General features: G+C 42.3%; 2 protein-coding genes across 13 annotated transcripts; one reads left to right on the forward strand and one right to left on the reverse strand.

Annotated features, from left to right (window-relative positions):
- Positions 1 to 4,662: 4,662 nt before the first annotated feature.
- On the reverse strand, positions 4,663 to 80,460 carry LOC133753729 (P2R1A-PPP2R2A-interacting phosphatase regulator 1-like). 2 transcript variants are annotated; one of them, XM_062184424.1, is made up of 11 exons: positions 78,958 to 80,460; positions 76,156 to 76,345; positions 63,048 to 63,126; positions 51,120 to 51,176; positions 43,480 to 43,523; positions 43,322 to 43,376; positions 40,904 to 40,996; positions 40,466 to 40,554; positions 39,813 to 39,871; positions 28,591 to 28,687; positions 4,663 to 4,850 (listed from the first exon to the last, which is right to left on the reverse strand). In XM_062184424.1, exons 1-11 carry the CDS (start codon positions 79,004 to 79,006, stop codon positions 4,838 to 4,840), a joined length of 825 nt encoding a protein of 274 aa, XP_062040408.1. In that variant the 5' UTR covers positions 79,007 to 80,460; the 3' UTR covers positions 4,663 to 4,837. The 2 variants fall into 2 exon arrangements, with proteins under 2 accessions (XP_062040408.1, XP_062040407.1); XM_062184423.1 differs by having other exon boundaries at positions 39,813 to 39,874.
- A 19-nt stretch (positions 80,461 to 80,479) lies between these two features.
- Positions 80,480 to 105,502, forward strand: PABIR2 (PABIR family member 2). 11 transcript variants are annotated; one of them, XM_062184412.1, is made up of 11 exons: positions 80,480 to 81,543; positions 84,666 to 84,744; positions 85,322 to 85,405; positions 88,663 to 88,719; positions 89,014 to 89,057; positions 89,141 to 89,195; positions 89,802 to 89,903; positions 90,225 to 90,310; positions 92,203 to 92,267; positions 96,031 to 96,127; positions 102,856 to 105,502. In XM_062184412.1, exons 1-11 carry the CDS (start codon positions 81,446 to 81,448, stop codon positions 102,998 to 103,000), a joined length of 912 nt encoding a protein of 303 aa, XP_062040396.1. In that variant the 5' UTR covers positions 80,480 to 81,445; the 3' UTR covers positions 103,001 to 105,502. The 11 variants fall into 11 exon arrangements, with proteins under 11 accessions (XP_062040396.1, XP_062040399.1, XP_062040397.1 ...); XM_062184415.1 differs by having other exon boundaries at positions 103,777 to 105,502; XM_062184413.1 differs by having other exon boundaries at positions 92,206 to 92,267.
- Positions 105,503 to 144,179: the final 38,677 nt, after the last annotated feature.

A 144,179-nucleotide genomic window follows, 5' to 3' on the forward strand; every position in this document is an offset into this window, starting at 1 on the left:
AGGTGGCTGCTTAACCCACAGCACCACAACACTGGTGCCTCTTCTCATTTTTTCAATGAGTGATTAAATTATTCCAAGGTGATCATGCGTGAGGGGACTTCAAAAAGCTCATGGAAAATGGAATTAAATACATATATAATTGTGTTGGCTGCTTAGCATATGCTATCTAAACCCTTGCTGCCCCAAGTATGGGCCTGTGGCCCAGAAAGCAGCCTGGGAATCCCCTGCAAGCTTACCAACAAAGGATAGCAATGAGACTCCACCCCCGCCTGACTGATCAGGGTAGGCTGGTAACAAGATCCCCAGGTGATCTGTGCACGCATGCAAAGTTAAAGAAGCACTGACCACTTGGCACAGGGTAGACACAGAATAACCTCCTATCCATCTTGCAACAATACTGCAAGGTAGATATTATCATGCCCAATTTAAAGATGAGAGAACTGAAGCCGAGAGAGATTATTTGACTTTTCCAAGATCCCACAGCTAATGAACATAGGTCTGGCTGGCTTCAAAGTCTATGACTTATAGCATGCTTCTTCCCATACAGAGGGTTCAATTTGGGGGCAACTCGGTGAAAGAAGAAAGTGAGACAGTATGTGTAGACACAACACAAAACCAACCAGTCTTCTCAGCAACTACCACCGCCAAAGGCAGAAAACCAAAGGGTTTGCTATCAGCATCACAATTGCTGGCTCCAGCGAAAGGCCTTTTCACTTTCAACCAGCTGTTACACCCAGCATTGTGCACCCAGCTCAGTATTTACAGTGGTCAGAAAACCAGAACTGGAGCAACCATCAAAGTTACTCCCTCTCGACAGTGACTGTTGACCCAAATATGAAGCAAGTTGCAAGCCACAAGCTCTCCCGGAGCACAGAGAAGATTTGCTATAGACTCCAATCATCAGTAAAAATGCAAAAATCAGTTTGTCGTCATCACACAGGCAGGAAGGGACAGTGGTTAACTGACACCTATTAGCCACCTATTTCACTGTGTGACCCGCTGGGTGGCCTTAGCCTGTGGCTCTGCTGGAGTACTGAGTTGCCTACACCAAGAAGGTAGCTTTATATGCTTAAGCATTGCTGGGCAATACAATAGGCCCTTTTGTTTGTGGCTATTGTGGATATTACTGGAAGAGGGAGCAAAAGCATATGCCTAGAGCATACCCCCAGGTTAGCTGGAACTCATCAGATCTGGGGAACTTCTCTGCTCTAATCCTGTGAGGACATCAGGCCACTTCCTTCTCTTTTGCTGCCCTAATGACTCCTGGGACTTGCATTAATGGATCAGCATGGCTACTTGGTTTTGCAACCAAGTAGCTGATGTGATGATTAATTATCCTCTAGCAGGAACCTGATGAAGTTCTCAGCTCAAAACCCCAGGGATCCAGCACAGGGCAATCTGCCCTCACATAAAAAGACCAGGTGCGGAGGGTAGGCACACTGGCCTGGTGCTAGGCCTCCACAGGGTTATGATTGACTTTCTACTCCAGAACCAAATGACCTGGACACAACTTGCTATTGTGAGACAGTATACCTGCTGAAAAAGTGGTAAGCCTACTGGCTTAACAAAACTACTTGTCTTTATGCATGAAATCGAATTCTAAGTGCATGTCCTCTGCCATGTAAGTAACTATTTGGATCACCTGTCTCACGTTCAGGTGGATGAAATGACATCGTATGGTCAAGTTTGTCCATGTACTAAATATATATATACATATATATGCATATACATATATATAGAGACAAATGTGTGTGTATATATATATATAAAATGAACAACGCTGAGAATTGAAGCAAAATAAACAAAAGTGAAAAGAATCAATAAAAACACCTAAGGTAAAATAGATAAGACTTTGAGTTATTTTAAAAGTGTTTTTTTTTAACATTTATTTATTTGAAAGGCAAAGTGATGGAGAGAGAAAGAGAGATCTTCCATCTGCTAGTTCACTCCCCAAATGGCTGCAATCGCTGGAGCTGTGCCAATCCAAAGCCACAAGCCAGGAGCTTCTTCCAGGTCTCCCACGTGGGTGCAGGGGCCCAAGGACTTGGCCATCTTCTGCTACTTTCCCAGGCCATAGCAGAGAGCTGGATCAGAAGTGGAACTAGAACTGGTGCTCTGATACAAGATGCTGTTGTCTCAAGCAGTGGCTTAACCTGCTGCACCACAATGCTGGCCCCTTAAGGGTGTTTTTCTAAACATGAAAGCACATGTTGAAAACAGTGTATTTTGAATATTGTATTTTAATTATGCATGAATAACTGTGTGTTCCTTCCAAAACCTCCACAAGGACTTCCCTAAGGTCTCTTTTTATTTCAACTCCCATTTCTGTAAGATTAGTAACAAGGGTAGTTGTTAGCCCACTTTTTCAGATGAGAAAACTGAGGCTCTGATAGTTGAACTTCCTTGTTTTCCACAAGAAGGCCTCCCAGTAAGTGACAGGCAGAGCCAAGACCTGCTCCCAGGCCACCTGCTTAGCTCTGTGTTCTTTCCACTTCCCAGAGGCTGATTTAAAAAACACACACACACACACACACAAGAATAGCCACAAAAATTATATATATATATATATATATATATATATATATATATATATATATATATATAAAGAAAGCTGAGAACATGTCAGGATTATTTAATTAGTTGTACATATCTTTTCACTTTGGAAATTACAAATAATAGCACTGGGTTCCCTGGTGAGGGGTCGGGGTAGGGGTGGAGGGGACCTTGCGATGTAAGTGGCTGCACTCATCATCTTATCACGCATACTGAGAGTCTGGTTGCGGGCTGTGATGTGGATCCAGAGCAATGGCACCGGGGCTGGGCACAGAGCTAGCTGCGTTCTCTCCTTCTGTCCTTCGCTGCTCCTATTCACCTCACCTAAGGGGAAGTGAAGAGTGTTCTGGAAGGCAAAGGTCTCAGAAAGTAAGCAACTGGGGGTCCTGTTGCCTGGACCACAGTGTCTCCTGGCTCAAAGGCAGGTGCCCACCCCCACCTCTACCTCTGGGGCTGGCTGTGAAGGGAGCCATTTCTTTTAAAGGGAACCACATCCTAATGGGTCTGACCTTGGCTTTTCGTACATGCTGCTGTTCAGTTGAGGAGAGCACAGTGTTCTTTGTGAAGTGAAGAACAAGTCAAATTTGTGCTAAATGGGAAGATGTCAAAACAGTCCAGGGCAGAGGAGGTGAGGGATCCAAAGTGATTGGAGCCACAAAATTCCTGCGGCTTCCCTTCTGCTAACTCCTTCCTTCTCACCTTAGCACGACTTTGGCTGATTATTCTGTGTTCTTATCACAGACTACACAGTGGCCTGCAATGCTCTTGTACCCATAAAAGAGTCCCAGGGACTTCGACTCTAGCTTGGATGATCTTGTAGAATGATCATTGTAGAGATCATGTACATAACATAACACATCAACTGAGGGACCCAGTTCCACACGTGAACCACTTTCCTTTGAAAGGCCCAAATTGCTGGAGGCCAGAGTTTTAATCTGTAGTTAATGGAGTTCTGGAATTTTCTATGGGCCTTCCAGGATCCCCATACCTTGTCCCTCTCACTAGGTAAAAGGAACAGAAAAAGGAGGTGCTGGTTTGGGACAACACAGTGTGTGACAGCTAAATCAGCACAAGAGGGCATTATTGTAATAGTTAATCTAAAGCCAAGAGTTTCACAGTGTGAAGGCATTTATGGAAGGAAACCGTGCCCTAGCTCTAAAGGTTTATATCAAAGTTTTCAACACTCCTAAGAACTCAATAAAGTTCTGGTTTTTGTTTGCCAGGGACTGGACAGACATTTGACAGGGACATTGTAGAGGGAATCTGAGTCTGGGCTTGGAGAAGCCATTTTTTGAGCCTGAAGTTTTGTGAAAACTAAAAGTGCCAGAAACTGACATTTGTAAAGTGCAAAATTTTAGAGATGGAGAAAAACATTAATGAATTAGAGATTCCCAGAGGTTAGAGATGGTGCGGGTGTGACAAAAAAAGGGTCCACAAGGGAGCTCTTTGTGGAGATGGAATTGTTTTGTATCTTGATTGCAGTGAAGGTTCGATGAATCTAACCATGTTGTAAAATGGCTAGAACTACAAACACACATTGTACCTCTGTCAAATTTTCTGGCCTTTATATTATACTGTAATCACTTGATATGTGATTATTGGGGAATACTGGGTGAAAGGCAACTTCTTGTGGATCTATAATTATTTCAAAATTTTAAGAAACTTCCAGCGCAATCCCATATTTGTTTAATTTGATTTTTGAATTATTTTTTTAAATTAATGTTTAGTTTTTTTTTAATTTTTAACAGATGTGAAAGCAGGGGAGAGAGAGAGAGAGGGAGAAAGAGAAAGAGAGAGAAAGAGAGAGAGAGGGAGAGAGAGAGAGAGAGAACTCCAATCTGCTGATGTACTTTCTAAACGCCTGTGAGAGTGACAACTGGGCCAGGTTGAATCTGGGAGCAAGGAGCCCAATTCAGGCTTCCCACATGGGTGGCAGGGGCCCAATCACCTGAGCCATCACCTGCTGCCTCCCAGGGTGTGCATTAGCAGGAAGCTGGTGCCAGGAGCTAGAGTTGGGACTCAAACCCAGGTACTCCAATGTGGGATGTGGGCATCCTACAAAACCTTTCATTTATCCCATTTTTCTTGGGAGAGAACCCCATCCCCCACCCTATTCATTGTAACTCCTTAACTTTTCCTTCCCATCTTAGTTTCTTGGCTAGGGAAAAGCATCAGAGAATGCATGTGCCCTTCTTTTATTCGAATTGACAGAAATGATGTTTCAGTTGGAGTTGTCCATTGGTTGTGCCTTGAACAAACTGGGAAGATTGTGCAGCCAACTGAATCATCTCTTCTCCCTGACATGGAAAAAAAGCAGAAACCTGTTAAATTCTTCTCATCGCTTCTATGTGAATAGAAGCATAAGGGTAGGAAAGAGAGAGAGGTCAGGCCAGGGTGTGTGTCTGGAGTCTTGGAGTCCTGGGATGAGAGGCACCAGACCACCACACACAGCCAAGAGGCCCGTCTCAGCTCAGAGGAGAAACTGCCCCAGGAGATCAGGCACTTGGAAGAATAAGAGTTCAACTAGCCTCAGAGAAGGGCTGCTTGAGCTGAATGTAGAAATCCAAACCAGTTTCTCTCTACTTCCCCAAGCAAACCAGGAGATGGACAAAGCCTGAGCTCTCGGGTGGGAACAGGTGGTTGTAACCAACAGGTTGCAGGAGGATTTGGGATGGGAGCACCTGCCACAGGCTGTCAGATTCCTGGCCTGGCACACCCTGTCTCCTAGAGGTTCCATCTTGGCCTTCACATACTCCGTACATCTCCCTGAAACTTCAGTACATCTGGCCCATGCTTCCTAGCACAACCATAAGCTGGTTTACATTATTCTCCTAGTTTGAGTCAGAGGGGCCTGGGTTCAAATCCCAGTTGCACCACCAAAAAGCTATGTGACCTTGGGCAAGTTGTCTAAGTCTCTCTACCACTCAGTTTGCTCATCTGTTAAATGGGGGTAATAACTTGCCTTTCAGGGTTTGTGAAGCATCTGTCACCTACCAGGTATTTAGCAATTTCCATATTCATTGCTTCCCACGTGGCTGCCATAGCACTCTTTCTCCCACAGTATCTAGTCCAGGGTCGCAGGGCACACAAGAGCTTATTAATGAGTCCTTATTGGCTGGCTAATGGAGGTTTCTGGATGTCTCCCCCATGCCAATGGAGACTCAAAGTGGGAATAAAGGGAAGCCAACCATCCATTTCCAAGATACTAAGCTAACATGCTGAATTCTTTACTTCCTGGATACACTGTTATAGCAAAACCCTTGATGTGATAAAGCCTGCCTTCCATGCACACATAATTTTAGACAAATGGTAGGATCAGCTAAAATTGGAAGCCAGTAGTTTAAGTATGTTGACAAATGATTTCTTCATCAGTTTATCAGGTGTGGAGCAGGAGTAAGAATGCTTGTTGCATTCAAATACAGCAGGAGAATCTGAAGTTGACCCACTTCTATCTATACCCCCAATCTCTGTCTTGTGACCACACTACAGGCTGCAGTGTGTAAGTTATTCATGGAGCACAATGAAAAGAGTAATTGATCAGCAAATGGAGACCAGAGATGTAGTCTCAGATTTCATAATCCAGTCACTGATTCAGCCAACAAATATTCACTGACTGCCTACCATGGGAGTGGGCTCTGTGCTTCACAGACGTGATCCTGCCTTACATGGAATTTACTGGGCTGTGTGACCTGCAGGCAGTTACTTCATCTCTCTGGGTCTCATGCTCCCAATCTGTCAAATGGTGACAAATGTATTTATATCACAAAGCAATTGTGAGAATGATATGAGGGAACGTAAGGGCAAGAGCTATGCAGATTGTAATTGCTCTCTATTATTGTCCGCTATGTAATGGTTACATGAATAGCTTGTGATCACTTGCAAATTGTGTCGTAAGTCTATTTCGAGGGTCAGAGCATGTTCTGCTCATCTCATTTTTCTTCTTTACATGTTGGCAAGCCAATAAAACCAGAGCAAGTGGGAGAGACAGAGAGTTCTGCTTATACTGGCCTAAGTAGAGAGAATAGCACTCCACTTCGTGTTCTCAGATGGGTTACACTTTAGACAGGGTCCATGGACAGATTGAGTTATGTCCCCCCAAAAGATATCCTCAGTACCTGTGAATGTGACCTTATTTGGAAGTAGGGCCTTTGCCACTGTAATAACATTAAGATGAGGTCACATTATCATGAGGGCCCTAATCCAATGTGACTGATGTTTTTGTAACAAGAGGTAAATTTGGACAAAGATACTGAGAGGGAACACCATGTGAAGCTACAAAAAGAGAAGAACACCATATGAAGACAGAGGCAGAGACTAGAGTTGTGCAGCCACGAGTCAAGGAAGCTACCAGAAGCTGGAAGAGGATCATTTCTGTTGCTTTAAGCCACTCAGTTTCTGATACTACATCACAGATGCCCCAGGAAAGTAACGGATTCCCCAAACAGAGATAGCCCTCCCACACACTTCCTTCTGCCCTCCATGGAGTCACGGCCCCCTTTCCTTCTCTGTATATCAATCCGCAGAAAATAGTGCCCTGATACAAGCGGTTCAAAATATGGATCTGCAGAATGGCAGAAGAGCTTGTGTGCAACACTGAATTCCACTTCATATTTTTCAGAGAGGTCGAAATGCAGGCAAGAAATCCCCCCTTGACCCTTTCTGCTCTCACATTTGAGGCAAAGTAGCGAAGGTAGGCAGACAGTGAATCCAAAGGCATGGGGCCTACTGAGCAGACAGCTGCTATTGCCAGTGCTTCGCATGGACACTATCTTGGGGAAGTCTAGGAGTCCATTCTGGGGCCCCATTAAGACCAGAGGCTTATAGGAGGTCCTCATCTAAAGCTCCCAAGTGCTATGAAGGATCATGTGGTTTGGAGCCAGCTGCCAGCTTGTGTTTGCCTAGACTTCACCCTTGGAACCAACCAGAGGCTGCTAGCAAAAGAGGCATCCCTTCTTTAGGACACATAGGTGCATATGTATTATTACATACCTATTATTACGAAAAGGTGCATATGTATGGAAAATTACTATTTGACAGCTGCCAAAGGGTCATCAATGGATTCTAAAACTGGTTAGAGAAATCCTCCTGGAAAACATGATACTTGTGTACTTTCAAGGTATCACCCCATACTTTAGTTACTAAGTAAAAAAAGGAAATAGTCTCCTTACAGTGGAAAAATCTGGAAAACATCATCTTGACCAAGAAATCAAAATTAATATTATAAAGAATAGTCATGTGCCTTTTCATGTTTCACTCCTGCCAAAAATGTGTAACCTGACTCTCATCATGAGGACACATCAGACAAACCCATACTGGACAACATTCTACAAGGACCTGCACACTTCCAAAACGTCAATGCCATAAAAGAAAAAGAAAGGTTGAGGACAGTTCCAGATTTGAAAACTAAGAGATATGACTACTAAATACAATGTGTGATCCTACATGGGATTATGGTTGAGGGAAAAAAAATAGCTATGGAGGGCAATTTTGGGGCAATTAGAATTTGAATATGAGCTGTAGATTACATGAGGGTACCTCAAAAAGTTCATGGAAGATGAAATTAAAAGCTAAGTTGATTTTGGTATTAATATATTTGCATAGTTTTAGTATGAATATATTGCATAGGTTTTTTCATAATACACATCTTCCATGAATGTTTTGAAGATCCACATGTAACAATATACTGAGTCAGTGTTATACTTCCTGAACTTGAGAACTCCACTGTGTTTATGTAACATAATGTCCTTGTTCTTAGGAAACATGCTGAAGGATTAAGGAGCAAAGGGACATGATGTCTGTAGCTTACTCTCAAGTGTTTCAGGAAAAAAAATCGTGTATGTGTGTGTGTGTATCTGAGTGTATATGTGGAGAGATAGAACAAATGTAAAAGGATGTTTACAACAGATGAATCTTGAAAAAGCAATGTGAACGTTCTATTCTAGGCGGTTTTCTGTAAGTTTAAGTATTTAAAATTAACAATTTAAAATATGTATGGTATTTTGAGCATTTAACCATGTACCCAATGCCGAGGTGTGTGAAATTCAAGGGAGAACAAGACCTGGTGTCTATCTTTAGCTTACAGTTTTTGGCAGGAGGGACAATAAAGAGGCAAGCTCCATTTCATGTTATAAAGGATGCTAGGAGAGCACAGAGGAGATAAAATCAACACAGACTTCCTGGGAAAGGGGTCAGAGGAGCTCTGTAGGGAAGGGGTAAAGGAGACATGTAAAGTTGGGAGAATGAAGTTTGGGGTCCCATTGAGACATGCAAGCAGAGGTGACTGACGGACTGTGGGATGTGGGGAAGGAGTCTGCGCCTGTGGGCAGCCAGAGGAAGCCACGGGCCTCCTGAGGACAGATGCCAAGGCATAGATTAGCAGGTGTCAGGGGTCAGGCTGAGGGGGCCATAGGCTCTGAGGTAACACAAGCAGCGCAGGGAGAAGCCAAACAATTTGAGGCTGAAAGGTTGGACACAAGTGTGCCTACTATTGATGACCTTCCCACTGATGTAGATCTGATGTCCAAGAGACCTCAGGCCCAGATTGATGAATATAAGTAACTTGCATAAGGGCGTGGCCCCAAATTAGTTAGAGTTGCTAATAATACACTGTGAGGCAGGAAGAAAAAGTCAAGTGAGTGTAAGAAACTAAAGAAGTGATTTTTTTGAGAACAGGATGAACTTTCCCAGTAATAAGGATAAGGCAGTAGCCAATTAACACACAACAGGATGGGGAAAGATTGTTGTTAATAGGAAAAATCCGGAGAACAGTACCGGGTCCCATAATAAAGGGAAATCAGTGAGGCAGTACTGCTGTTTCTGAAGCCAATGGGAGAATGGGAATTTCCACTCAATTATGAGATACAAGAGCCAGGATGAGAAAGTACATGAATGTTCTTAGCAAGGGCCTAGTGAGAGTTTTTTTTTTTTTTCTATTTCAACTTCTGTATTCTGAAAAATTTACCAAAATACTGAGAACAGCATTTGCTTAATTCACTGCCAAAGTTTAACTGTTTTTGAGGTATAAAGATGGCACTTTTATGTTTCAAATGAAAATGAACCCCCATATACCCATCACCCATCTGCTACAGTTAGCAGCTTGATTACTTGATCAATTTCATTTCATCCAAGTTCCCACCTGTTACATCTAGCAAACTGGTCTGAAGCAAATCTCTGATGGAAGTTGTCCTTGTGCTTTTGTTTTAATGATTTAATAAAAAGAGATTCGAGTTATTGATTATATGCATGTTCAAATTAATAGATTCAAGTTATGTAGAAAATCATATTGTAAATAAATATTTAAATTATATATAATTTTAAGTTAATTATTGTATTTTCTCAGGGAGTAATATATTCACATGTCTCATACAAAAGGTACAGAAAAAGAAAGAAGTGAAAAGTCCCCTTTTAACCTTTAACCTCTAGCCAATAGCTTCCAACCCCTGTGCACTTGCCAACAATCCCGCCTCTTTGGAGGCAACAGCTTTTTATGTATCCTTATGGCAATGTTTTATGCATATGTTTGTAAACACATTACAAAACTGCTCACACTGTTGTAAACCTTGCTTCTTCCAGTTAACGATATAATCTGGAGAGCATTCCATATCAATACATAACACATTACAGCCACCTAGCAGTCCATTTTATGAAGCATAATGTACTGAACTAATCAAATCACTATCGAAAGATCTTTAGGCTCTTGCCAATCTGTTGCTGCAGTGACTCATCTTATACAATCATTGTGCACACAGTCAAGTGAGTGTCTCTTCGGGAGAAATTCCTCAAAGTGCCCTCGCTGGATGGAAAAGAGTGGGCAGCTGTAATTCTGGCCAGTATTGCCAGCTGCCCTCCGTTAGGTAAGAGGTGTTCCAGTGCTGCCTGTGCCCTTTCATCCTGTGCTGTTTCCTTGCTGCTCCTTGCCACCAAACCCCAGGATCCCATTCGAGACTCCTTCAACACCTTAAACTCAGAAAGCCCTCTGACCCGAGCCTCCTATTGGTGATCCTGTGCGGTTCTTTGGCCCCCACAACGACCAGTATGCCCGTCCTTCCCTTTCCTTTCCTAAGGGCCAACAGTAGCCTGCTGGCTTCCTCTCCTCCTTCCAAGTCAGCCTGATGACCAGCCATTTTAGCTCTGCTAGTGTGGATCCTCTGAACTCACTCTCCCTGTGACCTTCAGCGGCACCTGCTCTGCCAGTCCCCAAGGCCTGTGAAAACCCCACCATGCATTCTCTCCACTGCCTGCTCCCAGGCTCACAGCTATTGCTGGAGAAGGTCATGAAGTTGGCTCCACTACAAAGCCAGACCAGCCAGCCTCAGAGGGGCCCCAAGGCAGTCCTTTTATATATCTGTATCAAATTTCTCTCAGTGATTGTTCCAAATCCTCTCCCTCTCTCCTCACATCCCGTACCTCACCCTTGCACCAGACCCCCCTAGTGCAGAGCCCAGCTTTGGATTTCTATGATAGAGGCACCCAGATCATCAAGCAGAAGCTCTCTGAGTATTTCCTATCTCACCTCGCCTCTCCACTTCTCTGCATGGGGGCCCAAACCTGTCCATCCCCTCACGCTCAGCCTCATGGGAAGGAGGCACTTTCTCCTCACGGTCACCCCTCCCACTAGTACCCTGGGCATTAGGTTCTCCTGCCTTTTCCTGCAAGAAAAGGAGCCCTAGGAGCCATCCTTTTTCCCTTTGGCCAGCTCTCCCTCCCCACTGGTTTTTTCCTCTCAGCCTAAAAACACTTCCTTCCTATCTGGGTCATGGTTCCACATTACCAGCAGATTTCTAAAGCTTAGTAACCTTTACAGTTACACAGGTAATTGTGCCTTCTGCCTTGACTTCCTCCTTCTGTGTCAGCCCCCGAATTTAACAGAAAAATCAGAAAACGCTAAGTAAGAAGGAGAAAATTAAAAGCATACACAATGCCACTATCCAACTATTAACACTTTGACATATTTCTTTATGATCTTTTTACACGCACACATATAAATTTTTCTCTATACTTTTTTAACAGCATTGAGTCATAGTATATATAGTGTTTTATCATAATATATTTTGGACATCTCAGCTTTGCTCCTTATTAGTTGTCTGACCTTGCTTAAGTAAATGAATTTCTCTGATGAGTCCATTTGCTCCTGTGTAAAATAAGGACTATTATAGTCACTACCTCACATAGTTGTTATGAGGGTTAAATGAGATAAAAATACATAAAAACACTTATCACTGCCTGACATATAGCAAGTTGAATTAATGTTAGTCATTATGATCCTCCCACACCAATAAATACAGCTCTACATAATAATGTAATGAATTCTGTCACTGCTGTGTCTAATAGGAGTGACTAAAGCACCACAGTGACTCACCAACACATATTCATTGGGCACATGAGCAGGTATATCTGTGGAATAAAGTCCAAAAAGCAGAGTTTCTGAGTCAAAAGCCATGTGCATTTGTCATTTTGAGGCATATCACCAAATTTCCCTCCATGAAGTTTAGGTTGCATGAGTTATTTAACTTAGGAATGACTGATGGGCATTAAAGCTCTTTTTTACATTTTTCACAGATACAAATCCTGATAGAACACAGGTATAAGCCTCAGCTATTCTCACTCATTGCCCAAAAGAGACATAATATTGGAATTTATTTCTTGCCCTTGAATCTCAATTCTGTCTCACACACTATTGTCTTTATACCCCACCCCATTCTTCCCCAGGTTCAGAGGCCCAGTGGCCACATGGAAGACCAGTTTCCAGGAATTCACCTCCCCCTGCTGCCCCTTACCCCCACCCTCACCTAAGATGTAAAAAGGCCTGGCCCCTAGGGTCAGGGCCTCCTGCCTGTGTTCCATCAGTGTGCAGGCCCACAGTTGGTCACCCACCTCTGCAGATTTATTTTCTCTGAATAAATTCGGCCTGACTGTAAATTCATATTCTTGCTCCTCTCTGTTCTGCACCTCTTTTCCTAACAGTTTGGTGCCTTGTGTGAGGGGGCACCAATCTGAACCTCCATTCCTAACAAACCCACACTGAAGAATGTTCTTCTAATTAAATCTTAGCTTAGACTCGGGATTATTTATCCACAGCAGGGGAAACACTGCGAGTAAATGCAGTGATGGAGATGACAGGGGTGTGCATGGCAAAACTGCTAACATTGGTGACACGCAGACAAGAGCAGCGGCAAAGGTGACCCTGTACAATAGAGTGGGACCCCATTACAAAGGACTGTGAATGTCAAGGTGATTCAGTCAGTCACTAAATATTGGTTGACCACCTCCCAGCCGTTGTTTTAGCTACTTTGCTCACTTAACAAAATCAGAAAAAGATTCCCGCCCGAAGGAGCTTATATTTTAGCAAAGAGAGGCAAACAATAAAAATAAGTGGCTGCCCATTAGAGACTTTGAGTTGGTGGTACAAGGAGGAATCCCATCCACATACCAATCTGATACCAAATGATTTTCTTCAAATCAACTTACTTCTGAACTTTAATTTAAAGAGAGCCTAACTCTGCCATCAATGGAAACTCAGCAGCACATGCCATAAGGCCTAGAAAGGGAGAGTAGAGGATACGTATGAATGGCATCTTCCCTTCCTTGTGGAGCAGTTCATGGATGAGAACAACAAGAACTTTCTAAATTGTGCACTTTTTTTTCCAGGCAGCTTCATGTTTTACATACAGCAGATAGTTCATCTTCACAACAACCCTATGAGGTAGACGCCATTATTGTTTCCATGTGTTCAGGTGGAAATTTGGGTAAAGCGACTAACCTTCCCAAGCTTCGGTTTCCTCCTAAATAAGTGGAGCATAGGAGCCAAAGGTCCATTGATTTCTGCCCGCTTCATGGCGTGCTCTGGAGAAGACTTCGAGGGGCAAGGCACAGGGCAGATGCTCCCAGTCCTTAAAATTCCCTGATCACCCCCCAAATGCCAAAGATTCAAATTAAAATAACTGATTTAAAACACAAGTGCCTCTCCAGCACCTCCCTCCAGGAGTTCAATTTATTGGTCACTTCAATTTGCCTATGAAGAGCTTCAATCAAATTGTTCAAATTCATTTCAGACTTGCTAGGATGGGGGGTGGTTAGAAGAGAAGAAAATGGCATGCCTCTGGGGCACTGGCTCCTTTTTTGAAGAGGGCAAACCAAGGTAGACACCAGTGGGGTAGGAGGTGGGCGGGCAGCTGGCAGGAGAGAAGGAGCAGAAAGCAAGGTGACAGGAAACTTAACTATCAACTTTAGTTGTCTCTAATTCAAGTCCTTTGGGGAAAAGCAGCATAATATAACTAAGAATAAATAATGCATCAGTAGACAGACAATACTTAGGTCCTGCTAACCTATTTAGTCTCTCAAAGCATACTACTGCTATTCAACCTTGTAAGAAGTCAGCTTTATTCCTTAAAAAAATAATAATAAAAGCCATTTAAAGGAAATAACACTGGGCTTCAACTTACTCAAATAATTTGAACCACAGATATATCTTTCCCTGGTTTCAGGTAGCACTGAAAAATAAGAACTCCACAGAGTCACACAAATTGAACCCAGGTTCCCTGAAAGGCCTGCCCCCAAGAAAAGCTCAATAAGGTTCAAATGTGAGCATACATGCAATCCTTCAATATTTAGTTTATTAAGGGGTAATGAACTCTTGCATAGAGAAATATTCTTAAATGGCTTAGAGACTAAAGGAAAGTTTCTCATAGAAACAAAAAGCTAAGAGCAGAAGGGTACAAAGCAGACATTACCCAATAACCTCAAACCATCTACAGTTGTCAAGTGTTGAACAGGTCCTATGTCACAGAGGAAAATAATGTCGCATCTGTTTGGGGCAGACCATCTATGATGGGATAGCAATTCTCAAAGGCAAGCACACCACCTCTGATTTCACAATGCAGGGAGGGAGACATCACATTTCTTTAGTCAACAGCCTGGTGAATGTGGGGCTACATTATCTAGTATACAAATGGATTCCTTCTACTGCCTAACATTTGGGGACTCTCAGATAAAACTAGCACTTTATCCTGGAATAATACCATGCTTCTTATCTTTTTACATACTCACAGTCCCAACCCTATATGACACTAGCAAGTATCTGTGAAATCATTATTTCCCTGTCAGTACACAGAGGAGTTCAAGGGACCACACACACACACACACACACACGTAGTATGGCACTGGGATTTTAATAAGTCATCGTCTCTCTTTAACTGAGTATAACTTATATTGCGTTTCTAAGTTAGATAAAACAAGTGGGAAGTCATATGAAGCAACTCAAGAATTTTAGGAGAGACTGGTGCAATGGCGTAGTGGGTTAAGCCACTGCCTGTAATGCCAACATTCCATATGGGTGTCAAGACTTGGCTGTTCAAGATCTGGCTGCTTCCACTTCCAATCCACCTCCCTGCTAATGCACCTGGGAAAGCAGCAGAGGATGAATGGCCCAAGTGCTTGCACAATCCCTGCACCAGGATGAAGCTCCTGGCTCCTGGCTTCAGCCTGGCCCAGCCCAGGTATTGTTACCATTTGGAGAGTGAACCAGCAGATAAAAGATCTCTCTCTCTCTGTCTCTCCCTCTCTCTGTCTCTAACTCTGCCTCTCAAATAAATAATTTTTTTAAAAAAAAGATTTTATTTTATTTATTTGAGAGGCAGAGTTACAGACAATGAGAGGGAGAGACAGAAAGGTCTTCCATCTGTTGGTTCACTCCCCAAATGGCCGCAACGGCTGGAGTTGTGCCGATCTGAAGCCAGGAGCCAGGTGCCTCTTCCCAGTCTCCCAACGACTTGGGCCATCTTCTATTGCTTTCCTAGGCCATAGCAGAGAGCTGGATTGGAAGAGGGGCAGCCAGGACTAGAACCGGCACCCATATGGGATGCCAGTGCCACAGGCGGAAGATTAACCTACTGAGCCATGGTGCCGGCCCCAATAAATCTTTTTAAAAAATAAATGAATATGCCTTGCCAATGGGAACATGAAGTGGTAAAATCACTTGGAAAATAGGCTGACGATTTCTTACAAAGTTAAACATGAGTTCACCACACTATATTGCAGTTCTACAAAGTATTTACCCTAAAGAATACATCTGCACAAAGGCTTAAAAACAAATATTCATTACAGTTTTATTAGTAACAGCCATCAATTGGAAACAATCCAAATATTCATCAACATGCTGAAATTCATATGGAGGCACAGGAGACCTCGAATAGCTAAAGCAATCTTGTACAACAAAAACAAAGCCCGAGGCATCAAAATACCAGACTTCAAGACATACTACAGGGCAGTTGTAATCAAAACAGCATGGTACTGGTCCAGAAACAGATGGATAGACCAATGGAACAGAATAGATACACCAGAAATCAATCCAAACATCTACAGCCAACCAATTCCTGGAGCAAGGACAGTCTATTCAACAAATGGTGCTGGGAAAACTGGATTTCCACACAGAGAAGCATGAAGCAAGATCCCTACCTTTCACCTTACACAAAAATCCACTCAACATGGATTAAAGATCTAAATCTACGACCCGACACCATCAAATTATTAGAGAACATTGGAGAAACCCTGCAAGATATAGGTACCAGCAAAGACTTCTTGGAAAAGACCCCGGAGGCACAGGCAGTCAAAGCCAAAATTAACAATTGGGATTGCATCAAATTGAGAAGTTTCTGTGCTGCAAAAGAAACAGTCAGGAAAGTAAAGAGGCAACCGATAGAATGGGAAAAAATATCTGCAAACTATGCAACCGATAAAGGATTAATAACCAGAATCTACAAAGAGATCAAGAAACTCCACAACAACAAAACAAACAACCCACTTAAGAGATGGGCCAAGGACTCAAGAGAGGAAATCCAAATGGCCAACAGACACATGAAAAAATGTTCAGAATCACTAGCAATTAGGGAAAGGCAAATCAAAACCACAATGAGGTTTCACCTCACCCCGGTTAGAATGGCTCACATACAGAAATCTACCAACAACAGATGCTGGCGAGGATGTGGGGGAAAAGGGACACTAACGCACTGTTGGTGGGAATGCAAACTGGTAAAGTCACTATGGAAGTCAGTTTGGAGATTCCTCGGAAACCTGAATACAACCCCACCATACAGCCCAGCCATCCCACTCCTTGGAATTTACCCAAAGGAAATTAAATTGGCAAATAAAAGAGCTGCCTGCACCTTAATGTTTATTGCAGCTCAATTCACAATAGCGAAGACATGGAATCAACCTAAATGCCCATCAACAAAAGAATGGATAAAGAATTATGGGACATGTAATCTATAGAATACTATACAGCAGTAAAAAAATAAAATAAAATCCGGTCATTTGTAACAAAATGGAGGAATCTGGAACACATCATGCTGAGTGAAATAAGCCAGTCCCAAAGGGACAAATATCATATGTTCTCCCTGATCAGGGACAACTAACAGCACCTAAAAGGAAACCTGTTGAAGTGAAATGGACACCATGAGAAACAATGACTTGATCAGCCCTTATCCCGACTGTCAAGCAACAACTTACTACGTTATTCCTTTTAGTATTTTTTTTGTTCTCCTTAATACCATTGGTTGAACTCTTTAATTAACACACAACTATTCTTAGGTGTTTAAATTTAACTGAAAAGTGATCCCTGTTAAATATAAGAGTGGGAATAAGAGAAGGAGGAGATGCACAGTTTGGGACATGCTCAATCGGACTTACCCCTAATGGTAGAGTTAGAAACGTGCCATGGGATTCCAATTCAATCCCATCAAGGTGGCATGTACCAATGCCATCTCACTAGTCCAAGTGATCAGTTTCAGTTCATAATTGATTATAATGATAGGATTAAGAGTCAAAGGGATCACACAAACAAGACTGGTGTCTGCTAATACTAACTGATAGAATTAAAAAGGAGGGAACGATCCAACATGGGAAGTGGGATACACAGCAGACTCATAGAATGGCAGATGTCCTAAACAGCACTCTGGCCTCAGAATCGGCCCTTAAGGCATTTGGATCTGGCTAAGAAGCCCATGAGAGTATTTCAGGCATGGAAAACCAAGACACTCTGACAAAAACAAAAAAATGACCTAAATGAAAGATCTCTGTGAGTGAGATCCCAGCGGAAAGTATGGGACATCAAAGAAGGAGGCACCTTTCTCTGAAGGGAGGAGAAAACTTCCACTTTGATTATAGCTATGTCTAAATAAGATCGGAGTTGGCAAACTCAAGAAGCTTTCATAGCCTTGGAAGCTCATGACAAGAGTCTCGGGTGATTACTGACATCATAAATAAGAGTGTCAATTGTTAAATCAACAACAGGAGTCACTGTGCACTTACTCCCCATGTAGGATTTCTGTCCTTAATGTGTTGTACTATGTGAATTAACGGCATAACTAGTACTCAAACAGTACTTTATACTTTGTGTTCTGTGTGGATGCAAACTGTTGAAATCTTTACTTAGTATATACTAAACTTATCTTCTGTATATAAAGATAATTGAAAATGAATCTTGATGTGAATGAGATGGGAGAGGGAGCGGGAGATGGGAAGGTTGCAGGTGGGAGGGAGGTTATGGGGGGGAAAGCTGCTATAATCCAAAAGCTGTACTTTGGAAATTTATATTTATTAAATAAAAGTTAAAAAAACAAATATTCATCAACAGGTGAATGCATAAATAAGTCACACCATACACAGACAGTACAATGATGATTCTGCAATAAATAATAATGAACTACTGATACAGAAAGCAATTCAGATGGATGTTAAAGACACTATTCCAAGCAAAAATAGTCATACACAAAAAAGAGCATACCATATGACCACATATGCATGAAATTCTAAGGAAGAGCAATCTACTCTTAGTGCTAAAAAGGAGATTAGTGAGCAATCAGTGTAGACAGCAGTAGGAGTGGAGGCAGATTAATTGTTAAGAGGCAGTGAACTTTTTCTGTGGTGACTGAAATGATATATACCATGATGTTAAATTTAAAATGGGTATAATCTGTAAAATGTAAATTATATGGCAATAAAATTGATTTTTAAAACTTCAAAAATGGAAAACTTTAAAAGTTGAAGTTTTATAGTTTTTGCTGCTTAGCAAGCATTGAATAGTAATCACCCTGTATAAACTGTATACTAAGATGTAGTGCACATAATTATGAAAATACTCTTTTGAAAAAACTAAGTACACAGGCACATATACATAATGGAAGCCACTAGGCTCAGTGCTATTTGGAGTTGGTGTATATAGCTTATCAGATTCTTTTGAAAAGTGCCTATTATGTAGGAAGAGTGGCAAAATGGATAGGCCAAGAATTCATTAGACTGGAAAGAAGATCAATGTGTACACTGGATAGGGCAGGAGAGCTGGAGCAGGTAAAGGACAAGAAGTGATATTTTACATCAATATAACTCCAGCCCGTCTCTGTCATCTTGTGTGGTACCTCTCAGTCGAGAGAACACTCAAACCTCACGCAGATTAACCTTGTCTAACTCAGCTCTACTGTTGACCAAAAGTCAGAAAAATTGGCACCAACAAATAGGACAAACACTAGAAAACGATACAGGACAAGAGGTTCTCCAAAGTCCTTGACCAAGCTGTGAGAAATCCCTTGCCCTCTCCATCAGTTTGGAGGCAATCTTATTTTTTGTTCAGTATTTGGTAAAAAGCTTTACTAGCAGGGCAGGGCTGGTGATGTGGCACAGTAGGTTGAGCTGCTGCCTACAGCGCTGGCATCCTACATGGGCACTGATTCAAGTCTCAAATGCTCCACTTCTGATCCAGTTCCCTATTAATGGCCTGGGAAAGCAGCAGAAGATGGCTCAAGGGCTTGGATCCCCATGCATGCAGTCCTGGCCATGGCAGCCATTTGGGAAGTGAACCAGCAGATCAAAGATATCTCTCTGCCGGCGCCATGGCTCAATAGGCTAATCCTCCTGCGGCGCCAGCACACAGGGTTCTAGTCCCAGTTGGGGGGCTGGATTCTGTCCCGGTTGCTCCTCTTCCAGTCAGTCTAGCTCTCTGCTGTGGCCCAGGAGTGCAGTGGAGGATGGCCCAAGTGCTTGGGCCCTGCACCCGCATGGGAGACCAGGAGAAGCACCTGGCTCCTGGCTTCAGATCAGCATGGTACGCCGGCTGCAGCGGGCATTGGGGGGTGAACCAACGGAAAAGGAAGACCTTTCTCTCTGTCTCTCTCTCTCTCACTGTCCACTCTGCCTGTCAAAAAGAAAGAAAGAGAGAGAGAGAGAGAGAGAGAGAGAAAGGAAGAAAGAAATCTGCATCTGTCTGTCTCTCTGTGTAACTCTTTCAAATGAGTAGATAAATCTTAAAAAAAAAAAAAGCTCTACTAATGTTTTAATAAACACAGGAGATTGGATGAGGAATTGGCCTGGAATATTTTATTCATCTAGATAGTCCTAGAAATTACAAGGTGGATAGCAACAGATAATTCAATGTCTCTCACATAATATTAGGATAGGATTCAGAGTATAGAATAAACTGAGATATATTCTGAAGTTATTTTAATCAGAGGACTCTCATAATACAATTTTATAAAAACTGAGATTTCTGGGTGCCATACTTTAAGGACATTGGATTTTGGATTTCTGGGTGCCATACTTTAAGGACATTGGATAAACTGGAAAATGTTGAGGTTAACGGTCAAGGTGATCATTAGAAACTATCTCAAAGGAAAATACAAAGCTTAGAATGGAAAACCTGGAGGAGAAAATATTTGTGGAGATAAGCTACCCATTGCCAAAAATCTGAAAGTCTATCTATGGGAGATGGAATAGATTTTGCTTATTTTGTGACATTCCTTATGACAAATTAGGATCAAAGAATGGAAGGTAGATTTAGTTCAATATCAGGAAGAATTTTTGAATGAGTAGAACTCTCCAACTGTTGAAAGACTCTTTGACTCTCCTTCAATGAAAGTTCAAAGGTAAGATAGTCCCCACCCCCTCACCTCCTCCCTCACATGATTAATAACTATGTGTAAGTTCCTAAAATATATTTAACATCTATTATTGCTCGAGTACATAAGTAGCATATATTCCATGTGGAAAAATTGGAAAATGTTAAGAGCAAAGCAAATAAAAACAAAAGCAATCTATCTTCCTACCTCCCAGAAATGTAAACATTTTGGCATACAGCTTACAGATTTTTTTCCTGTTATATATCGCTATAAAAGATGTACATAAGAACAAAAATGAGATCCCATTAATCACACTGCTTTTTAACTTTACAATACAGTGTAAACATCTTTCAATAGCAAGTGATACATGACTGTGCCATCATTCTTAATGGGTGCAAACAGCTCCGTGGAATGAATGTACTATGATTTGTTTAACCCAATGTTTCCCAAAGGTATTCTATGTAACATCAATTCCACATGATGTCCCTCAAAAAACAGACCATAGATTAAACAGTTTGAAAATGCTTCATTTCATATCCCAACCCTACCTTTCTCAATGCTAAAGGAATGAGTTTAACTGAGTTTCCCCAAATGTATTTGACCACAGACTCCCTCTAGGCTCCCTCTTCCTTAATTCTTTAGGACACTTACCCCTTCACATTATACAGGACACCCTGGTAAATTCTGGATTACCTGATCTCAGTGTTAGATCAGCATTTTTGTTGTTGTTGCTTCACATAGAATTTATTATTATTTTAACTTTTTTAAAATATATAATTCAATAGCATTAATTATATTCACAATGCTGTGCAACCATCACTATTATCTATTTCCAACTTTTTTTTTTATCACCCAAACAGAAACTCTGTACCCCACCCTTAGGTAACCGCTAATCTACTGTTTGCCTTTATGATTTTATCTATTCTAAATACTTCATGAGAGAATTAATACAATATTTGCTCTTTTGTGACTTTTTCACTTGCATAATGTTGCCAGATGCATGCATCCATGTTGTAGCACACGGCCTGAGTTCATTCCTTTATTTGTGGCCCAGCTTCATCATTGTAGACATGGATAGTGAGCCGTCCCAGCACTATTTGTTGAAGACCATAGGTTGTACACATATAATGTTTCACATTTACAAATAACATTACAATAAGCATCCTTCACAATCTGCCCCATGTTTTTCCCTAAGAAACTGGAAGTGTTATGTGAAAAGATGTACACCCTTTGAAAGCTTCTGATACACACTACCAAACTTCCTTCAGAAAGGACATTAGAAATCCACCACAGTGAATTCAAATACCACTTTCCCCATACTCTCAACAGCCTTGTATATTCTACTATTAAAAAAAAATTAAAAAAAAAAAACACAACACTCTGTTAATATGGCATGAAAATGTATTCCGAATCAAGTTGGAGGGAGTTTTAGCTGAACTTCCTTCAGCAGCCCTAACATGCTGGCCTCAGTACATTTCTTTTCAAAGACCCCCATTCTTCTGAAAAGATCATTCAAGATTAGGACATGATGTAAACTCCAGTAGTGTTTAATATGTGTCTAGTTAAGGAAGCAAACTAACTTTCAGAAGAGCGAGACTAGAAATGGAAGGTATAATTAGGTTCCTCTGCTGGATAATGTAATTTTTAAGTATTTCCTTCCTCAGCACAAAGCCACAAGCCAGCTGTTTGTGACTTTCAAGTGTGTCTTTTTTCATTTGTGTTTAATGCAGAGTTACCAAACACAAGAGCCATGCCAAGAAATAAGCTAAATTGACCTTAGAGGGCTTTTCTTATAGCCATATGATAATTAGCAAGGAAAAAGAAAAGGCTCTTCTGCTGGTAGTCTGCTTTTTAGTGCTAATTGAGTACTTTCAGATGCCTATTGGGGTAGTGCTTTTATGGTTGATGTGGCTTTTGACCACGTCTCCCTTGCTTCTCTGAAACAAACATATCAAGTATATCTTTATTTTGTTTTTGCTAAAGCTGTAGCTACAGTACAAAGAAAATTTTATGGTGAGTGCTTTGTCAGTGGGAACTTGTTATGAGTATGGAAATCCTGAGAGGATCATTTATTCACACAAAACAAGAAACCAGGGGGAAATTAGTTTTCCACACTTCATCATAAATCATGCATAATTCAGAGAAGAGAGGAAACCATTGATGAGGCTGAGCAAAATGAGTTTCTTGTTGTCAGAAAGAATAAAAATATTAGGTACAAAGCTCTCAAACTTCCTAAATATTTTCTTAAAGCATTCTGAAGTGTATTGCCACCTTGACTTCCACTGTCATGCTAGCAAAGATGAAGGCAGATGTTTTCACAGAATCAATAGTAAGAGGCAGAGAGACCTTATAAATGTCAAACCCAACTCTATTTTATAGAGCCCAGAAAGGTGAAATGACCTGCCCCAAATCACACAGAGCAGAGATACAAAGCAGATCTCATGATTGTTGTACTCACTGAGAATGTAGTCTGATTACTCCCCAAAAGGTGGACATGAACAATTATTACCTATTTACTTCGCTGTCAGTAAAGCCACAGGAGATCTCCAACTTCATGCAAGAGTATGATAAAAAGTTTGCAGAAAATGGAATTAAAAGATAAGTTTACTTTACTGCAAAAAATATTGAAATACATACCCTGGATCTTCAAAAAGTTCATGGAAAATGTGTCTTACCAAAAACCTACACATGGATTTCGAAAAACAAAAATTGTACCAAAATAAACTTATCTTTTAATTCAATTTTTCCACACACTTTTTGAAGTATTCTTATATATGTTGCTATTGGTCAGTTTATAGTCAGTTAAAACTGTAATTCATAGCCGGTGCCATGGCTTAACAGGCTAATCCTCCGCCTTGCGGCGCCGGCACACCGGGTTCTAGTCCGGGTCGGGGCGCTGGATTCTATCCCGGTTGCCCCTCTTCCAGGCCAGCTCTCTGCTATGGCCCGGGAAGGCAGTGGAGGATGGCCCAAGTGCTTGGGCCCTGCACCTGCATGGGAGACCAGGAGAAGCGCCTGGCTCCTGGCTTCGGATCAGCGCAATTGCCGGCCGCAGCGGCCATTGGAGGGTGAACCAACGGCAAAAAGGAAGACCTTTCTCTCTGTCTCTCTCTCACTATCCACTCTGCCTGTCAAAAAATAAATAAATAAATAAATATTTTTTAAAAAAACTGTAATTCATTTAATTCATTTCTTCTGAGATCATAGTCATTAAGTCTCCGACTATTAAGAGGATTGAGAAAATTTCCAAGATTCCTATATGGCATATGTAATATAGACAGTTGTGAAAATCAGTCTTTGCTTACTCTTTGTTTAAGAACTAAGTTGTAAGAAATCGGAGAGACATCATGGAATTTCAGAGGTACAAAGATTACTTTCTGCTGGGCTACTTACAGTTCCCTGGCCTTTTCTAAATTCACAATTTCAACTATCTGACTGTGAAGTATACCTATATAATATAGTTTTAAATTCAACTTTTAAAATCTAAATATTTAAAAAACACTTCAGGCAAATTGTAATTAGTTTTTCTCACAGATATCCAAAGTACTATACATGTACTTTCATCATAGATATTTATATATAATTGTTTCTAGGTGAACTTTAAAAATTGACTTAGGAGGTAAGATTAAATATATGCTGCCCCGGAAGAACTAATAATTCAAGATAATGCAGAATTAGAAGCATAGCTCATATTCTTTTTTTTTTTTAATTTTTTAATTTTTTGACAGGCAGAGTGGACAGTGAGAGAGAGAGAGACAAAGAGAAAGGTCTTCCTTTTGTCATTGGTTCACCCTCCAATGGCCACCGCGGTTGGCGCACTGCAGCCGGCGCACCGCGCTGATCCGATGGCAGGAGCCAGGTGCTTCTCCTGGTCTCCCATGGGGTGCAGGGCCCAAGGACTTGGGCCATCCTCCACTGCACTCCCTGGCCACAGCAGAGAGCTGGCCTGGAAGAGGGGCAACCGGGACAGAATCCGGTGCCCGGACCGGGACTAGAACCTGGTGTGCCGGCGCCACAAGGCGGAGGATTAGCCTAGTGAGCCGCGGCGCCGGCCAACATAGCTCATATTCTTTTAAGAACTCATTTGGTCTCAGTTCCAAAGAGCCAATGAAACAATCCACCCAGATACAAACTCTAACCCTGAAAGAGGTTTCTAATTGTGACAGTTGTCCAACAATAGAATGAACTGTCTTGTGAGAGAGTCAGTTCATTACTTCAGGATTTCAGACTAAGGTTAAAAGATAGTCTAGTTGGAAGTTTTAAAATGATTCCTGTACTGAGAGGTAGATTAAAAGGCTTCTGAAATCCTCTAATTCTAAGGCTCAATGACTCCAATCTTACCTTTCTAGCCTACTTTTACAGCACAGGGGTCCTTTTATCTGTGTCTCTTTAACCTTATTATCATAGACTTCTTTTGTATCACTTATTTTTGTACTTATTTTGTACTTACGTTATTTTGCTTTAAGAAAGGGAAAGTATTTCATATATTCTACCTCTTTTAGTACAGTTGCCTATACACAGGAAGTATTCATTAGATTTTATTGAATAAAAATTTTATTGAAATTACAAGTTTGATTGATTGCTTTACTTGATACCATTTTTAAGAACAATACTTTTTTTTTCCTCATTGGAAAACCCAATTTATTATTACAGTGAATTTTCATGTGAATCTCAGTGAATCATTAGGGTGAGTTTAGAGTGTTGCTCTTTCATAAAGCAGTAAATAAAATGGAAATGCTTGTTTGAACACATAATTAAAGCTTAAAATGATCCTTTAAAAATATTTGAAAAACATATTTCCTCTTTCACGTATCCTTTTTTTTTAATGTTGTGAAACTAGAAAAAAATAATATATGAAGAAGACATAGTAACACACAAAACATAGTCACCTTTTGTTCTCACATTTTTGAACCTGAGTTATGGGATACACAATTTTTAAAACTAATTTAAGAATAATGACAAAAGTAAAAGCAAAATTACAAAATTACATTGTGATGGGTTGAATTATATACCCATAAAAGATATGCTGAAGTCCTAATCCCAGGTAAGATTTTACCTTATCTGGAAATAGGGTCTTTGCAGTTTGTAATCAAGTTAAGATGAAGTTATGCTAAATTAAGACAGCCCAAATTCAATGAATGGTGTCTGTAACAAGGTTATTTAGGGGGCCGGCACTGTGGCATAGGCAGTAAAACTGCCATCTGTGATGCCAGCAACCCATATGGGTGTTGGTTCGAGATTCAGCTGCTCCACAGCCAATCCAGCTCCCTGCTAAGGCACCTGGAAAAGCAGTGGAGTATGACCCGAGTGCTTGAGCCCCTGTACCCAAGTAGAAGACCCGGATGAAGCTCTTAATTCCTGGATTTGGCCTGGCCCAGACCCGGCCCTTGAGACCATTTAGGGAGTGAACCAAGGGACTGGAGATCTCTTGCTCTCTTTCTCTTCCTCTCTCTGTGTAACTCTGACTTTCAAATAAATAAATCTTTAAAAAAAAAAAAAACACAAAAAAAGAAAGTTATGTGGAAACACAAGGACAAGAGAAAGCCCTCTGGATGGTGGAGGCAGAGATTGAGTGATACTTTTACAAATAAAAGATTGACAGAAAGGCTACGAGAGAGGCATGGGATAGATTCTCCTTCAGAGCATCCAGAAAGAACCAACTCTACTAATACCTTGATCTTGAACTTTTAGCCACCAGAACTTTGAGAAGAATACATTGTCACTGTTTTAAGCCACCAAGTCTGCATTTTGTTGTTGTTATTGTTGTTATGGAAGCCCTAGGAAACTAATACACGTCCTTCACTATGGAAAACTGATGTGATGATCCCTTGATGTGTTTAGGATGACAAAATACAGACTCACTGTAATTTTAAAAACCAGCACAAAACATCATTTAAAAATTACAATCATTTACATCTGAAAAGCAGTAAATGGGAACTCCCAAAACACAATCACAAAAGGCAACAGAATGGAGAACCAGCTATGAAATCCTTGATTCTGAGTATATATAGTGAATTGTGGCATCCTAAGTGTACACTTGAAAGAATAAAGCCTAACTCAACAGAGAAAAAGGAATTGTCTGAAGTGAGAAAACTGTATTGAGATACTCAAGATTATCCAGATTTACTGATAACAGTTCTTTATATAACTGAAAAGCAGTCCCATTCCTGTTGTTTACCTTTTCCATCTGTATTTCTTGTACTTGAACTTTGCACCCTTTGTACTACAAAACTTTTTGGCTCACATGTCAACGGTCCATGTGGACCAATTTTTTCTGTCAATGATCTGCTATTTCAGCAGGAAACATCATTGCAATGATGTTATGCTCACAATTGGTCCATGAATGGTCTGGCAAGCACAGAAGCTGAGTAACTGCAACAATATTTATAGTTCCTATGTCTTTAGCCAATTTATAAAATCCTGTCCCAGTTTTAGGAGACCATGATTATCCCCATAATCTTATACTTGGTTCATCATTTCTTAGATGAAAGAACCTTCCCCTACTTGTATATCCATTCTGATCAATTCCATTAGGGCCTTGTCAAAAAAAAAATCTTAGTTCTACAGTCTTTTTTCCCACATGGGGGCATACATACACCAGATTTCCACCATCCTAATGATTTCTAGTGACTAGAAAAGACCTTTTATAAATATTTTAGATAACTGTTCCTGTTTCATTAGCTGAGGGAACTCAAACCAATTTTCAACTTAATTTCATAAGTATCTGTTTCTATGTTCAAAATGTAAATACTATTCCAATTTCTTAAAGTAGTTACTTTAGAATTAAAATTTCAACATGATTTGTCTTGTTGAAAAAAACTTTTAAGACTCTGAAATAGAAAATTGGGGTTCAAACAAACATCATGGCCCTTAGGGAACAATTGGAAGCACATGATTCTTGCAGAAAAGCCCTAACATGTCAAGCTTGAATTTAATCAAGTCAGTAGTCAGGATGATGAATAAAAGGTAATTCATAAAAATGTTAAAGACTGCAATTTATTGACATTGCCTTTTTTCCACACTTAATTAGAATACAAAATTGATTAGAGCTAATCAGGTTGAGTACAAATTGAGTGAAGCCCCAATTACATATTGTTTTCTTTCTATTCAATTAACTTTTATTCATCTTGCTCTTCCCCTATCTTTCCTTTCCAACAAATTAAACATCCAAGGATTAATGTGCAAAATAGGCAATCCTCGGGTTAGTATGGTATAACTAGGTATGACTTTTCCTCACCAAGTCGAAACTAACAATGACTTGAAAAAATTACAATTAAAAACATAATTTTCAAAAATGATATTTTACATTTTTGGCTAATTTTTATAACGATTACAGTTTTACTTAGGACTAGAAAAATAGAATGTTTTATAGTATTTTTAACTTTTAAAAAATTTTTGTGAGTACATGTATTTTTCTAGTGGTAAGAACATCTTGGGATGTGTGAATCTTCTTAGTTGAAAGTTTATCTACCAGGATAAATGGAGAACCAGTATCAGAAGATGACACAGGAGAGATTGTGACAGTGCTGACTTTCCTGATGAATTACAAGAAGATTCATCACTACTACTGTTTCTATTAAGAGTATCTGAAGATAGAGTAGGAGAGGAGAAAACGCCACTCATTGATAACAGAATGCAAAAGATTGCTCTGTTCACTCTGCTTTGTCTGTACATGAATGCAAACTATGTGCTGCAAACAACTGGCACTAGTCACAAGAACACTACAATAAAATCAATAGTAACACTGAATAAAAATCCATCCCTGTAGTGCTCATTTTTATTATTAAAACATCCCTTCTTGAGCATATTTTTTCAATAATACTCTCAATCCAAGAAGGCAGACAAAAGTCAAAGAAAAAAAAAGATGGGGCAGAAGATGACTTTCCAAGCATGCATTTTATATACACCTTTAACACCTCTTAATCTACTACCAAAACTTCACCTCTAAAAGTGTGTCCACCAAATATTAAAATCATATACATTATGATTATTAAAAAAAGACCTAAATTTGATAGTATCCTTTTGGAAGATTAGTTTTATAACTAATAAAAATATTTAGTACTGTGCCATACTTCTCAGTGTACACCACAGTCAAAGTAAACTTAAAAACCAAGTGAAAAATGGCCAATGTTTAAAACCTCATGTTACTACTCACCACAGATCCTCTTCCGACAGCTGGGAAATATCAGAAGAAGGTACGTTGCTGGTAACTATGAAAATTTTCTTTGGTGGCTCTTCAAGTGTCCGTTCACCTGGGACAAAATAGTAGATCAAGATAGATAGGTTTTATTTAATATGATTGCTATGCTTTTAATTGCAAAAGTAATATTTATTCATTGCAGTTTATAAAATGCAGAAAAACACAAAGAACAAATTTTAAGTTACCATTATCCAGAGATAATCACTCGAGTGTATACACACATTTGGCTTTTAAGCAACATCATATTTGTACCATGTATAATAATATTTAATCTACTTTTTGTTGTTATAATTATTGTTTTGTGATATCAACTAAATTGTACAACATGATTTTGTATAGCTAGGTAGTAAAGTTATTTAATGAGTTTAATCTCATTCCTCATTCCTCATTCTAAACTTTTAGGTTGTTGCTATATTTATTTTTCTAAACAGACACAATGAACTCTATAGATAAATTCTTTTATAGTACACATAGAACAAAATAAATCTGTTTTTAAATATCAAGTAGAAACATCTAATCTCAAAAAACTGAACTGTTAAAATCTTTGCCTTGAAGTAAACGCTAAAATCTGTACAACGCTTCACATTCATCTGATAACTATGTCTGGGCCTAAGAAAAATGACACTCAGGCCCATAACTTCTAGGGTGGAGTATATCTGAATGATAAAACACTAAGGTCATCATTCAAAATTATCCCCAGAGATAGAGATTCCACAGACTTTCCTTAGCAGTATAATCATGGCTCATAAAGCTCGAGAGAAGTCTGGTATGCTATCCCTTGCCAGACTGCATTTACAGCAGTATGGAAAAACCACTCATTTATCCTCTTCAGTTTAAATGAAAAACATGACAAAGCAAAGCGAATTCCTAGCAAAAGAAGATTCAATTTTTCTTTGCTAAAACCAACATTACTGTAAAAACAATATTTATAGCTGCCCAATTCCTACAGCTCTCTTATAATTCCTGGTTGAAAAAAAAAAAAAGAAAAGAATTCCCACTTGAAAACTTACTTGCTCTTGCTTATTCCTAATGGAAGTAATTGCCACTTAAAACTGTAAAATATGCCTCCATATGTCTATTGGAAGGCCCTAATCTTTTTCTCATACTCTGCTCCATTTTCAAGGGTCCTCATTCTTTTCAGCTTCCCTTCCCCCACAGGATCTCTTTTTTATTTTTATACCATGTTTCCTCACATATCATTTGTATTCATGGGCTCCAAATAAGATTTGGTCTGTCATTCCCCAAATGAAAATTTATATTCCAAAATATTTAAATAAAATCAGATTTCTATTGATCTCTTACTGTATCAGGCCTAAAGTGGTCAGATTAATTTTTACCAAATTTGTGTTAGGGTATGCTTGGGAAAATTTGACTTAAATATAGACTACATGAGAACACTGGGCCTGAACCCCCAGGCCTGATGAAACTGGGAGCAGGCAGATAATGTAGAGCCCAGTGGAATGTTTATTGCTACAGAAAGCCCTGCACCTGAGCACATACAATGCACTATAAAAGTTTTTCTGCATGCCCCCCACCCACCTTATCACCGTCCAAGTGGTGCTCTGCACCTCTCCCAACAAGCAGCTTAAGAAGGGACTCTGCGTGCTGCTCAAATGGAATGAAGTCTAGTTTCCAATTTTTTTTTTTTTTTTTTTTGAGAGGCAGAGTGGATAGTGAGAGAGAGAGACAGAGAGAAAGGTCTTCCTTTTTGCCGTTGGTTCACCCTCCAATGGCCACTTCGGCTGGCTCATCGCGCTGATCCGAAGCCAGGAGCCAGGTGCTTCTCCTGGTCTCCCATGCGGGTGCAGGGCCCAAGGACCTGGGCCATCCTCCACTGCCTTCCTGGGCCATAGCAGAGAGCTGGCCTGGAAGAGGGGCAACCGGGTTAGAATCCGGCGCCCCGACCGGGACTAGTACCCGGTGTGCTAGCGCCACAAGGCGGAGGATTAGCCTGTTAAGCCACGGCGCCGGCCTGAAGTCTAGTTTCAAACACCCTGTCCTCTGTCCCAGCAGGCTCAACCCCCACTCTCCACGACACCCCCCTCCCGCCACCCGACTCTGTCCTCCCTAGAATAAAGTCTTCTCTACTTTAACTAGCTGTCTCCTCTCCTTCTTTGAACCTTAAAACCCTAAAAGCTAACATAATGGTGCTGAAACCCGGGATGAAGGCAGGCTCAGGCGACCAGTCCACTGCTGACTTCCCTCCTTACTGTCATTCTAAGTACCTCTCCCCTCCAGTACCCTCCGTAAAGTGACTCAAGGGGCCTGGAAGTGTGACACCTCTCCAGAACTCCCCAGATAAGTTGAGAACTGCCTTCACCTCTTATTCTCTCACTCCCTGCTTACGCTTGCTGTCTTCTGTTGGATCTCTCCTCTACATCCAATACTGGACCTGATTTTCAGCCCGTTGGACTGGTGAAAGTTGGCCCCTGTCTCCCCAAAGCACAGTGGGGCAGACTGGCCATTGTCGCCTGCCTCTGGGACTTTGGCCCCATTCCCCCTTCCTTTTTAAAAGTTCCAGGAACAAGCGGAGACCTCTTGGAGGTCTAACATGGGAGGGACTGGTCCCACTTTTGGGCAGGGACACCTGTCTGGAAAAGTCTGGACCACTCTTACTCTTCTCCAGGAGAAGAGCTTGGTTACATGTGGGGCTCCTTAAGAGGATGCTCTAAGTGAGTGACCCTCCAGCTTTCTGGCCTCATTCTACCAGATCCAGGGGCTCTGAAATTCCTCACATTCTGTCTGACTCCTCTCTGGCCTATTAAGAAACCTGTGCACCATGGGCCTAAGAAGGGAGATAAGGCCAAAATAACGAATTTTGCCCTCTACTAAGTAAGAATTGGACAGTTGTTCTAAATGGCTAAAATAAATGGCTAAAATTCGGCACTTTTGACCTCCATATTCTCCATGATCTTGATAACTTTACACAGAGAAATGACAATTGGCCTGAGGTTCCCTATGTCCAGGTTTCTCCATAACCGTCCTTCATTTTGTCACCTATCAGATTCTTCTCCTTAGGAATCTCTCTCTCTCTTTCTGCATCCGGAGGGGGTGCCCATCGGCTCTGATGGATGCCCTCCCCATTAAACCCTGTTATTGCACACTGCTACTCTATCTCACATCTAAATCCTCAGTTGCACAAAGACAAAACCTCTGTTCCAGCCATCTCCAGTAATACATTTGGCAGAGCTAGTCAGGAAAAAACTCAAGAACAGTGGTAAGTTCTGAGCAACTTTCCTTCGAAGAATGCTTTATGCCTAGCTGCCTTCTATCATTTCCCCTACCTTGTCTAATGGCAGCCAAAGTCTCGTTGCTGATATTTCATGGAGACAGAGGTTTGCCCACTCTCTTTCAGCCTAGCCACCTTGGCATCTCCCTGCCTTGCTCTCTCTTTCCACCAAAGTCTCTTTGCTCCACTCATGCTAGAGGAATATCTTAACAGGAGACCTAGGCCAACTTACTCTCTCAAACTCTCTAACTAGGCTCTCTTGACCTTGGCTTGTCTGATCTGCCCAAGTCTGTTCATTACCCCATTCCCTTCATCTCAAATATAAAATGATTAACTTAGGCTGTACTTATATAAAATTCTGATGTTTTATGTGCTGGGGTTAATCACTGTTGATGGAGCATGGTTTCAGAGCAGACTCATCTCCCATGGCTTTATACAGACAAAACTTTTCCTGCATGTTGCATGATGGTAAAGGGTAATGGGGGGGGGGGGGGAGCGGTGGCACCGTGGTGCAGCGGGTTAATGCCCTGGCTTGAAGTGACAGCATCCCATATGGGTGCTGGTTCTAGTCCTGGCTGCTCCTTTTCTGATCCAGCTCTCTGCTGTGGCCTGGGATAGCAGTAGAAGATGGCCCAATTCCTTGGGCCCTTGTACCTGCATGGGGGACCCAGAAGAAGCTTCTGGCTCCTGGCTTTGGATCAGATCAGCTCCAGCCATTGTGGCCATCTGGGGAGTGAAGACCTCTATCTCTCTCTGTAACTCTTTCAAATAAATAAAATAATCTTTAAAAAAAAAAAAAAAAGGTAATGGGGTCACTCTCTCCCGCATCCCCAGCTTCTGACTGTAGGACAGGGAGCTGGCTAAGCCTCCCCAACAACCATTTCCATCCTTGTTCGCATGTTCACAATCCTGTCCTATCCTCTCTTTAGACAGCCAATGCCAGTTTTTTAAAAAGGGTTACACAGACACTTTTTGTCCTGCCTAAAACTGCCAGCCACTTTTCCTGCTTAGAAAATCAACCCTCAGCCTCAAACACAAAAACCATTACCCTAATAAACGGTTCAAAGTGACTGACATGTTTGAGCCTATCTGGAAGGACTAACAGCTATTTTTATGTGGTGATCTGCCATCAAGGAGACCCAGCTAGGCCAGTCCACCCCCAAAATAGCCCCTGTTTTTGATACAAAAAGCCAGGGCATCAAATAAACAGCTGCTGTGACAGAGGCTGGCTTCCAAGGAAGCCTCCATCCACTGTCAAAATACCTGGTCACTGGAAGTGAGACTGCCCCAAGGGTCCAAGGACCCCCAGGATCAGAATCACAAAGCCTGCTGGCCCTTACTCAGCCTTGCATCACTGTTGAGAGGACGGCCCAGGGTCCTTATTGGCATTGCAGGCAGGACCATACATTTCTGTACCCTCCTATTACTAGCTAGGTAGCTATTAGCCTATGTGTGTAAGAGTGGCTGAAGGAAAAAAAAATGGGAATTCTGTGTGGTTAAATGATAACAGTCTTTTTTTTTAATTTTTTTTAATTTATTTTTTATTTTTTTGACAGGCAGAGTGGACAGTAGAGGGAGACAGAGAGAAAGGTCTTCCTTTTTGCCATTGGTTCACCCTCCAATGGCCGCCGTGGTAGGCGCGCTGCAGCCGGCGCACCACACTGATCCAAAGCCAGGAGCCAGGTGCTTCTCCTGGTCTCCCATGGGGTGCAGGGCCCAAGCACTTGGGCCATCCTCCACTGCACTCCCGGGCCATAGCAGAGAGCTGGCCTGGAAGAGGGGCAACCGGGACAGGATTGGTGCCCCGACCGGGACTAGAACCTGGTGTGCCGGCCCGCAAGGCGGAGGATTAGCCTGTTAAGCCACGGCGCCGGCCTGATAACAGTCTTACCCTTGTTCATAACCTTGTCAAGGAGAGTTTCAACCCTCCGCTAGAGGCGGCCTAAGAAAATCTCTCCCACCCTGCACCAACGGGGCAATTAGGACCAAAAATTACAAATCATGTCCAACAATCTTGTTGATTAAGTCCCAACTTTCTCCCAGGGGCAGTTGAGGGAAAAATTTCCCCACCCTATATAAATGGGGCTATTGAGTCCATTGTAAAGTCCTGAGAGAAACTTCAGGAATTCTACCCCCAGGAAGCCATCCACCCAGCAATGTCCCAGACAGGGAGTGGAAAGAAAAAATGAAGGGTCCATATACCCCGCTAAAAATCTCGCTTAAAGCTCTCTCTCGGGCTGGCGCTGTGACATAGTGGGCTAAGCCCCCGCCTGCAGTGTTGGAATCCCATATGGACGCTGGTTCAGGTCCTGGCTGCTCCTCTTCCTATCTAGCTCTCTGCTATCGCCTGGGGAAGCAGTGGAAGTTGGCCCAAGTGCTTGGGCCCCTGTGCTTGCATGGGAGACCCAGAAGAAGCTCCTGGCTCCTGGCTTCGGATCAGCTCAGCTCCAGCCATTGCAGCCATCTGGGGAGTGAACCAGTGGATGAAAGACCTTTCTCTCTGTCTCTCCCTCTCTCTGTAATTCCAATCTCTCAAATAAATGAAAAAAAAAATCTTAAAAAAGAAAGATCTCTCTCCATTAAACCCACAATCCAAAGCCACTGCAACCCAGTTGAGTGGGCCTTATTGGGTCACTTTAAATACCATAGCTTCTAAACTGTCAGGCCCCCCCACCCAGATTGATTTCTCCAGGTTAAAACTTGCCCTGGGGCTGTGACATAGTCGATAAATGGCAGTGACTGCAGTGCTGGGCACCTGTTCGGATGTGCAGGAGATGGCCCAAGTTCTTGGGCCCCCTGCACCCTGGCTTTGGATTGGCCCAGCTCTGGCTATTGCCAGGCATTTGGAGAGTGGACCAGCAGATGGGAGACCTCTATTTGCCTGTCTCTCCTTCTCTCTTTCTGTAACTCTGCCTTTAAAGTGAATAAATAAATCTTAAAACACACACACACACAAACACAACTTACCCTGACCTGGGAAGATAATTGGGGTAATGCCCAGAAGAGGTGGCCCATGATTACAAACCGTGATACCCACATCTCTCCATCTCTTCGCTTCACTGCTATTCCAGAAGGCTCTAGATGACTGACTGCTCAAAAGCACGAGACCCCTCACCCCATGTCTAATCTTGGACAGTCCTATGATCTTGTCCTAACCACTCTCAAAGCTGCCACCCTGATAGCCAATCCAAATAAAACTTTCCACTTTCCTATGGGACGGTTTCCTCCGGGGTGATTTCATTGCGGATATTCCTGAGTGCCTTTGCCCCTGGTTAGGTCAGTCTACTTATTTTGAGCCCTAACACCCAAAGATGATTTTCCTGCTGCTTCTCCTACTCACTGCCCTGCCTCCCGCCTGTTTGGTCCCCATGCTGCACATCACTTAGAATGTACACTCAATCTCCCTTCTCACTTTTAAATAACACAAATACCAATCTCCCAAAGAGTTTGCTGGCTATAGCTTACACTGCAGTCCCTGCCCCAGTCTGCCTGGGTTAAAACCACAGCATATCGTTTGCTGAGACAGAAAAGGGAGCAGCATTTTCAGGCGTAGCAAAAATTTTCGTATAACCCAAGTGTTCTGGGTAAAACGGTGGCGAAGAAAGGCGACCCCAGTTCTTTGTCTCGCGTGAAAGAATTTCCACGCGAGCAAGGCAAGATTTATTTGTCAGAACTTCCTGCTGCAGCAGCCAGGAGGGGGCCTCCAAGAGAAGCAGATCCAAGAAACCAGTGGAAGTGAAGTGTTTTAAGCACAATTTGGGGGGGGGGGGGGGGGAGGAAAAAAAAAACCCAGAACAGGAGCTAACAATCAGTCAGAGGGTGGGGACAAAACTCATCAAAAGGCCATATTTGCAATCCTGTCCGTCCTGTCTAGCTTGCTCCAGATAAAACAAACAAAAAAAATCAGAAGAGCGGGATCCATAACTTCTTTCAGTTTTCATGATAAACTGAAAACTGAGAAGGGCAGAGTCAGGACTTCCTTGCTATTCTCATGATAAAACTGGAAACAGAAGGCAAGGGTCGGCACTTTTGTCTTGCTAAAGGCAGCTTTTGGGGAGAAACCGGCATTGGAATTCGGCACTTTCATCTTGCTGATGGTAACTTTCGGTGGGGGGAAGCAAGCATTTTGCACCATCTTAAGGCAATTTTCCCTTTTCCCCCTTCCGACCAACAGGGACGCTCTAGCTGCCTGTTAGTCCGTCTGCCTCCTCACACAAGCAGCAGGCCATGGGACTTTTCAAGGACTATATGTGCAGTATCACGAATTTCCTTCGTCTCAAAAACCCTGCCCTTGGCCAGTTTCTACTAACACATCACTCCTAGCCAAGACCCCTTTTTGCTTTGCAAAGGCCACATTACCCTGGGAGATCTCTCTCCTGAAGTATGTAGAATAATGATCAAGATTACTGGCCCTTCAAACCAGCAGGCTCACTGGGTTAATTACCATGTCTCCCCTCCTCCCCCCCTGCCCCAGGCTAAAGACAAATTCACACAACCTGTCTTTTCTCAAGGTCTCCCACCCGCCCTGTGCCTAACCTCTAGTTCTGTGTAAGCCTTCTTTCTATAAATCATCAGAAGCAACCCAAATTAACCACAAGAATACCTTAACCTCTCACAGGCAGGCATGATCAACATCTGGGAGACTGAACTAAAAGAACATTGCTTTTATGTGAATCAACCTGGTTGTGGTTGGTAGTGGTGCTGCTCATTAGCTGACAGAGCACCCAAAATTCCACAATGGACATCTGACTCTTGAGACAACTGGTTCCAAAACTCCCGCTACCCTGGCTTGTGTCCCTTCTCACTCCTCGGAACAATTTTTTCTTCTTGTTTATCTAGGGCCATGCACCTTTCAGCTATTGAAATGGACCCATGTTGACAATATCCTGATAAAAGGCGCTCAATTCCAGCCACCACCCCAGTGATGCTGGCACTGGGAGAGGGAGAAACCACTCCCCTAACTATGCCCCCTTTCAGCAATGGAGACTGTCATTGTCCCCATTCCCTTTTCCCTCCCCCAGGGCTCATCCTGATAAAAGGCGCTCAATTCCAGCCACCACCCCAGTGATGCTGGCACTGGGAGAGGGAGAAACCACTCCCCTAACTATGCCCCCTTTCAGCAATGGAGACTGTCATTGTCCCCATTCCCTTTTCCCTCCCCCAGGGCTCTTGTCTATATAATACCAAAAGGCTTTTTTCTTTCTCTCTTTATCTCTCGTTCTCTCTCTCTCTCTCTCTCTCACTCTCTCTCTTTCTCTTTCTCTTTCTCTTTCTCTTTCTCTTTCTCTTTCTCTTTCTCTTTCTCTCTTTCATTAAAATGCTGGATTTGTGAAAACACTGAGCCTGAGCCCCCAGGCCTGATGAAACTGGGAGCAGGTAGATAATGTAAAGGCTAGTGGAATGTTTATTGCTCCGGAAAGCCCTGCACCTGAGGGCATCCCAAACTGCTAAGACAATGCACTGTAAGAGCCTTTAGCACTAACCCCACCCCCAATATACCTTATCAGGGTCCCTGTGGTGCTCTGCACCTCCCCCAACAAGCAAACAATGAAACCAAGTTTCAAAGCCCCTGCCTTCTGTCCAGGCGGACTCAAACCTCACTCTCTTTACCTCTACCCGCTCTGTCTCCCTTAAAATAAAGTCTTCTCTACTTTAGCCTCCTCTCATCCTTTGAGCCCTAAAATCCTAAAACCTAACAGACTATACAGGGGCTGGTGCTGTGGTGCAGTAGGTAAAGCCGCCACCCGCAACACCAGCATCCCATATGAGCACCGGTTAGGTTCCTGGCTGCTCCACTTATCCAGCTCCCTGCCTGGGAAAACAGTAGAAGATGGCCCACGTACTTGGGCCCCTGCACCCACATGGGAGACCTGGAAGAAGCTCCTGGCTCCTGGCTTCTGTCCGGCCCAGCCCTGGCTGTTGTGGCCATTTGGGGATTGAACCACCAGATGGAAGATCTCTCTCCCTCTCTGTATTTCTGCCTTTCAAATAAATAAATCTTTAAAAAAATTTTTTTTAAATCATACATTCTAAGAAAAATAAAATAGTCTATATACGAATGTCTTAAAAGGAGAACCATTTTAATTTGGTAAATAACTGTCTTCAGATTAAGTACACTTTTAACACTCAAGAGGCTCCAACTCCCTAACAGCCCTCAAACTGCTGATATATTTGAATATTTTTTCAACACTAGCCCAAATTTCAGAGCACAGGCAAAACACCCCAGCTTAGTCATTGATGTCTCTTCATAAAACCATTTACTTAGTTTGGAAATGAGTGTTTTTTAGAGTTTATCAACTCTTGGTTTTGGAATATAAAAAGAATATGCTGGGGCCAGCACTGTGGCGTAGCGGGTAAAGCAGCTGCTTGTAGTGCAGCATCCCATATGGGCGCTGGTTCTAGTCCTGGCTGCTCCACTTCCGATCCAGCTCTCTGCTATGGCCTGGGAAAGCAGTAGAAGATGGCCCAAGTCCTTGGGCCCCTGCACCCATGTGGGAGACCTGGAAGAGGCTCCTGGCTATTGGCTTTGGATCGGCACAGCTCTGGCCATTGCAGCCAGCTGGGGAGTGAACCAGTGGATGGAAGACCTCTCTCTGCCTCTGCCTTTCAAGCAAATAAATAAATCTTTTTTTTAAAAATGCTGAGTTTGGTATGTTGTTAGGAAGCTTGCCATTAATTAATTCAAAATATATGGACTGGAGGCCAGCGATGTGGCTAAGCTTCCACCCACAGCTCTGGCATCCCATATGGGCACTGGTTCCTATCCTGGATGCTCTTCTTCCCCTCCAGCTCTCTGCTTATGGCCTGGAAAAGCAGAGGAAAATGGCCCAAGTGCTTGGGCCCCTGCACCCATATAGGAGACACAAATGAAGCTCCTGGCTCCTGGCTTCTGCCTGGCCCAGCCCTGGCCATTGCGGCCATTTGGGGAGTGAACCAGCAGATGGAAGACCTCTCTCTCTCTGTCTGTAACTTTGCCTCTCAAATTAACACACACACACACACACACACACGCGCGCGCATGGACCATTGAAGTATATTTCCATTCTTTTTCCTATAATTCTGCACTTCCTCCTCTCCTATCCTAATAGACTTCCACAAATGGATTTTTTAAGTTTCATTTCCATTCCTATTACTTATTTCCTCTTATCCATTGTAGTTAAACCATGTACTAAATATATAATAGTGGTATTTTAAAAGGAAGAAGAGCATAGCTTGGTGAGGTAGCACTGAGAAGTGGGATTCAGGCCTGTGAGAGTTTAACAAAAAATTCTGTTCTTTTATTACTAAGTAGGTCACTTTCTACATATTTAACCAAAAATAACCTCCATGAAGAAGCTGGACATCAAAGATCATACACTTCCGCATGTATTTTTACTGCTCTAAGTAGATCTAACGTGCATCAACTTATTCATATACCAATTCGTACATGTGGCAGTGGGACAGGGGTTGAGATTCAGTAAAACACTCGATGGCTGACTCACTCTATGTATCTCTTCATTCACTCATTTATTCCCACCTTGTTTCGGGAAGCATTTAAGGCAACTAGCTTGGTAAATTATATTTATAAAAGGAAAATCGTAATAGCTGACTAAATTGGAATCAAATGTCTAAATTCACATTTATGTAAGAGTACTTCATAAAGTTCATAGAAATGTGGAATTAAAAGATAAGTTTATTTGGGTGCAAACAAAATTTGAGATCCATGCATAATTTTTCCATAATATATGTTTTTCATGAACTTTTTAAAGATTCTTATAGAATACTTCATAATTTTCAAAAATATCTTTATAAACATTTCTATTTGGGTAAAAGGAAAGGACTCTAGTAACTTATCAAATATATTCTAAATAAAAAAATTCAATCAAAACAATTTTTGTATAACACTTGATTTTAAATACTTTACAAGAATAACTTAGTTATATTTATTTCTTCTGGTAAATAAAAATACCTTTTCTTTTTATTGGTCCAAGGATACTTGGTCTAACAAAGTTGGTGGGGTTGTGACTGCTTCTAAAATAAAATCATTATGATCATTACCAGAAAAATGGTGAAGAAAATCAGCAATTATTATTTCATTATCACAGATCTAAGGGCATATGCTAACAGAAGAATCTGTATAGTACATAATATATTATATCATTTTATTGCTTTTCTCTAAATATGGGTAAAAACAGAATGCCTCAGAAACAAACTGCCTTCCAATTCACAGGGATTTGGAATTTTGCATCCTACATTCTAGAAAGACCTGCAGTCCTGGCTGGGACTTGCCTTGACTCAAGGTGAGAATTAGAGATGCCGTTGTTTAAAGTTCTAGAGTTAGCTCTGATCCTATCAATATGCTTGGTCAGAGGGAGATTATGGCCATTCAATTACTTAACTCATTATACATTCTTAGTTAACTGATTTATTTCAGTACATAAAATGATAAGCCCAAACAACTGAAATTTTAATTTTGCTGAACAGAAATCACTTCTTTGGTTGTCATAGAACCTAGAGCTATAATTTTTTTAAGTTCCTAAGATTCTTACTTTCTTATTTTCATTCTTATTCTTATTTTCTTATAACAAACTTATTATTCTTATTTTCATATAACAAACTTACATTGCAAATTGTTGTGAAGGGCTGGGACTAGGACTTGGAGGAAAACCGGCACAACTCACACAAGTTCGTAATGATGGAGAAAAGCATTGCTAAAACCAAATTGGAACAGAAGCTTTAAAACCACTACTTTTCTCAGAAACCAAATCAGTAGTTTCCTAGGGCAGGGGGGCTGATGTGGAGGGATATTGAGTGGAAAAAAATCATGAGGAAATTGTTTATGAGAACTGTTCTATATCTTGAATATGACTACAGTTGGGAAGTATGCATAATTACCAAAATTCATCTAATATGTGCTTAAAAGTTGGTGACTTTTACTATACATAAATAAACTGACAGAATCAGACATAATACAGCAAAAATCTAGGCCCCAAAAGCTCTGGTTAAGTATGCTTTGTAAATATTTCATGGGACACAGACTTTTAGGTACTCCTTTCTTACCTTGCCGTTTCCCTGGCTGGGAGAAACCACTGGAAGTACCGAGATAAGATCAATGCACTTCAGAGAGGGTGGTTTTTCTAGATCATTGTCATTCTGTAGAAGCAGAAACCAGTATATAATTGTAGCATCAATTGCTTACTAAACAAATACTTAGTGAGATAGTTGTTGCAGAAGTAAGGGAGTCTGTCCCACTAAGTTATTGGCCATAGGAAACCCAAGGTCCACATCAACAATTTAGGGCATGCTTTGCCTTTGGGGGAAGAGAGCCATATGATAACTGAAGGGCTTCTCTAGCATCCCCAGAAAAACTCAGAATATGAGTACTCATTTTTTAAACAATATATACTATACATCCGAAGGGTACTTCAAAAAGTTCATAAAAATGGAATTAAAAGAAGTTTATCTTACAGCAAAAATTGTTAAAATCCATGCATATGAAAGATCCTCAAAAAGTTCACTAAAAATTTAAATTATTAAAAAAACTGAGCGGGCCGGCGCCGCGGCTCACTAGGCTAATCCTCCGCCTTGCGGCGCCGGCACACCGGGTTCTAGTCCCGGTCGGGGCACCGATCCTGTCCCGGTTGCCCCTCTTCCAGGCCAGCTCTCTGCTGTGGCTAGGGAGTGCAGTGGAGGATGGCCCAAGTCCTTGGGTCCTGCACCCCATGGGAGACCAGGATGAGCACCTGGCTCCTGCCATCGGAACAGCGCGGTGCGCCGGCCGCAGCGCGCTACCGCGGCGGCCATTGGAGGGTGAACCAACGGCAAAAGGAAGACCTTTCTCTCTGTCTCTCTCTCTCTCACTGTCCACTCTGCCTGTCAAAAATAAAAAAAAATAAAATAAAAATAAAAATAAAAAAAAAAAGATTTTATAAAAAAACTGAGTGCATTTCAAAAGTTTTGCACCAAAAAAACTTATTTTTAATTCTATTTTCCATGAACTTTTTGAAGTATGCTCATACACACAAACCTAAACTTAAGTTTTTCTTCTGGGATTTGCCTTGTACTTAACCACAACTATATCCAGGAAAGGACTTTTAAGAGGCTTTGGTTCACTTGGCTAATCCTCCGCCTGTGGCGCCGGCACTCTGGGTTCTAGTCCCGGTTGGGGCGCCAGTTCTGTCCAGGTCGCTCCTCTTCCAGTCCAGCTCTCTGCTGTGGCCCGGGAGGGCAGTGGAGGATGGCCCAAGTGCTTGGGCCCTGCACCCGCGTGGGAGACCAGGAGAAAGCACCTGGCTCCTCGCTTCGGATCAGCGCAGCGCGGGCCATAGTGGCCACTTGGGGGGTGAACCAACGGAAGGAAGACCTTTCTCTCTGCCTCTCTCTCTCTCATTGTCTAACTCTGCCTGGCAAAAAAAAAAAAAAAAAGGCTTTGGCTAGAAGTAAAATAGAAATGGGACAAGAGGGAAATTACATCTATGAAAAATGTTTATACATGCTATGTGAACAAATCCAGAAACAATGAAGGATTTTAAAATCTGTTCTTTTCCAAAATGCAAGCCAAATTAAACTTGTATATTACTTGTCCCCTTTTTCCTAGCACACTCACAGATTCTCTTAGAACAACACCTAAATAAGTAAAGCTGAGCTAGTTAAGGGACTCCAACAACCCACCTATGAATTGTATTAGCACTAAAGAAGGAAAAGTGATAGGCTCTTAAAGTTAAACACTCATTCTTCAGGACTTACTCCAAAATCAATGCTCAAAGGAAAAAAAGATGCCATTACTAATGATCTATTTCCATATCAAATAACTCCCAAATCTGAGAACTGACATCAATCAGATCTTTCCAACTGAAATTCCCGCTCAATTCTTATTCCGCAATGGCCAATGAAAATAATGCTACACACCATTGAATTACCACAATCAAGAAACCATAATGTATCCAGAGACATTAAAAATGTTAGTAAGGGATATAACTAAGTTCTAAATATGTTTAAATTAGAGGTCATCTATTAAAATGTTGCTGGGAATGCGTTAAAGAGAATGTATGTGTTAGACATAAAACTGCACTGTTTTCCCAATAAATCCATTGTCTTTGGTTTAAAACTCTAACATATAGTTAATAAGTTATGTAGAGAGGAGTAAAATCATTTACTGTCTTGTCATGTAGGTATTTTAAGCACAAATGAATGTTCTTTTAGTTCAAATAGGACAGAGAGGCTACTTTACAACAACCATAGTTTTCTATCAAGCAACTATTTACTTTTAATCCCACTTTCGAACAATGATAATTATTTTTATGGGTAAATTTTAAGAGCAATAAAAAGCAATCACAAATTATTTATGTAACACGTACAATTTTAGTATTAAATGGGAGCCTATATTTCTAGAAATTACAGTGAAACTAAGTAATCCCAGGTACTATAAATCAGTAAAAATTTGAAATTTTCTACAAAATTGAAGTGTTAATACCATACCAGGTTCAAACATTTTTCCCAAGATTGGCTTATCTGTATTGCAGTTTGTACTTCCCTGTAAAACAAAAGAAATCAGTATTGCAGTTTGTTTATCTGCAAGAAAAGATACAACTGCATATAAAAATTATTAGAATCATAATTCAAAGAATAGCACTCACCGTTCATGCATTGTCTCTCGATCTATCAAATCCATGCTTTCCTCCTGAAAGGTGGGAAAAATGAGAATAAACTGAATATATCCAGCTGCTATGGTTTTACAATGTGTCATTTGGGTTGAAAGCTTCAAAATTTCATTTGGATACATGTTTATTATTATTCACTGGGCTATAGAAGAGTTAGGGTATATGCAAACCTCTAAACAAGTGTCTACTTCTCTATTCATCATTGTACAAATTCCTACATCAAAGATCTGTATCATTCATCATTAAAGTACCACAGATTTGCAGGAATCGATTAGAGGAAAAACTTTCTTCATTCAAAAGAGAAGCATCGAACATTCAAAATTAGACAATTTTCCCTGATAAACCTTGCAGATAGACAATTTTCCCTGCAATGAACACTGATACTAACAAATGCTACTAATAGTCCAAAACAAACTAAATGTCTATTGATATGAGTCTGTTTAACTAAATGATGAGACAAACATTATTTTTAAAAAATATGTGAGAAAAAAGCATTCTATTTATGTAAAATTGTAAAAGATGGTTACTCATAAGAATGCTCACCAAAAGTTAACAGTGGTTATAAACATGTATAGTGAGATTTGAAGTAACTTGTTCTTTCTTTATAACTCTATTATTTGACTTTTCAATAATATGCAAGCATCATTTTCAGTTATTTTTAAAAATAACTCACATATATAAAGACATCCTATGTTTATAGATAAAAACATTTAAAATTCTTAAGATGACAATTCTACCCAAACTGAACTATAGATGCAATACAAGTATTATCAAAATCCCAATGGCATTTTTGTGCAAAGATCGAAAAACCTGTACTAAAATTTATATGGAATGTCAAGGGATTCTGAGTAGCCAAAGCAATCTTGTAAAGAAGAGTCAAATTGAAAGACCCATACTTGATCTCAAAACTTTTTACAAAGCTTCAGTAATCAAGGTAACATTTGTTGTAAGATGTGTATAACCCATTGTCAACTTTGTAGTCTTAAAGTGTTTAGCTATCAGCTGGATTCCTTAGTGGACTAAATCTTTTGTCACTGAAGTGTTTTGAGATATACCTTGGTATATAAAAGAAAAATATTTGTTAAAATGACTTGAGTTCCACCTTGTAGGACCCACTTTTAAAACTTTCCCCTGTAGTTACCTATCCTGCATGTACTCCTCCAAGAAATATTGAAACAATTTGATGGGAGGAACTCTCCACAAGGCTCCACAAGGCTTGTTTTTCAAAGAGTATTGTTTAGGGGAACAAAATTATAAACCTACTTCAGTGTGTTGTAAAGCTGTTCAAAGAATAACTCAGCAAGGCTTGTGAAAGGAAATGTGGTCCCTAAGTTATCCTGCTTTAAAAGGTTGTAACAAATACAGATAAGTTGAAAAGAAAGGGGGGAAAAAAGTATGTACTGGCACAAGAACAGACATAAAGACCAACGGAAAAGAATAAAGAACTCAGAAATAAATCCCCACATATATGGTCAAATGATTTTTGACAAGAATGTCAAGGTCATTCAACTGAGAGAGGACAGTCTTTTCAACAAATGATGATGTTAGGAAAACTAACATCATTTCCATATGCAAAGGAATGAAGTGGAACTTTCTCTTACATCATGTGCAAAAAATTAATTCTAAATGGATCAAAGATCTAAACTTAAGTGCTAATACCATGAAAGTCTTTGAAGAAAATATAGTTATGTTTTCATGACACTGGGTTTCACAATGATTTCTTGGCTATGGCACCAAAAGCACAGCCAACAGAGAAACAGATAAATCAATCGTCAGCAAAATTTAAAAAAAAGAAATCGTACATCAAAAGAGAAAGTCAAGAGAATTAAAAGACAACCAGAGAACTGGAGAAGATATTTGCAAATTATATATCTGATAAAGGATTATTATCTAGCATATAAAAAGAATTCCTACAACTCAACAACAGCAACAAATAATCCAGTTAAATATGAGCAAGGCCTAGAGTGATAAAAATTTAAAAAGTACAGGGTGGGAAGTGGGGTTGGGGCACGATATGGCCTCTCCATTACAAAATAAAGCCCTGGATATCCTCAAAAAAATGAGCAAGGTCTTTTTTTTATTTCTAAAATTTTTTGATTAGCTTATAATTTTTGTACACCTATATGGAGCACAGGGCAATACTTCAATAGCATAAACTGATCAGAAGACAATTAAAATCTCCATCTCCCCTTCTTACCTTTGTGTTTGGAGACTATGAGCTACTCTCATTCAGTTCTTTCTTTAGTATACAATACATTATTGTGACCCACAGTCATCTCATTAGTATGTGGAACTCTAGAAGCTGTTACTTCTCTCTAGTTATGTTTTAGTACTCTTTATCCAACCTCCCTCCATTGCTCCTCCTCCATCCTTTCCAGATTCTAGCAATCTCTATTCTAAATTCAGATCAATTTTCTTTGACTTCCACATATGAAAGAGAATATGTGGTATTTGTCTTTCTGTGTCTGGCTAATTTCATTGACTATAATGGTCTCCCCTTCTACTCACTTTGCTGCAAATGCAAAGGTCTTAAATAGACATTTCTCATTTTAAAAATTTTTATTTATTGGGGCTGGTGGTGTGGTGCAGTGGGTTAAGCCTCGGCCTGTTTCAACAGCATCCCATGTAGGCACCAGTTCGAGTCCTGACTACTCCACTTGCAATCCAGCTCCCTTCTAATGCACCTGGAAAAGCAACAGAAGATGACCGAAGTGCTTGGGCCCCTGCCACCCACATGGGAGACCCAGAAGAAGTTCCTGGTTATTGGCTGTGGCCTGGCCCAGCACTGACCATTGCAGCCATTTGGGAAGTGAACCAGCAGATGAAAGATTTCTCCTCACCCCCTCAACCTTGGTAACTCTGCCTTTCAAACAAATAAATAAATCTTAAAAAGTTTTTTATTTATTTGTCCTAATTCATTTGAAAGTCAGAAAGGCAGAAGACAGACTGATAGGTATCTTCCATCTACAAGTTCACTCCCCAAATGCCTGCAATAGCCAGGGCTGGGCCAGGCCAAAAGCAGAAGTCAAGAACTCAATCTGAGTCTTCAATGGGGAATCCCAGTGTGTGAGCCATCACCTGCTGCCTCCCAGGATGTGCATCAGCAGGAAGCTGGAATCAGAAGTTGAACCCAAGCACCCCAATATGGGTTGCCAAGTGCCAACCCCAGATAGACATTTTTCTAAAGAAGATATACAAATGACCAAAAAGCACATCAAAAGATGCTAAAACAAGAAAAAAAGGGTCAATATCCACATAATTTTTAGGGGCAAAGAGTAGTAGGCTGAGGAAAGTTGCTGCAGTTGATCATTAAAGTAAGCATTCAATTTTTTAATATACAAGGTAGAAATGGAATGAGTAAATTACCAACTTCTGTTCTCTTAAGGAGACTATCCTTGAAATATCTTAGCTGTTGAGTGCCTACACAGTGCTCAGTAAATGCTTGTTGATAGCATGAAACAATTTGTAAACTAAGATCAATTGAAATTTCCTGTAAAGCAAGTTAGGCTATTCCCTTAAAGAGCTGTTCTTCATAAAAGAGACTAGGTACTTACTGGGTTCCAAAGAAAACTCAAAAAGATCATAGAAATCTAATTTCAGTACTTTACTACGTTAGAAAATGATGATAAGATCCATAAGATAGACTTACAGTGAAAGCTAGTCAACAGGAAAAAAAAAATCTTACAGACACAGATGTTATCCAAATTGTGTCTATCATATTCATGACCCGGACTCTAGCTGGTGTACTCCCTTGTAAATAGCTTCATCTCATAAGGTTCCTTGCATCTGTGTCTAACCCCAATTTAATTTGTATAGTCCAGGTAAGATAAAGAGATAAAAGTAGTGTATGTTATCAAAGTTTACATTTATGAAGATATGAGTACAAGAGCTGCTTGAAGTAGCACAAAAGAACAGTTTTTATTGATTTAAAAAAACTAGAGAGAAAGTCAAGCTCTTACTGAGTAACAATGCGTTTACATCCTATTTAACAAGTCAGGAAATAAATGTCAAGTCATATAAGCAAAAGGTGTGAACAAATTGTTATGGGTTAAGATGGCTCCCCAAATTCATATGCTGAAGTCCTAGCTCCCAGTGCCTCAGAATGTGACATGATTTGGAGACAGGTCTTTGCAAAGGTAATCCAGTTGGATGAGGTCATGAGGGTGGGCCTGATCCAATATGACTGATAACATATAAAAAAGGGAAATTTGGAGTTTGACACCTACACAGAGAGAACACCATGCAAACGTGAAGACAGCCATTTATAAGCCAAGAGGGAAAGGCTGGAAACAGATCCTTCCCTCACTGCTGTCAGAGGGAAGCAACCCTGCCAACACTTTGATTTCAGATGTCTAGCCCCCAGAACTAAGAGACTAAATAGTTCTCTTGTGTAATCCACCCAGTTTGAGGTACTTTGTTGTGGTGACCTGAACAAACTCATATACAAACTATTTCTGCTGGGCACTCATGTTTAGGGCTTTGGAAGATAGAGAATTAGAAACTGAATGTTTGCAAGTCTCGAAATACAAGCTCAACTGCTATTAAGTAAGGAAAATTACACAAAAAGAATAATTCCTGAATATTTAGGAAGAATTATTGTGTGTTTAGGAAATTAACTTGCAGCTTGAAGCTCTCAATCTCTTTAATACCTAGACATTTCCTAATGACCACAGTCAAGAACTTGCCCATTAATTGCCGAACAGGAAAGACGCAACTTAAAGTACATGCTTACTTAATTGGTGATCCAGAACCTAACACTGACTTGAGGCCATGTGCTTATTTCAAGATAAAAGCAAATTTAATCAAATCAGTTTACAGGAGACACAGGGAATAGAAAAAAAAAATAATAAAACCACATGGAAGCAGAATCCAAAATGGGGGACATTCTATAGGACAAATGGCCTGGTTTCTTTGAATCTGTAAAAAAGGCACTTTTTGAGAATCAGGAAAAATTAAATTTGGACTTAGAAAACATTAGGGAATAACTTCATCTGTTACATTAAATGTTGGCATTGTGATTATGTAAAAAAAAAAAAAAGCCTTCTCAGATTTATAAACTGGGGTAAAAGGATATGTCAGGGATTTACCTGAAAGCACTCTGCCCTCCAAAATAAAAAGAGGAAGATGACAAATGATGAACAAAATGTAAATAAATGTAAATAATTGTTAGAGCTGGATGTTGGTACATGGAGATTCTATTTTCATATATATGTAAATTTCCATTCAAAGAGGGTTTTTTTAAATGCTGATACCAGGCACTATGCATATATTAATTTCTTTCATCTTTACAACAATCCTGTGAGTAGCTACTCTTATTTCCTAAATTTAACTTAAAAATGAAATATTATTAGTGTTGCTACAATGAAAGTTTAGAGTGTAATTGAGAGAGAATCAGACATTTCTGTTTTGTACTTATAGATAGTTCAGTAGCAAAAAGTAAGTCAGAGTTAAAGAACACATGTAAAGAAATATGCAACTTAAGATATCAGACCATTAAACTGCTAAACATTTCCCATTCAATTAGTACCCAAATGAAAAGTTAATGTTATTTTTGTTTTACCATTTCATTCATTTTCTACTTCTGTTTCATCTTAAATGTTTATAATATAATACAATATAATATATGTAATATATAATATCCTGTCATTATGAAAATCAGTTGCTTTATAACATATTCCTAAGCAGTTAAATTTGTCTTTATTTCAAGCTTCAAGAACAAAAAGCAATACATGACCATATTTCAAATATTTGATTTAATTTAGAAAAACCAAAGAAACAAATTGCACAGACAAAGCAGAGGCGCAGGAGGTTAAGCCACCACTTGCAACGTATGCATCCCATATGGGGGCACTGGTTTAAGTTCCAAATGCTTGGTTTCCAATCCAGCTCCTTATTAATGTGTGTGGAAAATGACCCAAGGACCCAGATCCCTGCCACTCATGTGGGAGACTCAGATGAAGTTCCTGGCTCCTGGCTTTGGTCTGGCCCAACCCAGGCTACAGCAGCCATCTGGGGAGTAAACCAGTAGATGCAAGATCTTTCTCTTTATCTCCCCCGAGCCCTTTCAAAAAATAAATAAATATTTTTTTGACATATTTATTTTATTTATTTGAAAGACAGAGTTACAGAGAGAGGTAGAGAGAGAGAGGTCTTCCATCTGCTGGTTCACTTCCCAGATGGCCACAACGGCCGGAGCTGTGCCAATCCAAAGCCAGGAGCCAGGAGCCTCTTGCAGGTCTCCCATGTGGGTGCAGGGGCCCAAGGACTTGGGCCATCCTCTGCTGTTTTCCCAGGCAGTAGCAGAGAACTGGATTGGAAGAGGAGCAGCCGGGACTAGAACCGGTGCCCATATGGGATGCTGGTGCTTCAGGCCAGGGCTTTAACCCGCGGTGCCACTGTGCCGGCCCCATAAATAAATCTTTTTAAAAAGATATTTTTTTCATTCTTTAAGAATTTGTAAAATAGCTAGGAGGGTACTTCAAAAAGTTTGTGGAGGGGGGCCCAGTGCTGTAGCATAGCAGGCTAAACTGCTGTCTGCAGTGCCGGCATCCCAGCTTCTCCACTTCCAATCCAGCTCGCTGCTAATGGCCTGGGAGGGTATCAGAGAATGCCCCAAGTACTTGGGCCCCTGCACCCATGTGGGTGATGAAGCTCCTAGCTCCTGGCTCCTGGCTTCGGATCGGCTCAGCTCTGGCCGTTGCTGGCATTCGGGGAGTGAACCAGTGGATGGAAGACCTCTCTCCTTTCTCTGTTTCTTCCTGTCTCACTGTAACTCTGAATTTCAAATAAAATAAATCTTAAAAAAAAAGGAGTCTGGTAATTTGAGGCTAAATCTTGACTCTGACATTCACTAACTCTAGATCAATGGGTAAATTACTCAATTTCTCTCATCTTTGCTTTCTGACATTAAAGGTAGTTGTGAGATGAAATGAGACCACTGAGGTAAAGTACCTATTATATTACCAGTGCTAGATGAATAATAAGTGCTGCATAACAGTTAAGCTCTACCTTGAAAAAACAGTCTGCTTGTAGCTGAGTCAGAAAAATCCTACCACCTGTGGTGAAGTGGTGATTTGATCTTTTGAGTTCCGTGGCTAATCCTTGGATAATTAAAAGGTCTAATTCTGTATTAGACTTGTGCCTTTAAGCACATGTACATGCACATACGAATACATGCACGCACAAAACATAAACCAGTGAGGTACAATGTGTCCCTGAACCCAGCTCACTAAGAGACAAACACAAAGCGATAAGATAAGGGCCATTGTCTCTGTCAAGAAAGTCTTCAGTGGGTTTAAAAGAAAAACACGACAACTGCAATTATTACGAACCTGACAATTTTTATATCTAACATTCTTCATTGATGTCCCTGGAAAAAAAAAGCTAGATTCAAGGGATAAGAGTATGTATTATTTCTGGAAACTATCAATTTATTAAAATAGTTAAGACGCTAAATACATAGAGGGCTCAGGTGTTCTTGTTTTTAAGAAATCATTCCTGGAATTAAAACTTAATTACATGTGACTTCACTTAGAGTTACTTAAACTTAGGTATTTCTTAAACTTAAAATTTACTTTTCCTTAATGAGCAGCTGTCAGATTTGAAAGCCTTCTTACCTGTTTTATTTGATGAACGCGGCTGGCCGAAGTACAAATGGAAGGAGGTGGAAACAACTGAAATTTAAAATGTAAAAGTCAAGCCTGCTTTAATGTTTGCCTAGTTATTTCTAAACATTAAGTCAATCCTGAACCGCCTAAAACACTTACTGAGGGTCTAATGCATGCCAGTCATGGTATCAATTAAGTTCAAAAGTTAAAAAAATCCAACTGGATCTTGGCTAAATATTATACTAATCAGAAGTCGATACCTTTCAAAACAGAACAAAATTGCTGTTAACAGAAATATGGGGCAGGACATCAATAGAAGATTTTGTTTATCTCTTCCCTTTCCTAAGGCACTATATCTTAGAATCACCTCGTTTATCTTGCCAACTTTAGCCCATCATTAAAGCGTAGTGAGAGGCATTATCCAGAACAAAAAGCTGAAACAGTCATTAAATCAGCAGCTAACTTGCCAAGTATACAAAAAAAAAATCCCATAAACAGTGCAATCTAGCTGGGGAAACCAAACTTTTATAATATAGAATGACTTGAGGCAATAAATTTCAAGTAGTTCGCAACATTTTACTCTTGGTTGCTAAGATACTCATTGTCTAGTTCCTTTCTCTTTTTCAGAACTCTACCTTCTCCTTTTCAGTCTTTTCTCAAAGCTTGTGAGGACTCAAACAAGAAGGGAATGAAAAGAGAGGAGAGATTTAAAGCTAAGTGTGAAAATAAAGTTAGAAATTACCTTCCGAAGTCACTTGTCCATTCTATCTGTACTCTGGTTATTTTTCAAAATGCCAGACATTGAATTTACCATATGTTACTTTCACATTGCATCTTTTTTTTAAAGATTTATTTATTTGCAAGTCAGAGTTACACAGAGAGAGGAGAGGCAGAGAGAGAGAGAGAGAGAGAGAGAGAGAGAGAGAGTCTTCCATCTGATGGTTCACTCCCCAATTGGCCGCAATGGCCGGAGCTGAGCTGATCTGAAGCCAGGAGCTTCTTCCAGGTCTCCCACGTGGGTGCAGGGGCCCAAAGACTTGGGCCATCTTCCACTGCTTTTTCAGGCCAGAACAGAGAGCTGGATCAGAAGTGGAGCAGCCGGGACTAGAACTGGCGCCCGTATGGGATGCTGGCACTGCAGGTGGCATCTTTTACCCACTACGCCACAGTGTTGGCCCCTCACAATGTGTCTTACGAGCACATATAGTTGTGTAATCAAAGATATTTAATGAGCACCTACTATGTGCTATATAACTTTATGCTTTATCCTAGGGCCTTGAAGGTCTAAAAATAAAAAAGGACATTTTTTCTGAGAGCAAGTCACAGTGTACTTAGGGAAAACTAGGCTACAGGTAAGTGCCAGAACAAAGTGATGATTTGTGTGAATTCAAAGGACAGAGACCTCTGCCTTGGGTCTTGGAGAAGGCTCCATCGAGAAGGCATGAATTCACTAAACAGAGGAGAAGCAGGAAGGCGTTTCAAAGAATGGGAATACATGATCAGGCAGAGAGACATGTTTGTGGAACAGAGAGGTTCAGAATGGTTATAACTTGGTACATGAGAGGGAGTGGCAGGAAACAAAGATGGGGACATTTGGCAGAACCTAGATTGTAGTTTTTGGACTATAGCCTTTGAGCCCAATGGGAAACTCAAAACATAGTTTCCTTGGAGTTCTTAAACCTTAACGTTCTAGGGGCCGCATCCACCTGTGGCACTGGCATCCCATATGGGCACTGGTTCTAGTCCTGGCTGCTCCACTTCCAACCCAGCTCTCTGCTATGGCCTGGGAAAGCAGAAGATGGCCCAAGTCCTTGGGCCCCTGCACCTGCATGGGAGACCCAGAAAAAGTGCCTGGCTCCTGGCTTTGATCTGGCCTAGCCTTGGTTGTTTGTGGCTATTTAGGGAGTGAACCCGTGGACTGAAGACCTCTCTTTCTCTGTATGTGTCTCTCCCTCTCTGTGTCTGTAACTCTGCCTCAAGTAAATTAATAAATCTTTTTTTCCACTTTTTTAAAAAGATTATTTATTTATTTGAAAGTCAGAGTTACAAAGAGAGACAGAGAGAGAGAGAGAGAGAGAGAGGGAGAGAGAGAGAGGTCTTCTATCCATTGGTTCACTCCCCAATTGGCAGCAACGGCGGGAGCTGCTACTATCTGAAGCCAGGAGCCAGGAGTTTCTTCCAGGTCTGCCACATGGGTGCAGGGGTGCAGGGGCCCAAGGACTTGGGCCATCTTCTACTGTTTTCCCAGGCCATAGCAGAGAGCTGGATCGGAAGAGGAGCAGCAGGGACTCAAACTGGTGCCCATAAGGGATGCCAGCACTTCAGGCGGCAGCTTTTACCCACTACACCACAGTGCTGGGCTCCCAATAAATAAATCTTTAAAGGTTTTTTAAATAAGAAGATCAGATCTGCTTAAGAAAAGGAACATTATGTTCAGCCTGATGCAGAATAAATTGAGAGTGGAAGGACAAGGGACTAGAAACAGGATCACAGGCCAGTTCAAAGGTGCTGAGGGTCTGAAGGAAAAAGGCAGAGTTGAGCAAAGGAGGCAATGATCAGAAGAGAAATGATCAGAAAGGAAAAGAGACCAGTCTGATGTTCCTAGTTGAAACCAGTAGGTAACCAAGAAACCAACAGGTGGCCAAGAAAGGCCGTACAAGGAGTAAGCTGGTGAGTGGGGAGATGAGTGCTCAAACAGTATGTGTTGGATAAATAAACGTCTTTATGTTGCAGATAAATGTGAATTTCAATTTGGCTTTAAAATGTATCACATGGCTTTTTAAAGGATCTTACTTCACTAGTTGTACAAGCGTACTTCAGAAAGTTCGTGGAAAGTGGAATTTAATGATCAGTTTATTTTGTTGCCATAGATTTTTGAAATCCATGCATTGAGAGGTCTTTGAAAAGTTCCTAAAAATGTATGTTATGAAAAAAACTATGCATGGACTTCAAAATTTTTTGTCCCCAAATAAACTAACCTTTTAATTCTATTTTTCCAGGAAAATTTTCAGGTGTCATTGCATTTTGCTTAAAGTGCTAAAATCAGTTTGTTTTTTCCAATCATTTCTTAGAAAGTAGAAGAAGCAAGCAAGATTGTAAAAATAACAATAAAAACTTCTATGTTGGCAACTGAAAATTCAATAAAGAAATTATATGATAGTAACAATTACTTCACTGTAATAATTCATTATAGTAGAAATATGGCTACCTTTAATATTTTAATATTTTTGAGTATTTATCATGTTGAGGAGCTGTTTTTCTGCTTAAAGGGGAAGAATAGATTAAAAAAAAAACCCTAATGGGCCATAGCCTCAGAGATCTTAGAATCCACTGGGAAAACCAGTAATAGAAATAAATATTATATAAGCGACAAAGGAATGAATGTTAAATGGAGGCCAAATGGGGTGGGAATAAAAAGCAAAGGTTAAGTGGATGCATATACGGGCTGGGATGTGGGAGACGAATCAGAAAGGCATAAGGAAAGAAACAAACAAAAAAACGAATAAAAAAAAAAAGAAAGGCATAAGGTGGCATTTGACTTGGGCCTTGTAGGATGAGGAGTTTGACAGCATGTGCAACAGAAAAGTGAAAGTGCTGGCCTTGTTTTACACAATGTTATTGGCTGTGTGTGAATTGGCACACCAGGAGTCCCTGAAGGGAGATAGGGCTGTGACGCTGGGAGGTTGAAGATGCTGGAAAACTTTAAATGCCATGCTCAAAAAGTTGGAACAGTGGAAAAACTATCTACTCTGGTGTAGATAAAAGCTGCTTAGACTTAACAGCATCTATTTAATCTGGAGTAGACATACTTGGGTAATTGTCAGCCCTGAGCATGGTTTAGTTCCTATCTAGAAAATGTGTATATAAAAAAGGGATCTGTTGGGCCAGCATTGTGGTGCACAGGTAAAGACGCTTCCTGTAGGGGCCAGCGCTGTGGCATGGGGGGGTAAACCTGCCGCCTGCAGTGCTGGCATCCCATATAGGCGCAGGTTCCAGTCCCAGCTGCTCTTCTTCTGATCCAGCTCTCTGCTATGGCCTGGGAAAGCAGAAGATAGCCCAAGTACTTGGGGCCTTGCACCTATGTGGGAGACCCAGAAGAAGCTCCTGGTTCCTGACTTCAGCTCCGACCATTGTGCCAATGAACCAGCAGATGGAAAACATCTCTCTCTCTCTGCATCTCCTTCTCTCTCTGTGTAACAATGACTTTCAAATAAAATAAGTAAATCTTTTTTTTTAAAGGCACTTCCTGCAACCCCGGCATCCCATAGGGGTACCAGTTCATGTCCCAGCTGCTCCACTTCCAATCCAGCTCCCTGCTAAGGCACCTGGGAAAAGCAGTAGAAGATGATCCAAGTATGTGTGGAGACCCGGGTTTAGTTCCTGGCTCCTGGCTTCAGCCTGGCCCAGCCCTGGCTATTGTGGCTATCTGGGGAATGGACCAGCAAATGGAAGATCTCTATCTGTCTCTCCCTCTCTCTGTGTAACTCTTTCAAGTAAATAAATAAACAAGTAATTTTTTTAAAAAAGGAGACTATGAGATAGCTATGGGTTATTGACTGGCCAGTAACTCTGACTGGCCTATTCTACTCATGTCCTAGAATTGATATTTCAGGTAATTTTCTAATACAAGTCAATAATTCTTCCAGCTGACCCTACTCATGAAACTTCATGAAATCAGGAAGCTTTTCTGAATAAAACTTACATAAGATATACTGGATATATGGTTTGTTCCTATACAGAATAGTGTTATGAACAAAATGCTAGAATTTTTCTTTCAAACATCTACTTATAAAAAATATGATCATGGTGGTAACGCATGTAATATACTTAGCAGAACACCTGGCATGTATCTTCATTATTCAAATGCCCAAAGATTTCACAATATATAATCTGAAACACTAAGGTTTATAAGGTTCATAATCTAATTGAAATGATGTGTTAACCTGAACTTAAATATATTCATATATTCTGCACAGAAATTACAGTACTTTAGCTGTAGTACAATGGCATGTTATTTAAAAAGAAAATAGAACTACATAGTGTGGCAAACTGTTCTAAATCAGTTATCAAAGACTTCTTGGAAGAGATTATTTTTAATTGATACATAAGGGATGGGAAAGAACCAGTTTAGTTTCAGGCAAAGGCTTAGAATTTCTTATTGGAAAGCTTCATCCAGGAAATCATGAGAAGATTGCCTGACGGAAATTGATAACATCAGCAGGGATGTAGTGAGAAATGTCTGGGGTAAGTAGGATTTAAACTTGAACTACGAAATCATAAGCCACAGGAAGTTTTCTTAATTGGACAAAATGTAGATCAAACATCTGTACTAGAATGGCTGATTCTTTAGTAATGTGGGAAATCAATTGAAGAAAACAAGGCTTCTAGAAGAGGATTCTACCCAAAGTTAAGTATTAAGGTGGTGTTTGCAAACGGGATTATCTTAGATAATTTTTCAGGAAACACAGTATTGAAATAGAAACAGAGTTTCCTGAGATGTCCATAAACCTCACTGGTGTCTTTTGTGTAAATTTCCCATTGTGTCTTTGTCTTACACTCTAGGGGAAAACATCCTCAGAAGGAAGCAACTGTACCAGCATCAAGGAAAGATGTCACCATGTGAATGCTCTTGTGTTTTGGGGGGCAGGGGTGGAGGGGTGGGGGCCCTGGGGTAGATGAAGAAATTAAGAGGAAAGACCAACCTTAGTTTCACTTAAAAGAAAGATCACAGAAAACTAATATTGTAAAGAAAAGACATCAACTTTTTTAAAAAATTAACTTTCTTTCAAAATAGGTTTGCTATTTTTAACCTGTTTCCTACTATAGTTGCTAGAAACAAAATGTTTAGAAAATCCTGAATGAAAAACTGGACGCTATGTTTAGAAATGTCTCTGCCTGGTTTCAGAAATGATTTAAAGGAGCTTACAATGGTACTTAACACAAATTGAGTGCAGGCTAGACAGGCATAGAGGAGAGCCAGGAATGGATTATACACTTGCTACTGGGTGGGCCATAAATTGGATTTAGGGTTTGTAGCTGCCAATGTGCAAAATCAAAACCCTAATCAGATAAATATCAGCAGCCATAAAATTAAAACAGCTGAATCGCTCAAGAAAAACACAGCCTTCCCTGCTAGGGGGATGAGATGTTCCTCCTGCTTCCTGTGGGACAGGAGAGGGCAGGGACAGAGACATGGTGCAGCTGCACGCAGACGCAGCAGAAACGCCAGGAGAATTCCTGGCAGAAGGGTAGGGACCCTGCATGTCTGAGGAGATAAAGCAAATGGCTGGTTTGGAGGGAAGGTAGAGCCCCAACAGTCAGAAGATGCCCTAGGGTTTCAGTTCATTAGAAAGCTTGGAATGATTTCTCAAGAGTGCTGCAGAAAATATTTGCACCTAATTAAACAAAAATAATTTTGCGATAAGCCTTATATAATGCTTGGGAAATATGCATCTTTATTTTTGTGTAAGATGAAACCCATGGTCCTTCAATGTCCTCTGCCACAGTGATGTTTTCTAAAACATCATTTTGCCTGTATTGAAACACATGGAAAGCAAAACCAAATTTTTAATTGTGGTAAAATATGCACAATATAAACTTTATAATTTTTAAGGGTAGAGTCCAGTAGTGTCATGCGACCAATCTCCACAAGTCTTCTCCATACCAATTCCTCCCTCCCAGCCTGTGTCAGCCTCCATTCTGTTTTCTATCTCTGTGAATTTAACTAGTCTGGGAACCTGTAGCACCACTGTTAAGGAAGTCAACAATGGAACTGACCTCGTAAACATATAGTTTATGGTATCATTCAACAATATTTACATTTTTAAGTATGTTGTTTATGTTTTTAAATTTTTTTTATTTTTTATTTTTTTTCAAAGATTTATTTATTTATTTGCAAGTCAGAGTTACACAGAGAGAGTCAGAGAGAGAGAGAGAGAGGGAGAGAGAGAGATTCTTCCATCCAATGGTTCACACACAACTGACCGCAACGGCCGGAGCTGCGCCAATCCTAAGCCAGGACCCAGGAGCTTCCTCTGGGTCTCCCACATGGGTGCAGGGGCCCAAGGACCTGGGCCATCTTCTACTGCTTTTCCCAGGCCATAGCAGAGAGTTGGATTGGAAGTGGAGCAGCCAGGTCTCGAACCGTTGCCATATGAGATGCCAGCGCTTCAGGTCAGGGCATTAACCTGCGGCGCCACAGCACCGGCCCTGTTTATGTTTTGTAATGTAATATGTCAACTACAAATGAAAACATTTATACTATTCACATCCTGTGAAAAACATTCAAATACTATGGAGAGGAGCCAGTGCTGTGGTGCAGAGGGTTAAAGCCTCAGCCTGCAGCACCAGCATCCCATATGGGCATCGGTTTGAGTCTTGGCTGCTCCACCTCTGATCCAGCTCTCTGCTAATGCACCTGGGAAAGCAGCAGAAGATGGCCCAAGTCCTTGGGCCCCTGCACCCACGTGGGAGACCTGGAAGAAGCTCCTGGCTCCTGGCTTCGGATCGGCGTAGCTCCAGCCAATGCGGTCATTTGGGGAGTGAACCAGTGGATGGAAGACCTCTCTCTCTCTCTCTCTCTCTCTCTCTCTTTTTCAAATAAAATAAAATAAAATAAAAAATATTTTTAAAAAACAAATAGTATGGAGGTACACCAAATAGGTAGAGTTCTTCCTATAATTCCTTGCTCCATACACATCCATCTCCATATGTGTAAATGCATTGAGATCATGCTACTCACAGATTCTGAACCCTGGCTCTACATACTAGGTACATAGGTTAGTGAAGCAGTCAAGGAAGGAAGCGTGGAGAAATGGAAGGCACCTGCATCTCTGATAACATCACTGAACTGCTAAATTAACCAGCCCTGCAACTTCCTTTCCTTGGGATGTATTATTTGTGATAACAAATGTTCTTTATGTTTAACTCTTTTCTAATTGAATGTTGTTGTTTCTACCAAAAGCATTCTTATTCTGACTTTCAAATAAAAACAAAAACAAAAAACTTCCAACAAGGAAATGTCTAGTAACAGATGACTTCACTAGTGACCTCCAATCAAACTTGAAGAATCAACACCAATCCTACTAAAGCTCTTCCAAAAATGGAAGAGGATGGAAATATTTCTAATGATGCTTTAAAAATAATTATTTTATTTAATACAGAGTTATGAGGGGTGAGGGGGAGAGAGAGAGAGACAGAGAGAGAGAGAGAGATTTTCCACTCACTGGTTCACTCCTCAAATGGCCTCAATGGCCAGGGCTGGGTCAGACCAAAACGAGGAATCAGGAGCTTCACCCAGGTCTCCCACGTGGGTGCAGGGGCCAGAGAGAGAAAAGCGGAGGGGAGAGAGAGAAAGAGAGAGAGAGAGAGATCTTCCACCTTTTGGTTCACTCCCCAAATGGCCATAATAGCAGGGGCTGGACCAGGCTAAAACCAGGAGCCAGGAGCTTCTTCGGGGTCTCCCATGTGGGTGCAGGGGCCCAAACCGGCACCCATATGGGATGCCAACATTGCAGACAGTGGCTTAACCTGCAACATCGCAGCGCCGGCCCTGGAAAGCTTTTGATTACAGATTCTATCTTTTGTCATAGGTCTGTTGGAATTTTCTATTTCTTCTTGGATCAGTTTGTAATTTGGGTGTTTCTAGGAATTTGTCCATTTTATCTAGAAAATCTAATTTTTTTGGCATACATTTGTTCATAGATATCTTTTATATGATTTTTTAAAAGAATTATTTATCTTACTTTAAAAACAGAGTTCTTTTGTGGCCAGCTCACTCCCTAAAGTGCTGCAACCCAGGAGCCAGGGATTCCATGCAGGCCTCCCACATGGGTGGCAAGGACCAAAGCACCTGGGCAATCTTTTACTGCTTTCCCAGGCACAGAATCAGAGAGCTGGATCTGAAGCAGAGTAGCCAGTACTAGAACCAATGCTCTGATATAGGATGCTGGCATTGTAGGCAGCAACTTAACCTGCTGTACCACAATGCTGTCCCCCAATGGCCAGGGCTGGGTCAGACCAAAACCAGGAATCAGGAGCTTCACCCAGGTCTCCCACGTGGGTGCAAGGGCCCAAGTAGTTGGACCCTCTTCTGCCACTTTCTCAGGTGCATCAGCAGGGAGCTAGATTGGAAGTAAAGCAGCCAGGACTCAAACTAGTGCCTACATGAGATACTGGTGTCACAGAGAGTGGCTTTACCTACTATGCCACAATGCTGGCCTCTCTAATATATTCTATAAGGTCAGCATTACTCTTCAGTGAAAGCCAACAAAGTTAGCACAAGAAAACCCACAGACTAACATCTCTTATGAATACAGATGAGAAAAGATTTACCCTAGTAATGCAATGGTGGTTCAACATGAGAAAACCAATGCGATGCATCATATGAATAGAACAAAGGGTATAAAGCACGTGATCATCTCAAGAGATACAGAAACAGCACTTGAAATAATTTAGTGTCTTCCATGCTGAAAACAGCCCCATATAGAAAGACAAATAGGGGCCGGCGCTGTGGCACAGCAGGTTAATGCTCTGGCCTGAAGCGCTGGCATCCCATATGGGCGCCAGTTCGAGACCTGGCTGCTCCACTTCTGATCTAGCCCTCTGCTATGGTCTGGGAAATCAGTAGAGGATGGCCCAAGTGCTTGGGCCCCTGCACCTGTGTGGGAGACCCAGAAGAAGCTCCTGGCTCCTGGCTTAGGATTGGCGCAGCGCTGGCCGTTGCGGCCAATTGGGGAGTGAAGCATCAGATGGAGGGCCTCTCTCTATCTCTCTGCCTCTCCTCTCTTTGTAACTCTGACTTTCAAATAAAAATAAATATTTTTTTTTAAAAAAAGACAAATACCTCATTCTCTTACTTGTATATGGAAGCTAAACAAAATCTGAAAAAAAGGATGGGAATAACTAGAGCTGAGAGGGGTATGGAGTTTAGATAATAGGTATCAAATAAGTTCCTAGTGTTGGAGTCAGTGCCTGTGGCGTAGTGGGCTAAGCCTTCGCCTACAGTGTCAGCATCCCATAATGGTGCTGGTTCGAGTTCCAGCTGCTCCACTTCCAATCCAGCTCCCTTCTAATGTGCCTGGGAAAGCAGTGGAAGATGGCCTGAGTACTTGGGCCCCTGCACCCACATGAGAGACCCAGAAGAAGTTCCTGGTTCCTGGTTTCGGCCTGGCCTAACCCGGACTGTTGTGGCCATTTGGTGAGTGAACCAATGGATAAAAGATCTCTCTCTGTCTCTCTGTCTCTGTCTCTTTCTCTCTCTCCTTCTCTGTCTATATCTCTGCCTTTCAAATAAATAAATGAATCTGAAAAAAAAAAGAACCAGAGCAGCCAGGACTTGATGGTCTAATATGGGAAGCTAGTGTCACAAATGGCTGCTTAACTTGCTGTACCACAACACTGTCCCTTAGTTAAAAATAAATAAATGCTCAGCAAGTAGGAGAAAGGAAGTTCCTTAAAATGATAAAGGGCATTTACCAAAATCCCACAGATAATATTACATTCAATGGTAAGACTGAAAACTAAGATCAGTAACAAGACAGGATATGTGTTTTTTGAAATTAGAGAGAGTTTAGGTCGGCGCCGCGGCTCACTAGGCTAATCCTCCGCCTTGCGGCGCCGGCACACCGGGTTCTAGTCCCGGTCGGGGCACCGATCCTGTCCCGGTTGCCCCTCTTCCAGGCCAGCTCTCTGCTGTGGCCAGGGAGTGCAGTGGAGGATGGCCCAAGTGCTTGGGCCCTGCTCCCCATGGGAGACCAGGATAAGCACCTGGCTCCTGCCTTCGGATAGGCATGGTACGCCGGCCATTGGAGGGTGAACCAACGGCAAAAAGAAGACCTTTCTCTCTGTCTCTCTCTCTCACTGTCCACTCTGCCTGTCAAAAAATAAAAATAAAAGAAAAAAAATGAAATTAGAGAGAGGTGGTGGTTGGGCAACATTGTGAATGCATTAAATGTCACTGATTGGTACACTTAAAATAGTTAATTGAATGTTATGTGAAATTCACTTCAATAAAAAAATCATATAATGAATCATTTATTCATTTTGGCTTGCTGATCTACAAATATATTTCCTGTGTTTACAGGATAATTAGCAGAAAAGAATTGTTACTTAGAGATTTCATTATAATACCATGAAGAACAAATTTTATTTACAGTTCAAGATAAATGTGAGATAAAAGTCAAACTAAAAGCCTGAAAACAACTCTTGGGAGAGCCTGCAAATTTTCCTCTCAAAGTTAGAATGTTCTTTCAAAGAGTGGAAGCCAGATGGTCTTATACATAAAAGCAAATCTCAATGTTAAATCCATATGGGATTTAAAAACTAATTCTGCTACTGCTGCATTAAAGCCATCCTAACTGTAGTTGTTGTGTTTATTTTACCTTCAATAATGTTTACAGCAGAGTTTCTCAAAGTGAGAACTTGTTAGAAATCTAAATTCTCGGGGCTGGCACTGTGGCACAGCGGGTTAAAGCCCAGGCCTGCAGTGCCAGCATCCCATATGGGCACCAGTTCAAGTCCCAGCTGCTCCACTTCCGATCCAGCTCTCTGCTATAGCTTGGGAAAGCAGCAGAAGATGGCCCAAGTCCTTGTACACCCGTGTGGGAAACCCGGAAGAAGCTCCTGGCCATTGCGGCCATCTGGGGAATGAATAAATGCATGGAAGACTTCTCTCTCTCTCTCTCTCTCTCTCTCTTTCTCTCTCTGCCTTTCTGTAACTCTGCCTTCCAAGTACATAAATAAATCTTATATAAAAACAAAAAAGGAATGCAAATTCCCAGGCTCCACTACAGACCTACTGAATCAAAATCTCTGGGGGCAGGATCTGGCCGTCTGTAGTTTAGTAAGTCCTCCATGTGCAGGTGCAAGTTTGAGAACCAATGGTTAAGACCAATAAGCAACTCTTGGGCAAGCAGGCTACTATAAGTATTTCCTCACCAGACATTGTCGGCTCATAAATGTTGAACTATTTCTTCTAATTCTTATTGCTTCATCTTGGAACACCTGTGAATTATCCCTAAGAAGAAAAAATAAAAAACCTTTGTCACATAAAGTCTACTACAAAATATTTTTCAAGAAATAAGATTTCAAATACTTAAAACAGCAACGTCATTAATGTAAATGGCTTCTTGGTGGGGACAGATGTATAAATGCAGAAATTAAAACACACACACACACAAACACACAGGCTTAGTTATCTGAGCCTAAACAAGTCTCCATGTAAGATAAAGAATTCTCAAGCATGTCATTTTACCTCTAATCAACCATGCTACCAAGAATAATTTATTGTGACCTTGGAAATACATCATTTTCGCTATAAATTTGTATATTATTTAAATTTATGATCAGAGCTACAATGTTCAAGTAGCAAATCCCTTTAAATGTCCAAACTTTCCCATGAAGAAAAGGGATAACAATAGCCACAGCTGATAGAACAGATTTTTCAGGTATGTTTTGCTTGGCCTACGTGGTAGCAAAAATGTTTATTATTTTTGATTTAACTTACTTGAAAGACAGAAACTGACAGATAAGAGATCTCCCATCTGCTATTTCATTCCCTAAATGGTCACAATAGCTGGGGTTGGGTTAGGCCAAAGCCAGAAGCCAGAATCTCAATCTAGGTCTCCCACGTGGGTGGCAGGGACTCAAATGCTTGATCCATCATTTGCTGCATCCCAGCGTGTGCATTATCAGGAAGCTGAAATCTAGAGCAGAACCAGAACTTGAACCCAAGCACTCTAATATAAGATGCAGGCACCCCAACTGCATCTTAACCTCTGTGTCAAACACCTGTCCCTAAAGATGTTTTTTAACTCACTGTGCACCCTGAGAAATCTCACATGAAAAATCAAGATTCCAAATTTCCGGCTTTTATCGAAAAAAATGTGCAATATTTTGCAACATTGGGCCACATTCCCACACAGCAACAACAGACTGAAGGTGAGCACCTGCTTCCTACTGAAGACGGAGTGTGTGTCCTCCACCCTCCACTTTGACAGTTGTTCACCCAGATCCTCTCAGTCCTATTTGAGCTGGTAACCCTGCAGGAGTCATCTTTTCTTTTTTGTGTGTTTTCTGCTCATTCTTTTTGAGTTTCACACTCATATGAAGTTACAAAAAAGAATATGGATGGTTCCCATGTATCATTCATCCACATTTCTCCCATGATGGGAAGAAGTAATTTTGAACACTTTCATTCTGCTATCTATACCCAATCACGGGCCAGTCTCTTAGGTTTCACCTCTATACCCTCTCTTAGATTCATCTGATTCTTTTCAGGCTCCTTGCCATTTTCCTTTTTCCCAGACCTCACGATAGTTTAGCTGGTCTCCTCACCTCTGTTCTTTGTCTAACCTACAGACGACTAGAATCACAGTCTGAGAGAAAGCTTGCTATCCTGCTCACAATGTTCAGCTGTGTGCTGTTCACTGACTTCTGAATTCACTTATGTGCTTGACTATGACACGCAAAGCTCCCCACAGGTTGGCTCTAGACCTCTGTAAAATTTCAAAACAAACTCTAAGGACCAACATACAAGGGTCTTCAAAAACCTCACTAAAAATGTGCATTATGAAAAAACTATGGGTGGATTTAAAAAGCTTTTTGCACTAAAATAAACTTCATTCCATTTTCCACAAACTTTTTGAAGTCCCCTCAAACAGTTGCTGTTTCTTTCTTTTGCTAAGGTCATTTAAAAAAATCTAGCCATCAGGTCCTGCGTTGTAGCATAGTGGGTAAAGCTGCCACCTGCAATGCCAACATCCCACATGGGCTCTGGTTCGAGTTCCAGCTGCTCCACTTCCGATTCAGCTCCCTGGTAATGGCCTGGGAAAAGCAGCAGAAGATGGCCCAAGAGATTGAGCCCCTGCACCCACATGGGAGACCCGGATGAAGGTCCTGGCTCCTAGCTCAGCCCTGGCTGTTGGGGCCATCTGGAGAGTGAACCAGCGGAGGGAAGAACTCTCTCCCCTGCTCCCCCCCTCGACACTTTGTCCCTTGCTCTGTAACTCTGCCCTTCAAATAAATAAACCAAATCTTTTTTAAAAATTTGACCATCTATCAACATTGTTTCACGTATAAAAGGACATTTTGGTATTAAAAAGAAAAGTAGAGGACTAACAATCTCAGTATACAATACAGTCCTGGCCAGGAAAAGATAATCACTATGTAACAACATATTTACATATGCTGCATTTGACTTTGTTAAAACCATGGACTGGTGCAAACTTTTTGGGTTCAGCACTGATCAGCAAATAAAAATCTGGAGGCCAATGGTCCAGGCAAAGATGACCACTGGGCTCTCTGGAATACACCTATGCTTTTCTGCTACCAAATCTGTTAACAACATACTTGAAATTCTGTCCCAGCCAGTGGGTCCCCTTTCTTCCACTGTGCATCCTCTTGGTCCCTTAAAGCCCATCTCAAATGCCTCCTTCTCCGTGAATATTTTCTTTATCCCTCACCAATCTCACTGAACTGTCCTACTCTCTTCTTTGCATTCTGCTAACACTCTCTACCTCTCTAAACACTTATCTTACTCTACCATACATTTATATCCATTGATTGTTTATTTTTCTTGTTAAATTAAAAAAGTATACTGTGCCTCGATATACATCTTTGGAGCATGGTAATTTGCATATATCATGCGGTAACTCAACATTTTATGAAAGGATATATGGGTGGGTCTAATTTTGATTTCCTGAGTCATTTTCCTTATAAGAACAGCAATCTGTTCTGACAGTCACTTATAAGGAAATTTGAGGAGCCTTATGGGTGACATATTTCCACTATCTTCTGTGTACATGTGTAGGGGGTGGCTGGCAATGATATTCTCCCCTAAATTTCTGTCTGTTGGTTTCATTTAATAAGATGGTTATTGAAATAAATAACAGAGGCAGCATGTACCTCAATTGATATGGATCATTCAATATAAATCTACAGAAATCTAGGTGGGGGGCCAATGTTGTGGCACAGTGGATTAAGCTGCCACCTGCAGTGCCAGTATCCTATATGGGTACTAGTTTGGGTCCCGGCTGCTCCACTTCTGATCTAGCTTCTCACTAATGTGCCTGGGAAAGCAGTGGAAGATGGTCCAAGTGCTTGGGCTCTTGAACCCACACAGGAGACCTGGAAGAAACTCCTGGCACCTGGCTTAAGCTTGGCCCAGCCCTAGCCTTGTGGCCATTTGGGGAGTGAACCAGAAGATAGATAGATAGATAGATAGATCTCTCTCTCTCTCTCTCTCTGCCTCTCCTCTCTCTGTGTAACTCTGATTTGCAAATAAATAAATAAATCTTAGAAAAAAAAAAAGAAATCTACGTGATATCCAGAACTGAGATAATTGCTACTCTGACTTAGAAAAAGTGAAGGTATTATAACCAGGTCGATGTTCAATGCCCCACATTGAATGATTATCAAGCAGCTCGGTTCAAACCACAATAGATTTGTAAGTTACATTCCCAAAGCAATCATTTTTTCATGACTACTCTTTTCTCTCAGATTTGTTAAGAGTTCAGTAAGCCAAATTATAGGGGGGAGGGGCAAGCTTTATCTTCAAAGGGCCAGATACTAAATATTTTAAGCTTTGTGGGCCGTACAATCTCTGTTACAGTTACTCATCTCTCCTTTTTTTCTAAAATAAGGATTATTTATTTACTTGAATGCCGGCTTTACGGAGAGAGAAAGAGAGACAGACAGAGCTCTTCCATCCTCTGATTCACTCCCCAGATGGTCGCATGGCCAGGGCTGGACAATGCTAAAGCCAGGAGTGAAGAGCTTCTTTTGGGTCTTCTATGTGGGTGGCAGGAGCCCAAATACTTGGAGCACTTTTCATTACTTTTCCCAGGCCATTAGCAGGGAGCTGGATTGGAAGGGGAGCAGCTGGGATACAAACCGATACCCACACGGGATGCTGGTGTTCCAAGCAACAGCTTTATTCACTATGCCACAATATCAGCCCCTCAAGTCTGTTCTTATAATAGGAAAGTAGCCATGGACAATAAGTAAACAAATGAGCCTGGCTATATTCCAGTAGAACTTTATTTACAAAATCAAATGGCAGGCTGGATTTGGCCCTTGGGTTGTAGTTTGTCTTAGCATTGAGGCAATAACAACTTAAATACAGGGTCAGGCAAGAGGTTATTAAAATAAGGAGGCATTGGCAGGAATCCAAGGATCTAATCCTTAGAAAAAGATCACTATATTTATATATAGTTATTGACACCAGTAATTAAGTCAGTCAAAAACGTGGGGCAAGCATTGTAGTATAGTAGGGTAAGCTACTGCTTGTGTCCCCAGCATCCTATATCAGGGTGATGGTTCAAGTCTTGGTTGCTCCGCTTCCAATCTAGCTCCCTGCAAATGTGCCTGGGATAGAAGTGGATGATGGCCCAAGTGCTGGGTCCTTGTCAAGCATGTGGGAGACCTGGATGGAGTTCCAGGTTCCTGTCTTTGGTCTGGCACAGCTCTGGCCATTGCAGCCATTTGGGGAGTGAACCAGCAGATGGAAGATTTCTCTCTCTCTCTCTCTCTCTGGGTCCCTCTGTTTGTCACTCAGCCTTTCAAATAAACAAATAAATCCTTTTTCTAAAAATTCAGCTGACAATAGGGGAAAAAAGTATAAAGAAGCAAGAGGTTCAAAGCTTTAAAATGTATTCATATATTTGAGAGGCAGAGAGAGAGAGATAGAGATATCCCATCTACTAGTTTACTCCCCAAATGCCCACAACAGCCAAGGCTGGGCCAGGCCAAAGCCAGGAGGTGGAAACTCAATCCAGGTCTCCCACATGGATGGCAGGGACTCAAGTATTTGAACCATCACCTGCTGCCTGCCCGGGAAGCAGGAAGCTGGAACTGGGAGCATAGTAGGGATCTAAACCCAGAGACTCTGACACGGGATGTGGGCATTTTCCACAGCATCTTAACTGCTACACCAAATGTCCGTCACTCGAAACTTTTGACATTGATATTTTTAATATAAGATGTATACAAAACAGTGCAAGAACTTCTCAAGGACGGCACCACGGCTCACTTGGCTAATCCTCCGCCTGCAGTGCTGGCACCCCACGTTCTAGTCCCAGTTGGGGTGCTGGATTCTGTCCCAGTTGCTCCTCTTCCAGTCCAGCTCTCTACTGGGGCCCGGGAGGGCAGTGGAGGATGGCCCAAGTGCTTGGGCCCTGCACCCGCATGGGAGACCAGGAGGAGGCACCTGGCTCCTGGCTTTGAATTGGAGCAACGCGCTGGCCATAGCGGCCATTTGGGGGGTGAACCAACGGAAGGAAGACCTTTCTCTCTGTCTCTCTCTCTCTCTCATTGTCTAACTCTGCCTGGGGGGGAAAAAACTTCTCAAAAGCAGTAATACTGTACTAATGAGTTTACATGTAAAGAATCTAATTGTATTGAAGAACAAACACTTAAGGAAAGAGTTTAAGGAATGTAATTCAGTAACTGCTACTTCAAGAAATATATAGGACCTTCACATGCAGGACACATTAAGAAAAGCTATGTGTTTTTCAATTGGGCCTATCTGAAGCTGGAGCTTTTTTAAAAATACTATTTACTTGAAAGGCAGTTACAGAGACTTAGAAGGAGAGGGAGAGGGAAGAGGAGAGGGAGAGGGGGAGGGGGAAGGGGAGGGGGAGAATGGGTCTTCTATCTGCTGGTTTACTTCCCAGTTGGCCACAACAGCCCAGGGCTAGGCCAGTAGCCTAGAACTCTATCCAGGTCTCTAACATGGATACAGAAATTCAAGGACTTGGGCCATCTTCTGCTGCTTTCCCAGGCACATTGGCAGAGAGCTGGATTGGAAATGAAGCAGCCAGGACTCAAACCGATACACATATGGGATACTAGTTTTACAGAAAGCAGCTTAACCCACTATGCCACAATGTTGGCCCCATCAACAAGCAAAATTAGAAAAATTTTGGAAAGGGGCTGGTGCTGTGGTGCAGAGGGTTAAAGTCCCAGCCTGCAGCGCTGGCATCCCATATGGGTGCCGGTTCAAGTCCCAGCTGCTCCACTTCTAATCCAGCTCCCTGTTAATGCACCTGGGAAAGCATTAGAGGATGGCTCAAGTGCTTGGGCCCCTGCACCTATGTGGGAAACCTAGGAGAAGCTCCAGGCTCCTTGCTTTGTATCAGTTCAGCTCTGGTTATTGCAGCCATTTGGGGAGTGAACCAGCAGATGGAAGACGCCCCCCTGCCGCCATCTGTCTCTACCTGTATCTGTAACTCTGTCTTTCAAATAAATAAAAGAAAAAGAATATTGCTTGAAAGAGGTGTAAAAGTAGTTAGTAGGCTGCAAGTAGAATGTTTACTTCCAGGTATAGTTTAACAGAACACAGGACAATAGGAATTAGAGGCCCAAGTAAGGAAGTGAGAAAAGTAAGCAGTGTACAGACAGCTGAAAGAAACTGATGTAAATATGAATTCAACTACAGCTCAGTGTAATCTTACTTCAGAATAACTTCTCTGGGGTTAGGCATTTGACATAGGGATTAACACATTGCATCCCATACCAGATTGCCTGGATTCAGTTTCCAGCTCTGCTCCTGATTCCAGCTTCCTGCCAATGCAGACCCTGGAAGCAGTGGTGGTGGCTCAACTGGGCTCCTTCCACTTGTGTGGGAAATCGGGATTGACTTCTGCCTCCCTGTCTTGTCCTCTGTCCCCTACCTCAGCTGTTGTCGGCCTTTGAGGAGTGAGTCAGAAGATGGGCGCTTGCTCTGTCTCTCTCGCTGCTTTTCTCTGTGCCTCTCATATTTAAAAACTTTTTTAGAAAAGGATTAACTTTTCTGGTCGCAGCCTAAGCTCGTTACAGCAGCACCAAATGTGCCCTCAGGTCATTTGGGCAAGTTCTCCGACCTCAGACATGTCATACTCATTCCTGTCACTTCCTTCTGGTGGGCCAGGGACACTGGACTCATCCACTTTCCAATTTGTATGTCTTTAACTCCTACTAGATAAACATGTTATTAACCCTCACTTTTACTTTGTTAGTCAAGATATTATGCTATGGAATTTAAGACTATAATTATACTCTAGCATAATTGAGCCATCCAGTGGGGCTGTGGGGCTGTGGGCCCTTTTACACATAGGTAGAATGTCCCTCACAAGCAAGCTGTCAGCTGTGGCTGGAAAGCCTGTCTCCAGACCGACTGGCATCTCTCCCACTAATAGCTTCTTGTGCTGCATGTATGACCTTGTGGCTTTAAATCACACCTCCAGGGCGGCTGCAATCTTCCACCCAGAACTGGCAGGGGAAGGGGCTGAGCCCCTGGGGGGGGGGGGTCAGACTGGTTCCAGGAGATCCAGGCTATCTTGTGTGACCTTATGGCTTTAAATCACACCTCCAGGGTGGCTGCGATCTTCCACCCAGAGCTACCAGAGAAGAGGGCTGGGCCCCTAAGGAGATGGACAGTCTCCAGGAGACCCCCTGCTGTCTCCTGAGTCCCAAGCCAATCAACATCCATATGTGAAACTCCCTGTTCAGTGGGCAGCTCCCAGGAGGATAACCCAGTGAACAGATAGTAATGCCTTAAAAACCCGGGACACTTCCTCAAAGCCAGTGTCCTGCTCTCCTCTCAGAGCAGATGCTTTCTCTCTTGCTTGCCAATCAAATAAAAGTTTCTGCCTCTTTGCAAACTGTTTCCCGACTTTTTATTTCTATACTAAGCTTAGGAAAAGAACCCATGAGACTCGTCGCTCCGGCAACCGCCCTCCCCTCTGTGACCGGTAACAATGATTTTTTAGAAAACCCTTCAATTCCTTCATATAACAAAGCAAGGCAGAAGGGATAAGACAAGATATGCTGCCTCCCTAGTATGTTTCATACATTAAATTGATCTACATGATCCTTCAAGTACAAGTATATACTCTCCATCATCTATTTGCAACCTGTTTCTTTTCATGAAGACTGCCAACAAAACCAACATTCTTCCCACTGCTCTCTTCTACTAGCAGAGTGGGTCCAATAACAATTCCTTTATTCCTACAGTGGCACTAGAGCAAAATGCTGAACTTATAAAATGTTTTTTCGCCTTACAATATAAAGACAGCACTCCATCTTTATTTTTCTATCTGCCTATTTTGAAAAGGCAATGTATTATTTTTTGGTCAATTTTAGTTTGCTTTTCATTTTGTAACAATTATCCCCTACCTCACATGACCTGGAAACTGCATTTGTCTAGTGTTAATTCGTATACATGTTGATTAGTAGTGACCAGAACACTATGAGTCTGGAGACACAGGCCCCTAGTACTGGCTCTGTTGCTAACTTTGTCATTTTAGAGATGTATAAGCCTACATTTCCTCACACGTTCAAGAAGGAGGATAGATCTGGCCTCTGAGTCCCTCTTGAATGACCTATGATCTAGCAATACAACTATCAATTAGTATGATGTCCCAAAAAGTGCAAAGAGAAGACCGTGTAATAAATGCATTTTTCAGGCATTTTCAAAATATCTAGAAAACCATACTATACTGTGACACGGGATCCAAGATCACATTTTTTTTTTTTTAAGATCACATTTTTAAAATGTTTTACGAAATAGGGAGAGATCCAAGACGGCTGAATAGGGAGAAGCTGCACTGACTTCAGCCACAGATAGATACCTGAAAAACAAAGGAAAGACCAGATTTCCAGGGGACTGAGAGCAATTTTCAGTGGCAAATGGACAGAACAGAATAGAGATGCCATGGGGCAGTGAGGACAGAGGACAGACATACAGCCTCTGCTGCATGCCTCCAACAATTCCTGCATATTCACAGCTGGTGCCTAGCTGGGAGGTGCCTGCTTCCCAGGCAAGGTGAGGAGAGGCTGCCACCGCCAAAGCCAAGGGCAGCTTTGACAGAGAGAGAATTCCACAGTCCTCACTGGCTTTGAGTCTATCCTGGGGAACAGGCAGGGGGCTGAGAAAATACTTGACTCCATGAAAGAAAACCATCTTGGTTCTCCTCTCCTCTCCTCTCCTCCACCAAAGGGCCAGCCTAAACTTGCTGAGGGAGAGCTGTAACTGACCTCTGCCCCGACTCGCAGTACGGCAGGCAGCTCATGCCGGGAGCAGGGCAGCATGCAGGGTGGAGAGCAGACCTCCTGCACCCTGTGACTTGTGAGAGTTCAGGGCATAGCCCACAGAGCTGAGAGCGACATGCGTTGTCACTGGGTTCCTTCCTGTGCACCCACATGATCGGACTGCAATAACTCGGATTCCCTGTGCACTGGGGACAGATCTCCCAGAGTGCTCAGGGGACACACCATTAAGTGTGTCAATGTTCTGTAGGGACCACATGCCTGCGTGGGTGCAGTACACAGGCACCATGAGTTCACTCTAAACCGTGAATCAGATGGTTCACTTTGGCACAGAGAAGGGCTGGACTGTGACTCTACTAGCCAGCTCCAACATCCCTTCCCCCTTGTTGACTGAAGCCAGGGGTGTTACACCAAGCCCATCATGGGTGTCACTGTGGACTGTTACCCAACCCACAACAGCAGCCAGAGCTCCCTGGCCTCATCCAGCACATACCCCTGGAACTCTAAGGCAAATCTCAGGTACTCCACTGACCCAGAGGAGTACTTTTCAAGAATAAAGCTTTCGGGCTGGTGTCGTGGCTCACTTGGTTAATCTTCTGCCTGCGGTGCTGGCATCCTGGGTTTTAGTCCTGGTTGGGATGCCAAGTACTAGTCCCGGTTGCTCCTCTTCCAGTCCAGCTCTCTGCTGTGGTCCAGGAGGGCAGTGGAGGATGGCCCTAGTGCTTGGGCCCTGCACCCGCATAGGAGACCAGAAGGAAGCACCCGGCTCCTGGCTTTGGATCGGCACAGCGCTAGCTGTCATGGCCATTAGGGGAGTGAACCAACGGAAGGAAGACCTTTCTCTCTGTCTCTGTCTCTGTCTCTGTCTCTCTCTGTCTCTCTCACTAACTCTGCCTGTCAAAAAATAAAAATTAAAAAAAAAATAAAGCTTTTGATTAAAAAAAAAAAACTCAGAGGAGATAACAACAAGTGATCCCCCAGATGTGCACAAACCAGCACAGAAACACATGAAACATGAAAAAGAAAGGCAATGTGACTCAAAAAGAAACACAATACATTCATATGGGACTATGAAGAAAGGGAGATTGAAACATGCAAAGACTTCTTAGATAAGATCCCCAAAACAAGGCAATAAAAGCAAAAATGGAAGGGAAACAACAAAATGAAAAGGTAAACAACAGAATAGGAGAACATATTTGCAAAGTATACATCCAATAAAGGATTAATATCCAGAATGTATAAGGAGCTCAAGAAACTGAACAACAACAAAGCAAACAACCCAGTTAAGAAATGGGCAGCGGTCAGTGCTGTGGCATACCAAATTAAGCACCCCCTTTGGGCACTGGTTCAAATCCTGGCTGCTTCATTTATTTTTAAAAAATATTTATTTATTTATTTATTTGAAAGGCAGAGTTAGAGAGAGGCAGAGGTGGAAGGAGAGAAACAGAGATCTTCCATCCGCTGGTTCACTCCCCAATTGGCTGCAACAGTCAGAGCTGCACCAATCTGAAGGCAGAAGCCAGGAGCTTCTTCCAGGTCTCCCATGCAGGTGCAGGGGCCTAAGGACCTGGGCCATCTTCTACTGCTTTCCCAGGTCACATCAGAGAGCTGGATAGGAAGTGGAACCGACGCCCATATGGAATGCCGGCACTGCAGGCAGCAGCTTTACCCGCTACACCACAGCGTCAGCCCCTGCTTCACTTCTGATCCAGCTCCCTGCTAATATGTCTGGGAAAGCAATAGAAAATGACCCAAGTGCTTGGGCCCCTGCACCCACATGGGAATCATGGAAGAAGCTATGGTTCCTGGCTTTGGTCTGGCCCAGCTCTGGCCGTTGCAGCCATTTGGGGGGTGAAACACAGGATGCAAGATCTCTGTCTCTCCCTCTCTCTCTGTAGCTCTGCTTTTGAAATAAAATTTTTAAAAAGTAAAAAAAAAAAGCATTAAAAAACAAAGAAATGAGCAAACGATATGAACATTTTTCAAAGGAGGAAATACGAAGAGTCAACAGACACATGGATCACTATTCATCAGGGAAATATAAAAATAAAAACCACAATGAAGTATCACCTCACTCCAGTTAGAATGGCCATCATCCAAAATCCAAAAATAATAAATGCTGGCAAGGATGTGGATAAAAAGGTACCCTAATACAATGCAAATGTAAATGGCAATGTAAACTGGTACAACCATTATGAAAGACAGTAAGGGAATTCCTCAGAAAACTAAAAATAGATCTACCATATGACCCAGCTATCCCACTCCTGGGAATATATCCACAGCAAATGAAAGCATCATATGAAAGAGTCACTTGCACTCCCATGTTTATAGCAGCTGAATCCACAATAGTTAACATATGGAACCAACCTAGATATCCATGAACCGATGACTGGATAAAAGTGATATATATACATGATGGACTATTATTCAGCCATAAAAAAGAATGAATTCCTGATATTGGAAACAAAATGGATACAACTGGAGATCATTATGCTAAATGAAACAAAAATATCATTTTCTCTTATATGTGGTAGTTAATATATATATACTATAATTTTAATGATGTAATTATTTTAAAAGTTAATTTATGTGAGTAAAATGGACTTTTCATTGTTTATAGCCCTTGCCTATATTCCTACTGTACTACAGTCTTATTAATTTTTACCTGTTGAACTCTTTATTTAGTGGAACATTAAGCTTTTGACTATAATGTAAATTTAAAATGTTATCTAAAAAATTTAAAAAAGAAACAGAGAAAAAAGGAAGGAAGAACTGTATCTATAAACTACATTGAATCTCTTCTCTTTGTATTAGTTTCATGTTCACATGAGAATTTATGAGAACTAAAATATATAAATAGCAATCTTTTATAATGCCAAACCTTTGGATAAGTACAGGAAAATACAGCTAACCATCATTTGGTACAGTGTTTTTAAATCTTTGTCTCATCAGGACTCTAAGGAGTGTTTTTAGCCATTTTCCCCTAATCACTCCCTTCCATGAAATTTTAATACCACAGATATATTGTATATATGTTTATATGCAATGTATACATGTGTGTTTTATGCATAAAAATTAAAATTTTTATCACACTCCCCAGGAATCAATTTCCTCCTCTCTTGGGGGGAATATTACCCACTGATAATATGTAATTTAAGAAATAAAGCTTCCGTGGGGGCTGGCATTGTGACATTGCAGGTTAAGCCACCACTTGCAACAGTAGCATCCCATATCTGAGTGCTGGTTTGAGTCTCTGATACTCTGCTTCTGACCTATCTTCCTGCTAATGCACCTCAGAAGGCAGCAGAAGATGGCCCAGGTACTTGGGCCCCTGCCATTCATCAGGGAGATGAGGATGGAGTTCCTGGATCCTGACTGTAGTCTGGCCCAGACCTGTTGGTTGTGGCCATTTGGGAGCGAACCAGAAGATGGAAGATCCATCTCTGTCTCTCCCTCCCTCTCTGGTGCTCTGCATCTCAAATAAATAAATTAATAAGTATTTTTTCAAAAAAGAAATCAAGTTTCTGTGATAGCTACACTTTTTGTTTCAAGTTGATTTGCTTGGCAACTATTTCCATCTTGAATTTGCTGGCAGTGAAGGTCCAAGGAGACAAAGCTGCTGAGAGAATGACAAGAATTACAGTCATGGTAGAACGCTCAGTTTCTTCAAAGGAGTGAGGAAGAGATGGGGTGAAGTTAGGAACAAAAAGTTGTTCTCCACACCAACTGTTCGCTGCTTGGGGGTCCAGATGGACTCTCAGGAGAGGATGTTCAGGAGAAGATGTCAACCTGGGGGGCGGAGGTGTGGTGGGGCAGGGTGGGGGAGGGGGGAGTTGTTGAGGTATTTTTCTTCAGGTCTGCCCATCCCACTTCCGCTCAGCTAAGGGCACCAACAGCAAGGGAGACAGATACCTACAGAACTTCCATTAATAAAAAGATAGGAATATTATGGGAAGTCACTTTCTTGAACACTTGCCCCCGACCCACTTGACGCCTCCATTTTCTCAACCCTGCTCACCCAAGTCCATTGATTATAGGGGCGCTGGTAGATCTTCTCAGGATGTTGCTGTCTGTGTTCTCGGTATTCGGTTGCAGCTCCAAGTCTACTTCCATTTTGTCCTGGACTCGGTCAGAGTCCAGGATGAAACCACTTCTTAGCTGGAAAATCTCAAGACTCTCTGACCGTCCTTCACACGAGGACCCGTAGACTGGATGGGGAGATGATATAAGAGAGACAAAGGAGAAAAAGAGAAAAAGAAAGCTGTTAGATGAGTGGGAGTGCTCACGCTCACATCCTTAGCACCCCTGGCAGCCCTAACACCACTGGCCACAAAGTTGTGAAGGACTGGCTCCGAATACAATGACACTGAAAAGTTTCCCCACCTTTAAGCCTTTAATGGGAATAAAAACTTCATCTCAGTCACCACCAGGAAGCTTTCTTTATCTCTCTCAGTCAAAGCAAATCCATATAAGCCTTGACTGAAAAAAAACGATAAATACAATTTCCCCGGCCTCTGAGACTCAGGCGGGTCCCGCCCCTTTGCGCATGCCCCCTTGCTGAGACAAGGCTTACTGCGCAAGGAAGTAGCGTCACATTAGACAGGGGCACTTGCACAGTTAAGGAGCCCCGCCCCGCCCCCCGCCCTGCACATGCCCAGTGTTCTGCCTTCCTCTCTCAAACTCTGGCTCTCTGTGTGTGTTTGTTACTGTACTAACCCTGGCATAATTTCCTTTACCTTTATTTAGAAAGAAAGGTTTGGGACGAGTGAAGTGTATAGAAGTGGTGGCTTTTCTGCTCTATGTCTAATACTCAGTTTTCTCTTTTGGCTGTCCCCTCTGCCTGACGCCAAGACGCTTGTTAGCTTCCTTGATGTATTTTTCCAGGCTGTAACAGCAGACACACTATATCTTTGTAATTGGGAAAAAAAAAAAAAGCTATAGTCTGAAAAGAAGAAATTACAAATTACACTCCTAAGCACGTAGGGTCTTGGTAAGGTGCCAACCTATTGAACCAATTTTGCATACATAATGTGGTTTCATTTAGCTTAAAGATACAGTATGTACTTTTACATTGTATGAAATCTGGCTCCTGGCAGCTATTCATCTAAGAAATAAAGTCTTCAGAAAATTCACAAAGAGTTAAAGCAGTGAAAGCTTATTTTAAATATCTCAGAATTCAGGATCCATCCAAGTCAGAGTTTGCATTTCAGATGGGATTGGAGGCTATATATGCCCAATACTGCTGTGGCTCATAACGCCCAAAGAACAGCCCTTTTAGAATTTTCACCACTAATTAATGAGACATATGGAGTACTGAAATCTCACCTCTATGCTAATGTAAATCACACATTTTAGGAAACCAGTAGAAAAGGTAAATGAACCTATTGAAATGGTAGTTATTAATAAAAATAGTCCATAACAGTAGTATAGCAATTTTCAGCTTGCAAAATGTTTCACATACTTATCTCAATTGGTTCAATCACCAAGCCTGCTCAGCTAATCAGTGGTGAATTTAAAATAATGGGATTGTCTTGAGGCAGTTCGTGACAAGTTATGACATGTAAGATCATTATCATTTATTCTTTGCCCATGCTGGGAATAGAATAGGAAAAGCTTGATTATATTAGGCAGAATTAGATGAACTGAATCATAGCCATGAGGATGATTTGGAGTCTCCATTCCTGATGTAAGACAGGTTAATAATAGTTATCATTTACTGGACACTTATCATGTGGCTGGTACTGTCCTAATCAATTTAAATATGTGATTGCATTTAATGCTTACAACAATTCTGTGAGGTCGGCACCACCACAATGCCCATTTTTCAAAGTAGGAAACCAAAGCCCGGAGGGATTACTCAAATTCCAACTACTAAGTAGCAATGCCAAGAATCCCCTGTCTTTCTGTTCAAATAAAAGGACAGATAAGGTACCTTTGAGTATCTCCCTGGACTCTATTTTCTGTCTTCACAAGCGTGTAATAAATACTTATTGAATTATTTTATGGATAATTTTTAAATAACCTGTCCTTCATGGTTGCTTTGTAAGGTAGATAAATCATTTCCGTTTTATAGTTGATAAAATTCCAAATAAATTAATGGCACATAATTAGAGAGCAGCAGAATTCATGCTGATACCAATAGCTCCCGAAAGCCGCTGTTAAAATCCCCAGGGTACTTGGAAAGTTTACAAAAATTATAATTAAAGCTGGGTGAAGTCAGGATGGATACAAAAGACAGTGGTTTTAGGCTGAACAGAGGCTTAAGATCAACCTGTCTGAACAGCAGAAAGATATGGGGTACACAGCAGTGAGCAAATAGACCTTACCTCCGTTCTACTGCTCATTTTACTTTTAAAAGAGTTTGTTAATATTTTTGGGCAGCCATAAGGTTGAATGAATATATTTTAAATGGATAGACAAAAATCTCATGACACCTAAGCATTACAGATACTTAATTTTTAAAAATGTAATGACAATAACACTAAGAAAATAGATCAAATAAAACGATAAGGAAGGAGCAAACAAGAGACCACATTTCTAGAAAAAGAGTAGTAATATGAAATGACTAAATATATGAGATGGTAACAAATCCCCAGCTGTTACCAAATAGGAGGAACTCTCTTTTGACTAGAGAACAGCTACATGGCAGGAACCCAAAACCTGTAGATACAGACAGGATTCGTAGTACATAAATAGATTCAAATACCTAAAGGAACAAGTCCTACAAAGCCAGAGAGAATTCTGTATGCTGCAAGGCAAACATAACATTTAAATAAATCATTTTTACTTCTCATTTCTGCCTACACATTGTTACACCAACCTGGCTGCATTTCATGATCAGCTGGTCCTGTTCCGTTGCAATGGGCCATGATCTTGGACCTCCGGTTTACTCAGATCTATACGTTGGCACTTCCACCACTCTCTCTGTATGTCCCAGTCTGCTGCCATCTGCCCCAGGCCTCTTACCTATAAGAGGTGTCTCACAAATATGTCATAATCAGCTCTTTATCTTACCAGTGGTCATGGAAACCTTAAAGGTACATTTCAACCTGTAGTTACCACAAGAGCAAGTCAAACACAAGTTGAATCCAAGACCACAAACCACAAACACCCCAAACTTCCCAAAAGAGTTACACGAAAGGTAAAGGAAACTAGGTAGGCAAGAACAGGATGAATCAAATCTCAAAATCATAGTCAAGGGAGCACCCTTCTCACATATCCTTGAGCTTCTCCTAAACAGGTAAGCTCCTGAAAGTTAGGGGATCTAAATTGTGTGACTCCTCAGAGTTAGGGATTGTGCATGTGTTCAACAAATCACTGCTTAACAACTATGTGTGCACAAAAGAAATGGATTCTAATTTTCCGAGCCGGAGGGGGATGGATAATGCTGAGGCCTTGAGATCCAAAGAGATATACGAATTGCCTAAAAACAGTTTCCCTTTTCTAATCTTCCTGACAGAAAAATACAAGCAATGTAAAGGGATCTACACAAGCAGAAAGCATAAGCATTGAGGAATAAAATGATGATTGGGTTGGGTGAATTTAATATGGGAAAATTCAATTGTAGAGGCAGGCAAAACCATTTTTGCTATATTTTGAAAACAATTTCCTAACTATTACATTTCCTACACTTTGTAAGTATGTGTGATTAAAGCAATACAAAGGCCTTCTTTACCCAGGGCCATTCAAGTGGTAAGGATTAAATGGGCTAATATTTGTACAGCTGTTTAGAACAGTACCCAGCACATAGTAAGTGCTATGTAGGTGTTTGTTGAATAAATAATTCCAAGCTTCACACACTATTGTTAGGATCTCCCTCCGAAAATCCTAGAAAGAAAAAAACCTGGCTCCACTATCTGTTCTTCAGGATCTCTCCTGATGTCATGGAATCTTAACAATGCTTGCAAAACAGAGAGAAGGTCTTCTCACTAGCTAAATGAGCTCTCATGAATTTGATTCATTTCTTATCCCGTTTTTATTTTTTTCACTTCCTTTTTGTCTAGTACATCCAAACAGATGATCTTTAAAAGACATCAGCCCCTCTAAACAAAGATCAGCGGAGTTCACAGAGGTTGAACCATACAAATTTGGAATGAAATAACGTGGAAATCCCATGTCTATTTCCTGTGAATATTGGCCCAGATTTTTCCTGAAAGCTGATGCCGCCGGGTCTCCAAACCATTGGTGCTTTTTGAAATAGGGCGGCAGAGTCCCCGAGCCAATGCCAACGAGGAAGGCACCGGGCACCCTAGAAACGCTCCTCCCTTCGGGGGGCAGGGTCGCGGAGCGGGGCTATCACGCATGCTCCGTGCCTGCGGGCCCATTGGAGGGGCCGCCCGGCGCGTGCGCAGGACTCAATGGGTGCCCGGACGCGGAAGCACTTGCCCTGCCGAGGCTCCCGCTTCGGAAGCGTGGGAGGCGGAAGAGACAGCAGGTTGTAGATTTTGGTCTTGGCACCAACGGGTTCCTCCGGGCCATTAGAACCCAGAAGAGGAAGAGGAGACACCGCGGCGGCGGCCGAGGGGCCGGAACCCTCTCCCGAACCCCAAGCTGTCCTAGAGGCGGAAGGGGGGCAGGGAGGGAAGCAGCACAGATTCCAGGGCTGAGAAGTCACCGGGACCGGGTCCCTGAGCATGGGGGACGAGACCAGGTCCCTGAGCATGGGGATCTGCTGCTACCGAGGCGTCCTGGCCGGGCCCTGCCCGACTCTTAGGTCCTTGGTGCTAGCGCTGCCCGGGCTGCCGCGGCGTGTGTGAGCCGGAGCCCGCTTGAGGTCCTCGGCCAGCGGGAAAAATAGCAGCATGAGTTCCGCCGCTGCCTAGTTTCCGCCCCCTCCTTTTCTTCCCCTCTCCCCTTCCCTACTCTTCGTCCTTCTTTCCTGCGCTTAGGACTCCTCTAGCCCCTGGTTACCCTTCCCTCTTTTTCCCCTTCCTTTCCCCACTCTGCCCTCCGCCTCTCATACTCCCTGCCTTCCTGCTTGTCCATTTCGCCTTTCGCCTCCCTTGCCTTTTCCCTCCCATTCCTCTTCTTTTCTCCACCGTCGTCTTCATTACGGCACCTTCCGCCACAACCTCTCCACCTTTCTCCCCTCCGGCAGCACCGTCCTGTCTTCCTCACCAGCATCCTCGTTCCCGCCTCCTCTTCTACTTTCTCCGCCCCTAGCCCCCGCCCCCGAGCCTCCGCCCCTTAGCCCCCGCCCCCAGCTGCCAGTCCCTAGCAGCTCAGTCCTGCAGTGAGAGTCTTGGGAGTCCATAGCTAAGCACCAGGAGCTGAGCTGTACCCGCTGTGCCTGCCTACACATCTCCGACATGGCTCAGGAGAAAATGGAGCTGGACTTTGAGCCTGACACATCTGATGGGGGCACCCTGAGGAGATCCAACAGTGCTCCCCTGATCCATGGGCTCAGGTGAGCAGGATTGGGGAAGATGGAGTACAGGCTTCAGGGGCTCCTTGACCCCGTGCAGGCAGTCGTCCTTCCCTAAACTGCGAGTTCCAATTCATTGGCGCTCTCCAAACCGAGGCGGTGGGGACTTGTTTGCTTGTCCGGGACTTGGGTCCCAAGGTGGAATGAAAGTTGGGCCCCAAACTCTGGGCCGTGTGAGGGAAACGGGGCCCCTTCTTCCTGGGGCCATGTTGTCCCACTCTAAAAGGAGCTGCAGAATGCGTCTGGCTCTTCTCACAGGTTGCTTGCCTTGCCTAATTTACACCAGGGAATGTCAATCTGAAGCCCCTGGAACTAGACTTGCAACTTGACACCTGTCTCTAAGAGCTGCTATTTCTAAGCTTAGTTTCGGAACCCTGGCATTAGCAGAGGTTTACTTTAATAAATCACAGTTTATTTAATAACTTGTAATTAAATGGTGTGTTCACATCAAATTAAGTGATTGGGATTTGTCATAATGTGTTCAGGTTCTAAAAGTGCCTGAAATGCATTTCAGTGAATAGAAAGAAGGAGGGTGGCCTATAGCTTAGGTCAGTGAAAAGACACGTTTTGGAAGACAATGGAAAGGATCGATCCTTCAATTTTAGTGCCAGGGGTTTGTGTTTTCATGTGAACAAGTCTCCAGAGGATTTATTTTCAAGGTAGAATCATGCAACAGAGAGGTTAGGTTGGCTTACCTCCTGAGCCTGTTGCATTTTGCTTTTATAGGTAGTTCATTTTAGGTAGGGAGCCAATTTGTGAGACTCTGTAGAAATGGCTTGAGTCTGAAAAGAGGGATGGGAGTAGAATTAGCCAAAAACAGTAATCAAGCAAGCAAAAGCAAAGAAAGAGGTAATCACTGTCTATTGAACTGATTATAGTTTCTGGATTTTGGAGATAAAAACAGGTTTACTTTTTTTTCCTTTTATTAAATACAGTTTTAAGCTGAGGCAATGATAGGATGAATTTTTACTTTTCTGTTGCTGCTCTTGGCCCAACATGTAAAAAATATACTTTAGGAATGAACTTGGCTCTTTTTGGTTGCGTTTTGAAATCTGGTAAGCAAGCAATTGCTAGGGACTTGGGTGATCCTGTTGACCTGCATTTAGACGATTGTAGAAAAAAAAAGTCTGTTTTGTGAATCACAATTTAAGTAATTACTTGAAAGGTAGCATGATGTGACAAAGAAGGGTGAGGAGACCAGGTCTGATCCCAATTTTCACTAACTAGCTGGGACCATGAATGAGTCATTTAACCTTTCTGAATCTCTGTTTTCTCATTTAAAAATTAGTAGAACTGAATGCAGCGATCTCAGTGGTTCCTTGAAGACCAGTTCAGTTCAGCCTTATGTATTTTTTTAAAGATCTATTTATTTGAAAGGCAGAGTTACAGAGAGAGGAAAGGGAGAGGTAAGAGACAGAGATCTTCCATCTGCTGGCTCACTCCCGAAATGGTCGCAAAATGGCCGGAGCTGGGCCGATCTGAGCCAGGAGCTTCTTCCAGGTCTCCCTTTTGAGTGCAAGAGTCCGTGTTCTGGCCGGCGCCGTGGCTTAACAGGCTAATCTTCTGCCTTGCGGCGCCGGCACACCGGGTTCTAGTCCCGGTTGGGGCGCCGGATTCTATCCCGGTTGTCCCTCTTCCAGGCCAGCTCTCTGCTATGGCCCCGGAAGGCAGTGGAGGATGGCCCAAGTGCTTGGGCCCTGCACCCGCATGGGAGACCAGGAGAAGCACCTGGCTCCTGGCTTCGGATCAGCACGATGCGCCGGCCGCAGCGGCCATTGGAGGGTGAACCAGCGGCAAAAAGGAAGACCTTTCTCTCTGTCTCTCTCTCTCACTATCCACTCTGCCTGTTAAAAAAAAAAAAAAAAAAGAGTCCGTGTTCTGCTGCTTTTGCAGTTCAGCCTTGAAAATCCTTCTTGAATTCTTATCATGAATTGACTCTATACTAGGCACTGTGGGGACATTACACAAAGATGAATAAAACACCTCCGAACTGAGAGCTTTAAGACCTATGCACACTTTTGTTTAATACAAGATAAAGTAGGGGCTGGCGCTGTGGCTTAGAAGGTTAAGCCAGCACTACAGGTGGCGGTTTAATATGGGCCCTGGTTTGAGTCCTGGCTGTTCCACTTCCAATCCAGCTCCTTGCTAATGTGCCTGGGAAAGCAGCAGGAGAAGACCCAAGTGCTTGGGCCTCTGCACTCTACGGGAGACCAGAGGAAGCTCTTGACTCCTGGCTTTGGCTTGGGGAGTGAACCAGCAGATGGAAGATTCATATTCCCCCTCCATCCCCTCTCTCCCTCTCTCTCTCTCCTTCCCTCTCCCTTTCCATCTCACTCCCCCCCCCCTTCTTTTTCTGTATCTCTGCCTTTCGAATTAAAAAAAAAATTTAAAAAAGGTGAAGTAAGTAGGTATCACAAGAAGCCACTCATCTGCCAGTCTCCCAGTGTGTTCTTTGGGTTCGGTGGAGGAAATGTATTCGATTTGTGCAATGAAGGAAGGTCGTGCCGTCCCTTCCCAGAGGGCACGGCATTTGAGATGGGGTGGAAGGAGAGGACGGATTTTGACAGATGGTGGTAGGAGGGAGAGTGTTTGAAGCCGAGGGGACAACGTGAGCAAAGCCTCAGGTTTTGTTTATTCATTCGAGGCGCAGGGAGTCAAAGGTAGAACACATGCTTAGGAGATGTGCTGATTAAGTCTCTTGTTAGAGAACAGGGCTCCCCAGCCCTTTCCAGGTCACGGTAAATACAGAAACGGGAATATTCATAGGTCCTCTGAGGTAAACAAATGAGGCTGCTCATATCTGGTGGTAACTGGTTTGGGGGCGTAGCTCTGACCAGAGGCAGCTGGAAGCAACCAGCCTGGAGCTCCGCCCCACACATCCCGGGAGCTGCTCCCCAACTACTGAGGAGCAGGGCAGGCGGCAGACCTGTAATCCGCAGCACCCCGGGCGGGGAGCTCTGCAAAGACGGGACGCTGAGGCATTTCCTCTGTGTGGGAACTGAGGAGCCACTGGAGATTTCCTGGTGCACTAGAGAATTGATGCGAGTGTAGTTAAATGAGCCCTTCGATTAGGAGCCATTAACTCTTGTATCTTTAATTTTCAGTGACCTTTCACAGGTCTTTGAGCCTTATACTTTTAGAGCTCGGAGGAATAGTGCAACAATTATGAGCCATCACAGCTCGGTAAGTATCAGAGTAAGTATCTGAAGTGATTTAGGTGGAGGAGAACACTTGCAGAGGCACTTCTGTTGGAAGAGTACGTGCTACATGCAATTGTGTAAAAGACATTGATTTTTCCCCATCTTGTTTACTGCTTATGCTGTGGCCATTCCGCTTTTGGTACACAAAGGAGACTCGATTAAAAGTTTGGTTTTTTTTTTCTTTGCTGTGGGATTTGGTATTTTTTAAAAAACTGTTCATTGTTATTTGTCACTGTTTGCATCATGGTTTTGAGGTAAGTCAGATTCACTTTGAATTATAGCTGGCAACGGTGGTCTTTATTTGTCCCCGGATGTAAAAATCACTTAAACAGTCGCAAAGTATATGTTTCTGACATTGTTCTGTTGGACAGTGCTAGTTTTCCAAAGTCAAGACTCCTTCAAAGTGCTTGTATTTATATGTTCAAAAGAGTTGCTGACTGTGACGGCTGTCTGCAGCCAGAACTGTTGGGGATTGCCTCATTGATTGGGTGTACCAGGAGAAATTATGTTGGGGTTTTTATGTAGTGGCAATTCACTTAGGGAGATCACTTTTCCAACAGCTTCAGATCTTTGGAAGACATCTGGAATGGAAGCTAACAACCCGTCAAAGGCCTGAACTACACTTTCATAGTCTGTGCACAAAGGTTCATCTGTTTATTTATAGGAGAATCTCTCTGACCTCTATATCATCTCAAATTTATGCACAATCGCAATAAGCCTCCAACCCAACAGTGTGTGCAAAGTAGCAAATCAGAAGCAGTGTATTTGGGTTAAAGGTGTCCTACTAGCTGCTTGCCAAGGAGGAGAACAAAACCCTGGGAGACAGATGGGTTTTTTAAAAATTTAATTTGTGACTTAGTATAAGGGTAAAGAGCCTGAGGGTGCTGCTGCTATGGAACCCTATAGTGATGTGTTTAAGGATCCCTGGGTCCTTAACCTCTTAAATGCCAGGAATACCTGCACTTGTATGGCATTTGACATATTCCCAAGTGCTTTCACACATTTAATTCTCATAGTAACCCCTACAACGTAGACAGGGCAAAAGTTATTTTTCTCAGTTTAAAAGCAGCAGCAGCCAAGACTCAGACGTTTTCAGTGACTTGCTCCGAATCCTGCAACAAGTAAGTGGCAGAACTGGGATTAGAATAGCGCACTTCCGGTGTCATTCTGTTTGCTATAATCTGTTTAAGAAGGGGGAAAAAAAGTAACACGTTGGAGAAAGATTTCCAGCTGAGGTGGCTAAAAATGCCTAAAGGGGGAAATGTTAGCTATCTGGAGGATGGATTTGCTTCACCTCCTTCCCTGAGGATACCGGAAAATATCACTACTTACTTTTGTTGGATATATGAAAAACGTGTCTAAGTGTTACACATCTGTGCTCTTGATAACAGTAGCATAATGAAGAAGAGAAACCTGAATTTGCTTCTCTACACTTCACTTACCTTTTTTGGCAAGTTGGGAAGATTCCTATCAATGTCAGTCTAGGCTCATCTCTCCCTACTCCCTGACAAATGCTCTTTGCTCTGGCTGCACTAAAATACTGACTTTTCTGAAGTTTTTCATGTTTCTTTGTTGATCCTTATGCTGTCTTTCACCCCATTCTCTTCCTCCCAAACCCAGTTGAATCCTTGTATCACCTTCGGATAGGCCACCACAATTGTCTTCATAATAATGACACTGTATACATTATATCATGGTACACTCTGTTAACGTGCTTATCGATGTTCCATAGTAACCTAGAAGTTGTAAGTTGTTGCCAAATGGATGGGTATAAGTAGGAGCTTCATAGTGTGCCTACTGATTAGATAGAAAGGCAGGGAGAACAATTTCGACTAAAATTGTGTTTCTTGGTAACCAGGGGGTTGGGGTAGCCTTGATGAGTAGAGAAATCGAGAGGATAGGTAGTTCAGAAGGGAAAAAGATGAATTCCTCGGGGTCATGGTGGATTCACTTTGCCACTGGCCCCATCCTGTTCTCCAGAGCAGTATTTGACATCTTTTGTTGTTACACTCAGACAGCTTCCTGTATCACCACTTTCCACTTGGAGCAGATGCCCCTTCTCACTGCGCAGAGAAGATAGAGCCCCATCTTGTATGCACATTAGCTTTCCCCTAAAAATGTCTTCACCTTCACATCCACGGTGTTTCTCCCTAATGGTTCGTGCCTGTTCTGATGCCTGTCATGGTGCTCAGCTGGCGTCTTCCCTCCCTGCCCCAGTGGCTCTCTTCCTCACACATGCTCCCAACTCACACATCCAGTGTGGGGAGGACATACTGTTCTCTTTTTCCTAGACATCCCCTTTCCTTTCCCTCTCCCTTTCCCTCTGGAAACTTTTGCAAAACTGCCTTTAATTCCTTGTCTCCTGATTTCTTGTCAGTCTGTAATCTTGCAACTTCTACCTCAACTTTAGTAACACACTATTCTTGCAGAAGACACCAGTGCCCACTTAATTGTCAATGTTGGGGTCTCATTCATTAGCCCACTTGGAGTCTTTGCTTTATTTGACCTTTTACCAGCACCTCCTGTGTGTTCTTTTTTTTTCTCCCCAGCCAATACATTACCTCTCTCTTGTCTACTTCCCACTTTTGTCTAAACTTGATCTGTTGTGTGTTATGTAGATGAAGCATCTGAATCTCTGACCTTGTCCACAGTCACTCTTTGGCCATCAGTACCTTGGTTCTCCTGGTGGTTTCACTACTGATGGTTTCTTCTGTTCTCTGACTGACACTTCCTCGCTCTCTTCCACATAATCCTGGCTTGCCTGGGAGCTTAGGATTGTTCAAATGGCCTTTCTAGGATTGGACCAACAAATGTGTCACTTTCAAAATGGAAAAACAAAAAACAAACTACTTTAAAAAAGGATTTGCTGGTAATAAAGTTTTTCTCTTTTCAAAACCTAGAAGAAAATCAACAGTAAGGGGTAGGTAATAAAAGGAGATCTTTTGAGGTAAAATCATATTTTAGTGGATAACATTTTAAAATTTTCTCCTGAATTAGCTTTTGCTTAAAAACTTCAAGTCATTTATCACCATGTGATCCTGCTTACTATATTAGCATTCAAAAAAATGAAATGTTAATAGCTTAAGGACTCTTAACAGGGTAATTCTTTTGGCTAATTTGATTATATAATGTTACAAGTTCAATTGTAATTTTTTGGGAACACATACTAGTTCTTAACATTATGGCTATTAGAACCCTGTAAGATGTAGTGATATAAATTGTATCTACATTTTGTGATCTAATTGTGATAATTTTGAGGGAGCATAATTGGCCCCTAAAACATTTCTGCTTTGTATTGTTAAAAAATGATCTAAATGAAAATGGTAATTTTAAAGATAAATCTTGCCTTTCCACATTGATTTATTTAGTAAGATTTGTGGTAATAACATTAGTGATCAAATTTCAGAGTTGATTTAGATCATGTAAACAAAATCTTACTGCAGTTTTGAAGTGTTTTCAGCCAACATTAAGCATACAAAAAATATAGTGGGCTTATTAGCCTGCCTTTGTTGGTGTACTGGTAATCAAAAATTAATAATGTTGATTTGTTTTTGTCTTTCCCTTCCTTATAGTTTCTAATTTTAGATAAGTGGGGTAGTGGGTATTTCTAAGACCCAGAGTCTTTTTTTCCCCCTAAATTTACCCAGCTCTGCATTCATTTGGGGAAAGTACTAGAGTCAGAACTTGCCTGATGACAGATGGTGCTTTGAGGTTGGACACCTGGTATACTTTCTAAAGACTGAATGTACTGCCATAAGTGCATTTAACGTTTGGGGACTTAAAGAGCTTGATTTCGAAGAAGACTATGAAAAATTATTAGGAAGATGTTGTGCACCAGTACTGACAGCAGACTGATGCTTTGTGATTCAGAAAATAGTAAATGTTTACTTTTTCTTTCCAGTTGCTGTCATCCTCACCTAATCGTATTCCTAATAGCAGACTGCATCAAATCAAAAGGGTAAATTTTACTTACTAGCTCAGATCTGAAATTTTTTTAAATTAAAAATTTTTATTTTGAAGAGTTAGATAATAAAAATGAGTCAGGTTGCAGCTCTAGTTAATTAGAGACAAATTAAAAGTCTTGTGTGTGTACAGATAAAATGTAGATATGGCATGGGTGACCATCTTAGAATGTTGCTTCTGCTTTACTGTGGTTACATCAGATGAGGTAGAAAAGTTTTTAAATTTCATTTGAACCAGAGAACTGTGTGGATGAAAAATATGTTTTTAGCACATACATTTGTCTTTTCAGGAGGAAGGCCTGGGTATTATGAACAGAGAAACTGCACACGAAAGGTTAGTGCTTCGAAGGAGCAAGGCCTAGCCTAATGTATGTCTTATTTGTAAACACTGATGGCCATTCATTTTGTTTGTTTTAGGGAAGTACAAGCGGCAATGCAGATAAGCCAATCGTGGGATGAGAGCTTGAGCCTGGTAAAGTTTTCCCATGTCTGCTTGTTTCGTATTTTCTAGAAACCTTAATGTTGTTGACCAGCTTTCTTAATTGCTGTCTACAATTCTGTCCCTTCTGCCTCCAAAGTGATACTGAGTTTCAATCTCTGATTTTCCAGCAGAATATTAAAATCTGCATATAACTACTCTAAAAATGTATAGCTCTAAAAATAAGAGCTGCGATGTGCTGATTGTTATGAGGCGATAACACTTTAAGGCCAGTGCCGCGGCTCAATAGGCTAATCCTCCACCTTGCAGCACCAGCACACCGGGTTCTAGTCCCGGTTGGGGCACCGGATTCTGTCCTGGTTGCCCCTCTTCCAGGCCAGCTTTCTGCTGCGGCCCGGGAGTGCAGTGGAGGATGGCCCAAGTGCTTGGGCCCTGCACCCCATGGGAGACCAGGAGAAGCACCTGGCTCCTGGCTTTGGATCAGCGCAGTGCACCGGCCGCAGCACGCTGGCCGTGGCGGCCATTGGAGGTGAACCAACGGCAAAGGAAGACCTCTCTCTCACTCTCCACTCTCTCTGTCCACTCTGCCTGTCAAAAAATAAAATAAAAAAAAGAGCCGATAACACTTTATGTTTGCAGAGTGATAGTGATTTTGACAAGCAAGAGAAATTGTATTCTCCGAAGAGAATTGACTTCACTCCAGTCTCTCCAGCACCTTCACCTACCCGAGGATTTGGAAAGGTAGGATCGTAGACAGGATACTAACTCTCTTCATACTGAGCGATTTACTCTCTAGAACACAAACTAGACATAAATAACTTCACTTTTAAGATATCAGTGACTTGATGGGAAAAAAAAATCAGTGAAAATCTAGTAATAGTAATAGTAATTTGAAAATAAAGACACCCAAGCCATTCTAATGATATTGTTTCTGTCATTTTGAAAAGAACCTTTTGAAAACTGGGGCCCATAAATATGTAGGATTAAAATAATAATTAGGAATTTTAAATGCCAAAGAAAGAAAACTAGGAGCATTCAAACTATTTTAATTTTTTTTTCTAGCAATGCTTTTCACCATCCTTACAGATGTTTGTGAGTAGCAGTGGGTTGCCACCAAGTCCTGTTCCTAGTCCAAGACGATTCTCATGGTAAGTGAACTGGAATTTTAAATGTGGTTGAAGGACCACTTATTACATTTGTCTCTCAGACTGATTTTTTTCCCCAGTATTTCATTATGGAAAATTTTCAGACATACAGCGAAATTGAAAGAATTTCAAATGTGAACACTCATGCTCAATGCCTATGTTCTACTGCTAACATTTTTGCCAGATTCTTGTTTTATGAGACTTAATGCATTTATATTCAGAAGGGACATACACTCATGCTGGATAGTACACTCTTTTTTTTTTAATATTTATTTATTTATTTATTTGAAAGGCAGTTACAGAGAGAGAGGCAGAGACCTTCCATCCACTGGTTCACTCCCCAAATGGCCACAGCAACCAGGACTGGGCGGGGCTGAAACTAGGACCCAGGAGTTTCATCTGGGTCTCCCATACAGGTGTGGGGGACCAAGCACTTGAGCCATCCTCAGCTGCTTTCTCAGTCACATTAGCAGGGAGCTGGATCGGAAAGTGGAACAGCCGGGACTCAAACTTGCGCCCATGTGGGATGCCGGCACTGCAGGTAGCTGCTTAAGCTGCTGCACCACAGTGCCGGCTCTTTAAGGTTAAAGAAGAAAACTTTTTTTTTTAAAGATTTATTTATTTATTTGAAAGGCAGACTTACAGAGGGGCAGAGGCAGAAAGAAAGAGGTCTTCCGTCTGCTGGTTCAATCCCCAGATGGCCGCAATGGCCAGAGCTGTGCCCCACCGATCCAACGGTAGGAGCCAGGAGTTTCTTCTGGGTCTCCCACATAGGGGGAGGGGCCCAAGGACTTGGGCCATCTTCTGGTTTCCCAGGCCATGGCAGAGAGCTGAATTGGAAGTGGAGCAACTGGAACTCGAACCAGCACCCATATGGGATGCTGGCCCTGCAGGCGGCAGCTTTACCCACTATGCCACAGCGCCAGCCCCAATGAAGAAAAGTTTTAAGAGTGTAGACCACAATAGGTTAATCCTCCGCCTGTGACGCTGGCATCCCGTATGGGCGCCGGTTCGAGTCCCTGCTGCTCCACTTCCAATCCAGCTCTCTGCTGTGGCCTGGGAAAGCAGTAGAGGATGGCCCAAGTCCTTGGGCCCCTGCACCCATGTGGGAGACCAGGGAGAAGCACCTGGCTCCTGGCTTTGAATTGGCGCAGCTCCAGCCATAGCAGCCATTTCGGGAGTGAACCATCGGAAGGTAGACCTTTCTCTCTGTCTCTCCCTCTCACTGTCTGTAACTCTATCTCTCAAATAAAATGAATAAAAATATTTTTTATTTTTTAAAAAAAAGTGTAGACCAGGGTCTGTCATGTGGTGCCGCAGTTAAGTCACCTCTTGTCATGCCTACATCCCATATCAGACTGCCCAGGTTCAAGTCCCAGCTCCACTTCCATTCCAGCTTCCTGCTAATGAGCACCCTAGGAGGTAGCTCAAGTGCTCGGGTCCCTGCCACCCATGTTAGAGACCCAGACTGAGTTCTGGGCTCCTGTTTTGGCACTGCCCAGCCCTAGCTATTGTAGGCATTTGGAGAGTGAACCAGCAGGTGGAAGATCACTCTCCATCTGTCTCTGTTTCTCTGTTTTTCCAATAAAATGAAAATAAATAAAACTTTTACAAAAGAAGAGTGTGTATACCAGTCAAAATTCAAACAACTTTTTGATAAAGTATCTTTTTTTCTTTAAAATACTGTGTTTTGTCTTAATGATTTCTAAGAATTGCTTTAAATGCCATGTTTTTCCAGATTGCCATATGCTGGATCCAGTTCTGTATTGCCATTTTAGTTGCCTTCAACACAAGTGTTTTTCCATTTCTCCCTATGAGACTTGCTTTTATTTATTTGGTGGGTTGTTCTGTTTGTGGAAGTATTTCACATTATCCTGTTTGTTTATTCATCAAAGCAGGAGGAGCCAGAGTCCAGTTAAGTGCATCAGGCCCAGTGTTCTTGGTCCTCTGAAGAGAAAAGGTATGCAGCAACATGCTGGCAATCATTGATGATATCATTTGATACCCTTGAAATCTGCTCAGAGTAGAACTTCATTGTACTCATCACACAGAAGATATTGTAATCATTTCACAGTATGTCCATATATCAAATCATCACATTGTACACCTTATGCTTGACAGTATACCTCAATAAATCTGGGAAAGAAAGAGAAAATGTGGGCATCACCCTCATGTATTAAACCAAGTCAAGTTTGTATTAAAAAGGAGAATTCCTGGGGCCGACATTGTTCCGTAGTGGGTAAAGCCGTCACCTGCAACACTTGGATCCCATATGGGCCGCATCATGTCTTGACTGCTGCTTCCAATCCAGCTCCCTGCTAATGGCCTGAGGAAGAGCAGAGGAAAACAGGCCCTGGTGTTCGGGCCCCAGCTACCTATGTGGGAGACCCAGATGAAGCTTCTGGTCCCTCGCTTTGGTTTGGCCCAGCCCCAGCTGGTGGCTATCTGGGGAGTGAACCAGAGGATTAGAAGATCTCTCTGTCTCCCTCTCCCTCCCTCCCTCCCTCCCTCTCTCTCTCTCTCTCTCTGTCTCTCTGTCTCTCTGTCTCTCTGTGTAACTCTTTCAAAGTAAATAAATAAATCTTTAAAAAAAGTAGAATTCCTATCTGAAATTAGTTAATGACATCGCTTTCCTTTTTTTCTAAAGAAATATGAAGTATTCTTCCCAATGTGTGCTTTACTGATTATAAGTTATATATTTGTTATTTGCTGTTGTCTATATTTTCTTATACTTTGTAACTGAATATTCATATTATCCGTATATTCCAAACATATTGCCTCTCAGTGATCCACATGTAAAAAAACACACATTTGATATGTTGCAGAAATATATGCTAATATATTTGGAGATGTATCTATAAATATGCTGTATGCTTAACTGTAATGTGAGATTTACTCCATCACAAATTACACCTCAGCAAAGTAAGAATTGCCTTATATTCAAGTCTTTAGAGTTTTTGATATAGTGGGGTGCTCTTTTAATTACTTTTTTTTTTTTGACAGGCAGAGTGGATAGTGAGAGAGAGAGACAGAGAGAAAGGTCTTCCTTTTTGCCGCTGGTTCACCCTCCAATGGCCGCTGCGGCCGGCGCACCGCGCTGATCCGAAGCCAGGAGCCAGGTGCTTCTCCTGGTCTCCCATGCGGGTGCAGGGCCCAAGGACTTGGGCCATCCTCCACTGCCTTCCTGGGCCATAGCAGAGAGCTGGCCTGGAAGAGGGGCAACCGGGATAGAATCCGGCGCCCCAACCGGGACTAGAACCCGGTGTGCTGGTGCTGCAAGGTGGAGGATTAGCCTGTTAAGCCACGGCGCCGGCCTAATTACCTTATTTTGAACCACAAAGCACTAAAGTTTAGGTCTCAGCCAATGCTGGGTTTAGATGCTTATAGAGATCACCTGATGGCATCTGTTTTTATATTTTTTTCCCAAAAGCAAAGAAACTTAACACAGGTTAAGTAATTTCTGTGGCTATGACCACATTATTTTAAGTGTTGGATATAGTATAAAACAAGAGGGTATTTTTTTTGCCTGTTTTTTTTTTTTAAGGTTTATTCATTAGAAAGGCAGAGTTACAGAAAGGCAGAGGTAGAGAGAGAGAAAGAGAGAGGTCTTCCATCCGCTGGTTCACTCCCCAGATGGCCGCAAGGGTTGGAGTTGTGTCTATCTAAAGCCAGGAGCCAGGAGCTTCCTCCGGGTCTCCCACGCAGGTGTAGGGGCCCAAGGACTTGGGCCATCTTCTACTGCTTTCCCAGGCCACAGCAGAGAGCTGGATCAGAAGTGGAGCAGCCAGGAAATGAACCAGCGCCCATATGGCATGCCAGCACCACAGGCGGCAGCTTCACCTGCTATGCCACAGCTCTGCTCCCCCCACCCTTTGTTTTTGAGATAGAGTTACAGACAGGGAGAGAGAGAGTTCTTCCATCTACTGGTTCACTCCCCAGATGGCTACAACAGGCAGAGCTGGGCTGATCAGGAGCCAAGAGCATCTGGGTCTCTCACACAGGTGCAGGGGCCCAAGCTCCCTGGCCATCTTCCACTGCTTTCCCAGGCCACATCAGGGAGCTGGCTTGGAAGTGGAGAGGCCGGGATACAAACTGGGGCCCTTATGGGATGCCAGTGCTGCAAGCAGAGGCTTAGCCCACTATGCCACAATGCTATTTTAACAATAACTTTAAAATAAATTAAGTAAGTGCAAATTACCTTCTGGGCCAATAAACAACTCTCCTTATGTCAGATACTTATGCGTTTGGTCAATACTTTCTAGTCCTGGATCACACCCAGATTAAAACAGTGGTGTATTTCAGACAACCTAAAATTAAAAGTAGTATGCTCTGGAAAAACAGATCCTGACATAGTGACTGTATTTGTATTTTCTGAATGAGTTTTATTTCATAAACAGTTTTTTTCTTCAATCTTGCAAAGAGTTATAATCCTAGGAATGTTCTCAGAAGCTATTAAGTAAAAATAACTTTTAGAAATACAGCTATTATTATGTTATTATTGTTAACTTAAAACTTGTTGTGGAAGTTGATGGAATCAGTATGGTTGCTTAGTTTCATAGCTATTCCAAAATATACCAGCAGATGGAGGGATTCTTTACTAAAAAGGGCTAAATTATGTGTCTTGTGAAGTGGAGTTGAAAGGCTGGTCACAGCTTTTAAAAGCTGTGTATTAAAGAATGGAATAAGCCAATAAAAATATAACTTTTCTTGACTTGCAATAATTTTCAGAATAGCTACAAAGGAAACATAATCTGAATTAATTGATGATATGGAAAATTAATATTAAATTTATTCTTGCTTGATCTTTTTCCATGGTAACAATCTTTTACAGATTTCAGTTCAAAGTCACTGATTTCCTCCTGGAGTACTGTATAGATAGACTTATGAATTAAATTGTCTTTAACGCTCCGTTTTCAACCTTAGACAGTGAACTTCAGTCTAACACGCTCCCAGCTGAGTTCAGCAACTGCTAGTGAACTTCAAAAGCAAGAAATACGCATATTCTAAATAAAATCATAGCTTAGTACAAAAAAGAATTACAACTTTAAGTAGCTGATAGGAAAATATTAATCATTATTCCTGTTGGTGCAGAGTTTTTCTATTACCATTTCTGAGAAAATCTATAGGTTTGGGGTTGCCAGCATAATGCCAGTTTTTTTAATTGAATAATAATTATTTTCAATTACAAAGTTGCTTTCAAGCTTATATTTTTAATCTTCATTTTCACTAAATAGTAAAAGCAACACTTTACATTTATACTGTTTATCAGACTATGCATTTTCAAATTTATTTCCTATCATCTCAGGGAATGTTCACATATTAAAATATATAAAATCGGTAGTTTTTGTCAGTCATCTAGCATAAAGTAGTGGTCACTGTGAGCTTCAACCGTTTGGGAATTCTTTAGTTCTGTTTTTAGTTTTGATTTCCTTTGCCTAATGCATTCAACTTTCTTTTCTTTTAAAGGATCTATACACCTGCCTATCTGATCTCCATGCCTAGATGCCTAGTGTGCTGCATTAAATGAATGGTGGTTTTTTATGGCTATCGACTTTTCTGTTGAGTTTATGTGAAAGCACAGTTCTTCCACATGGGAGAATAGCTTTTAAGTAGGGGCTGGAAGGAGTGTTCTGAGCTTTGGTTAAACAAAGAGCACCCCATTTTAGCACCAAGCCTGTATTTGTAAAATTGCTTCATGGTAGCGTCATCATCATCTCTTTTAGGTGAAATGGAGACGGAGAGCCAGCCCAAGAGACTCTTCCAAGGCACTACCAATATGCTGTCTCCAGATGCTGCAAAATTGTCTGATCTCAGTTCATGGTAAAAAAAAAAAATGAATTAAAATCAAAAGGCTATTAGGGTATAATCCATTCTTAAAAAGCCATATCAGAACTGTATTGGAATAATTTAAAACATTGTCATCTTTTTATCCATGTCCCACAGAGGGGAAATCTCAGTGGAAGTATATAGACAATTTTTTAAAAATATAGGTCATTTTAAAGTCATGGGTACTTTCTGTGGAAATATGTGTATCTTTTTGGCACTTTTACTTCCATTCCTAGCTCCTGTTATTTCAGTCTCAACAAATGGAGTGGTATGGTAGTGTCAGTAACCGGATGCTGTGAGAACAAGTCTCTGGTTGATGTGGGTAATGTACATTGATTGTAGCTGCTCTGCCTGCATTTTCTCTAGCCTTTGGACTTGGCAGAAAAGGCAAGCGTTCTTTTAATTAAAGCATGTCATTGTTTAGTGCATTATATGTTGATGTAAAATCTTCATCAGAATTTAGATGTATTCCATCACAGTACAAACTAAGGTTTCATTTTTATAGTAACACTTCCTAATTCTTAAGGTCCCAGTCACACAATTGTTTTGTTTTTTCAGTCTTACTCATCCTAGTTTAGATCTGTAACTTGAGTGCCCTCAGTGCTTTAGTGAGAAAGTTCATTTCTTTTCCTATACCTGAAGTTGAGCACTTTGTATGTATGCTGACATACATATTGAAAGGAAGGGGAAAGGATAGTGGCAGCAAGTAGGTAGTATTTTTAAATGTTCTAGAAACAATTGTGGAGTGACTTTCGGAACTTTTTTGTTCCTTGAGTTTATAAGTGAAGGTTTTTTTTTTTCTAAAAGCCCACACAGGCACTCACTTCAAAAACAGAAGGCTGGTACGCTCTAAGTGGAAGTAGTGTGTAAGCCACTTTAGAAAGTGTAAGGGTTGATTCCTTCCAGCCAAATTCACTTACTTGTTGTTTTGTGTAAAGTAACCTGTGCTTCTAGTTGACCCAGAAGTCACAGATTTTCGTTTATTAGACTTGTTGGCCAGTACTGTTCTAAAAGGCACATGTTCCAAGTTTAGATTGTTCTAGATCTGTTCAGTCCCACAGTCACTCTTCCCTGGCATCTTTGTCTTTCCTTGGTAGCATGGTGTGCTAATTTTCTAGGGTGTCTTTCGAGGTTTGTAGATGCTTACAAAGAGAGAACTTCTGAAGCTTGTCAAGAGGACTAGTGGGTAAAACTCTATACTTAGTGGAAACCGCCTATCACTTTTATGGTAAAGTGTGTGTGTGAATATAGGCACACAACTAGAAATAGCCTTGCTTACCCAGTTACTAACCAAGTGACCAAGTGAAGTTGCCAAGCTAAACACATCCAGGGTGAGATGACTTATTTTATGTTGACCTTGCAGACTGCCATAAAACAGGTTCATACAAATAAGTAGGGAAGGGAAGGGAAGGGAAAGTATTTACTCGGATTCCTCCCTCCTTGCCCAGATGCTGACTTCTCTGAGCAGCAAAACCAAAACTGGACAGTGGTGGCGATCATGAGACCTGTTTCTGTTGCCACTAATCCCATACCGCAAGGGGAATCAGCAACTGGCTACCAGAGCCCTGGGAACATCGACATTGGCAGCAAAAGAAACTTTTAATCTGTAAACAAAAAAGGCTGTTGCTGCACGCAGTAGAGATTTGCTTTATTCCCAAGCCTCTCATAGAGTACTACCAAGGCAGCGTGTGGTCCAAGTAGTCTTGAGAAAAGGAGTGTTACTCAAAATTTACAAGACTCTCAAAGATAGTCCAGTAATTCATTAAAGTTTCAAATAATGTTTTCAGTCAGTTTGTAGCATCTGTTCTTCTGAGGCTATTAGAGTTTAAAATTGCAGTAAGATACTGACATTTATGTCTCCAAGTAAGATATTATAAATACAACTTCTTTTTTTGTAAAAACTGGATCCTGCTCTTGCAGAAATTTTTCTTTTGTCTCTTCAATGCAGTTTCATTGATCAGAATCAGACACCCGTGTTCTTAGAAATGAGGACAGAGACAGGAACCAGCTGCATTCTGATTTCGGTTGCCAAGGATAACAATCTACTTGATAATGCAACTAAGGAAACAGCTTTTATACTACCTTTTAGAGAAGAGAAAAGGGATCGCATATTTAGTAGATGCTGTTTCATCATTTAAATTTTTATTATTTGTTCCTCTCCCATCCCACAAAGAAAAGATGAGACTTACAAACATATAAATTAAACTTTATAAATTAGATAATCTCTGATGTTTGACATTGTTGAAGTATAAATTAAATTAGAGCACAGACCCATTTGGAGTTTTTGTCCAGTTAGGCATAGTTTTTATTTCATCTCTTTTTTTTTTTTTTTTTTACTAACTGGAAATTCTGAAAGCTTTGCCAACCAAATCTGGGGAACATTGTGAACCACAAGGCAGGAATTAGAGCATTCTGCATTTAGTCTTTATGAGCATTAAGAGTGTGAGCATAACTCAGACGTACACCTTTGCATGGTGCTTTGATTCTATTTGCATCTTGTGTACTGTGACTCAACTACCCATTCTCTTAGGAATCAGACTTCTGTATCTCCAGCATGCTGTGTAACAGAACTTTCGGGGCTGCTGACTGTGCAGTCAAGTTGATTTGCTAATTTCTTTCTCTTAAAAGGAAAAAGTAGCTGATGAATTCTCTTGCCCAATGCATCAGTGACTTTTTTTTTAAGAAAAAATTATTTAGATTAATTTTGTTTGAAAGGTAGAGAGAGAGAGAGAGAGAGAGAGAGAGAGAGAGAAATACAGAGTTCTCCCAACCATGGTTCACTCTACAAGTGCCTGTAACAGCTGGAGCTGTGCCAAGTGGAAGCCAGGGCCCAGGAACTCAGTCCATGTCTCTCATGTGGGTGGCAGAGACCCAAGTAGTTGACCCATCACCTGCTGCCTCCCAAGATGCTCGTTAGCAGAAAGCTGGAGTCAAGGGCCAGAGCTGGAACTGAAAGCCATGAACTCCAACAGGGGATTCAGGCATCCCAAAGGATCTTAAATGCTGCTCTAAACACCCACTTCAGTGATGGTTTTGTTTTAACTTTTTATAGCATTTATCTTAGTGGTTGTAACGTTATTTTTAATGCTAAATGTGCCACGTCAAAACCAAAAAGACCTCATCATGAATATGTGACTGGTATAAAATATAAGCTTTAATCATGATTTATTTAATAAATTATTAGGGGCATATTGATTTACTTCCAAAATGTTTAAGTAATTTAGACATCTGTGCTCATACTTTTACATTCCTGTCCTGGATGTGACTGTGAAAATGATCCTGAAAATGATCCTATTTAAATATGTGATCTGAAAAACTTAATGGTTATTTGGAAAGGTAATACTGGGCCCTCCTAAGGCAAGATAATGGAGGTCAGAGGTCATAGCATGTATATCAGTTCAACCCATAGCAGGGGTTTGAAGATTACACCAAAATCTGCGCTGGGCTTAACAGCACTGTGACTGATTTCTGGTACATTTATCTGCCTGCCATTAAGCTAATAGAATTCAGCTTTTATTGACTGGACAAGGAACCAAGAGGATCAGGCAGATGGGATGATAACATAAGTCAAAATGAACATGCTAGTTTTGTTACCTTGTCATTGGGATATATTTTTTTCTTAGATTGAAAGCTGTGCTTTAATAGTCATAAGTAGTTTCATTTATGTACTTCAAATATAGCCTCAAGATGAATTAGTTCACTTTTGATTCAGGTACTCTTACGTCCAATGTGAGTTGTCTTGATCCTTTGCTCTTCTACTATTGTCTGACTTTTGACCGTCAGTCTAAGGAGGGCTTTTTAACACCTCAATCAGCATTTGTGCTAGGAAAGAAAAAAGACAGAAACTCAAATTGGACCAGACTAGTGCTTTTCAAAGCTCTGGTAGAAGGTTTAATAGTGGAGTCTGTGAAAATTACTTTTATGCAGTGATCTGTCTATGGATTAAAAAATCCTGTAAGTCTTGCTTTCAGTGGACACGACAACAGAGGGTGAATTATGACCTGTAGTCTGCTTCCATGCCCCTGTGCAGTCGTGCCAGATTAATTAGAACAGAAACTAAATTTTAGTTTAGTGCAAATATCTGGTTAAAGGTTTACCAAATTCTGAATCTTAATTCCCATGGAGACTAAATGCAAATATGCTATTTTTGTTAGTGACAAAATTATATACATTTATATTTAATGATAGAGAAGAAACTCTGAAATGAAACGTTCAGGTTTATTTACTTTTTTCTAGTTTTCTCAGTAACTTCTCCATTAGCTTTTTTTCTCTTAAGGTAATCAACAGTTTTAGAAGAAATTTCACTGCATGAGTCATGTGTTGTGTTTTTGAATAAATACAAGATTCACCCAAGCAAGCAGGTCTTACTACAAATAGAATCTTTTAACCCAGGGCTCACTGTAAGTCTGTTGGTTGGAATAAGGAATTCTTTATTTATATTCAGATTATCTGCTTGGTGGCCAAATTTTAATCTAAGCCTGTTTCTTCCTGCCAAGTAGCATAGAGCGTGTCCTTCGGCTGCCTGGCCAATATGTGCTTTAGGAAAGTAAATTCATTTTAATATTAGTCTAGGCAAAAAGCTGCAGGAGGAAAATTCACATATGTTCCAAAGGCAAATAGAAAGGTCTTTTGATTTTCCAATGTCTTGAATTATCTGTGCAACTTTCTTTCAGTAGTTTGAATAATTCATATTTTAGACCCATTTTGCCATTGGGTTGAAAAAATATCAGAGCCAGCTAAATTTTCCAAGCTTTTTACTTAAAAGTGGTATTATTAATGATGCATTTGACAGCAGTGAGCGTAGAGTAGGAGCAGTGTGGAATATACTATTTCCATTTTTATTTTTACTTTTCCGAAGCCTATTTGTAGTCTGTCTCCACCTAAAAACGGTCTACAGGCAATAGAAAGAAATGACATTTCAAGAAAAGTAGAAGGGTAGAGAAGCATAGGATGGGGGAAACTCACATTTCATTGAGGGTGGTATAGGGCCCCAAAACTCCCAAATCTATCGTAGGTTACCTAACGCTGGATGTGTATTAACTTGGAAATTCAGAAAAATGATACTAAAGTGTCATAGCATTTGAACTCAGAGTATGTTAGATCAGGATGGCATTTCTTCAAAGAAGCTGGTGACTAAGCTTAAACTCAAACCCATATTTCCTGGTTCATAATTCCTTCTCCAATTCTGTGCTTTCTTTTAGAAAATAAAAAGTATATTTGCATTCTAAAACTGCCTGGCTACATCTCCAGCTTTGTCTTTCACTGTATTCTCTTTGCTGACTGTACTACAGCCATAAGAGCCTACCTTTGGTTGCTAGAACCAACCTTGCTCCCTCTCAAACCTTACCTAATTAATGCCTGCCCATCATTTAGATTCCAGAGTAAATATCACTTCTGGGGAGCCTTGTCCTGTTCCTCCAGTGAGATCAGATTAGCCATGTTGTAGACTCTTAGCCTCCTTGTATCTCTCCTTTGTTATTTGTATCACAAATTGTAATTATATATTTATTGGCATGATTACTTAAATGCCTGTCTCCTGCATTATGATATAAATTCAGTGAGGGAAGGATTATATCTGTATTATACACCATTGTATTTCCAGTATATTGGTTACTTTTTGGACTTGGCAGGCTCTCAGTAAATATTAGAATAAGTGAATGAGTGGATTCAGGGCAAATACAGAGCCATAGAGCTTATTTATTGGATTGATGGGAATCAAAGCCAGAAGGACAGTTTAATGCCAAGTTGTAAAGGCTCTCAGCTCCCTGCTGAAGTACTGAGCCAGATTTATGAGGCAGATCAGATTGGTTGCTGGGAGCATTGAGCACTTGGATTGGATGAGAAAGGTATCCCTAGGCTGGATTATAGAGGTTCCTGATGCTTAGACCAGGAACTTTAGTGGATAGATAGGAGCACATAGAAGCCAATTCTGTGAATATATATATATACATATATATATATACATATATATATATATTCTATGAATATATATTCTATGAATATAGAAAATGATACAGAATATAAAAGAAATATGGAACATTTGTTTTAGAAGCTTGACTGCAGAGTAACTAAAGGAATCGAAGAAAAGGAGTCTGATAGTAGGAAGATGAAGACCTTTGTATATTGAAAGCAAGAAGAAGGGAAATAGTTTAAGGAACTCATAAAATGATAAGAATATAAAATGCATCATTAGAGGGGAAAATCAGAACAAAATGTGTTTGAATTAAAGGCCCCTTGGGAGTGGGGAAGTGGTTGGCTCTAGGGCAGTGGAAAGACTGCTTTGGGGTACAGGAACACTTCAGGTGGCCCAAGAATGGTTACCTCAATAAGGGACCCTTCCTCTTACTCCAAGCCTGATGGGAAGGTAAGAAGAGAAATACAGGATAGAAATCTCTTGAGCTGAAGGTAAGGGAGCACATTCACGAAAGTCGTGGTGTGTCAAGTGGAACACTTACTGTGTACTGGGCAGTCTGGGGCCTCCGGGGGACGAGGAGGGGGCACTCAAATGAGACAGCACCTTGGGAGTCTTACTTTGGATCTCTGTGACTTGATGACTGCACGAGAATCTAAACATAGTATGTGATGTAGTTCATTGTTGTTGCTTTGATGCTTTTTATTATTTGAAATGCTCTCCTGAAGTGTGAGCTCTGGAAACTGTCATTGCATGTTATGTTGACCCTGATAGATGCATTTGCTTATAATTCTTTTTGCTTTGTCCTCAGTTCTGATGTGTTGGATGGCAGTAGTAGCAGCAGTGGCTTGTCCTCAGACTCACTGGCTACAGGCAGCGCTTCCGCAGAGTCTTCAGTAGCATGCACCAATTCATGTTCTTCGTTCATCTTGATGGATGATCTCTCACCCAAGTGACTTAACTATTTCTGATTCCGTATTTGAAACTGCTGTTTCCTACACAGAACACTGAGTGAGGAACGCAGGGAACTTTGATCCATAATGTGGATTAAAGTTTCAGATTTCCACCATTCTGGTGTTGTTATGTTTTGGCATCTCTAAAGTTCCATTTTGCAAATGTAGTGATCTTACTAATACCTGTTTTTTGCTGATCTCATTTTGGATCTGGTAACTGAATCTCAAAAGCTCATGTTTGATTGCTTAGAGAATATATTTTCCTTAGTGCCTCAAAGAGCACCTATTTTCAAGTCTAGACATTTGAAGAAGGCACTGATGTGTATTTTCTGTAATGGTTCTCTTCCCCAGCAGTGATGTGACAGAGTTGATCAGAAATTCTCTTGCTTGAGAGATTTTTTTTTGTTGTTCTCTGTTGACTACATAGTTTTCAATCACTTTGTTTCAAAGTAATACACAAATTGCTTTGATTATATAATTTTTTTTCCTACATCAGCTTCAAGTACATTATTTTGTTTCCCTTTCCTGTTTGAGCTGCTTCCTTGCCATTTCTCACAGAGGTAAAGAAACACATAGTTGCTTTTCATTCCTACCTTGATTGCTTCCTTGTGTTGGAGTGTATGAAGTGAAGACTGGCTTTTAGTGTTGAAAATGTACATAACTTACAGGACGCCTGTCTTAGTCATCCCAGGTTCTTATGACTTTGCTGCCCCCGTTGCTGTTTCTCCCTGCAAATCTGTTGCACTAAGGAATATATAAAATATTGTTGATATTTCTAGGTGGTGTTATCAAGGAGAAGAAATTCCTGCCTTGACCAGATGTGTGGAGCATCTACAAATGAATGAATAATGTTATTTACACACAAACCACTGTGTACAAAAGTATCCACGGAGCTGTCAGTGTCTCGGGTGGTATTTTGAGGCCTCGGGTTCCTTGGGGTACCTGACTGTGCTGTCAGGGATGTATATCCTGAGGTAGGGTGCAAAGGGGGCTTTATGTGTGTGATTGCCACATACTGTTTCAGTCGCTGCTTTTTCCTGATTCTTTTTTGTCATTGGATTTGTTTGTTTTGTCGTGTGGTGATTGGTGTTTTGGTTATTGTGTTGCCACCAGATGGAAAGCCAGTTCTTGCTATTACTGCATTTTTAGTAAAGGCAGTTTAATATCTACAAATATGCTTTTATGATCTGAAAAAGTCAATGTTGTTTTGTATTCTGCTTTTAAGAAGCTGTTTGAACTATAAACAGGATACATGCTAGTAAGTTTGAGGTGTACCATAAATTACTAACTTTTAAAAGAAATTTCTGATTGAACTGTTTAAAAAAGCTGAGTGTAGTCTATTGTCATTTGTTATTTATTAAACTGCGTAAAGTGTGTGTTGTAATAGAATTCTTAATGTTCAGCCATCATAGTTGAATTGTCTGTATCTAACATGTGCATTTACCTGCTAGGATCATTAATATTCCATTTTTAAATGAATGTAAGAAAATGAATACTACTGCATTTGTATCTTTGAAGGAAAAGGCCCTTGGGTTTTAAAGGAAGGTGATGTGCTTTGAAGGCACTAGACTAGTAAGAGTACCTGGCTGGAAGAGAAAGCCATTCTCTTTTGATTATTACAGAGCATCGCTCAACTTGCAGTAGTTCTGTTACAGCATCAGACATGGTCTTTATTTTCACTTGTAATCACAGCCATAGCAGCCGTTAATGGCTTTAAAATCCTCATGTTGCTTTCACCTGTGCAATACTTATAAGCCCTCAAACCTAACAGAAACACATCTATTATGAATATTGTCCCTTTGTATGCCATTTTAAAGAAAACTTTCCTCCACGATATTCAGTGTATCTATTCTGTTTGTCAGAGAACCATGTTAAGATGTGTCTGCCTCTAACGATGATAGATGGTTTTGTCTTTCAGGAGATTATCCACCTTTACTCTGCTCTCTTCTTTGCCTTAAAGGGACAGCTTTGGGCTCTAATGTGGGGCTATTAAGAAATCACCTTTGTGATGTGATGAATTTATACTTTTTAAATTCAGTGGTGGGAGAGAACTGTGGAAGAGATTGAAATTGTTCCAATGATATGAGAACTAGGTGGCAAGATGATTCACTTTATTGTTTGAACCAAGGTCTATTTTGAGTTTTTATTACTTAAATAGACTAGAAACCAAGTTTGTGCAGGGATTGTTTTGAAATAAGAGAAATGCTGACCCACAGATGAGCTTTATTGATAGTACCCCTTTATTTTTATATGAAGTCTAATATTTGGAAATTGATCATTGTTATACTGTCATATTCTCTCTTCTAATATTATAAATTTCAGGCTTCTATTTGAAAACAAGTATAAGAGATGATACTATTAAGAGAATCCTATCAATACTGTTTTTGCTTGACCAACTTATATAATCACTGTATTTCATGATAACTGCTTTTGGAATAATACAAAGTTTTGTGAAATGCTGGCCTTGTGTATATCTTAGAATGCAAATTTAATAAAGTGTGTAAACATGCATTAAATTTAGTAATGTCTTTTTTTTAACTATTTACTTATTTATTTGAAAGGCAGAGTTACACAGAGAAAGGGAGAGACAGAGAGAGAGATTATCCATCCACTGGTTCACTCCCCAAATGGCCACGAAGGCCAGAGCTGGGCCAGTCCGAAGCCAGGAGCCAGGAGCTTCTTCCAGATCTCCCATATGGGTACAGGGGCCCAAGTACTTGGACCATCTTCCTCTGCTTTCCCAGGCCATTAGCAGAGAGCTAAATTGGAAGTGGAGCAGCCAGGACTCAAACTGGAGCCCATATGGATGACAGCACCACAGGTGGCAGCTTTATGTGCTACGCCATAGCACTGGCCCTTTTAGTAATGTCTTGAGTCTATGCTTTTTTTTTTTTTTTAAGATTTATTCATTTTAAAGTCAGAGTTAGAATGAGAGATCTTCCATCTGCTGTTTCACTCTCCGTATGGCTGCAACAGTCAGGACTGGGCCAGGCTGAAGCGAGGAGCCAGGAGCTTCTTCCTGATCTCCAACGTGGGTGGCAGGACCCCAAGGACTTGGGCCATCTTTGGCAGCTTTCCCAAGTGCATTAGCAGGGAGCTAGATACGAAGTACAGCAGCCAGGATACAAAACAGAGGCCATGTGAGATTATCAGCATTGCAAGTGGCAGCCACAATGCTAAGCCACAATGCTGTCCCATCTTTTGTTCTTAATAGTTTTTTGTTTTTTGTTTTTTTTTTTCTGTTTTCATAGCCCAATAGTTAGTTCTTTGTGTCTAATGGTAGGTGAAGTTCTGAGTCAAAGGATATCAGGACCCCCAAAAAACCAATAGCTATATTGACATTTAGGCTGCTTCCCCTGCCCAAAAGAAACCTCTCTACATATTCTCATTTCAAGAGTATTTCACAGAATCTAACCATTTAGAAAGTCCTTGGCAGGCTCATATATGTTCTTCTTGTTTCACTTCATTTTATTGTTTATAAGCCTCTACAAATTATTTTTAGAACAAAATTAGGGAGTGGTAAACAAGTAAAAATAAAGCCTTTTGCCTATCAAGATATAAACATTAAATTTTATTTTCAGGTTTTTGGAAGTTTATTTATTTGAAAGAATGACAGAGAAAGATTATCTGCTGGTTCACTCCCTGAATGGCCACAAATTCTGGACCAGGCTGAAGCCAGGAGTCCAGAACTCTAATCTGGATCTTCCACAAGATGGGCAGGGACCCAAGAACATGAGCCATCACTTGTGGCCTCCCAGGGTGCACATGGACAGGAAGCAGAAGCAGAGGCGGGACTCTGGCCCAGGCTCTGATACAGGGTGCAGGCATTCTTAAGCAGTGGCTTCATCTGCTGTGCCACAACACCCACTCCTATTTTTAGTTAAAAATACATGGCCCACTTTATTTTAAAAGACTTTACATTTTGGAATAATTTTAGATTTACAACAGAGTTGCAAGAATGGCATATCCTTCACCCAGCTTCCCCAGTTAACATTTAACAACATTTTCTTTATCATTCTGTGCGTGTGTGTATGTGTGTGTGTGTGTATGTGTTGTTTCTGAACCATCTGAGAATACTTTGCAGACATGATAACCACATTACTGTCCCATGCTTCAGTGTAAGGCAAAGACATTTTACTTAACCACAATACAACCAATCAAAATCAGGAAACTGACTTGGGAACAAAACAGCCATCCCATCTACAAACCCATTCAAATTTTGACTGTGGTTCCAATGATGCTCTTTTAAGCAAAAGGAAAAGAAAAACATTCTTTGGTCCAGGAGTCAATTCAGGCTTATGTGTCACACTTAGTCATTATGTGTCTTGACTCTCCCTCAGTCTGGCAGTTCTTCAGTTTTGTCTTTTGTGATCTTCATATTTTTGAAAAGTACTGGCCAGTTATTTTGGAAAAAAAAATTATTAAAGCCTGGCTTTTGAAATTTTGCGAATTAACACAGAAGTGATGCTGTGTTCCCAATATGTCATTTCACAAGGTACATGTTGTTACTGTGTCTTCTTATTAGCGATGGTTGTCTTGATCCTGTGGTTAGGGTGGGGTCTGCCATGTTTTGCTGCTGTACAATTAGTCTTTTTGCCACTGAAATTCATCATTTGTGTGGAAACAACTTGGGACATAAATACCCTGTTTCCTCATCAAACTTTTCACCCTAGTTATAAAATCCATAGATGTTTCTTGCTTGATGGTATTATGCTGGCTGCCTAATTGTGACTTGCTAATTCCTTGTACATTTATTATTAGCTGGCATTCTGCTGTAAAGAAGAAATTTCCCTTCTCCATTGTTTGCATCAGTGTCTAGTCCTATTTTGGTTAGTGTGTTTTAATCTATTGCCATGATTATTATGATAGGTTGTCTCACATTTGGACGGTGAGCCCCTCCAGGCTCATTCCTGTGTCCTTTCAACAAATCCCTATAATTTTTTTTATCAGCTTTGTACTTTCTGGCACAAGATGTCCCAGATTCATTCTTTCCTTGCCCTAGCCCCTGGGATCAGTCATCTCTCTAAGGATCCCTAATACCTTTTTTTTTTTTAAAAGATTTATTTATTTATTTGAAAGAGTTAGAGATTTTCCATCTACTGGTTCACTCCCCAGATGACTTCAAGGGCCAGGGCTGGGCCAGGCTGAAGCCAGGAGCTTCTTTCAGGTCTCCTATGTGGGTGGCAAGGTCCAAATGCTAGGGCCATCTTCTGCTGCTTTTCCCAGGCCATTAGCAGGGAGCTGGATCAGAAGTGGAACAGACAGGACTCCAGTGCCCATTTGGGATGGTGGTGTTGTAGGCAGTGGCTTTACCAGCTATACCACAATGCCATTCTTCCTAATTCCTTTTAATAGAGAATAGCATTTAAAAACCAAGGTGTGGGCATTGGGTATGATCATTGCTACTGGGGCATCATTATTTCAACTGTTTAGAGGCCTTCTCAGAGCACAGAGAAAACACATGTATTGGAGTACCTGTCCCCTGTAAATTTACACATACACACCTATATCTGTTTATTACACATCATGAGTCCCCTTCCAAATGAGTAAATAAAATGGGGGTGAGTGTTTGGCCTAGTGATTATGTTGTTGCTTGGGATGCCTACTCCATATAGAGTGCTTGGGTTCAAGTCCCAGCTGTACTCCTGTTTCCATTTTACTACTAGAGCAGACCCTGGGAGGCAGCAAGTGATGTTTGCTACCCATGTGGGAGACCCAGATTGAGTTTCCAGCTCCTAGCTTTGGCCTAGGAAGTGAATTGGCAGATTGCTCTTGCTCTCTCTCAAATAAATAAATAGAGGCCGGCGTTGTGGTGTAGCAGGTAAAGCTGCCTCCTGCAATGCTAGCATCCAATGTGGGTGCCAGTTTGTGTTCCACCTGCTCCACTTCCAACCCAGCTCCCTAATAATGGCCTGGAAAAGCAATGAAGATGGCCCAAGTACCTGGGCCCCTGTCACCCACATGGCAGACCCAGAAGAAGCTCCTGGCTCCAGAGTTTGAGCTGGCTCAACCTTGGCCCTTGAAGCAATTTGGAGAGTGAACCAGTGGATGGAAGATATCTCTCTCCTGCTCTCTCTCTTTAACTCTGCCTTTCAAATAAATAAATCAATCTTAAAATAAATAAATAAATAAATAAATAAATAAATAAAAGTTCAGGCTAGCACCGCTCCTCTGATTCCAGTTCAGCACAGGCTTCATTCCATCATCCACCCTTACCCATATTTCTAACTTCTGGTAACGAAGAACCTGGTTCCCTTTACCCTCTACATAATTAATTATTCCTTTTTTCCTGATATAACCAATTTCCTACCCTGCCATCTGCCACCGTGGTTGCTTCCTTAAGCTCAACCATCTTTTTGGCTCTGACCAACCGTGCTGTCTCACCAGCCCCAGCTGCCCCTACAGGAAGAAGGGAAGAGGATCTAAATACTTCTGTTAAATATCCATGGTTCACACCCACGCAATCATCGCTCCCAAGCTCCTTTAGCTATATGTTGGACTGTTTACAGCTCAGGAATTTCTATTTTTTAGAAGATTTTTTTTTTGTTTATTTGAAAGGCAGAATTACAGAGAGAGGGAGAGAAAGAGTAAGAAAGAGAGAGAGGTCTTCCACCCAGTGGTTCACTCCCCAGTTGGCCTCAATGTCCAGAGCTGCTCCTATCCGAAGCCAGGAGCCAGGAGCTTCTTCCAGGTCTCCCACATGGGTGGGACCATCGTCTCCTGCTTTCCCAGGCCATAGCAGAGAGCTGGATCACAAGTGGAGCAGCCAGGTCTCGAACCAGCGCCCATATGGGATGCTGGCGCTACAAGCTGGGGCTTTAACCCGGTACACCACAGTGCCAGCCGGCATTTCTTATATTCATTAATTGAACAAGTTTTTGCGGAGCCCTGTTTTAGGCACAGTCAATACAGATTTTGTTCAGGCCTTCAGTGAGACCAGCATAGTGGAATGAAGAGAAGTAGTCTGCATTAGAAGCCCAGATTAGAGTGTGGTGTGAGGACGAAGAAAGCAATGACATGGCCTGGGCTGTGATTCTAAAGTGCTTCTTAGGAGAGGTCACACAAGCTGGATCTTGAGGTGGAGATAGGAGTCAGGGAGAGGGAGCTCGGATGCACTCAAGAAGACACCAAAGCACTGCTCTACAGACATACAAGTCATTTGCTGATGTTAGAAATGGGGCTGCGGCTGGCGCTGTGGCTCACTAGGCTAATCCTCTGCCTGTGGCGCCGGCTCCCCGGGTTCTAGTCCCATTTGGGGCGCCTGGTACTAGTCACGGTTGCTCCTCTTCCAGTCCAGCTCTCTGCTGTGGCCTGTGAGGGCAGTGGAAGATGGCCCAAGTGCTTGGGACCCTGCACCCGCATGGGAGACCAGGAGAAGCACCTGGCTCCTGGCTTCGGATCGGCACAGTGCACCGGCCATAGCGGCCATTTGGGGGGTGAACCGACGGAAGGAAGACCTTTCTCTCTCTCTCTCATTGTCTAACTCTGCCTGTCAAAAAATAAATAAAAAAAAATAAAAAGAAATGGGGCTGCAGAGGTAAAGAAAGGCCTCATCTAGTTTGGGATTTGGGAGTCTTTAGCTTATGTAGTTGGAAGCTGTGGGTGTACATAAAAGCTGGGAGAGAGTAAGGATTAGGTCAGGGGCAAAATTCTGGCAAACATGAACCTTTAGGAGGCAGGGTAAAGAAGAAATAGAGTGGAAAGAGAGGCAGAAGAAAATCCTAGAGAAAGCAGCTACCATACCTGTGAAGCTAAGGAAGAGGCTACCTACAGGGTGTACTGAGGGTTTCCCTTCGGATCTGATAACTGGAGGGTCCTCTAGAAACTTAGTGTACTTTCGGTGAGATGCAAGGGGCAAATTGAACTGCAGTGGCTTGAGCAAACAGGGGCATAGGAAACGGAGACGCGCAGTATATAGAGTAGATGTGCATATTTTTGACTTCTTCCTTCCCCTTTTCCAACCATTGCACAATGACAATACAAACGTTCCCATTTTCTTCCTGCTGTATCCTCAGTGGCTACCACTGTGTCTGAAACAGCATAGTAATCGCTCAATAAGAGTTGGTTGAACAATAACTCCACATTTCAAGCTATAGAAAGTGCTGGAAGAAATTCACAGGGGAGTGTTAACTTACAGGAGGAGCCAAAAGAATGTCTCCAGGGATGTGTTAACCACACACTCTAACCTCTAGGAGAAGCATCAACTCTCTTGTCTTCCAGACAATCCTGAGGCAAGCTTGCATGAAGGGTCCCTGGCAAGCAGTACTGCCTCTAGGTAATATGTGATGCCAGTTTTCTAGTTAGGATAGTGATATAAAGTTCTCGATGAAATTGAGCTTATGCTCTGGATCACTAACGCCTGCCTACTATGGGCAAAAGGACTTTTTAGTTGAACTCCTCTGGTGACTATACTGAAGGCTGTTCCACTTCCATGCCGGTTTCCTGCTAATGCGCCTGAGAAAGCAGCAGAAGATGGTGCAAGTCCTTGGGTCCCTGCCACCCACGTGGGAGACCCAGATGGAGTGCCTGGCTTCTGCCTTCTGCCTGGCCCAGCCCCAGCTGTGTCTGTTTCTGTCAGTCTGCCTTTCAAATAAAATATATTTTAAAAAAGAACCTCTCTTGGAGAAATGCTTAGAGCAGATGACAAAGAGAAATATGTTAAGAACATTTACTTATGTACATTAATAAATGAAAAAGATGGGGCCGGCGCTGTGGTGCAACGGGTTAACACCCTGGCATGTAGCGCCGGCATCCCATATGGGTGCCGGTTCGAGACCCAGCTGCTCCATTTCCGATCCAGTTCTCTGCTATGGCCTGGGAAAGCAGGAGAAGATGGCCCAAATCCTTGGGCCCCTGCACCCATGTGGGAGACCTGGAAGAAGCTCCTGGCTCCTGGCTTTGGATCAGCCCAGCTCCAGCAATTGGGGCCATTTTGGGAGTGAACCAGCAGATGGAATCTCTCTCTCTCTCTCTCTCTCTCTCTCTCTCTCTTTCTCACTCTCTGCCTCTTCTCTCTCTGTGTAACTCTTTCAAATAAATAAATAAATCTTTAAAAAAATAAATTAAAAAGACACTAAATAACCATTGACTGAAGAACAGATAGATCATGAAATGTTTAAATAAGGGAATACTATACAGTTGATAAAAGTGAACCCATAATGGCCGGTGCCGTGGCTCAACAGGCTAGTCCTCCGCCTTGCGGCACCGGCACACCGGGTTCTAGTCCTGGTCGGGGCACCGGATTCTGTCCTGGTTGCCCCTCTTCCAGGCCAGCTCTCTGCTGTGGCCAGGGAGTGCAGTTGAGGATGGCCCAAGTCCTTGGGCCCTGCACCCCATGGGAGACCAGGAGAAGCACCTGGCTCCTGCCATCGGATCAGCACGATGTGCTGGCCGCAGCACGCCGGCCGCGGCGGCCATTGGAGGGTGAACCAATGGCAAAGGAAGACCTTTCTCTCTGTCTCTCTCTCTCACTATCCACTCTGCCTGTCAATAAATAAATAAATAAATAAATTTTAAAAAAGGTGAACCCATAAGCCACCATCTAGCTCAACATAGAACATTCCAGAACTCTTAAAGTGCCCACTTAAAGTACTCTGATTTTAAAGTGTCCCTAATGTCCACTCCCACTCATTCACTATATGGTTTGGATTTTTTTTTTATTATGAGCTTTATCTCTTCACAATTTCACATGCTTCTCCATAGCCTTCTCGTCCAAAATGTTTGATTTGTGTTCCTAAGTAATTTTTTCTACAAATTCACAAACATATTTGTAGTAGATGTACATGCAAGGGGTAGGGATTTAGGGCGGGAAGAAGTGGGGCTATTTATTCCATCAAACACAATATCATGGGTATTACTCTGTACCTTACATTTTCTACCTAACACTATTCATAAATCTTGGAAATGATTTTGTATTATTCCACAAACACCTTTTAAAATTCCATTTCATTTTACTTGTTCCATATTGGAGTAAATTTATATTGCTCCCCATCTTTTGTTGTCATTTAACAGTGCTGCAATGAATAACATTGAGGATATGCACATCAGTTCCTATATGAAAGGATATGTTTATTTATAATTTTTATAGTCCCAAATTCACAAGACATTTTAACTTTTTATTTAGAAAAACACCCACCACGCAAGCCTACAGAAAAGTTGAAAGAATAGTATAGGAAACACTCATCTACACAAAGATAAAACACCTGTTAGCATTTTGTCACCTTTGTTCCTTTAGTGTGTGTACCTATGTGTCAGTCATTTGAAAATAAATTGCAAATATCAAAGCAATGTCTCATCTTGTATTGCCTACTTCTTTAGCGCACCCAAGACACCTAAGATTAACAAAATAATAGGGAGATTACTGACGCCATAAACAAGAGTGCCAAATTGTTAAGTCAACAACAGGAGTCACTGTGTACTTACTTCTCATATGGGATCTGTCCTTAATGTGTTGTCCAATGTGAAGTAAGGCTATAACTAGTACTGAAACAGTATTTTTTTAAATTAAACTTTTATTTAATGAATATAAATTTCCAAAGTACAGCTTATGGGTTACAATGGCTTCCCCCTCCCAAAACTTTCCTCCCACCCACAACCCTCCCCTTTCCCGCTCCCTCTCCCCTTCCTATCACATCATGATTCATTTTCAATTCTCTTTGTATACAAAAGATCAGTTTAGTATATATTAGGTAACGATTTCAACAGTTTGCCCCCATATAGCAACACAAAGTGAAAAAAAAAATACTGTTGGAGTACTAGTTATAGCATTAAATAAGAGTGTACAGCACATTAAAGACAGAGATCCTACATAATATTTTTTTTAATTAATTAATTTTCTATGCCATTTCCAATTTAACACCAGGTTTTTTTTTTTTCATTTCCAATTATCTTTATATACAGGAGATCGATTCAGTATATAATTAGTAAAGATCTCATCAGTTTGTACCCACGCAGAAACACAAAGTGTAAAAATACTGTTTCAGTACTAGTTATAGCATCACTGCACATTAGACAACACATTAAGGACAGATCCCACATGGGATGTAAGTACACAGTGACTTCTGTTGCTGACTTAACAATTTGACACTCCTGTTCATGGCGTCAGTAATCTCCCTAGGCTCTAGTCATGAGTTGCCAGGGCTATGGAAGCCTTTAGAGTTCGCTAAAACAGTATTTTACACTTTGTGTTTCTGTGTGGGTGCAAACTAATGAAATCTTTACTTAATATACACTAAATCGATCTTCTGTATATAAAGATAATTGAAAATGAATCTTGATGTGAATGGAATGAGAGAGGGAGCGGGAGATGGGGGGGTGCGAGTGGGAGGGAAATTATGTATGGGGGGGAGCCATTGTAATCCTCTTTTTTTTTTTTTGACAGTCAGAGTGGATAGTGAGAGAGAGAGACAGAGAGAAAGGTCTTCCTTTTCCGTTGGTTCACTCCCCAAATGGCTGCCACGGCCAGAACTATGCCGATCCGAAGCCAGGAGCCAGGTGCCTCCTCCTGGTCTCCCATGCGGGTGCAGGGCCCAAGCACTTGGGCCATCCTCCACTGCCCTCCCGGGTCACACCAGAGAGCTGGACTGGAAGAGGAGCAGCCAGGACTAGAACCCGGTGCTCATATGGGATGCTGGTGCCGCAGGCGGAGGATTAACCAAGTGAGCCATGGAGCCAGCCCCGCCATTGTAATCCATAAACTGTACTTTGGAAATTTATATTTACTAAATAAAAAAAAATTCACAATACATACGCAAATTCCCCAAATTGTCCCAATAATTTCCTTTAGAGCTGCTGTTTTGCAGATGATCCAAAATTCAGGGTCAAAGGTCATACAAATTCATACTTATCATGTCTCTAGTTTCCTTTCACTGGACCTTTTCATCTTTCATGAAATATTTATTTTGAAGAGTCTGGGCAAGTTGTCATGTATAATGTCCTGTAATTTGGATTTGTCATGTTTTTTCCTTATAAGTTTCAGGTAAAACATTTTTGGCAAGAATGTTACATAGGTGATTCCCATTCTCCATCACATCAGGAGACACATGATAGTACTTTGTCTCATCGGTGATGCCAAATGTAATCACTTGGTCAAGGTAGTATTCTCCAGATTTCTTCACTGTAAAGGTATCTTTCCCGGGCTGGTGTTTTGGCGAAACAAATAAAGTCGCCACCTGCTAGTGCCGGCATCCCATATGGGCGCTGGTTCAAGTCTTGGCTGCTTCACTTCCGATCTAGCTCTCTGCTATGAGCTGGGAAAACAGTAGAAGATGGCCCAAGTCCTTGGGCCCCTGCACCCACATGGAAGACCCAGGAAAAGCCCCTGGCTCCTGGCTTTGGATTAGCTCAACTCCGGCAATTGCGGTCATTTGGGGAATGATCAGCGGATGGAAGACTTCTCTCTCTCTCTCTCTCTCTCTCTCTCTCTCTCTCTGCCGTCTTTGCCTCTCTCTAACTCTGCCTTTCAAATAAATAAATGAATCTTTTTCAAAAAAGTGTCTTTCTCCTCTTTGTAATTAATATTAACTAATTATTTTAAAAGTGCTACTATGTGAATGTCCTGTCCCCCAGGTACTTTCACCTTGCCTGAGTCAGTTTCCTAATTCTGTCATTCCTTCCACATTTATTGGCTAGTGTACTTCTATAAAGAAAGAAGAAAGCTAACCCCTTTCTTTATACATGTCATTTCACATTCTTTTTAAATCAATTATGTACTGGTCTAAGAATAGACTGATCAACAGGACAAATGTGTATAGACCAAATGGGATGGACCAAAGTGTATGTGAAAATTTAATATATAATGAACATGGTATATCCAAATCACTGGGGGAAAAGATGGATTTTTAAATAAATACTTTTGGGATAACTGGATAACTATTTGAATAAAAAGAAAATTTGGTTCCATACTTCACATTGTACCCTCGGATAAACTTCAAATGGACCCATATGTGCAAAATAAAATCATACAAACATTAGAAGAAAACGAGAATTAATTCCTTTATAATTTGGGTGTGGGAAAAGCCTTTCCAAGTATGACTGCAAATTGAGATGCAATAAAAGATATAGATAATTTCAACTCCATAAAAAATTAAAGTGAAAATCTTTTACGTGGCAAAAAAATAAAAGGATGACAATACTGAGAGAAGAAACTTATGCTATGTGAGTATATCCTAAATGAAGTGTTAGTGTCCCAAATATACAAAGAACTCTTTATAGCTAGAGGGGAGAAAAGGCTAAAAATAATCTCAAGAGGATAATGGGAAGAAAAAAAAAATCCATGAATACACAATCACAGAAGAAAGTGATCCTTAGCATATGAAAAGATACTTAACTTTACAGGTAGTAACAGAGATGCAAATGTGTTTAAGCAATCAACTGGACCATCTGGTTCACTAGGGGAGGATGGGCCAGCTAGATTGTTAGGTCCTCCCTGAAGCACTCCTGGGCTTTCCCTTTTCTAGTACTTGTCTCACCTGTAATTATAGTATTTACTGACTGTCTTCCCTACTGGGTTACCAGATATACTGACCACAATTGGCTTGCTCACAGTGGCATCCCTAACTCCACGCACAAAGTAAACCTCCGTTAACGTTTGTCATCAATGTGGTCTGAGTGAATGAATGAAGAGGTAGCGTCTAAATACATGTTTTCTTTGCTTCACTCTCCTCCCTCCTCTTTTTTTTTTTTTATTTGACAGATAAAGTTAGACAGTGAGAAAGACAGAGAGAAAGATCTTCCTTCCGTTGGTTCACTCCCTAAATGGCCGCCACAGCCGGAGCCACGCCGATCTGAAGCCAGGAGCCGGGTGCTTCCTCCTGGTCTCCCATGCGGGTGCAGGGCCCAAGCACTTGGGCCATCCTCCACTGCCCTCCCAGGCCACAGCAGAGAGCTGGACTGGAAGAGCAGCAACCGGGACTAGAACCCGGGTTGCTAGAACCCGGCAGGCAGAGGATTAACCAAGTGAGCCACAGCGCAGGCCACTTCTCCCTCCTCTTTCAATTCTTGCCACTTGCCATAGCAAGCTTCCTAACTTCCACCTTGTTTCCATTTGTTAACTAAAGTAAAACCTTTAGGATATCCCATGCACATAAAACTCATGCCTAGGTTGCAAAATTTCAAGAGAATTAGATGTTAGCATCTAAAGTTTTTGAAAACTCCTGCTTTCTTGTCTTTCTATTTCTATTTTCTCATGCACCTGAACAAGAAGGCTGAGAAATCACTTATCTTTAAAGGCATTTATTTCAACATTTGTTTTAGCTAAACTGCTAAAATAGCTCCCAACAATTCTGTTGCATATCCATAATGTTTTACCTTCACTTTTGGGAGTCAACTTAGAATTCTAGCCACTGTAAATTTATTTTTTCAAGAAAATGCTTTCTAGGTACCAATAAGTAAATAAATAGATTGATAAATGTTAGAAATGTAACACATTTATATATTGAGAGTTCCATGTTTATGAGTACCTGTTGACTGAATTTGTTAATGACCTCTTAAGCAATTGTTCTTTTTATGCCACTAGACATCCTTGATGTCCTTTTCTGTTACATGTCATTTGTAGCATGTAGAATAAGGCCTTCCTGGTAAGTTGATTTTCACCTCAGAAGTTGAATGAGTCACTTGATTTCCCAAGCCCGGAAAAGCAGGCTTTTCCCCAGACAGTCATTGTAAAAGCAGCCTCTTGGTAGGAGATCCTATTTTCTCGAATACCGTATTTGTAGATACACCCAATAAACGTGACTTGGAAATGTTGCTCAGGTGAAAGGCACTATAGAAAAATCATGAGTGTTAGACTAGAGCAGCCTGCATCTGCTACAAATCTGCTGGAACCCTATCTTTGTTCGTATTCAGGAGTTTTGGTAGCTTATATAAATAAGCAGCAGTTTATTGCAGAAAAACAACATTTGGCAGGCTTCTTCCTAAGACTTTCCTGAATGTGAACATGAATTGAGAAAACTCAATATTTGGGGTTAAAACCTAGGTAGCAACTCTTTAATAACTTACTGTAAAAGTACTATGTGCTCACTGGAAAATATAGGAGAAAGGACTCACCATGTAAAATGAAAATAAAAATCACCATGACTGCACTAGGCAGAGAGAGCCATATGTTTGTGGGGGCTTCGAATCATTAAGCTTGTACTCTGTATGCAAGATTATACTCTACAAAAGCACTTCAACACTGAGAGTGTTTTTTGTGAAGAAATACATTGTCACCCAGGGTATTTCAGTTTTAGGGATTAGCACGCTGCCGTGGGGAATGGTTTGAGGAGCCTGCGTCTAGAAATCAATTCATAGAAGTCCTGTTTCAATTACCTGCAGATGTCAGTGTGGATCTGAGTGTGACTCAAGTGTTTGCTCCAGAACGCGGTGGGACCGTTGAAGTCCAGTGGTGAACCAGCTGCTTATTAAACAAACACCAGTTTAGTTTGGATGAGAAATGTGAGCTGCAAGGGCCTTAAGTCCTGACATTTCTTTTCCCAAAATGTCAATAGGCTCGGGTATGTTCTCTAGGTACATAGCTGATAGGAGTTCAGCCTGAGATTCTTCATAGCACTATACTAGTGGCATTGCTAAGTCTGTTAACTCTCGCTAAATCCCATCTGAACCCACATGGCAAGTCGGCGGATGAATTCTGAACTGGTCTGGTTTACTTAAAGCTTAAAACCGACTAACTCCAGCTCTAAAAGAACATTGCTTCTGACGCTTCCTATCTTTTCTACATGATTCTTGCTCCTCCAGACACAAAAAGTCAGTGTTTATTAGGCTAGCAAACTGTCAGAGAGACTTGCAACGGCTCATTATGTCAAAATACCGTTCCTTTTTCGGGCCACAGCACAAATTTACCATCTGTTTCATAACCTCATGAGTTTTCTCTCATCTATAATTTGCTATATATATATATATATATATATATATGCATAAATTGTTGGTAGCTTATGTTTACCTAGCAACAGAATCTGCTTGGCAGAAGGCTGTGGGAAAGGAGTTTTGTGGAAGAGCATTTACTTTTCTTCAAGTGCAAGACAGGCAGATTTGCTGGCCCAAACAATATTCCTTTTTATACCACTGTAATCCGAATTGCCTAGTAAGTGTTCACTTTGGGGGTTATTTTTGCTGCTTTGATGATCTTGTATAAAGCTGAATGCCTTTTTACATTTGTTTTTCTTTCATGAGCAAATTTGGTACAAATCACCAGTCAAAGACTGCCTTGACCTTGTGAGTGCTGGGAACGCCCACATCTGTCCTGCACAAATTTCTCCTGTTCTCCTTGTGCTCTTAGTGTCATTTGTGTGTTTTAACTGTTGAACTGACATTTCAAGAACATTGCTTAAGTCCTAGTGGTCTCTTAGGTTAAGTGTAACAAAATTAAGCCTCTTGCCCTATCCACTTTCCCAGCTTTCCAGTTAGCAGAGCAATAAGTACACTGAAAGAAAAACAAAAGCCAAAAGGAGAAAGTAAGTTGGGATTTGCCTTCACATTACTTACAGACATCACATGCTATTCAAGGTTACGGTGTACCTTGCGCATTAATTTTGAGAGGGGAAGGAGAGTGGTCTGTCAACTTCCTTCGTGTAACACCATGGTGCAATTTGCTGCAGGCTGACTGCATGATACCGCCCTTGTGAAAGCGCCTGGCTTTCCATTACGAGCTACAGCTATTGCATAGTTCACTGTGTAGAAGCAATGCAGAAGTTACTTAGCCACTCCCCCTCTCCAAAGGGGAAAAAAAATGAAGAAATTAAAAGGAAAAAGATCTATCTATCTATCTATCTCTCCATCTATCTACCTATCTATCTATATCATCCTGACACTTTGAAACCAGTCATAAGAAAAAACTGGCACAATGATTGTATAGACAAAGTTCCTTTGGCCAGAACTGTCCCATGTCTTTCACCTTGCAGTCTTTGTTTCTGTAGTCTTGAGTCTCCAACTCTTCACATACCAGGAGTTCTCCTCAGAGTGCAACCTTTGAGAAAAGGATGGATTACTTCTTCTGGGGTCAGCTGGCTCGCATAGTATTGGGAGGGACATAGAAACTAATTGGGGATGGGGAACACAGGTTTCTCTGCACCAGTGGGAGCATTCATTGAAAATACAAACATTTATTCTTGGTGCTTTTCCAGGAACATCAGCGATGTAGGTGAGGAATTAGCAGCTTGGGTTGTGAGATTGAAACCTGTTTTCACAGAGCAGATAGGTAGAGGCAAATGGTAGAAAATGAGCTCAGCACATGCAGAACTGTGTTTTCGGACAGGAGTGAGATGTCGGGTAGAGAGTCCCGGAGGAGCAAATGGTCAAGGAGGGAAGCATCTTATCATGTCTGAGCAATTCTCCAGCAAGGGTTAGAGAGGAGACATTTCAGGTGGGTGATGACTGGAAAAGAAATGGTGAAAAACGCCTCTGAAAATCTTTGTTGGCTCCATTTTGTAAAGAAGGTGCAGAAGTTAGGTTGCAAGGGAGCAAGGAAGGAATGCAGCTTTCGTGCTAGAAGATGGGCCGCACTACCGAATACGGAGGCAGACGACGAGGACAGCCACTTCCAGAGCCGTTGTTGTGTTGCTGTTGTTGTTGATCCTGATGCAGCTGTCTGCTTGACATTAGAGACCAGAGGACAGGAAAGAAATCAGAGGACGCTGCAAAGCAGTGCTGTCCGGCAGAACTTTGTGCGATGCTGGAAACGGGCAACATTTGTGCTGTCGCAGCCACTCGCCACACATGACTCATGTTGAGCTCTCGAAATGTGGTCAGTGCACTCTAGAAACTGAAGTTGTACTTTTATTTAATTTAAATTGATTTACATTTAAGTAGCCACACATGGCTAGTACAGGTCAAGAGGATAGATGGGATAGGAGGAACGTAGGAAGGGGTGAATTCTAGCGCAGAGCAAGAGCGGATAATTTAGAGGATATTAAGGGGAAAAACAATCTTCATTTGATGAGAGATGCTCTCATATCTAATAGCTGAGGGGGTTCAGCATCATAGCTTCGTTTTTCAGCAACTGACTGTCAAGCTAATCTAAAAATGGAAGTATTGGAAAGAAGAAAAATGGAAGGCTTGAGGAGACAGATTGGACTGTTCACAGAATAAGGTGTGTAAGAAACAAAGAGACAGTAATGGGAGCCAAGCTACAGTTGACAATGTGAATTTGTGGTGGACCAAATCTAAGGGGTCCAACGTGGGCCAAATTTGTATTGAGCCAACCACGTGTTGTTCTTATAGGATGCTTTCTGGAAGAGGAAATAAAGGATCTGGAGAAGGTTGTTATTCTGTTGAAACTTAGAAAGTCAAATTTAAGTGTATCCCAGCAGCTGTTACTCTACTTTAAACATTTCCTGGTAAAGTCCACTGTTTGTTTGTTTGTTTCTGATGAATTTAAGCCTTTATAGTGTAAAATGTATTTGAAGGAATCTCACCAGGCAACTTGAGCCCTTTATGCCTGGGTGGAGTTTGGTTAGGATGATCTGCCAGATTCCATTTCTTCCTCTTCTTTTGTTTAAAAAAAAAAAACAGATTATTTATCTGGGAGGCAGAGAGACAGAAAGAGTTTTTAGCTTAGGTTCACTCCCCCAAATGTCAGGCAAAAGATGGGACCCAGGAACTCAATCTAGGTCTCCCATATGGGTAGTAGGTACCCAACAAACCATCACCACTGCCTCCCAGGGTCTGCATTAGCAGGAAGCTGGAGTCAGGAGCCAGAGCCAGGGATACAAGCCAAGCACTCTGATATGGGACATTGGTACCTTAATCTGCTTTTTAACTGCTAAGCCAAATGCCCACCCCTGTTTGCTCTCTTCTTGTTCTCCAAGTTTTGGGGCAGCTCAGCTCATCAGTGGTGGTTGCAGGAGGAGTCTTCCCTACTGATACAAAAATTATAGCAGTCTTGGGGGCGGCACTGTGGCATAGTAGGTTGGGCCTCTGCCTGCAATGCTGGCATCCCCTATGGGCACCGGGTCCTGTCCCAGCCGCTCTTCTTCTGATCCACCTGTTAATGGCATGGGAAAGCAATGGAAATGGCCCAAGCGCCTGGGCCCCTGCACCTACGTGGGAGACCTGGAAGAAGCTCTTGGCTCCTGGCTTCAGATTGGTGTGAATGAAAGGATGGAAGACCTCTCTCTCTGTCTCTCCTTCTTTTGTCTGTGACTCTGCCTCTCAAATACACAATCTCTTATTTTTTTTAATTATAGCACTCTGTAAACTCATTGTTATTTAACAAACATCCTTTCCAGATGTTCTTGAGGTGGAGGGGCAGGGGCTGGAGATGCTTTTTTTTTTTTTTTTTTAAGATTTATTTATTTATTTGAAAGGCAGAGCGAGAGCGAGAGCGAGAGAGAGAGAGAGAGAGATGGTTCACTCCCCAAATGGCTGCAACGGTTAGAACTGAGCCAGGTTGAAGCCAAGAGCCAGGAGCTTCACTAGGATCTCTACATGGGTTCAGAGGCCCAAATAGTTGGGCTATTTTCTGCTGCTTTGCCAGGTACATTAACAGGCTGCATTGGAAACACAGCAGCCAGGACTTGGACTGGCACCCATATGGGATGCTGGCACTGCAGGCAGCGGCTTGACCTGCTATACCACAATGCTAGACCCTGCAAATGCTTATTGTAATATAGATACTATTTATGGAAAAAGAAAGACTAAAGATGTGAGCAGATAGGAATGGAAACTGATCAGCTAGGATTTTTTATATGTTAACAACATTAAAGGAATTATGAGCTAAAATGACTTTTTAAGAAAAGAGCAAGTATTTAACAACAGTTCAAAATCTTAATTTTTAAGTAGAACTATCTCACCAAATTAAAAATTTTAACTTCAGAAAAAAGTGCACATTTGGGCTAACTAGTTAATCCTATGAATATTTCTCTGTAAGTCTTTGCTCTTTGGTTTCATTGCAGCTTAAATGCTCTTGGAAGAGACTGATTTGTGTCAGAAGCCCATGATGACTAACCCTGATTAGAACTGTTCCTTTAACATTAAGATTTAAACTAAGCACAATGTGTTTCATTTAATACATTCCAGTGGTCAGAAAAGGCCAGCACAACATCTCCATTTTCTATAGTTCCAGCTAGGACTTTAAAGAGAAATAAAACAGATGTTAGAACCTCAACTTGCCAATATCAGGTAATTGCCCTGCCAGTCCTTCTGTTAAGAAAGGTGATCTACTGTAAAATATCAAGACGTTCTCCTCACTTAAGCTCTGGTACCAGAGTAATATAGTAATAACATACAGTAATGTAATATAGTAATATACCAACTGAAAAACCCCAGCTGCTACAAGCAAATGAAGTTTCCAAAAATGAGGACAAAATTATTGAAAGGTATAAACAGTAATTCAGGAATTGTAGAATTTCAATCCATTCATTTGGGCATTTTTTTAAATCTTTTTTTTTAAAGATTTATTTATTTGTTTGAAAGGCAGAGTTACAGAGAGAGAGTGAGAGAGAGAGAGAGAGGGAGAAATCTTCCATCTGCTGGTTCATTCTTCAAATGGCTGCAATGGTTAGAGCTGGGCCAGACCAAAGCTAGGAGCCAAGAGCTTCTTCCTGATCTCCCACTTGGGTGCAGGGGCCCAAGGACTTGGGCCATCTTCCGTTGCCATAGCAGAGAGCGGGATCAGAAGTGGAGCAGCTGGGAATCAAACCATTGCCCATATGGGCTGCTGGTGCTGCAGGCGGTGGCTTCACCTGCTGAGCCACAGCACTAGCCCCTCATTCAGGCATTTAAAAAATATCTTCCAAGAACACCTACCATTGGTGGGGAGGTAGAGGGAGGCCAGGAGATTCAAAAGCAGGATGAGATACAATCTGGCCCTCACTGATCTGAAGTTTCTAAAGCAGAGAACGATTAGATGCTAAGTTCCGGGGTAAGATAAGGGATAGATTAGAATCTATCCCCTGGGAGAGAAAAGAGGTATGTGACAGCATGGGAAGAACCTGAGACTAGTATATGGAAGACCACTTTTGTCACTAAAGGACAGGACCATCTTGGCCTTTACTGCTCTACATACTCAGGTTTTTGGTTTCTGTTTTTAAGTGGAATGGATGTGGTGCTACCTTCTAAGCTCGCTCCTCAGGGCCTCTTGCCTGGGAGAGGAAGTCACACTGGCTAATTTCTGAAGTCCTTTTGCACTCTTAAGCTTCTACAGTTTTACTGTAGTAAGTGCGAAAGTTCTCTGTAAAGTGTTAAGTGGTGTAACATGTCACATTTGTGTTGTTCTCATCATTGTAAAAGCCCCCTTTGGTTTCCCAGGGGCTCACGTTCTCCCTCCATCTGCTAACGGGCCTGCCTCACTGCAGGGCTCCTGACTTCCAGGCCAGGGTTCTCCGCGCGACCCCGTCATGTCTCTTTCCAAAATTAATAAGCTGAATGACCAGCAGAGAGTCTCACAAGGAAGGACCTACCATCTCTGCACTCCCACAGACATTTCTTCTCTCCTGCTTGGCCGAGTGCAAACTTCACGAACAGGCCACTGCACAAAATCATGTCTTCTTTTAAAATTAGTAAGCAGAGCGACCAGGCAACTCAGAATACAATAGAGTGCTTCCCAGGGAGTCGGGTCGCCAGTCCCCTAGCCCCTCCACGTGTATCTGTGCTTCCCTAGCCGAATGAGAGCTGCCATACAAACCAGAGGGCATATGCTCTTTGGGCCTCCTGGATAGGCGGGCTTTCACCACAGGAAGCAAGCGACGGAACAAGGCACTCTTGGTACAGACTGGCCATGGTGGGTTAATGAGAGGTTTCATTTGACTCTAGCTGGTCAGTGCTGTTCCACCCCACCTCTCCCAGAGCATGTCATTGTTCTGAATAAAAGGGCCCAAGGGCAATGCTTAGGGAATGAGTCTAAGCTGTTATACATCAACTAAGGCTCTAGTCCCCCGTGCTTTTTTCGCACATACAGCCTGCTCTATAGCATGCATTTTGACTTAACGTATACTGCCCTGGCTTGTTCATATTTTTTCCAAAGCATATATGGCATGTATGCCTCACTGAAATCCTCATAGCCCCTTAACATTGTGCACACAGCTCTATGCACAATATTCACATGATTTTATAAACAAGTTCTAAGTAATGTAGAAACTACGCTCTTCTGAAGTATTTACAGTCCAAAAGAAATTATACTGATATTAATCCAAGAAACTTGGAAGTCTATTTGCTTCTACCCTTTCACCTCAAATAATGCAGATTGGTTTAACAGCCCACCATGTCTCACTAACCTTAATGTATGGTTACCTCTGGCAGTCTTGATGCTGGGATCTACGAGTGGAGTTTGGGCATTAGTTAGCTTTGCCAATGACTGTGATATATCATCTATAATATACGACACGTGATACAGCCAGTGGAGCCAAACAAGTCACTTGGAGAATGAATTATTGGCTTTCTGGACAGAAAAGGTGTTGGGTCAAATCCAAAAACAGCATTGAATTTTCCTACTCTGTAAGCAGTAAGAAAAATGAGGGCCAAGGTGACCACAATCCTATCTAGCCTCTCCATCTGCATTTACCAAGAAGTTTTTAAAAGTCCTTGATGTTAACCCCAGAAAGGCAGTAAAAATGGCCCCAAACCAGAGAGATGTAAAGGGTGCCTTTCCTGTCTCTTGGGACAGTTGGGCAGCCGGCCAGCCAGCCTGGCTAGCTGAGGGAGAACAAGGCAACCTGCCCAGGGAGACAGAGCAGAGGTCAGGCAAGGAACCAAAAGTATTCTGCAAGAGAGGTGGGAGTTTTGAAAAATTCAAAGTGGGTCAAGGAGGAAGCTAATCATGGGAATGGAACCCTAAGCCCAGGTCCTTGGTTGTGCGCCCTCCAGAGCAGAGTGTCCTGCTGAGCTCTGCAGTTTTGCCTGTGTCAGTCCGTGAATACTGTCCTCACCCTACCCTTGGGTGAATCTCCCGGCCTCGTGCTGATTGGTGTTCAATTCAACAGAAACCCAAGAGAAGTGGGAAGGGGAACGGATTGTAGGCCCTCCTACCTTCCTCTGCAACTGAAGCTGGTGTTTTTTAGCCCAGCACCTCCAAACAAAGGGAGAGCATATGAGCTTCCTTCTGGGAAAGGAAGGAACCAGGCTCGCTGTGGTTTGAGTTGCGCTTGCTACTGAGGCATTAATCAGGTCCCTGACATAGCTGGAAAGGGCTGGTTTCCTATTCATGTATAGAATCATAAAGGGGGCACAGCATTCAAACAAAAGGCCAAGGAAACCTCTCCCAAAGATCCTATCAACTACAGTTATGGACCAAGGAGTCTGGCCAGAAGGGAAAGCCCATTTTAGAAAAGGACCCTGTTTTTCCAGGCAGTGACATTCCTATTACTCCGGATATGACTATAGTTCCAAAGAGGTCTCTGGGGTAGATCTTAACTTCAACTGGCTTTCAGGGAGTGGCAAAGTGTTCGTGGTAGGGTGATTTTTCATAATTTTCGCCATTAAGGCACATGGCTAGCCTATGCTTAAGATGGTGGCCATGGTGCTTTGATAGTCCACCGTCTGTTTAATCTCTCTCACAGTGTTTAGCAAAAGAGCAGTCTTGGGGGATTTCTCCCAGCTCCAGGGGATGGAGTCTAATTAATCTGAACCAGCCTTGGTGATGCTATGCTCCTGGATATCTCAGATATAGCTGGCGACAAGGACTGGTTTAGGGATGGGTAAATGATCCAGTCCGTATCAACGAGAGCTAAAGAAAAGTTCACCATTTGCCGCTGGGTAAACTTTCCACATTGTTACGAAAGAGGTCTGTGTCCCTCTGTTGTCATCCATGGCTGTGGGGTCTGAAACTGCCATGTACATCTCACCCAAGCTTCAGGATAAAGTCAACCCAGGGAGGAAGTCAGAACAAAGATAAGAGCAGGGAAAAGGAGCAGTATCCTGTCAAGCCTAATTGAGTTCTATGAGCCACAGCTTTCTTACTTTGCGGAGTGGAGGTGGGGTTGATGATAACAAGAGAGACTGGCTGCCTGCTAAGACAGGAGTTCCCAGAGCAGCCAGCAGGGACTCCAGGGCACCTAATAATAATAATAATAATACTAATAATACAAACTAGACTCAGAGAGACCATAGTGTGAAACACCCATGTATTCATGGACAAGTAGAATACTCCTTCCCAGAGCCTGAAACGCTTGTGTCCTCTAACTTCCATTCCCAGTATCATGATACCTTTTGGCATAGTCAGTTAAGCCACTGTCTGTAATGCAAGCAAACCATATTGTCCACTGGTTCGAGTCCTGGCTGCTCCACTGCCAATCCAGTTCCCTGCTAGTGCACCTGGGAAAGCAGAAGAAGTTCTTGGGCTCCTGCACCCACGTGGGAGACCCAGATGGAGTTCCAGGCTCCTGGCTTCAGCCTGGTCCAGCTCCAGCCATGGTGGCTATTTGGGGAGTGAACAAGCAGATGGAAAATCTCTCTCTCTCTCTCTCTCTCTCTATCTGCCTTTGGAATAAACAAACAAATAATATTTTTAAAAAGATACCTGAGAGATTAAGTTGGTAGTACCGATAACAATGGCAAAACCAGCACTGAGTCTGTGGGTAGATTTTCATCTATGAGTCCAAATCCCAAACCCCCCCCTTTTTTTTTTGATAGGCAGAGTGGACAGTGAGAGAGAGACAGAGAGAAAGGTCTCCCTTTTTCCATTGGTTCACCCCCCCAAGTGGCCGCTACGGCCAGCGCATTGCGGCTGGTGTGCTGCACCGATCCGAAGCCAGGAGCCAGGTGCTTCTCCTGGTCTCCTATGCGGGTGCGGGGCCAAAGCACTTGGGCCATCCTCCACTGCACTCCCAGGCCACAGCAGAGAGCTGTACTGGAAGAGGGGCAACCGGGGTAGAATCCGGTACCCTGACCGGGACTAGAATCCAGGCTGCTGGCGCCACAGGCGGAGGATTAGCCTAGTGAGCCATGGCGCCGGCCTACATCAGAGAGTAACACTGGCTGGCCTTTTTTATTCATCCCAAGATTCTTCTTTATTTGTATCCTGCTGACTTCTCTTTGTTTGTTTGATTGTTTGTTTGTTTGTTTGTTTTCAGAGTTCCTATGGTGTCGAATTGCCTGTGCTTGCCAGAATCCTACAGCTTTACAGTCAATTATATTTCTTTTGATTCTTTACTATGTGTTTATTTTCTGATTAAGTTGTTTTTATCGTTTTATGTTTGAAAGTCTTCTCTTCCCCAAGAAAACGGCCAGTGTCTTGCAGACCTTGACTGTTTGCTACTTCCTACACATTTCCCCACAGCACCAAAGAGAATGTTAAGCAGCACATAGTAAGTATTCAGTGAATGCTGATGGAATTGAATTATGAACTATTGTCTCATGTTCAGTCTTTCCTCCAGGGCTTTCGGTTAGAACATTTGGCTGCAATGCCATACAGACAAAACTGAATTAGGAAAAAAACATGTAATATATGTTACAGTCAAGGTTTCAGGCCCAGGATTTTGCATTACCTAATATTTTAACTTCTTTTCAATTCAGTTAGTTGTTATCTTGTCTCGCAAACATTGCGTCTCTTTTCATTATCTTCTGGGTGGGAATGTTCTTCTTACTGCCCCTAACTGCAGATTTCTCCCTCTTAGACAATCTTTGAGGATATTTTCCTGTGTTTGTGAGTAAGTCACTGTTGTGGCCATTTCAGAGTGGCCTAATTTGGAACATGTGCCATTTCACTTCTGTCTTCACTTTCCTTTTCTTTCTTGTTTTTTGCAGTAATAGCTGCTTGTAGATGACAACAACTTGAAGGTGACAACAGAAATAGAAGGCCCAACCCTTGTTGTCTTTGTAGCTTGTGCTCGAGCCGAGGAGAGACAAGGCATCCGTACAGAACAAAACACACACACAACTGAGGATTCCGGTGCAGTTTCGCCCTAACGGAGTCCTTACAGAGGTCAGCACTCAGAACTTTGCCAAACCTTTGTTTATTCTTGCTTTGGATTTCAAAACCCTTCTCAAAGGTGAACGGGGAAGACTGCTGTTGTCTTCCTTACCTCCTGCTGCGTGCCCCAGAGTGGCCATAGCCCTGTGCTCTCAAGTGCCTAGCCAGGGTTATTGGGAAAGGGTCAACTCTATCAGGGAGGAAACCATGGGCCTGCCCGCTCCTCTTCCGCAATGACTTTTTCTTGAGTTTATAAGTTCAGTAATTGCATTTAGGCAGCAGCGGGCCCCTTTAGGCAGGCATGCGTGAGAACGGACTGCGATGAGGGTGGAAAAAGGCCCTTGTCCACTGTTCCAGCCCCCACCCGAAGCCTCTCTGCACCTGTGATGTTCGAAATCCCCACCCTGCCAGCTTTGTTCCTCAGTAATCCCTGCTGAGGGAATTGGGGCCTGCTCTGCACAGCCACTTCCATCTGCACTTGGCTTTTGTCTTGAGTCCACAGTTCTGGCAAGTGCTGACTTCTTCGAAGCCAGGGAGAGGAGAGTGCACGTTCGAAATCTTCTGCCTGGGGTTGGAGGGAGTGGAAAATGGAAAACATGCTCAGCCTGCAGGCATCTCATTCTTTTGGAAAAATCAGAACCCTCCACTGGTTTATAGTTTCTAGACTGCCAGGTGTGTTTCTTTTCTCCAGCAGAGGAAACCATCTTGGAATTTCAATCTTAATGACACGCAAAACTATCCGTAGTGCTTCTCCCACCCATTGCAAAATTACCAGATAAGGTGAAATTAGAGTTTGGCATATCATTCTTATTGCTGCTTATCACAAAGGTATCCCAATCCATCCAGTCTGAGAAAAAAATAGCATTGGTCACTGCATCTGTGATTGAGTCTGTCTATTCATTATCCAAAACTTCTAGATATTTCCTGTCCTGATGATTTATTACCCTGAAACTACTCTGCTACCTACTTCAACAAAAGAAAATAGGAAAATTGGCTGTTTGCTTGTTGCTTCTGGCATTTTGTCTTCGAAAGTTCTTCTCATCATTCCACAGTGGAGGGAGAGACTATGTGTATACATTTGTTAGGGGTAAAAGGCTTTCCTGTTGTGAAACATGGCTTAAACGTAAACAATAAACCCTCACAGAGCCAGCCTAGCTACTCACAATGGTGGGTAATTGGACAATAGGTTATAGAGTTATAGGTTTTTAAAATAAGTGTTCTATTGAAATATAATACGGGGGTAAAATGTACATGTCATTAGTGTACAACTTGATAGATGTTTACAAACTGAACATACCCATCTAACTAGTACCCAGATCAAGAAACAGAGCACCTGCCTGTGGTTGTCTTAACGAACGACCCAAGCTAGTGATTCAAAACAGAAATTTCTTCCCTCAGAGTTCTGGAGGTCAGAAGTCCAAAATCAAGGTGCCAGCAGGCTCTGGAGGGGAATTCTTCCTTCCCTGTTCCAGCTCCGGTGGCTGCAAGCATACTTTGGCTGTGGCTTGTACAACTCCAACCATCTCTGCTTCTGTCTTCACTTGGCCTTCTTCTCACTCTTTTGTACCTTCTTCTCTTCCATCTCTTAGGAGGACTCTTGTCACTGGATTTGGGGCCCACTGGAATAATCCAGAATGATTTCATCGTGAGATCCTTAACTTAATTCTTAGGTCTTTTCCCAAAGCAGGCCACATTCATGGACTCCAGGACATGAACGTCTCTTTTCTGGGGCCACTATTCAACCTACTAAGCTCCTCATCTCCACCCTCCCCCTCCAGCCACATCTTTGTTAAAGGTAACCATGGTCCTGACCACTAATAGCACAGATTAACTTCGCCTGCACTTGAACTTTATGTAAATGGGCTCCTACAAGATCTGTCTGGCTTCTTTAGCTCAGTATCATGCTTAGGGGATTTGTGGCAGTTTATAGCTGCTGACCATACTCTCACTGCTGTATAGTATTCCACTGAATGTTCAATAGCCCAATTAATTTCAGTGTTAGCTATTATGAATAATGCTATCATGAATATGTATGCATTTGTATTCAGTTGAGTGTATCTAGGAGTGAAATTGCAAGGTCTAGGATGGGTATATGACTAGATTTGGTAGACAACATCAAAGAAGTATAGATTTTTAAAGTTAGAATGAATATTTGATATCAAGAGCAGATGCCTCACTTAAATAAAACTCAAATAATCCCCAATCCACTAATTCAAAGACCTTTTGAATCAGAAAGACTTTTTGTTGCTGGGGCTAGCATTGTGGCATAGCACGTAAAGCTGCTACCTGTGATGCCGCCATCCCCTATGGGCACCGGTTTGTGTCCTGGCTGCTCCACTTCCGATCCAGCTCTCTGTGAATGGCCTGGGAAGAGCAGCAGAAGACGGCCCAAATGTTTAGGCCCTTGCCACCCAGGTGGGAGACCCAGATAAAGCTCCTGGCCCCTGGCTTCAGCCTGACACAGCGCTGGCCATTGCGGCCATCTGGGGAGTAAACCAGCAGATTGAAGACCTCTCTCTCTCTCTCTCTCTGTGCCCCCCCCCCATGACTCTGACTTTTAAATAAATAAATAAATCTTTTTTTAAAAAAATGTTGTTGCCTATTGCCATTCTGGTTTGAGCATCCCATCAAGATGTTGGGCCAAAGTCTCCTTGCATTACCTGAGTGAGATTGCACAAGGAAACAGAATGCTGGTTTTGGCCATGGTGCACATCACGTATGGCACAAAGCAACATATAATGGCCAAACATGTTAGCTGGACATAATCATCTACCTCCCCACATTTGGTCCTCCTGTTTGCTCCAAGGGTTACCTGGCTCAGGATCAACTGTGTCAGGCAGGCTTTCTCATCCTCACTTGTGTGGGCAATGGATTGATGGGTGCCTAGTAAAGAGCATTATGCATGAATCTTCTTAAAGAAGTGTTTATTTAACAACAACAACAAAGACTTCTGTCTTTGTGACTGTGAGCTATGAAAAACCAAAAGAAACTCGAGGTCAAACAAAAAAAAAGCAATTTAACAAGATAGACCCCCCACCAACTCCCATAAAATCATTTAGTGTGATTAATCCATGGCCTCATAAAGTTGTTTCACCAGGAACTTTAGTTTCCCCAGGAAGAGATGAAATTAAACTGTCATTTCATGTCACCATTCCCACGATTCTTAAAAAATCATGTTTGTCTTCAATAGCAATGAAATAAAACATCCCTTGTCGATAAAGAGTTGTTTTACTTCAGGATAACCGGGCAGCAGAAGCTATAATGACAAATTTCATGCACATTTGAAAACTGAATTCATCATATAGATTACCAGGCCTGTTTGACTCCAACCATATTTTCCCACATAATTATTTCTTTTAAATCGCCTAATTATTCCATTCTGTTGGATACCATCTGTCCTGCTGAGGGACAATTGTGTCTAAACAAATCAACAGGTTTTGCGTCATTGTCTAAATATGAGGGAGAAACAGCCCCCAAACTCTATTCTGGCACTTGGGTGAAAAGGAAGAGTTCTAAATCCCACATTGGGAATGCCTCATCTCTAGCTTCCCTGGAAGCTAGCTTTCAGAACTTGTGGAGCCCAAAACAAAGCCAAATGAATTTTGGAAAGGTCAGTGGGAAAGGGATCAGGGTGGGACTTTCCCAGGGAATGTCTGAGCCTTTGCTCCATGAGCTGTCTGGTCACCCGGACAGTTTGTACTTGCCAGGGAGGGTGGGAAGAGACAGAGCAGAAGCAATTCTTCTCTCTGGATACCAGGGTGCAGGGGCAGGGGCTGGAACCTAGCATTTGCTCAGGTGGCAGAGTGGCACCCATCTCATCCTGGGAATGAACCTGGTTGAACCCAAGGGGCAGCGTAATTATGGCAGGCAGGAACCTTGAGAATAAACACATCTGTGGCAAGGAAATCGCGGATGTGTTTCAAATAATCAAATACTGTGTGCTAGGAAAGCACTTCTCCCTGAAGCCAGTTCCAGCACCCCAGAGCGCTGGTGCTTCTGCTAAGGGCCTGCAGACATTGCTGTGAGCACACTGCCTGCCAACAAAATTGACCTTTATCCTATTTTCTTTTTCCGTTTTCTCACCCTCTGTCTCATTCTCACTCCTCATCCCTCTCAACCCTCTTAGTCTTCTCCTTGTGTGCTTATTTCTTCTCTTCAAGATGCAGTCAAGAAGCCCAATGGTTTTCAGGATTACCAAGGAGGTCAAGTCTTCTGGTCTGAGGACAACCGACAGTTCGGAAGAGTTAAGTCCCTGAAGGCTCTTGTGCTCTGTCTAGGATTGCATCAGTCTCACTCTCCCCTACTTGTCTGTGTTATCATAGTCTTGATGTATTATTTATTCGAAAAGCAGAGAGACAGAGAGAGAGAGAGCGCTCCCTTCCACTGGTTCATTCCTCAGATGCCTACAACAGCTGGAGCTGGGCCAGGCCGAAGCCAGAAGCTGGGTGGGGAGTAGGGGGAAAATAATTGGGACCTCGCCTGCTGTCTCCCGGGGTGCACACTGGCAGGAAGCTGGGATTGGGAGTGGAGCTGGCACGCAGGCCCAGGCACTCTGACCCATATGGAATGTGGGCATCCCAAGTGGCCTCCTCACCACTGTGCCCAACGCCCACCCTACATGCTCTTTTTAGACATGCTCACCTCTAAATAAGTTCATTCAAAGACCATAAGCAACTGTCTTCAGCTAATTAATGCTGATTCGATTTGAAGCCCAGTGAGAAGAGACCAGAATGAAGAGGTAGAGCCTCCTTTTAGCCTCCCGTCTGATTTCTTATAGATCCACCTGGCTTCTTGTCAGTCCTTTGGTGTGACTAGAGATGCCACGTCTCCTCCCCCAGAGTCCCATTAAATGTCAGGGGTAAGGGTAGAGGAGCACACCCTTGTAGTGTTGGGAATCAGCAGTGCCCCCACTCAGGTGTCAGGCACATTAGCATATAAACCCTTGCTGTCTTCTCTCCCTGGCTCCTATGCAGAGCTACAGCAAGCAGAATCCCAAGGAAAACGTGTATGCATGAAGGTCAGCAGTGAATGGGCAGGTGACTAGCTTCAGAATTCGCCTGCAACACCTCTTTCTGTAGTTGCCATCCAGTATTGGATGTGGTAATCACACCCAGTTAACACCCCAGATCAGCTTGGGATTATGAATGGAAGGAAGGGAGATCCCCATGCAAGCAAGCAGCTGTCCCTTTGGTTAATTATTGGGATCCACAAGCCCATCCCCATTGCCAAGGCTCCAGTGTCGAGATGATGAAATAGGTGATTAAGGGACTTGGAGGCCAGTCCACACTGAAGCTTTGTCTGGAGTGTTCCAACGACAAGTGTTATTAGTCCACTAATCATAACATTGCCTGCAGTGGAATTTCCTTGGGAAGGAATGGGGCAGCGCCTCCATGCCAGAGGGCTGCACAGCATGAAAATACTAACACATCACAATTGGCTGTTCTGTGGGAAGGCGATTCCAACATCCAATCCAGGAAATAGGTCAGCAGGCTGCAAGATGCACTGCTATTTTGATTTACTTCCTTAGACTCTTGTAGTTTTTATACACTTCTTTCTGGGTAGAATCAGACTCCTCCAAGTTCCTGGCTTCCGGAGAGCCACACAGGAGATGCTTGTATTCAGTCTTGTGGGGTCCACTTGTTTCTAGGAATCAGACACAATACCCTTCAAAATACTCTTTACCTTGACCCCTCTTAATGGAGTCTCCCAGAGATCTGGGGCCATGGCTTTTAGGAGCCTGCAGCTGTGCTTGCCAGATAACAAATGCTTAGTGAGAGGATGAAGAGATACAAATGAGCTGGAAGGTGCCAGAACCTTCTTGGTAATGAGCATAGCAAAGCTTCAGTTCCCAAGGATGTTGGGAGAACAAGATGTACTCATTTGGAGTATCCTACTGCCAGGGATGTTAGTACCAGCTGTTGGATTTGGAGACCACCCTGTTAGTGGGGTTAGGGGCCCAGCCAAATCTTTCTTTTATTCTATACCTCTGGTCACTTGGGCCTTAAGAAGCAGGAATGGAGGGGGGGCGGCTCTGGGAGTCTGTCCCCAAGCAGCTGCCTCTCCTTTCTTGGATCAGTTTAGAGTTCCCGTTGATTTTTCCTAAATCCAAGCAGTTGTCTGCTGTCTTGGAGTGTGAGCAGAGGGTATTTGTAGGCCCACTGGTATTTGCAGATTTCACTTTAGGCAAAAGCTTATATTTCCTGTTTTTCTAGGTAAACAGATGCTCTAACACTAGGGGCTCTGAACCTATCTCCCTGTGCCCCTTTAGTTATTAACCATTCAACTGCTGGGTAATTCTAGATTAACAATACCTTTCTTGGTGCCCAGACACATATTGTGGTTTCATCGTGTTTATTATGGATTTCTGCTCACTTCCCAGGGATACCAACCCAACACAGTGTTTTAGGAGATGCAGAGTTGCGCCAGTAGTGTGTTGGGGCACTGAGTTGCCATGGGAGAGCTTAAAGAGGTCTCTTTGGGAATAAGACCAGAGGGCTTGCTCCATCTTGCTCTGTCTCTGTCTCTCTGTGTCTTTCTTTCTTTCCCTCTCAGGAACTATACAGGCAAATTGGAAAAGAAAATCTCTGTGATAAGCTGCCCTGGAAAATCTTGCATTTCTTTGGAATCTGGACTTGAAAAGAGTTTCATTGTCTTAAAGTCTAAACACTGAGGCTGGCATTGTGGTGCACTGGGATAAGCGACCACCTGAGATACCGGCATCCCATATCGAGCCCTGGTTGGAGTTCCGGTTGCTCCACTTCTGATCCACCTTCCTGTTAATGCTCCTGGGAAGGCAATGGAAGATGGACTAAGTACTTTAGTCCTGCCACCCCATGTGGGAGACCTGGATAGAGTTCCTGGCTCTGGACTTTGGCCTGGCCCAGTCCCACTGTTACAGCCATTTAAGGAATGAACCAGTGGAGGAAAGATTCTGATTGTGTGTGTGTGTGTGTGTGTTTCCCTCTCTCTGTCACTCTTCCTGTCAAATAAATAAACACTTGTAAAAAATTCAAAGTAGTATGTTAAACACTATTTCTACCCTTTTTTTGGTAAACAAATCTTTAAAGTAGAGGTCATCACACTTAAGTAACTAGAGTTGAATTTATAGTCTCTGCACAACTACCACATGGTTTTTGCACATGTGAGGGCACTTCAAAAAATCCATGGGAAATGAAATTTAGAAAGTTTTTGTGGTGCAAATACTTTCTGAAATCCATGCATAGTTTTTTCATAATACATATTTCCATGATGTTTTTGAAGACTCCTTGTGGTGCAGAGACAAATAAGAGATGTGACGCAAAAGTCATGAGAACAGAAGCTGGCACTGTAGTTTAGCAAGTAAAGCTGCTGCCTGCAGTGCCAGCATCCCACATGGACACTGGTTCGAGTCCCGGTCTCTCCACTTTTGATCCAGCTCCCTGCTAATGCACCTGGGAAAGCAATGGAGGATGGTCCAAGTCCTTGAACCCCTGTACCCACATGGGAGACTCGGATGAAGCTCCTGGCTCCTGGCTTTGGCCTGGCCCAGCCCTGGCCATTGTGGCTATTTGGAGAGTGAACTAGCAGATGGAAGATCTCTCTCTCTCTCTCTCTCTCTCCCTCTGTAACTCTGCCTTTCAAATAAATAAATACATCTTTAAAAGGAAAAAGTCTTGAGAACAAGCCCTTTCGAAGTTCCCGCAGACCGTAGGGCAGAGTTTTAAGAGGCCCTGATGTGCACTGGACCTGAACTGGATGCCCAGCTGTGCTGCTGTCTAGCTATGGAGCGGGGCAAGTTCCTGAGCCCCACTCCCCACCCTCCAGGGAGAAAACAAGAGTTCTCAGTGCAAAAAAGATTGGGAAGGTTGCATGAGAAAATGTGGTGATGTGCTTCCCTAGCTCGGTCCTGGAAGTTAGCAAAGTGGTCACTAAATATTAACTTTTCTTGTTATAAAAATCACCCCCTGGGCTTTGTAGTCCCATTTCCTGTTTAATAGCAACTGTAGGAGCCACCGGAGCTGCCCTCCTCTGAATCTGGCTGTTTTCGAAGCTCCATTTGGAATGGGATGGCCCCAGCAGTCCAGGGGGCGGGAGGCAGTATTCTCTGGCTTGCAGCTGTGGCAGCCAGCACAGTATCCCCCACATGCCAGATGAATCAAGCTGAGGGCCAGATCTGGGCTGTGGGCCAGAGGTTCCCCACCCTGATTTATAGTGTGGACAGAGATGTGGGTGTTTTGTGAATATATTTTGATGATGATAAAAAAAAAAAAGGAGAGAGAGAGAGAAAGAGAAGGGGGGGAACACTATTCCTTCAAAAATGTGCTGAGGGAGGAAGGTTGAGGCCTATCTGTGAGATTAGAGCGTCCTGACTGTTAGCAGTAGCGACTGGTTAGAAAGAGGCCCCCTGGAAGAACAGTCTGGGAGAGGCAGTGCCTGTGGAAGGCAGTGAATTGTGAATGAGGCCCCTGTATGCCAGCCATTGGGGGCACATTAGGCTCGCTGCCCCCTCTGCAGGTGTGGAGTAGGGGGACTCGGACTGCATGTTAACTCCTGCAGTCCCCAGCTGCAGAGAAAGGGAGCACTGGTCTCATTGGGTTTTGGAGAGACCCCAAGTCCCCAAGAGCCAGAAACCAGCTCTTTTTTTGCCTTTGGAGTCAGGCCTAGGTCATTGCCAACAGCCTGAGGACCATAGGCTTCGTATGGGAAGTAGGAAGAAGTGTCCCAAGGTGGAGTTCGGCAGAAACCTACTTTGCAGATTTATTCTCAGTCTTGAACACAACACATTTGAGAAGGTGCCTAACTCTGGGAGCGAGGAAGAGAGCAGAAGCAGGAGGCTGTCAGGGGCTGGGAGCAGGGGCTCCCTGTGGAATGTTCCCCTCCCAGACAAAGCAGAGCCAGGCACAACCCTCCTTGCTATTCTCAAGAAGTGTCAGGCACAGCTGCCCTGGCTTACTGTGTTTCATCTGGCAAAGATCCCCAACCGGGTTTCCTAGGACCCACAGGGCTATTTGAAGACAAGAGATTTATTCCCCAAAGTTGAGGCCACTAGACAGGCATTGTGCTGGAGTGTGTGCCCAGCACGTACAATCACATGGCTCTGCAAACAGTTTTTTTTTTTTTTCTAAGGGACGGGCAGTGAACACTCTCATGCCAATAACCTGTAGTATCTGACAAGTACAATCTGTTTTTTTTCTCCCTCACCTCTCTCTGCTCCCAGCCTCAGGCTCTCTGTTCCAATCAGGCCTCATCCTCTTCCCCAGCCCCTTTGCCACCCTGCTGTACTTGGGTTTGCCTGTAAGCTTTTCCTCTGCCTGGAATCCTCTTGCCCTTTGCCAAGCCCAGGTCCCTCTGTCAGTGCTCTGAGGACACAACCCCAGGTATCCCTAGGCCCCCGTTATTGCCTGGCCCAAGCCTTTAACAACACTTACTGTCTGTGCATACATCGTTATGAGCTCCCAGTGTGCCTCCTAGTCCAAGGACAAGAAAACCCAGCTGACAAAGAATGCTGAAGGCGAAAGCCTAGTTCTACTTTCTGTTGGACTACCGGCCCCCAGACCCACCACAAATGGGATTTTGGAACTTTTCCTATGAGAAACACACACACACACACACATATGTATACATATTTAATATGCACGTCTTTTATGTGCCCACTTTCCTGAGACACAAGTCCAGCAGAGCCACGATGCCAATGCTTTTGGGGTTACTTTTGGAGCCTCCAGTGATTTCATCCAACAGGCAAAGCTTCTCCTGCCTTGGGTTCTGGAAGTTCTCTGCTTTATAGTTCAGACGTGAACTAAGACTCCACGAGAGGGGCTCTGGTCTATGTCACTCGGGGCTGGCTCCTTTGAGGAATGATGAGAGAAGTGCCCCGAACTGAAGTAAAATGGTTTTCAGGCTCTTTTTGAATTTCCATGTCCTTGCCTGGAGCTCAGCAGAGCACCTGTGTATGCAGTGCTGCGGACATGTATGGAGAGTGGCAGGAGAATGCACACAGCATCCTTGCTGTTCATTCCTTTTTCTTTGGAGGAGACAGAAGTGGGGATCCACTCCCAGTGATAGCAGACAGCACTGGGGCCCCCTCATCATCTCTCCTTCTCATTTGCTTGCAATGCCTTTTTCTAAGAGTTGGATCTGAAGTCCACACAATTGCCTCTAGGCTTTCTGATCACCTCCAACTTCCCACTTGATGCCCACAAAAACATTGTGTGTCCAGATGATGTTTGGGGACACTGTACATATTCTTAGCAATTAAGGAAATTTGGGAGCATTCTTGACTTGGGGTGCTGGTGTTTCACTCTAACAACTGACAGGGTTTCTCCTGCCCTGCAGTCTTGCTTTTTTGATGATCTGGTTACAGCAAAACCCCGGCAACTGCTTTGTATGTATCACAACATTTGAGAACACCTGCCAGGAGCTGGCCTTCATAAAGCCTCGGTTTTCTTTGAGATCCTATTTTTTTTTTTAAATGGAGTCAGCATTGTGGGTACATGCTCATCACAACCCTGGGAACAAACTGTTGGCTAGGAGTGTAGTGGAGCCCATTTACAGACCAAATGTGCTAATTATAAATGGTTCTTATCTTGTCATTAAAACAGACCTGGCAGGCTTGGGACTTGGCAGCCCTTGGTTAGCTATTAGTTTCATGCTACTGTACTGGCTGGGCAGTCATAACACTATATCTCTTTGTGGTATTTTTAAAAAACAATTTATTTTATTTGAAAGACAGAAGTTACAGAGAGGCAGAGAGAGAGAGAGAGAGAGAGAGAGAGAGAGAGGTCTTCCATCCGCTGGTTCATTCCCCAGATGGCTGCAATGGCGGGAGCTTCACCAATCCAGAGCCAGGAGCCAGGAATTTCTCCCAGGTCTCCCACATGGGTGCAGGGGCCCAAGGACTTAGGCCATCTACTACTATTTTCCCAGGCCACAGCAGAGAGCTGGATCAGAAGTGGAGCAGCTGGGACTTGAACCAGTTCCCATATGGGGTGCTGGTACTGCAGGCAATGGCTTTACCAGCTAAGCCACAGCACTGGCCCCCTGTATCTCTTGGAAAAATGGTCCATCCTGTAGACCAGCCTCCTCTGTACCCTTAACCCAAGCTGGTGTGACTTGGTGGTTTAATCTTCAGCCGCTTCGATGTTGGATTTAATTTCTGCCTGGAGCTTGACACCAGTTGGAAGGACAAACCCAGGACTGCATGCAAGGAGGCAGGGTCAGAGGATCTGCCCTCCACCCCCTGCCAGTGTCACACCTCTGTGGTTACCACACCCTTCCTGCTGGAACTAATCATCAAGTTCACATCCCCATTCTGTGTCCTCTCCGTCAAGCACTGCTAAGGAATTCAGTGCGAGTTGGGAGCTCCTTGGTAAGATCCTGGGGCATGACTTGCAGGCATTTGTGCATACTAACAGGAGTCCCAAGGAGGCAAAAAGGCCCCAAGGTTGAAGGCTACAGCGCTGGGATGAGAGCTCTAGGGTAAACATTTTTTGCACTGGGTCTTCTCAGAAGACATTGCAGGAATTCCAGGTATCAGGAGAGAGTTGGAAAACAAGAGTGGGGCTTCCTAATGCCCCAGAAATCCCACCAAATAGGTGGCACTGAGTCTCCAGTAGGACAGCGCTGACCTCTGTGCTCCACCCTTGACAGTGAGGTGGGGACGTTTATAGTCTTGCTAAGAGAGTGTTTCTGAAGTACCAGGGGGCCTTTGAAAGTTTTGAGGCAAACCGCTAGGGTGGTTTAGCATCTCTGTGAGAAGACTGAATCTTTCCCCAGCATTTCTAAAATGTGAATTGGCCTTTGTTTTATTTAAATATCTCGAGAAGGGGCCGCACTGTGGCATAGCAGGTGAAACCGCTGCCTGCGGTGCTGGCATCCCATGTGGGCACCGGTTCAAGACCCAGCTGCTCCACTTCCGATCCAGCTCTCTGCTGTAGCCTGGGAAAGCAGTACAAGATGGCCCAAGTCTTTGGGCCCCTGCACCCACGTGGGAGACCCGGAGGAGGCTCCTGTCTCCTGGCTTCGGATCGGCACAGTGCTGGCCGATGCGGCCAATTGGGGAGTGAACCGGTGGATGGAAGACCTCTCTCCCTCTCTCTGCCTCTCCTTATCTCTCTGTGTAACTCTGACTTTCAAACAAATAAATAAATCTTTTTTTTTTTTTTGACAGGCAGAATGGATAGTGAGAGAGAGAGAGACAGAGAGAAAGGTCTTCCTTTTTTGCCGTTGGTTCACCCTCCAATGGCCGCTGCGGATGGCGCATCTCGCTGATCCAAAGCCAGAAGCCAGGTGCTTCTCCTGGTCTCCCCTGCGGGTGCAGGGCCCAAGCACTTGGGCCATCCTCCACTGCCTTCCCGGGCCATAGCAGAGAGCTGGCCTGGAAGAGGGGCAACCGGCATAGAATCCGGCGCCCCAACAGGGACTAGAACCCGGTGTGCTGGCGCCACAAGGTGGAGGATTAGCCTGTTAAGCCACGGCACCGGCCAGATAAATAAATCTTTTTAAAAAATTAAAAAAAAGATGTCTCAAGAATGGAGAAAGGGGATGGACATTTGGTATAGCAGTTAAGATACTGCATGGGACATCCACATCCCATTTGGAGTGCCTGGGTTCAGTCCAACCTCTAACTCTAAATCCAGCTTCCTGCTAGTACATGCTTTGGGAAGCAGCAATAATAGCTCAAGTGCTTGTGTTCTTGCCATCCACATGGGAGACCTGGATTGAGTTCCTGGCTTCTGACTTCAGCCTGATCCAGCCCAGCCATTGTAGGCATTTGGAGAGTGAACCAACAAATGGGAGACATCTCCGTCTCTGTCTCTCTGTCTGTCTTTCAAATAAAACGTGAATAAATGAGCTCAGAAAAAGGACCCACATCCTCTATTGACACAAAAACATAAATTTTGGGAATCAAATCCAATCATTGCTCATGTATTTCCTTTTCCAAAGTTGAGCATTTTATATAGAGTATTAAATATGTACCAAACACAGCATTACACACTTATGTGACAAGTAGGTACAATTACACACCCATTTTACTAGATAAACAAACTAAGGCTTAAACACATTAATCTGTGTTTCACAGTTGTGAAGGAACAGTACTGGAATTAAAATACAGCGTAGCACAGAACATAGGTTCTGAAGTCAGGCTGCAGGTGTATTTGCCGTCTTATAGATGGATGAGTGAAATGAAGGTATGTTTCTGTTTGAAGTATTTGGAGGGACATTGGCCCTGCCTCGGATAAAAGCTCTTCGACTCAGAGGACAGGTTTAGCCTATAGAAGCCATCAGCCATACAGAAGGCAAGTGAGGCTGGGGGAGGGGAGAGGAAGAGCCAGAAAGGTTTGCTCAAGGTCATGCAGCCATCAAGGGTAGCGTCAAGCCCAAGCGGAGCATTCCCTACACTGCCACTCCCATCAGCTCAGTGGCAGAGCACAGCTCCCAGATGCAATCTCCACACCGGGAGGCTGCTCCACCCTCTCCTGGCCCTCTACTCTCACTTGATTGTTACAGCCATTTCCCAGGTAGCCAATCAGAGGAATTGATGCTGGGTACGGGTTCACAGCAAACAGGGTGAATTCCAGGATAAACAAACTCTGGAGGTTTCAGTACCCACTCCCCTCTGTGAAACCTTGCTCCAGGCTCCCACATAAGAAATGGTCCTTCTGGGGCTGGTGCTATGGCATAGCCGTTAAAGCTGCCTGGGACTCTGGCATCTAATATGGGCACCAGTTTGTGTCCTGGCTGCTCCACTTCTGATCCAGCTCCCTTCTAACATGCTTGGGAAAGCAGTGGAAGATGGCTCAAGTACTTGGGCCTCTGTACCCACGTGGGAGACCTGGAAGTGGCTCCTGGCTTCGGATCAGCTGAGCACTGACTGTTATGGCCATCTGGGTGGTGAACCAGTAGATGGAAGATTCTCTCTCTCTCTCTCTCTCTCTCTCTCTCTGTGTGTGTGTGTGTGTGTGTTTGTCTCCCTCTCTTTCTCTATCTGTAACTATGACTTTCAAAATAAATAAACCTTAAAAGAAATTCTTCTTGGGACTCAGTGCTGGCCTTAAGGATTCATTTCCAGGGCAACGACTGGCATTTGACAAAGGCTGACCCTCTCCAAAACGGTACGATTCACCTGTTGCAGCTTGCCAGCTTGTTCCTTGCTCTTCCATGGAGCCCGCAGGCCCTCATGCTCTCATACAGGTCCCCCTCTCTGGATAGGATCGCATTTTACATAAGCCGTGTGAATGCTAAAACCATGTCTCTGAAAGCAATATCAGAATGGCTTATATGCGCTTTCCTAGGCCTTTGTTTCAGTGGACAGAAACCTTACGCCACAGGAACACATCTCTAACAGTGAAATTTCAGGTATCATCCAGCAGGGGTGTGAGTTAATAAAGAGATGTTGGGAGAAGGCACCTTTCTGGCACTCCTGAAATCATACTACTGTCTCTGAGTGTCAATCCCCTATTTGGGAACCAGTATCTACAGGTGCAACAGTATATACTCTTGACCTCAAAGTCTTGATCCTTAACATGGTGAAGTGGAAAGGGCATGGGTTCTGGGGCCAGGCTGTCAGGGATCATGTTCTAGCTCTGCCACTTACTAGCTAAGGGATCTTGCATAAGTTACTAAATGCTTGGTGCCTGTTTCTTCCTTCTGTAAAACAGGATCGTGATGACACCTAATTCTCAGGGTTCTTATGTGGGTGAATTTAGGAGCTGAATATACAGAAACACTTAGAGTGCCTAGTGCCTGGCACAATGGGACTCATGGAATGAATGGGGTCTACTATTGCCATTTTTCTCGGTAAAGCTGCCTTTCTCTTCAGGGCCCTGAACTATGCAGGCCATTTTGGGGAAATTCAATTCAACTATAATCCTCGAGTATATGTGGTGTGCTGAGCCCTGTGCTGGGGACACTGTAAGGAATACACTAAATACCCACAAGAGAAGATCTGTTCTCAAGGAACTTCTTTGTCAGGATGTTTTGAGCTTCCTCTCAAGGGTCCCATCTGGCAGCCCCGCAGAGAGGCCCAGGGCTCTTCCTTACATAGTATAGAATGGGGTTTAAACTTATGGGCTCTGCGATCAGACAGGCATGTGTTCAATCCTTATCTCCACCTCTTGACTGTGATGGCACCCTGGGCAAGGCACACTACCTCCTTAGGTACATTGTGAGTTATACATTGTGTGTCCATCAACATAGATTTATACTTATTGCTTTACCTAGTTGTTGATTTGATCAGAGAGGGAAAAAAGGAGCTGTGCAAAATACATTAAAGTCTTTAACATTTACCTTGAAATATTACATTTACCACATTTTTTATTTCTTTATATGGAGTCAAATTACTGTCTTTTGCCCTTTCATTCTTTTTTT

This window comes from Lepus europaeus, chromosome X (genome assembly GCF_033115175.1).
Source record: "Lepus europaeus isolate LE1 chromosome X, mLepTim1.pri, whole genome shotgun sequence".
In the NCBI taxonomy this organism is placed as follows: domain Eukaryota; kingdom Metazoa; phylum Chordata; class Mammalia; order Lagomorpha; family Leporidae; genus Lepus; species Lepus europaeus.

Excerpts from the sequence above, each read along its gene's own strand:
- LOC133753729 (XM_062184423.1), bottom strand. The coding sequence starts at position 79,006 with ATGGCCCATTGCAACGGAACAGGACCAGCTGATCATGAAATGCAGCCA. Across the intron at positions 76,346-78,957 it reads TGATCATGAAATGCAGCCAG|TCTACGGGTCCTCGTGTGAA; the intron begins GTTGGTGTAACA and ends CTCCCCATCCAG. Across the intron at positions 40,555-40,903 it reads CCAGCCAGGGAAACGGCAAG|CAATGCTTTTCTCCATCATT; the intron begins GTAAGAAAGGAG and ends ATTTGGTTTTAG.
- PABIR2 (XM_062184412.1), top strand. The coding sequence starts at position 81,446 with ATGGCTCAGGAGAAAATGGAGCTGGACTTTGAGCCTGACACATCTGAT. Across the intron at positions 89,058-89,140 it reads AGAGAAACTGCACACGAAAG|GGAAGTACAAGCGGCAATGC; the intron begins GTTAGTGCTTCG and ends TGTTTGTTTTAG. Across the intron at positions 89,904-90,224 it reads CTACCCGAGGATTTGGAAAG|CAATGCTTTTCACCATCCTT; the intron begins GTAGGATCGTAG and ends TTTTTTTTCTAG.